This window comes from Miscanthus floridulus, chromosome 2, assembly GCF_019320115.1.
Source record: "Miscanthus floridulus cultivar M001 chromosome 2, ASM1932011v1, whole genome shotgun sequence".
In the NCBI taxonomy this organism is placed as follows: domain Eukaryota; kingdom Viridiplantae; phylum Streptophyta; class Magnoliopsida; order Poales; family Poaceae; genus Miscanthus; species Miscanthus floridulus.
The window spans coordinates 44,351,739-44,495,917 of record NC_089581.1 but is presented as its reverse complement, the minus strand read 5'-3'; the positions used below and the strand labels follow the sequence as shown (position 1 = coordinate 44,495,917).

Below are 144,179 nucleotides of genomic sequence, written 5' to 3'. Positions count from 1 at the left end.
TAGTAGCAATATGAATAACATGTTTATTTTCAGCACAAGTGACTGGTTCCAAAATATATAAAACTGAGGCATCATCAACCAATTCATCTTTATCATAAGAACTTCAAGCAAATTATCATGGGACGGAGATAAATCAAGAGAGAGTTCCACAAACAATTGCTCTATGATAGCATAGTTTGTGGAAGAATTTAGTACATTAAAACTATTCTCACCTTCCGTGAGTGTAGCACCAAGGGCATTACCTGTGTTCTCAGCAGGAGTGAATAGGTGCATTGTGAAGTGATAGTTCTGAATTTGCATATGAGGTTGTGAAGTTCCTCATTTTCTTCCATGTTCATCCTCTCGCTTATGTACATTATCCTATAGAAGGTTAGTCATAGCAAGAGAAATAACAACAGACTCATCCTCTAAATGGTGCACCTCAGCATATGAAGTCAAAACAGGAGGTGGACTTAACAATGGTTTCTCGCATAATGAAGTTTCATATCATTCCAAGTTTGAGGTTTATCAGAAGGATCTAAAGACTCCCACCAAGATAAAGTAAAATGTCGTAAAACACTAGCTGCATTTGTTACCTTCCTCCTTGGAACACATAAAGCGAGTAGCAAATATGTTATCTATGACAATTTCCCACTCCATGTACTCATCAGCACCTATACCATTATAAGTCAGGTGGATACAAATAACCTGTCATTGTTAGAAGACTAGCAAAAGACAACACAAAAGTATTATCCCTATCAACTACTTAGGTTGTGGACAAGGAAAAATCAAGGCACTCAACTCTCAAGCGTCTTACCACGGTCTTACAAGTGTTCTTACCAAAGCAATAGGCGGTGCAATCGATCGGTGACTGTGATACCATTGCAGCTTGAGTGTAGCAGTTGCAAGGTGAACCTATACATGGTTAGAAGAAAGTGGAGCTTGAACATGCATAATATAGTAGCAAGGAATAGCAAAATTCATAACTGAATAGTAAAGCTGAATAAGTATCCCAAGTACTTGTCTTAGTTGTTGGCCTACTCACGTTCCAAGTAACAGATGTATCAAGTGATGTGAACAGCAAGAATATGATTAGGAACAAGGTAGAAATTAGCACACACAAACACAGCTCAAATGGCACTCTCTATGTGCTCCTCTAAATATTGTTCCACTTTTGCTCCTCTTTTTTCTATTTTTGGGCTATCGTTGTTTTTTTTTTTTGAGAAATTTCAACTTTTTATTTTTTTGTTATTTTTTCTTCACTTAGGAGCGCAAAAGAAGTAACCACAGAAAATATGAGCTTAAACAAGTGAAAAACGTGGCCTGTGGAATTTCCAAAGACTGTGCTCGAAATCGACAAAAACCTTGTGACCACAAAAAGAGGATCTTGTGACCACTTTTTGACCAAAATAAAAATCTCTGACCCCAACAAAGCTAGGGATGGACAGATCCGAAAATTTTTTCTGATCGATTTTGATATATGGAACGTCGAAATCTGAGTTCGTATGCGAAAACTAGACCTAGTTTTAAGAACGGACTCCGAATTAGAGGACAAAACGGAAATAATGCGCATAAAATTAGTCATGACAGCAATGATTTGATGGAAACAGTGAAGACAAGTGTAGGAAATTAGATAGCGTGAACTAGGGTTTGATGGATACAAAGGAAACTCAACAAGACTTGGAGATGTTCACGGATTATGGTGAAAAACAAAGGGGAAAACACAAACTGGACTCAAAAACGATCTAAAACCAGCAACTAGAACTTGACCTAGGGCACAAACTCAACAACGTGAAATAGAGATGAAATTGCACGACACAATGAGGCTATAGGACAGGGAATATGTGATGATGTATATTTTTTTGGCTTTTTGTGGACTATAGGTAATGCAAAAACAGTAACAATCTAAAGGGAAAAATAAAGTTATACCTAACGGGCAACAATGGCTCTGATACCACTTGATGTAGACTAGGCCTAATCTTTCAAAAGGTATGATAGCGTCGATTGGTGGAGACTCAACGTTCATGATCTAGGCTTCGAACCAAGACTGATTCGGACCTCTGCAACCATTACACCACTGCTCCGTTGGTTATCAACCACGCGAACGCGATTAACCTCGCCGAGAAGGCTTTCCTGCAGGCGAATCGAGAACACAAGCAAGAATGAGTTGAACGCAATCTGAAATTGCAAATAAATATGAGGCTTATGATAATGAGAAACTGAAACATCCTTAATTTTTCCACGAAGGGAAAATCCACAGAATGAATTATAATATGATAAATCAAGAACTGATTCCATCATATTATCATATTTCAGTCGATGTCACAGTCATACATCGTAAGATTATAAGAATACAAGACATTATATCACTGGGGAATACACCTATTACAGAGTTAATCTAGCAGAAGACTATCGAGTGAAGGCTCCTCCTTCACGGGCATCATCAGAGTTGGCGTAGTGCAGCATAGATTCCATCTCCGAACCAAACTTGAGCATAGGCACGAGACCTTCTAATCCTTCTAAAGTCAGCATCTCTGAGAAGCAAGAAAATCTGCACACCGCCAGATGTGTGCAGGCCATGGTCAGCACCAATGAGCTTTAGTGGAAAAGATAAAACAAGAGGATCTGGTGATCCTAATATGTGGCTGTGGTTTGCATCCTTAGTGCATGAGAAGCAAGTAACAGTAGTAATGTAATAATAATATCTAGTTTTTAACACATTCCCAGCCACACACATCCACATCCATCTATATCCATCCACCATCCCATCCCAACCATAACCACACCACCATCACCACATCTCATCTCACACACTCAGGTCAATAGGCCGACTTCCCCTCGGCACTAGTCTCAGCAGCCCACAGCCCCTGGCTCACAGCCGGAAAATACCCCAAACCCTAGAGGGAGGAAAGAAGGACTCATCTCCTATCTAGTTTAAGTGAAACCCAGGAAAGGTCCATAGCCGACAAGTCGACATATGTATCGATCGATCAACCATACACTCTGCAAAGGTTTCACATACCCACAAGATAGCCATCCTTGACAGTGCCCCGTCTAGGCAGATTCCGGCCGCTCGCTAGCCTAGAACGATGCCACCCTACCTCTCAGCCCTGGAACATCCCAAGTCTAGTCTAGGATGGCTGATACTGTGAGTTGTAGACAGAGCTAGGGCCCACCGGATGTCAAGAGCCGGTCCACAAGGCCTCCTAAAGTCTCAGAAGGGTGTGGGGGGGAAAACCGAGCACCCCGTACCTCCTTGCACACGTTCGCCTAGCAGTAGTGGCATCGCTCTACCAAGTAGTCTGACCGTCCCGCACCATATAGGGCGAGTGGGATGTAAAGGATTCTTAGTGAATCTGAGTACTAGTAAGTCCTTAGGGATGACCAAGCCAGAATGTCTTCATTAGGGTTTCCATTTTACGTGCCACCACAGCACCACTACCTCAGGCTCCACCTCTCCGAGGTTCACACCCAAGGACACCTCCAATTACCATTTTACTCGCCATAGGTATTCCATATCCAAGTGCCCAGGTAGCACCATAAGGCAAGACTCGCCCTAGGCTCGTCGTTATTCTAGCTTGGTCGACACAACCCTCACTCTCCATGCACCCAAGACACACACAGCACGCTCTCACACCACCTAGTCCGGCACCCATAGCCAACCATTCCCAGGGGGTTCACCACCAGCATCATATCCCCGATATAATGCGAAGTGGAGTTAATAATAAGTATAGTGGTGTAATATGCAAGCAAGCAGGCAAGTAAGCATATATAAGCGAGCAAAAGCACAAAGCAGGGTGACATGGTAGAGTGGGTTGCATCAGGGTAATAATGGCTCAGGTAGTAGCATGCATCAAAGTACTAGCAAAGGAATAGTTATAAAGTGCTAGCAGTTCTAGATATTATGCAATGTCTAATAGGATTCTCTAAAAGAGGGTGCTGCCATGACACCTATGATGTAGAGGTAGTAGTGGTACAATTCTCCATTCGTTGGTGTTCCATTAGCGGGGTCACCTCCTCCTGCGTTGACTCCATTTCGCAGTCCTTGTCGTTGTCCATGTTCTCTTGGTCCGATTGTTAGCTACTTCACGAAGCGATACGCAAGGCAAGAGAGCACTCAACACTCAAAAAGACGACAAGACACAGGAAAATCCAATAACACCAGCGAGGCAATAAGAGATACATGGCTTAGCCCTCTCGGCGGTTGTCCAATTTCCCTAGGCCAAAGAATCACAAGTGGTGGTTTGCTAAGCACCAGCTTAAGTCATGGCCAAGCCAGTATGGCTTTACGATAAATGGTTTAAGCCAGAGCTTATCCAGAGCAAACACCATGGCTCACGATCTTTCGATCTGGTGTCATTGACTTGACGGGGATTGGAAGTCGAGCCCCAAGAAAGAAGAACGATGGAATTCGGCTCTTATAGCCTTATCCCGCAAGTCACAATTTGGACATGAGTAGCACACAAGAATGATAACACTATTGTGACTTGGCTTCAGTGTACTTTGGCTCACCTACTACAGTAGAAAGCGGTAGCGCAAAGAGTTTAGACAGCAACGGGTTCTCTCGATCCTCATGACATAATAACGTCGGGAGTCGAGAAGAGAGTTGCTCAGCAAAACAAAAGAAGCGAGGGTTAGCTAGGCACATCCATGTCATGTTCTCAGACACATCTTCGGGGAAGATGGTTTTAGATGGTCAATCGGGTCGACACGCATGGGTCCGAGGTACAACATAGACTATAGCTTCGCTAGCTAAAAAGAGATGGTCCTGTCTTTGATCCAATCGCCATGGACACAGCGAGATCGAATAGAGCAGCTAATAGGGCAATGACAGCAAGGAACTAAGGTTTGCTCCTTCCAACACACATGCCCCAACAGAAGACAGGGCATCGAAAGGAGCGGCTCACTAAAGAGTACAAGTGCGCAAACCACTCGTAGGTTACCCAACTTAGGTGCACTGGCACTAAGACATCTCTCTAATTCATAGCGGTGCGGTTGTCACTGCGGGGATCAAAGAAATGCAATGGTCATACAAGGTACAAGCATACAGGGGTTTGAGCACGAAGAGGCAAGTAAAAGCAAAAGAGTGGCATAGCTCCATGGTCATGGCGAGGCGAACTCGCGGCCACAAGCCATACCAACAAGTTGGCATCCATCGTTCCATGATTGTTATCTCTCAGGTCATCTCCCATAGGACTTGGTCATGGAGGGCTCAAAGCGTGCGGGTGATATCCGCATCGATGTTAGTATCGACATCGAATCCATATACGACCATGTTCTAGGGCCAAAGACAGGAGCTAACACTCGTGGTACTATGAAGTCAACTAAGAAGCGAGGGGTCAAGTTACACTCGGCGTCACAGTCATGGCAAGACGGATCCCACGATCGTAACATCCGAACGAGGTACGATCCCTCAGCCGGCTCGAAGGCTCGGCACACAGGCAACAACACCAATAATCAGTGATAAGAACCAAACACGACCGAAGACGCAACAACTTGACACAACTGAGGAGTAGCACATTCCATAGTTGGGGATAGGCAGACCTGCACAAGGGCATGGTGCAGATAGATATAGATAGATCAAGATCATGTATTGTAAGTGGACGAATGAGTATAAGAATGAGCAGGAAGGGGCTTTCATCGGTGGTCGGAGATGTCACCGAGGTGGTTGGTGAGATCACCATCATGGTCAAAAGGCTGGCCAAGGTGGTCGGAAGGCTGGCCGAGGTGGTCAAAGAGCTTTGCCGACGTGGTCGGTGAGATCGCGGAGGTGGTCGGAGTGATCATCAACGTGGTCGGTGAGATTGCCGAAGTGGTCGGAAAGGTTGCCAACGTGGTCGAAAAGGTTGTTGAGGTGGTCGGAGAGTACTTAAGGGTTGGTCCACATCGTGGTGCTCGTCTTTAGAAAAATTATGAAACTGGTTTCATAATTTTTCGTCAACATATGATTTTTTTCTATGAATTTTGGAGATTAAATCCATTCCTAAAAAAGAAGAGGGGGCCACGGTTTCTACTGGGCCACCACTGGGCTGCTTCTGGGCTTGGCTTACGCAAAGAGGAAAGGCAGGCCGGCCTGTTTGTCAGCCCAAACTGCAAGGAAGAGAGAGAGGGCCAGCACAGGGCCACTGGGCTGATGTTGTAGCTGCTGCAGTTGGCCCAAGAGAGAAGAGAGGGTGCTGGTGCTGGGCATTAGGCCGGCTGGCCTTGGTGCTTTCCCACAAGCCACTCAGCAAGGCAGGGTCTGGGACTGGGGCTGCTCGCGATGTGCATGTCTACGGTGATGCTGTCGCGCGCGATGTTCTCCGAGGCCTTGGGTGAGCAGCTCGTGACCGTGCCCAGCGGTGCTTGACCAAAGAGCCTAGGCACATGGACACAGTGCACGCTTGGCTCGCCGTGACACTGCTCGGTGCATGAGTGCCAGTGTGGCTAAGGTCGGCCTTTGGGTCTGTGTGTGCGTGCGTCCAAGCAGTGGCCATGGTCATGAGTGTGGTGGTAGGGTCCGAGGTCACGGAGGTGTAGGGTTAGCTGAGCTCACCATGGTGAGGCCGCAATGGCGGTGCCATGCTGTGGACATGAGGGTGAGGCGATATGTGTGCGGGCGTGGTCATGGCCACAACGAGGTTCACCGACAGCGTGGTGTCGAGGCAAGGCAGGGTCTTGTCAAGCGATGGCAGTGGCTAGTGTGGGTGTCAGCACGGTGTGCTAGTGACATGGGCAAGTGGTGCGCGGTGCTCCTGGTAGTGTGATGGTGATGGGCAGCAAGGTCTATGCGGCAAGTCAGCCGGGCATGCCGACATGCCATCGAGGGGCCAAGAGGGTGGAGCTTGGCCCAGGATGAGCTCACCAGTGCATGGTCGTACCTTGGTCATGCAGCACTACATGCAGGAAGGGCTCGGTGCATAGAATCAAGGCAAATCTCGATGGCCAAATCTCGTGTCACAGGGTGGCCAGAGATGGGGGAAAAAGGTCCGTGGCACGGCAGTGGCTTGGTCTCGACGTAGGGCTGGAAGGCGGCGCTGGGGCTCTAGGTGGCTGGCTATGTTCCTGGGTGCCATCGGCCTGGCAGGGCAAGGGCCGTGAGGTGCATGTGCGGTGGGCTAGCGGCAGCAAGCATGACCGGCCAGTGCTCGCATCCGTGCCTTCGCGAGCTGTGTTCGTGCGGTGGCTAGGCGAAGTGGAAGCCGCAGCATGTGCGGGACGTGGTGGTACTGAGGGCTTGGCCTCGCGTCTCCCCTAGTGTGGGGAATGTGGCAGCACGAGCATGGTGACTCCGTGCACTGTGGACATGGGAGGAGGCTGGGGAAGCTCACCAGAGGTGCCAGTGAGGTTAGGCTAGTGGTGCGGTGGCGATTCGGTGTCGTGTCGAGATGACGCAGCGCCGTGCCAAACAACAACAGAGAAGAAGGCATGCTTCATCTTTGTCTCCGGTGGCCACGATGGCTTGGTGGCGTCAGGGCTCATGGCACTGGTCACGGGCTTGGTGGTGTGCCCTTCGTCGTCATGGCTGCCAGCGTCATGGACGTGCCTGTGCTTGGTGACGAGGTGGCTCCCTGAGGCGGCGATTGTATGATGGTGTGGTCGGGGTCCTCTGTTCGGCGCCAAGGGTGGAGCATGAGCTTGTAGGGGCTAGCGGCGAGGACATGGATGTCGTCGTGGTTCAGCGCGAGGTCATTGACGTCGTGGCAGAGCGGCTCGCGGTCGTCGTGCTGGTGGTGTGGCTCGAGGGCAGCGTTGTGGTCAACGCTATGGCCTTAGTTCTAGGAACGGCTGCCCGGGGAGCGTAGCACGCATGGGCGACGTCGCGGGGGCGTGTAGAGGGATCTTGGTCGGCGTCGCCATGGCCAGGGGCTCCAGCGAGGCAGTGGAGGGCCACGGCTAGCAACAGCTGACCGGTGTGGCTGTGCAGCAGGGCAGGGCAGAGCAAGGAGGGAGGGAGAGGGATGGAGCGGCGGTGGCTATAGGGGGAAAGCTCCGGAGCAGGTGGCATCGGGGGTACTTATAGCGCGCCAGCTAGGGCTCCAGGCGCTATGGACGGCGATCCTCGGCTTCTGTGTGGAGAAGGGGCACACGGCGTGCATCAAACGGCACGGACGCCGAGAGGGAGCAGGTGAGGGCGCTGGTGCAGAGGCGGCTCCCGGTTTGCCTTTGTGGTGCAGCGGCGGCTGCTGGGAGCGTCTGCTCCCGCTATTGCTTGGGGTTGGGCAGCTTGTGGCTGCTGGGTAGGCACTGGTGGGCCGCGCGGCTAGGCCAACAGGTCACAGGCTGCCGCGCTGGTTGGGCCAAGGCACTGGTGGGGCGGCCCGAAGAGAGGAGCGAGGGCAGGCCGGGCCATGGCTTGGCAAGGAGAGAGGGGGGCTCAGTTGGGCTCCTGCCACTGGCTAAGCCAGTGCAGGGAGAAGGGGAAGGAAACGCTGGGCCAGGCCAAGGCGTGAGGGGAGAGAAGGGAGAAGGGAATAGATTTTCCAATTTATGTTTAAATGGTTTGAACTTGGATTTGAGAAGAATTCACCACATCTTGGGAAGGGTTTCCAAGGTGAAATATAAGGCGATGTTCGAGGAATCTTTCGGAGGGATTCATATAAACTCAAGATGAAATTTCCACGAGTGTTCGGATGGGAATTTTCCTGGGGATATTCGAAAAGACTCGAAGGGGGAATTTGAGGGGAAATTCGGGGGAATCTGCATGGAGTTTGAATAGGAATTTCAAGAGGGGTATTGATGGTACTCGAGATGTGAGCTCCAAGAGGGGCTCGAGATGATTTCCACTGGCGACTAGAGGAGAGTGTCTTTTCCTCTGTTCTCCTACTCCTAGGTCTTATATGTGCGTACCCGCATGTATTAACAACATGCTTACTCATCGTGGTGGTCTTCTAGGGATCTTAGGGTTTAGGGATTCCGGTCCAATGGTCGGCACAAATATAAATGGCAAGTCCGGGTTCTAGTGGGGTTTGGGATTATAGAGAGAGATTCACAGAAGACTCGAAATAATCCCGCGAGGGTCACAAGGAGGTTGCTATGGGTTGTGCTCTCCAACCATAATCAAGACTCAAACACAGGACAACTCAAAAACTCTGGCAATCACCTACAAACCATCTACATGTATGCAACGTCTTGTTAGCAAGTTGGACTCGTGTTTGACCTAGCAATTACATGTTTCACACTTTGCAGGAAAAATTTTAAAAAGTTTGTATTTTTGGCTTCTCCAAAAACCCAGGTTGTTACAGAAAAAGTTTAAGTCTTTATTCGAAAGGACTAATCGTCACAGGCGAACAAGATCAAGAACTGGGGCCCTAGTTCATAGCAAGCGGCCCTGGCAGCGACAGTTGCAGCAAAACGACGTCTGTTTCACGAGAAAATCAAGAACTAAACAAAACTCAAACTCTAAGGAGAGCGATGGCTGCTATTTATAGTCTTGGGTGTCACCCCTTGGAAGCACCTCCTAATGGGCACAAACACGATACACGGTCCAACAGACCAAAAGACGGTGTCGTAGCACCCTGATAGATTCTGGACGCTGACTTGTTTTGACGATTTCTGTTGTTTCCGAAGGGATTTTGATGTGAGACCAATTGGGTTGGCTTCCTTATCAAATTAGCTTTCCAACCATATATAGATCATCAAAAACGGAGTCCGGATGCATCCTATATGACTAGTTTAAGGCAGACTGGTCCTGGATGCCAAGGCAGACTCGAACTTGAGTTGCTTTGGGCCTCCACCTCGGGGACTCGAACCGAATTAGCCTCGGACCTCCTTCTTGATTTGGACACCCTTGCTGGCCTCCTACCCCTCCATACCATGTGCCAAACATGGTCATATGCATGGTTGTCATGTCCTCAACACGGTGCCCCACCAACTGGTTGATTCTACTGATTCTACATCAAAGCTTGCATAAGTTGTGTCTGCACTGCCAGAAGCTGCTCAATAGTAGGTGGCGGTGGTGGTGATGGATGTGGGGGAACACCTCCACAATCTTGGCCTCTTCCTCTTCTAGACATCTGACATCCAACACAAATATTCAAAATTTAGAGATTTCCAAGTTATAGGCACTTATAGAGATATAGAATACATTCTGAAAATATTCTATACGAGTTCCAACATCAGCAGCTCGGTAAAACAGTCATATCTCAAGTTCTAGATATTCAAAAGAGGCGTTATTTATATGGTTGGAAATCTTAAGAAATTATATACAACTTTTATTCAGATGACATGCCCAGATTCTGTTGTTAGGTTAATAAAAAATAGGACACAACCGAAACTATTCTAGATTCCAGACTATGCAGAAACTTCAACTTGGAACAGCTATATCTCACAAACCAGATCAGATATAGGGGTGATTCTAGAGGCATTAGAAATATACTTAAGTCTAGTTATTCCCATAAAAATTTCATAATTTTGATTGAGAAGATTTACATTGGCATTGAGATAAGGGCAGACTGCTCCAAAAAAACAGATCCGAGAGAACAAGATGTACTAAACTTAACGATTTATTTATTGACTCAAACTTTAATATTCTAAACTATGGAACTTGCGAACATTCCCACAAAGTTCCAGCACTCATTGCAAAAATCCAACTCACACATAAACATAATAATGAATCAACTAGGCACACCAAAGTTCACACCACACTATTAGACTCAACCTGACTCAACTTGACCCATGCTACTAACATCTTATTACATAGAAAGAAACTCCAACACCTATGGGTGATATTTATAGGGAAGCTTCTCACAAATCCTTGGTAGGCTAAGGCACTCCCTTTGGTCATTTATCACTCATTGGTACCTCTTAAGAGTCTCCTGTTGTGCCTTTAACTGATCTTCCAATCGTCGAATCTTCCCTACTAACTCACAGCCAAAGTGTACCATCACTTGAGTAGTTCAATCCATGCCCTAAGGGTCCATAATTGTCCACTCCAATTCAGGGTATTGACAAGGGAGGAATCGATATTGGTCCTCCTTCATATCCTCAAAATGGCAGCCACGGAGACCCATGCAGGCTTTAGCGGCTGCATCTTCTGTGCCATCTTCCATGGTGGCACAACGAGCATGATATGAATAGCTCACGTCTAGCTGGTATGCTTCCTTCTCTTCATCCCTGATGGAGATGCATGCCCTAGTCTTCCAATAAGTGTCCTCCAGAGGGTGCGTATGTTCTTTGCAGACATACTCCACAGTTGCATTCCAATCAGCATAGTAGGTCTGAAGAATCCCCATAAGTCGGTGGTGCAAAACGGATGATTCACACCCTATCTTATACCAGATCTTTGTAGTCCATCCTATTGCAGGGGTAGGCTGATCTTCTTGAACGGCGTCCTTATCATCATCATCCTGTGGTTCTTCCTAGAGTGGCTCAGGCAAAGGTGCAGGTGCTAGCGAGTCAACTTTTTGCTCCTAGGGTTCCTCCTCCTGTGGTTCCATGGACTCATACGAGCCACGAGGCGGGTAGTAGCCTCCGGTGCTGATGCGAGCGGTCTTATTGACACGAGGCATCTACAGAATTAGATTTGAAGCAATAATTTGCATAACAGAGTGAGGCAAAAGAAGAATAAAATTTAGCAAATAACAAGAGTGAGATGGGAAGCATGAAACGGGTGATGCAAAAGAGGCTAAAACGACCATTACTAACTGAGCTTGCGTCCTACAATCAACACAGCTCCGATACCAATCTATCACACCTGATTTTAAGGATAAAATGAGATGCATAATCTTATATGTGCCCAGAGATCAGTCACACACATAAACCAACAAATTATAGATAGTACTATCACAAGTGTTTATTACCTGTAGCCTAAAAGTTACTGCTAAGTGCATTACAAACTTTGAAACCCAAAGCGCAGCAATAATATCCAAAATAATGCTACTCCCAATCCAAGTTGCCTGGCCAGCTTTACAATCAAATTCTTCATGATTGACGATCTACAAGATGGACTATAATGCATGTTGGAGAAAAAAGATGCTGATGAGACACCGTACCATACAATAATGTGTGTAACTAAATACGAACATCAGGGCATGTGCTCTGCTCTCCCCTTATTTGTGTTGCACGCTACTTTTGGGCAAGGCTTGAACATGGCCGTCCCTAAACAATTAATTGCTTTAGACGGACAATTAGTAGTGGGTAATAACTATGATTAATTACTAGACTGCAAGCTAGCTATGCTCACTCTAGGCAAATCGATCTGTTGCCTTTGAACATGCATTTTGATGTGCGGTGTGCCAGAAGCATATCCAATCCAACTACCACAGCGTAATGTGCATCGTGCATGCGCAACAACAGGCCAAGGGAAATTAAGGGCCTATTTGGGACTAGTCTTGTCACACCCGATTTTAAGGATAAAATGAGATGCATAATCTTATGTGCATCTAGAGATCAGTCACACACATAAGTCAATAAATTATAGATAGTACCATCACAAGTGTTTATTACATCATGAATAATAAGACACAGTCTCACATAAATATAGCAGAAGTATAAAGAAAAATCTCTCGCGGAAGCTCCATAACACAAGGACGTCAACTGGTTGACCACAAATCTAGTAATCTACAGGAAAGTCGTCATTACCATAGCCATCTGTTACCCATCCGGGATTTTTATCCAAATAATAAAAATAAACAAGTGTAAGTACGTGTTGTACTCAACAGGTGTTGACACAGGTTTAACAGCATTCAGCTTTTAGTTGTCACAATTTTAGTATAAGAGTAGCAACAAGTTATTTTAATCCCAAAGTAAAATACATGATCAATGTAAACATGAATAATGAATAGCATAAACGGATAATTCTTAGTGATCATCTATTCCACCTGTTTTACACTTTGTGGAGGTTGTACACTTTCACTGTGAGTCATGATACCTATATGCCCGGGTTAATTACTCCTAAAACACTTCTAAGGTGAGCAGGCAGGGTTCACTATAAAGCCTTTCAAAGGTTCGTCTAACAAGTTAGGGCCATTAGATTCACTCGACAAACAGATGTAGAGCCCCCCTTCCCGATGGCATAATAACGCGCAGCCCATACTCAAGGGGACAGAGGTCGCACTATACCTGATTCGGCAAGCCATTCTTACGCCATAAAGGTAATCACTAACAAGCTAGAAAAGGTCCTCCTACTAAGCTAAAGCTAGAGCCATATGGCCCTCACAGCTGTACTGTAAGTCCTGGATGATCACTTACAGATAAGTCCTTAGGGAGAGGAATCTGAAGCATTTAGAAAGTAGCTAAATACTCCAACCACCTATTTCTAAGTTGCTAAAAAGTCATATTTTAATGTTTATTACATATACCATTAATCAAGTTACAAGATCATGGTTTAGTTGAGCACTAGCAAAGCTACCCAATACATATCCCATAGGAGACAAGGTATAAGTTCAATTCTGGGGAATCCTTATCAAGGTGACACATGCAATATGAATTAAATGTATTAAAGTTGATAGGAAACAAGGATGATCCCATGCTATACTGGCCTTGAACAAAGTGTTCCTGCCAATCCTGCTTGTTAAAGTAGTACTCTTGATCACCCACGAATTGATCACCATCTATACTCGATAATCATAGCAACATATAAGCATCCAGAAGCAATCATGCATAGCAAACAAAGGCTATAGATTAGAACAGTACACCAATCAACTTAAAATCAAGATGAAAAGTTAGTAAAATGAATCTACGTCTTGCTACGAACACATAGACGCGAAGAACATAAAAATCAGAGCTAAAACGAAGAAGTTATGAATTAAACAAGATTTCCTTTATTAAAATAATAGATTAAATCTAACCTCGAATTTTAAAAGTTGAAAACATACTTAACAGTAGTATGAACATGTAGATTACGCAATTATGAATCTAACACAACTTGAACGGATCAAATCGAAGTTAAAACGAAGATTTTAGGGCTAAAACAAGATTAGTGGTAAAACTGTAAATAGAGAAAACGTATTTTGAATCTACTAGAAGGAAACTACGCTTTTAGAAAATTAAAACATATTATGAAAATATGCTATGGACTGTGGGTTCAAATATAAAGAAGTCGAGGGGCTCTTTAGCAAATGTGACAGACGAAGGGGTATGGTGAGATATGTGCCGTTGGATCTAATTTGGAGGGCTTAGATTAGACGAGGGAGGGAGAGAGCAGACTGGTCGGCTGGAATAGTGCCAGGCATGGCGGCGAAGGAACTCGCCGGTGCACATGGTTAGGGCCCTAGAGTCCACGGTTTGATGAACCGAGAGCTCCGGATCAAAGAGGAGACGAAGGCGAAGGGGCTATATGCGGACGAAGGCGGAACTACAGTGGCGTGCGGCTCGGCGGCTTGAACTCGGCGGCGGTGGCGGTGTAGGGCTTGCGGCGGCTACGAGCTCTAGGCGAGGTAGCGGCTTGTGTTAGGGCTCGGTAGGAGGCGGCGGACACGGGGCTGCTATTTAAGGGGTGGAGCAGCGTGGGGCACACACCAATCGTGCGGAGTCAGGGCAGATGCGGACTCCCGATGGTGGTGTCTGACTCGTCCATGAGCTAGAGGTGGGGGAAGGTGCTGACACGCGAGACCGGCTCGTCAGCGTCACAGGGGAGAGAGGAGAGTGACCACGCGGCTTGCTGGGCCATCCTACCAGTGCGGGCCGCAGGAGAGGGAGCTAGGCCTGCGGGGAAGCGGGGTAGGGAGCAGGTGAGCCACGCGTAGCACGCTGGGCCATGGGAGAGGTGAGGCCGAGCAGTCCAAAAGTCAGGGAGAGAGGGGGTAAAATTCTTTTTTTAAACACATTTCAAATCTAATTTCAAGCCAAATTTAATTTTTTTGCAAATTTCAATCAAACCAAAGCATCACAAAATAAATATGCATCAACATGAATGCACAAACATGTATGTAGACCTTATATTTGATTTTAATTTTAACAAAGTTATTATTTTTCTAAGTTTAAATGCTCACAAAATGTATAAATAAATCATTTTCTCCTATTTTAAAATCATGAAATTTTTAGGGTGTTACAATTCTACCCCTTAAAATGAACCTCGTCCTCGAGATTCGGACGATGCTTACTCAAAAAGTTGCGGGTATATTTTTCTTAAATCATCTTCTCTTTCCCAAGTAGCCTCATCTTTTGTATACTGATTCCACTGAATCTTACACATCTTTATAATTCGGCTCCTCGTAACCCTTTCTGTTGTCTCCAAAATCTTTACCGGAAATTTCTCATAGGTGAGATCTTCCTTAACTGTAAGCTCCTCTAATGTTATCTTCTCCTCTGGTACACGTAAACACTTCTTTAATTGAGACACATGAAACACATCATGTATACCTAACAAACTCTCAGACAATTCCAACTGATAAGCTACTTCTCCACGTCTCTCTAAAATCTTGAAAGGCCCAATATACCTTGGTGCAAACTTTCCTTTCATGTTAAACCTTCTCACGCTTCTCATTGGTGATACTTTTAGGTAAACAAAATCCTTTATTTCAAAAACCAATTCTTTTCTCCGAGTGTCAGCATAACTCTTTTATCGAGATTGTGCCACTCTCAAGTTATCTCTAATCATCCTTATTTGCTCTTTTGCGTGTGTGTATATATATAGGCACACAGGAATGCTTGACTAATAATAGGCCAAAAGGTTGAAATCTTACTGTATCTCCCTTTCGGGATAAAAAAACAAGGGGAGGAAAAGAAGTAATGAACACCGCACAATAATGCATGTATATATACAGGCACACAGGAATGCTTGACTAATAATAGGCCAAAAGGTTGAAATCTTACTGTATCTCCCTTTCGGGATAAAAAACAAGGGGAGGAAAAGAAGTAATGAACACCGCACAATAATGCATGTATATATATAGGCACACAGGAATGCTTGACTAATAATAGGCCAAAAGGTTAAAATCTTACTGTATCTCCCTTTCGGGATAAAAAAACAAGGGGAGGAAAAGAAGTAATGAACACCGTACAATAATGCATGCATGCAATTAAAGTATTCTTAGATAAAATCATTCGTACTAAATACGGACATGTGATCTACTCCCATGATTGGTGTTGCGCTACTTTTGGTTAGGCTTGACGCACCTTCTGCCTAAACGCATGGCCATCACTCTGAATAATCGCTTTAGACGGACAATTAGTAGTGGCTAATCCCTAATTAATTGGTTTTGCTCACTGCAGGATCCATCTGTTGTGCCTCGCTCTGAACATGCATGCATTCTGCTGTGCAGTGTGGCATCATCCAATCACCACGGTGTAACATGCACGTGCATGCTATGCAACAACCAACAAGCTAAGGGGGGCAAAAAGTTGAGAGAAGAACACCCAAGCATCTTTCATTAGCAGGACTTTTGCTATAATATTCTATGCCTTATTTAGTTCCTCCTCCTAAAGTGTAATCTCTATCATATCGTATGTTTGGACACATGCATGAAGTATTAAATATAGATTATTTACGAAACTAAATATAGAGATCAAGACTATTTTGCGAGACGAATACGGACATGTGATCTACTCCTGCTACTTTTAGTTAGGCTTGACGCACCTGCTGCCTAAACGCATGGCCATCACTCTGAATAATCGTTTTAGATGGACAATTAGCAGTGGCTAATCCCTAATTAATTGGTTTTGCTCACTGCAGGATCCATCTGTTGTGCCTCGCTCTGAACATGCACGCATTCTGCTGTGCAGTGTGGCATCATCCAATGACCACGGTGTAACATCCACGTGCATGCTATGCAACAACCAACAAGCTAAGGGGGGCAAAAAGTTGAGAGAAGAACATCCAAGCATCTTTCACTAGCAGGACTTTTGCTACAATATTCTATGCCTTATTTAGTTTATCTCCCTAAAGTTTAATCCCTATCACATCGTATGTTTGGACACACACTACTGGAAACTCGAATTGCCCTGTGGGTGACGAATTTTTCTATGCGTTTTTTTCGGTACGCACAGAAAATTACGATTCTTCTGTCGGTTCCAAAATATCTCGACAGAAAAATACGAAAACCCACAGAATAATTATATGATTTTTCTGTGCGTGACAATACACACACGAAAAAATCAGCACTCACAGAAAAATATAATTTATTTTGTCGGTTCTTTAAAAACGCATAGAAAAATATATGCACGCACATAAAAATATATGCACGCATAGGATAAATAAAAAAACAAACAAGTCCTAACCCTAATCCATCGGCCGCCGCCCCCAAACACCCTCGCGGACTCGCCTGCTCGGCCCTCCTCTCCCTGCCTCCCGCCGGCGGCCGGCCCCGACCCCTCCCCTCCTTGCCCCACGCCGCCCTAGATCCACCCACGGTGGCCGTCCCTGGCCAGAGCGCAGCGTGGCTAGGCTCCGCTGTTGGCCGACGCCGTGCCTGCTCACCGGTGCTGCCTCCTCCCGCCGGTCCGCGTCGGTTGTTGTGCTCCACGAAACCCTAGCTCCTGTGCTCTAGGACCCCGGCTCCATCTCTCCAGATTTGGCGGCGCACCGGGCGGGCATACTACTGGTCCTCGTCCTAGAGGGCCTGGACTGTGTAGCGGCATTCCACGAAACCCTAGCCCGTCGCTTTTGCCCAGGTGCATTCTTCGTTATTTCCTCTTGCAGGCGTCCGACGGGGCTGCACACTAGCACGGCGCTGGTGGCCCAGTCTATTGTCAAAATGGGCTCTTTGATAAAAACCTTGCAGTGTTCAACAGCTCCATGTAGTGTCGCTTGTTGTTAGATTTTGGAAGAACTAATTCATGGATACTTTTCCTAATGTGTCTCCAGAATTGCATATAAGCAATGATTTAGTCCAATATTGATGGAATATTTTGTGAATTTTCATTTCCATTTAGGTAGATATAGCAATTTAAGATGCTCTGATGTGGGTTATGATTATCTTTTCCTCTAATTAAATCAGTTTGTTAGCTCGCTTCATGGAGATATTATATGTTTAGCAGCCAATTTCAATTTAATGGTTTGCCTTGTTCCAGATAGTTCACTGACTGTGTTAGTGGACTCCCAAAAGATCCGCTCTACACTTTAGTAACCTACCCTGATCTTATTAGTTAGTTGTTTCCCTATGAGTGCTAGCTTCGCAGCCTGCATTCTTAGATTGCAATTTTATTTTCAGTTCTCGCTATTCACAAATTGCCTACCTGGTTTACCAATGTACATGCTTACCGATTTAAAACAAATATTTGTAAGCACACATGAATGGCGAGGAACAAAACAAAAAACAAATATTTGTAAGCACACATGAATTGCCTACCTGGTTTCCTACTTAGAGTTCTTCCTTGGCAGCTTGTACGATAAATAGTTTCGCCGTGTAAATTGTTGTTTCTGCTACCTCATTGATCTGCTTCCATATAGGTTATTATTTTCATGCTCTACTATTTGAACAATATTTTACAACCATCTCTACTTGATTAGATTGTTTATTTGTTCCATGTAGCAGATTTCATGGTACAACCAATTGCCTTATTCAGGGGACGTGAGGACCATCCAAAGATGCAGATTTAATACCATGTAAAATGTAAAATAGGCATGCCTCTTTGTTCCAAGTGAGTTCTTTCTCTCAGGCTTTTTTGTTACATTGTTTCTGATGGGAAAACTGACGTGACACATTCAAAAATATTTCAGCTTTAGGGGACTGAAATTGGGGGTACATCCTACAGCTTGGAGATGCTATGAAAACAGTATCTTGAATATCTTGCATATATCAACCTAATCAATCATTTTGATATGTGATATTTGCGGAGCTAAGATGATATGGAACCCCGGTCTTGTGTCGCGCTGCTCTCCCCTTCCCTAACTATGCCTTGTGACTTTTTTTGTTTTGTACTACTCTTGAGTGGCGATGAGGAATCAAGTTTTCATTAGAGAACTTCTACACTTTAGCACCTTATGAGCTGGTACTTGGGATATTTTGTTCTGTTTGTTGCTTAACTAGGATGAGTGAAGCTTCCTTTCTTCAATTACCTTTTCCCATAAGGACTACTCTGAACTTTGGTGGCTATATGATGCAATTTCCTGTTCTATTTTCCTTGTTGTTTTCAGTAGATGGTATTCGGTGCAAATCAAATTGGCTTGTGACCTGAGATGAAAGGTACTAAGCAGTCCCCACTATGCTCAATAAAAAGGCAAACTTCTTACAATACTAGTGTTTTTTTTGTTGACTAAAAATATGTCTTTGCTTAACTGGTAGAGATGGAGTGGAAGGTGAAGCAGTTTACTATTGGTTGAACAAGAAAAAATAGTTGTTTCTTTTTTCATATCCATATTTGTGAATTCATTGTATTATTCATATTGAACAAGTAGATAACTACATATCATATTTGTATATATGATATATGTGCTAATAGATCAGATTGATTCCATTTTTGACATCAAGTGTTGACTCCATTCATGCTGGACTACTGATTTCTATGTATTATTTGAATGCTATATGCTTCTGTGAAAATTATATTAAATATACTATTTTCTATGAGAGATATATATTAAAGGTCTACTGCTCTTTTTTCTATGAGGATGGCTATACAGAACTATTATTTTTAGTCTGGGTGAAAGGAATTTTTCTGTGAGTTAGCCTAACCGACAGAAAAAAATACATGTTTTTTGTGTGTGTTTGTTTCTTTTTTTCTTTGTGAATATCCACATAGAAAATTAGTTTTAATATGGGTGACGTGATTTTTCTGTGCGTGTAAGACCGACAGAAAAACTATTTCTGATGGCGAACCGACAGAAAATTTTGATTTTTCTGTCATTCTATTTCTGTGTGTTATTTTCTGACGGTACACCATCAGAAAAATATTTTCTGTGGGTATTCGCATTTTTCTATGGGTTTTTGCACGCACAGGAGTATTCGAGTTTCCAGTAGTGACATGCATGGAGTATTAAATATAGACTATTTATGAAACTAAATGCACAGATGGAGACTATTTTGCGAAACGAATTTTTTAAGCTAAATTAGTCCATAATTTGACAATGTGATGCTACAGTAAACATATGCTAATGGTAGATTAATTAGGCTTAATAAATTCGTCTAGCGGATTTCTGAGGACTTCTGTAATTTGTTTTATTATTACTATCCGAACACCCCATGTGACATCCCCATATGACACCCGATGTGACACCCGTAAACTTTAGCCCCTGAATTTAAACACCACCGGTTCGAGCAACTAAAGTGACTGGAGCTAAAATTGTTTCTGGGCCAAATCCCAAGAAACCGAACAAGGCCTTATGGGTGTCGCAAAAAAATTACTCTCGCAAAGAACAATTAGTTGGTACTGACCTTGATCGTCATCTTTAATTATCATGTTTTTTCAGTTACAAAAGTGTCGGTATTGATAAAGAAACTTTTTTTTGCCGGTACTGTTCCGGGGGGACATATTGGCTCCGATTCTGGACTGAACTACAGCATTTGGATGAGCACAAGACTTCCATTATGGAGGTATGCAAGCTTTTAGAGTCTAGTGTCATGTTTCTGGGTAGAGTTTCTCTTATTCACTTGGACATTAGGATTGGTGCACTGGTTTTATTCTTAGTGTGAGTTTGTGATAATTGGTTTGATTCTACCTTCCGGAGGAACTATGAAGCCAGAATTTTTGTTTTCTTTATCTAAAAAAATGAAAAGTAAGATTTTGGTGTGATCCAATTTAGCTACCTGGTGACCAAGTCAAGATGTATGTATGAACAAGTATGGTTTTAGTTAAGGCTGATTATTATTGAACTGTGGGAAGAAAGAATTGAATACACACATGTGTGCAAGAAGTTGCTTTAGGGCTTGTTTATTGCAGCTTGGAATCATGGACCATGGCTTTTAGGATTCGAAGCTGAAACAAACAAGTGGTTTTAATCTGCAAGCAGCTCTTAAACAATAATCTAGACACCAGCAGCCTATTGCAATCTAACAATCATCCACACCTCGCTCTGCGCTCGCAAATGAATTTGGAAAAATAATTAAGCATGGTGATGATATTTTTGTTGTATGAACAATTTCAATTTGTCAGTGTATTTTGAACCTACAAAAATATATACTTGTAGCCTAAAAGTTATTGCTAAGTGCATTGCAGACTTTGACACCCAAAGCGCAGCAATAATATCCAAAATAATGCCACCCCCAATCCAGGTTGCCTGACTAGCTTTACAATCGAATTCTTCACGATCGATGATCTACAAGATGGACTATAATGCATGTTGGAGAAAAAAAATATGTTGATGGGACACTGTACCATACAATAATGCGTGTAACTAAATACAGACATTAGGGCATGTGCTCTGCTCTCTCCTAATTTGTGTTGAGCGCTACTTTTGGGTAGGCTTGACGCATGGCCGTCCCTAAACAATTAATCACTTTAGACGGACAATTAGCAGTGGCTAATCACTATGATTAATTACTAGACTGCAAGCTAGCTATGCTCATTCCAGGCACATCGATCTGTTGCCTTTGAACATGCGTTTTGATGTGCGGTGTGCCAGCAGCATATCCAATCCAACTACCACGGCATAATGTGCATCGTGCATGCGCAACAACGGGCCAAGGCAAATTAAGGGCCTATTTGGGACTGGTCTACTTCAGGTCTTGTAGCTCCGCTTCTAAATTTACTAGCTAAACACGTCAACTCCTTAAACTCTGTACCCAAAAAAAGATGGAGCCGAGGGCCAACTTCACGTTTTTCATAGAGCTCTTCATGGGGTACTGAAACAAGGTTTACATATCTCCTTATGTGGAGTTAGTGCAAAATTACCCACCATTACTACTCGTTGCACAACATACCGATTCATTTCTATCCTCCGAACCGCCCCATGGGCAGATCCAATGGGTTGTCCGGGTATGGCAAGGCACACCCTAAGCCTAGCCCAGCAATAGAATGACCCCTCGGTACAAAAAAAAATCGACCAAGCAGAGTGTGCTCCTCTCCGCGTCGCCGGTCACCCCGTCGACGGGTCCTCTTCACTCCGCGTGAGTTCGTGACCGAGCGTAGGCCGCGCAAGCGCAGCCCCCGCCCACCCCACCCACCCAACCACACTTGCCCGCGCCCTTGGTCGGAGTCACGTGGCGCGGTGGCGCCCTGTCCGACTCCAGCTCTCCCTCACTCTCTGTCTCCCTCTATGCGGGCGCATCTCCCAGCAACCAGCATTCCCTCCCTGGCTCCCTCTCCTTGCTCAAGCATAGGTACTACCACTAGAGCAATTTCCCCCCAATTCTCTAACCCTAACTTCCCTTTGATCTAGTTTATGTAGTTAGTTGTTGTTCAATTTCTCCTCAAATTAGTTCAACTTGTGTAGTTGTGTAGTTCAATTTATGAATTTGATCACTTAATACTTATTTGATATGTGCTTTGTAGGCCCAAAAGGTAGTGTTGTAATCCTATTTGTTCAAGTTTCTATCATGCATTTTCTAAACTATTAGTGTGCTATTTGAACTATTTGTATCTTAATTTAAGACTTATTATGTTATTTAGTAGTTGTGTACCGAATTGTGAGGTAATTTTTATGATACTCTACCGAATTGCTCAATGGATTTTACCGATTTGCGTATAAAAATTTTGGTTTGGCGTACCCTTAACAAACATCCTAGCTCCACCCCCCCCCCCCCCCCCCCCCCCTCCTGCACCTTTCTTCCTCAAGTGCTGGGAAAATAGCACTACGGTACCCCCTGCGTACCCTGACCCTAGTGGCGATGCCCTCAAATCGGTCGTCCATGAGCTCCCACCGACGAGTTGATGGCTAGGTCAGGTTTTACTAATTGGAATATACAGAACAGTTTTCTTTTTACCATCATATATGTTTTTTCTTTTAAACTAAATTAGTGCAATTACAATATTTTACATCATATTCCTATTAGTAAAATAAAACAATAACACGCATATGCTTACATATATCAAACATCATCCAGTGGTATATTAGACTTTTCCCCCAAAAAAAGTCCCATTCTAGGAGTTGTGAGTGAGGCTGCATGTCAAACATGTTCACCTTTCACAACAGCACTAAAGTGGAGCCATTGCATTTTAGAGTTGGTCGAGCAAAGCAGTCCCAAATATACTCTAAAGTTGAGAGGCGACCATCGGATCATATCAAACAGCTTGGCAAAGCTTTTTGCTACGTAATTCTGTTTGAGCCAACAGTAAAGGTGACTTATGGAGGTCGATCGTGGAGAGAAGAAACAAAACTCCTGAAAGGACAATTAGTTGATCATACGACTGACCTTGATCGTCATCTTTACGTTCTGATCCGAACTAGCAAGTTGTACAATCATCGGTGGGTCCCATATTTTTTTCAATTACAAAGTTCTGGCCGGCAAATAGCTATTGAGCGATCGAGATTGATCCTGAGTACATATATGAAAGTAATATATACTCCCTCCGTCCCAAATTATAAATCGCTTTGACTTTTTTTGACTCATCTATTTTGCTATATATCTAGACATAATAATGACGTGAATCGGTGATATAATTTCACACATGATGATCATGCATCTAATGCACCCACCACCCGACCGCACCAACCCTTTAATTTGCTAGTACGTACGTACGTAGTACTGCTGCACGATTCATGGATGCATGGATGGGTGGATCTTGTCGTTCTTGCATGGGCAGCGCCATTGACGTTGACGACGCTGAATGAATCGGTGATGAATCGAGCTAGCCGCCTACGCCTATATATACGTATGTAGGAGACGCTACTGCTGGTCCCCTCTCTCTGCGCGACGGTGACGGCGACGGCGACGACGACGACGACCGAGCGAGCGACCGGCCACGGACGCAGGAATAATCGAATGGATCGGAATTGGGTGCACGCATTGCATTGCATCTGCATGCAGCAACATGCAATGCAAGACCCCTGGCCCGTCCGCGTCCGGCAGACCTCAGCTGAGTGTGTCTCTGTGAGCGTGGCCCCGATCGAACCCGGCCGGGGAGCTTGATCCAGTGATCACCCCTAGGACGCGCCATGATGGGGTTCGGCGGTTCGGTCGGGCAATGCATGCAGTCTGATTGCCGACCGCATCGCATGCATGCACAACCGACAGAGCCCAGCCGGCCTTAACTGATCGATGAAAGCGCATCAACCCGTATGTATGGTTTGGCCAGCTAGCTAGCTTTGGAAAACGACATGGGCCAAAATCCTGTGCTGGTATCCATCTGTATTGGAGTTGGAGGGACAACATGTTAACGCTGCCTCTGACTGTACGTGTGGGATGATTATGGGCCATGGCCTCGAGAGTAGATAGAGGGACCGATCGTCCCGGCTTTATGCTGGTTTGCTGGGTGCTGCCACGCTCTCTGGTCCAGCAACAGTCCATCAACTTTGCAGCGGGCACATGCACGCTCTCGCTTTTTTTCATCTCGGAATCGGAATGGCATGCTCAACGACAAATCTGTCAGTAACAAGAATGAGAAGGGGCCTGTTTCTTGTTTACAGCGGTTTTTTAGTTCTAGTTTATTTAGGTTTAGTTTAGAAAAAAATACCGACGATCGATGGTGCATCTTGAATCCTGCGCAAATTCAAGATTTTAGGTCACGCTCCGCCGGCTAGGCCACCATGCAATTGATCGATGACGATCTGCTACGCCCAGGCCTGTAGCAGACATGAGAGTGACGTACGCCTCTCGCAGTTACAGACACCGGGCCCGATGGGGATGGAGATCCAGCATCATATGCGTGCATGCACAAGGTCAACGCACGGTCAGATATTATTTCCCTTTTATTGGTTGGTTTTTTTTCTTTCTATAAAAACTGTTCTTTCTCTTTTCTTTTCTTCTCTTTTTAAGAGAAAGCCGGCAGGTTAAACTACCGGCCGGTCTATGTATTGATAAAGAGGAGTGTACTCTCTTTTATATTCGGAGAAAAAAAACCGTTTGAACCCGCGACCGGCTTTGCAAAAGCTACTTCATGCATAATACTATGCATGCGTGCTAGCACTCTAGCAGCAGTACACAGTGCTGAGTCGTCGTTGGCACCGGGCCGTTGTTAATTTCAATTCAGGATGCAGATCACTTGGTGGGCTGACATCCTCCTTGTTTCAAATTGGGCCGATCAGCCTAGATAAAACACTACCTATGGATCAGCTTCTGTAACCCAGATGCCCAACGGCCCATTGTGGCCCAGCTGAGCCTCTGCTCCTGTGGTGTGACAGCGACAGACAAAAGAAAGAAACAAACACACACTCTCGATAGCCGATACCGTAGGAGGCTCTGAATGGGAGGATTAATGCTACCGCGTTGGAAGCAATCGGTTGATAATTCAGACGGATTGTACGAAGGTCAACGAAGAACGGTGGTTTCTCGGCAAACTCGTGGCTATCCCTATAATGACCGTGCTAATGCAACGGATTTATCTTGGAGACGCACATGAAAACAACTAATGTTTTTTTTCATAGTTCAACTTTTACACAATATCTTTGAGCATGTATACAATCCAGGAAACTAAGAAGTCATAGTACGGTATAATCAGTGATTGCAGCAAACTCAGGGGCCACGGCAGCTTCCTCCTCCTGCACTTTTGCTTCCTCTAGGTCTATGTAGAAGAACAGATCAACCTGCAAACAACATTCTCATATAAGAATGCAAAGGTTACCAAAAAAATCTGGACTTATTACATCTCCAATGTCATTTTGAACAGCATCATTAGCTAGCATACCATGACTTCCCCAAATTTAATTTCTACCATTATCTGAGACAAATGACATGGTAAATGGTGCCCAAGAGTCATCGATGAAGTCTACCTGTGCAGCAGGATCTCTCATTGTGCAAACCCTATATATATTAGGAACCAAATTAATTTGGGGAAAATCAGAGAGCTCACAGAAGATGGTTTCTAGGAGGATTTTTAAAATCCTAGAAAGCATGAAGCAAAAAGCAAAGGGCTAATTGGATACACACCACCGTAATTTTCACGATTTTGAAATACGCCATTACTATTCGTCTAACTGGGCTGGTGCCATTACAATTTCGCAAGAGTTTGAAAGACGTCATTATCTACGCCTGACGCCATCGCGGACTGTGTTGTATTTCCGTATGGACCATTCTGCCCTCCGGCAAAAGGATGAGCCCACGACGATCAGTTCGTCTGTCCATTCCCACACTTGTTGAACTCGATCGATGGCTTATCAAAAAAAAAAGAATTCGAGCAGCGACACTGATGCTGTCAGAACATGCATACATCGTATTGACATGTCAAGCACAGATACAACATTTCCAGAAATAAAACATGCATTTTCATGCACACATTTCCAGAATTAAAACATGCATCTTCACTTTTCCCTTTGAGCATAGTTCCTGAACATGCATTTTCATACAAACTGAACATTGTTCGCAACATTCCAAAAGTAAAGATGGAAAGATTCCACCAGTCCACATGCATAGTTCGCAAACATCCTACTTAACATCCATACAGATTGGTTCATAGTTCCCCAAACACATCAGGTCACTTACAAAACACACATTGGTTCACTTAGATCAGCAAATTCATAGAGAACACATCAGGTCACTTAGACCAGCAAAAGCTCCAGAAAAAATAGCATCTACTCCACGCCGAGCCAACTCTTGAGGCTTCTCACCACTCTTGCTTCAGGAGCACTTGCAGCCCTCTTTAGCTTCTTCTTTACGGGAGTCTTCTTCTTCTTCTTAGGCGCCTGCTTGTTTGCGCTTGTCTTCTTCTTCTTCTTTGGTGTCTTTCTCAGTCCTTCATCTTCTTCTCTCACCCTGTAACAGATGGCTATCAGTTAAACATTCCTTGCCCATTTACATTGACAAGCGAATCAGGAATTAGAAATATACCTTTTAAGTGATGCAAGTGTAGCTGTCTCATCAATACCATCATCATCTTCTGTTGGTTCAGCAAATTTGCAGGTCTTCTCAAAGTGCCCAAAGCCTTTGCACCTTTTGCATTTCACTTTCCTTTTGTTTGCCCTTTCTTCCATACTCCCTCTGATCCTGACAACTCTAGGTCTGCCTGCTGCCCTCTTCTGCAGAGGTGGGTACAGTTTGTATCCTAGTTCCACCTCAGGCCAGTCAGCCCTATCAGGCATGGGTGGAACTCTGTCTGCATATGTTGCTCTGAACCTGGCAACAGAGTAGTATTCGTGCACAAAATCCTTGATTTCCAAGCCTCTGTTGGACAAGATCCAAGCAAGTGCATGCCTACAAGGTTTTCTTGTGACCTGCCATACCCTACAGCTACACTTATGATTGACTAGGTCCACTGTATGCCTTTTGGTGTTGTTCCATTCATCAATAAGGGTAACCTCAGCAAATTCTTCATCACTTACTACAACTTTGACTAACCTCAAGTGTTTGCTAATTAGGTTTAGCTCCTTGGTAACACTTGGCAAAATGCCTTCACCCATTTCTCTACCAACCTTTCTCCTAAGAAACGTTTTCTCCATTATCATCTCCCTGAGCCCATCAACTAACTCATGTATGAGCAGCCCTTTCATGTCCCTCACCTGACTGTTGAAGCTCTCTGACACATTGTTTGTCAGATAATCACATTTACTATCCTCTGAGAACCCAGCCCTATACCAGATTCGGTTGTGGTGATCTTCCAAGTACTTAATTGCTTCAGGAGCAAAATCATGTATCTTCTTCAAGTGCCACTTGAACAGCCCTTCAGTGTAGCTTCTAGCAGCTGGATAGAGATGAGTTGTGAAAACATCTCCTGTGTAATGCTTCATAAAGTTGGAATATAAATGCCTCATGCACTCTCTGTACTCAGCCTCAGGAAACACAGCACCAACTGCTTTCTCCAAGCCCTTACATGCATCAGTACAAATCACTAGTCCATTTGGCCTCCCAACAGCCCTTCTCAACTGATGCATAAACCATGTCCAGTTGTCCTCATTTTCACAGTCAAAAATACCATAAGCAATGTAATATAACCAGTTATGTCCATCAATTTCTGTAGCAGATGCCAACTGTCCTGTGTATTTACCATTTAGACTTGAGGCATCTACACCAATGAATGGCCTACAACCAGCTATAAACCCATCCACACATGGTTTGAGAGCTACAAATATCCTCTTGAACCTGTTTTGCCTACTTTCTCCACATCTATTTCTACAATGCTACCAGGACATGTTATCTCCATATGAGCTTTCCAATTAAATAATAATTTGAATGACTCTTCATATTTACCATGAATATGCTGCAGTGCCAGCTGCATGCCTGAATATGCCTTGCTGTACTTGAGCGTTATTCCATAGTCTCCCTCAACCTTCTCCTTGGCTGCCTTCGGTCGGTTGCTTGGATTCTTCTTCAACTAGTCTTGTAGTCTATCTGCCACCCAGTCTTGAGAAGCCATTTTTCCTACAACAAGCTTCTTGCTTGGACAATTGTGTTTTTTGGCAGGGACTTAATCTGAATAAATGACAAGCACGAATAAGTAGTATGCATATCCAAACTAAATTAATACAAGGATATAGGAGCAAGTTTATACCTATATAGTTTTATGATCATGAATCCTTGAAGCATGAATACGCCAAGGACAACCAGGGTGCTTACACCTTGCAATATACCTAGTAGGGTCAGTCTTGATGCCAGGAGCAAGCTCAAAACCTGTCTTCACTGCATAGTGCCTCACTGCTTTCCTAAAGGTGATTATGTCAGGAAATAAGGCACCCTTCTCTATTCTTGGGTTCTTAGGATCATGGAGGACCCTTATCTCATCAGGATCTGCATCAGTAACCTCTGCCTCAGGAGGTATGCCTCCTTCAGCAGCAGCAGCATTTTCATTGGCATCATTAGTAGGCATAGATGAATCTATTTGCACATTCATAGATGGTTGTGCAGGTGGAAGTGAAATGTACATATGCTCATCATTGACACCAGCATACTCTTCTTCATTATCAAAGATGTCAGATACTTCTTCAGCAACACCTTGGGATTTTTTAGGCATTGTTGGATCAGGCTATGGTTCTGGATCAATAGGTTGTGGTGGTTCAGGCTGCATTAGTGGACCAGGCTGTATTCCTAGATCAGGAAGGATAAGGTCTAGTTGTAGTTCAGTATAAGTAGTAGGCTTTAGTGCTTGATTTATGTCAGCTGGAAGCACACACAGGGGATGTTCCCACACAGTTTTATCCATCACAACTACAAGGACTTGGCAATGCATCTCTGACTTATACATTTCAAACATGTTTTGGAACTGGACATCATCTACAAGCATTACAGCCTCACACAGAGTCTTGTCAAAGAACCAAATTGTGCTCTTTTGGTTAGAACTACAACTAACCTCACTGGACACCCTAGAAAGCAGCAAATCAAAGGTAACAATGCCCAGCTCCACATCCCAGTTAACAACCCTTCCCTTATAGTAAGATTTTTCCCATCACTGTCTTTCATCATAAAGGCCTCAACTTTGATCTCTAACGAAAACATCCTAGCACAAAATAAAGGATAACAAAGCAGTCATGGCTGAATTGGAACACTAGAAATAATGCAACAACAGTATGTAGAATGCAAATTGAATTCCTGAATGAAATTATGCAGCTTTCGAAATGAGATAAAGAGAAATTGATCGGATTGATTCCTACTAGCGATGAAACAGCGCGCCTGTGACGTAGGCTAACCAACTATACAACTTTTGGCTCCATCTACCTAAAAGGTATCTCTAACAGAGTGACAGTAGTCTTGGATTGTATTGAACACCTATTCTCTGCATGCTTGCCAACGAGTATTTGGTGTTCCCAACAAGTTAGTAGTAGTGAAATCTTCTTCCTCGTTCCATTGAACAAGAAAGAGGTGGTGACCGCAGCTAAATCTATTAGAACAAAGTGAGTACCCAAAGAGTCGACTTGGTCCCAAATCATCAGCGAGTATGGGTGATGCTTTGGAACAGCATACCTGGAGCCGTCCGCGGCTGAGCCGTCGGTGACCGAGCCATCGGCGACCTCGGGCGCCGTCGCCGTTGACGCAACGAACATCGCCGCCTACTGGACCGCCGCCACAGCCCACTCAACCTTCATGGATCATGGAGCCCCACTCCTCCTTCGCCAGAGACCAAGTCCGCCGCCGCCACCGCCAGCCGCCTCGCCGTCGCTCTCGAGTTCTAGGGTTAGGGATTGGGTTGGGGAAGGGAGTGAGGAATGTGGGTGTCGCGCGTCGTGGGGTCGGGGCTTATCCTTTCGCGTGGCGTGAAGGGCAGAAGTGGCCATATGGAAATACAATAGCTTCATGTACGCCTGAATAGTGGGTCCACGACGGTCTCAGGTGTAGATAGTGGCGTATTTCAAACTCTTGCGAAATTGTAATGGCACCAGCCCAGTTAGGTGAATAGTAATGGCGTATTTCAAAATCGTGAAAATTATGGTGGTGTGTATCCAATTAACCCAAAAGCAAAAGGGAGAAATAACCCCTAGGTTCACAGGTTTAGAAATAACAAAGAGCTAAAGATTCAGAAATAATCATGAAGGAAATAAAAACTGCTTGTGGTTGAACCTTTGATGTGCTGTTTAGCAGCAACCTTCTAATCTGAGTTGATGTGATTGAGCTGCCAAAGTGGGAGGTCATGGCCATAGCAAATAATAAGGAACAATGTGCTCCAAATCAATAACATAGTCCAGACCAGATATTCAGATTATCAGAAGAGTAGAAAAGCACTGAAGCAACCCCAAAAGAAACAGGCCTTGTCCTTTGCCTACAACATGAGATAACACTGCATCCATATATTTGCCTCTGATCTGAGACTATACCTCCACTTCCTGTTAAAAATATGATAGAAAATTAAAATCAAATGATTTAAACTGTTGGAAAACAGTCACCATGTGTACAATGTGCTCCAAATATGATTTTCTTAATGTACTTTGTTGATCAAGTGGTGTGATTGCACACACTTGTTAACCTTTTTTTAGGCCACCGTGTGTACTAAGGGCCGTAGAAAAGTAGGATGGGCCTATAAACCAAGATACAAGGCTCACTTATTTATTTGTTTATTAGGTGAGACATTTCATCAAACGACATATGGGCGAGTAAAACACAGTGTGTTGTCAACTTGGTGCTGATGTGGGAGGGGAGGAAACAAGGGCAGCAGGCGGTGGGATCCACGGGTGGAATTGAGCAAATCTTGGGCGTGTTGGATGCTACAATACTCGCTTTGAATGGTCATGCTTACTTTGCAGCTATTCGACCAGAGGTCACATTAAGCCCGTGCCAACGCTATGGATCACATTAAGTTCAAAAACTGAATGAGCGATAGAAATACAATATTATCATATAAAAATTTGAATATATACAGTCAAGTATAAACTCACAGCAGAATAGGTTTACCCATTTGGAACACGTAAGCTTGGATGAACAGACCTGATCACAACTGACTATAAAAGGAAAAAAAGGTTTAAATTAGAGAGAGACTTTACCAAGGGCTACGGGGATTGCTCTGCTGAGTGCATGTCAGCAACAGCACAGATACCTCATCAATAAATAGTTTTCATCTCCCCAAAGCAATGTATAACTCCAAGGCAATGTATAACTTCAAGGTTTCTACTTTTAGTAACAGATAGTATTAGTCACCTACATAACAAAATCCAAAGATACTCAGAATAAATACATCACATGCACCTATAAGACAACATATAAAAAGAACACATCTAAACACAACAAAAGACAACATATAAAAAGCTTGAACTGTAGCTTCAGCTTAGTCACGATCAACGGCTACACAGGGGTAGGTGGGTTGTATGGTAATGTGAAACCATGCAAATTCTTGTTTGAAGCAAATATTAAAAATGCAGAATATGACCATTCAATGCTAACATCAATGCAGTATTTGTGGCCATTCAATGCTACATCAAAAAATAAAATCCATAAAAGAGGCTGAATATGATACTTCGATATTCCATTTAACAAGAATTTTTCTCACTGTTACAACATTCAGCAAACTGCAATGTTATTCAATACTTTCTCCAAGGCCAAATCAAATCCCGCAATCCAAAAGGCTGCAATGAATTTGGCAACAAAAGCAGTAGGTTTTTTCAAATCCAAATTAATTAAAACATCGTCATCAAGTTAATTCCTAAACAGCTAACGTGCAGAGTTGAGAAAAAATCATAGGCACCATCTTACTATGGTAAAATATAAATAAAACAATATAAAATTTGTAAAAAAAGCGAACAATCAACTCTTACTTTCTCCACCTTCGTATTCAGCTCTTGCACATTCTTATTAGCATCGCCAACCCTAGCCTCCAGAGCTTTTTTTTTGTTCTGTAATATCCTTCTTGAGCTTCTCAATCTGGAAGAAGTTAGATCAGAAACCACAATACTTTGTCACAGTAACAGTTCATGGAATTCTAGCAGCCACTACCGGAAACTGGCACTTTGCCGAGTGCCGGAGGCTTTGCCGAGTGTATTTTATCGGACACTCGGCAAAGACGGTCTTTGCCGAGTGCCAAATAAAATACACTCGGCAAAAAAAACACTCGATAAAATTCGTCTTTGCCGAGTGCCTTTTTCCTGGCACTCGGCAAAGATGTATTTTGCCGAGTGTTTTTTTTCGGCACACGGCAAAATTCGTCTTTACCGAGTGCCTTTGTTTTGGCACTCGGCAAAGAGGCATTTTGCCGTGTGCATTTTTTTGGCCCTCGGCAAATCAGTTTTTTGAATCAATTTTTGAGGCCCTAAATGAATTCAAATAAAAAACTTTTCAACTACAAAGTTGTATAACTTCTCAAGATCTACAAAGTTTATTTTGGTCATTTCTTCATTTGACAAAACGACAATAACGTTGTTCATAAAATCTACATCTCTTATATTAGTTTCATGAAAATAGAAGAGAGATATATAAGATTTGTGAACAATGTTAGTACCACTATGTCGGATGAACAAATGAACAAAATAAACATTGTAGATCTTGAGAAGTTATGAAATTTTGTAGTTGATAATTTTTTGATTTGAAATCATCTTATCATGCAAAACTACGTTTGAATCTCTCAAATTTAAAATTCGAATTTTTCAAAAGACCACGGATGGAAAAACTTCCTAAATAAAAATTGTAGATCTAGAAAAGTTATGAAACTTTGTAGTCGACCACTTTTTGATTTGAATTCATTTAAGGCCTCAAACAAGCAATTTACTCTCAGTTTGCCGAGTGTCTTTTTTCTGGCACTCGGCAAAAATCGAGTTTGTCGAGTGCCTTTGTTTTGGTACTCGGCAAAGAGACATTTTGCCATGTGTATTTTTTTTTGACCCTCGGTAAATTAGTTTTTCGAATCAAATTTTGAGGCTCTAAATGAATTCAAATAAAAAACTTTTCAACTACAAAGTTGTATAACTTCTCAAGATCTACAAAGTTTATTTTGGTCATTTCTTCATTTGACAAAGCGACAATAACGTTGTTAATAAAATCTACATCTCTCATATTAGTTTTATGAAAGTAGAAGAGATATATAAGATTTGTGAACAATGTTACTCCCACTATGTCGGATGAACAAATGACCAAAATAAACTTTGTAGATCTTGAGAAGTTATGAAATTTTATAGTTGGCAACATTTTGATTTGAAATCATTTTGTCATGCAAAAACGACGTTTGAATTTTAAAATTTTAAAATTTGAATTTTTTAAAAGACCTCGGATGGAAAAACTTTCTAAATAAAAATTGTAGATATCCAAAAGTTATGAAACTATGTAGTTGACAACTTTTTGATTTGAAATCATCTTATCATGCAAAACTACGTTTGAATCTCTCAAATTTGAAATTCGAATTTTTCAAACGACCTCGGATGGAAAAACTTTCTAAATGAAAATTATAGATCTCGAAAAGTTATGAAACTTTATAGTTGACCACTTTTTTATTTGAATTCATTTAGGGCCTCAAATAAGCAATTTACTCTCGGTTTAGTATAATATATGAGGATAAATAAGGAATTTGGACACAAGTGACAGTGTAATGCAGTGGTAGAGCAGCAGAGACGCTAGAGAGAGGTCGTGAGTTCGAATCCCACCGGCCACGTTAGCCGCGGATTTTGCGCAAAAAATGCAGCGACTTCAATGGAGGCGGGCGCGCGCTGGTTGGTGGTGGCCTCCCCCGAAAAAAAATTCGGGTTTCTTTGCTATTATTTTGGGTTTTTTCGCATTTTTATTTTGCCGAGTGTAAATCTTTGCCGAGTGTTTTTTCGGCACTCGGCGAAGTCTTTGTCGAGTGCCCGACAAAAAACACTCGGCAAAGTCTGTTTGCCGACTAAAATTCGCCGAGTGCCATTTGCCGAGTGTCGACACTCGACAAACCCTTTGCCAAGGGGTTTTTAGGCTTTGCCGAGTGCCCCTGGCACTCGGCAAACCTTCTGATTCCCGTAGTGAGCCCACTACCTGCTTCTCGAGCTCAATAGCCCGTGCATGGGCCTTGACAATCATATCCAGTGTTTCAATTGCATAATTCTTGGTCTTCAACTCCAGGTTCTAGTCTACAATGCGTGACTCTGCAGAATGTAAACAATCATGCCAGTTTCTCACCATTCAAAATTTTAAGAAGAAAACACGATCTCTAAGACTAAAGCTGAAACTGTAGCTTACAAAACACGATAGATTGGTGTGAGCATAATGCGCTCTAACTTGCAAGGGGGATGTAGGCACAATGAGAAGGCTTTTGCTGCATGGTTTGAACAGAAACATTTCTGAGATAAACTTCGACCTTCGTCAAAGCGTTTGAAATCGCCTCAAGTTGAAACGTACACCCAGTGAAACAACAGCCAAACAATCGGGTACTCACCAAATCCCTCCCCAAACCGAACTCCCCTTATCTCGCATTACCCCGTTCCATCACAACACAATATTGAATTTCCACCAGAACCCTAGCGAATCAGCTAAACCCCACCGACGACGCAGCAGAACAGCACGAAGCGGAGCCAGAATCAGGTAAGCTAGCATGCACCTAACGTGAAGATCTTCACCCTGAGCTGCCCCAGCTCAGTGGCCAGCACAGCCACCTGCTTGGCCCTCGCGCTCGCCACGATCTCATCCGCTGCCAGGGCCACGGCCTCCACCGGCATGTCCTGCGAGGTCACCGGCCCGCGCGTCCTCGCCCGGTAGGAGGCGGCCCACGACCCCGGCGGCGCGGCCTCACTGGCCTTGCGGCGTCCACGCCCTGCGACGCCTCTGCCGCGGCCTTGCCTTTGCCCAGCGGCTAGGGCCCGCGCGGCCTCGACGGCTCCCCTGCACTTGCTCCTCCAGCAGTAGGGAGGAGGGGGCGCCATGAGGGAGGGATCGAGGAGGAGCTGCGGCGTGCGTGGGGGAGAGATCAAGGAGTCGCCCTGGTCATCGTGCGTGGGGGCGAGATCGAGGAGTCGCGGCGTCTGGAGAGGGCGACCGAGGACAGACACGCTAAACATTAGCCGTCGGATTTGGATGAGTAAGGAGACAGAATGACTAAGAGATAATCTGATGCATCTATTTTGATGTTATATTTTCTGGGTGTTTTCATGAGTGTGGATGTAGCATAGGTCATAACTGTGGAGCAGGTATTTATTCTAACTAGTGTATTATAGGGGTATATAGTAGATATAGTAGATATAGTAGATAGTAGATAGATGATGAATGCAACATCATTTGGAGAGAGTTTCAGAACATCTCTATCGAGCAGGGATGCAAATCAGGTGACACACCACCAAGACCAAAAGCACCTCGTCACAGACCACCTTCGTCGGGGAGTCGAATGACCACTGGGACTCACTCGCCTGAGGAGCTACGCACCCGTCGTGCTCCCCCGGAGTGAGGATGAGCATGCGCGGAAAACACCGAGACGGCCCAGACAGCGAGCGAAGCTCGCTAGCCAACTTTTCCTAGCGATAAACATGGAGGGAATGGATTAGTTGCTATTTTAGAGATGCAGATGCTGGAGCCGGGTTTTTTCTTTCTAAATTTTGTAAAATCGAGTAGGATAACCAGGCTGTTGGAGTTGCTCTTAGCTCGTGTAAAGTTCAAATTGTTAGTAATGGCACATTGTAGTCCAAAGAATTAACATGGCATGTGTGACAAATATTTGCGGTGGTAATCTTGTCAACATCAAACATAGTGTTTGTCTGCTGACTGTTATTTATTTATATATGTGAACAAAAGTTGAGTAACAACGGGGACAGCCCCTCGCCCCTCGACTTCTTCTCGTTCTGACCGCCGACAAGGGGTCCCGACTCCCGAGTCCGGAGTCCCAACTTTCCTCCCCCACCTCTACTGACCTACGTACAAGTATGTGTATGTATATATTACTACTACATGCGTGATGCGCTAATTATGACAATATATAACACATTATTAGTTCATGTACATTAGTACATACAGGCAGCCTAACCCATCACACGGATCGAATGCGTACATACTACACTGTCCCGAGGAACAGTTCATTCTGCCAACTACTACCGAGGATTCAACGGTACTCGTGCCTTAACTCACTCAGACCTTGTTTAGTTATTCCTCTAAAATTTACTCTATATCTCATCGAATATCTAGACATACGTATGGAGTATTAAATAAGACTAAAAAATTACTCTCTATCACATCTAATGTTTGGACACATATATGTAGTATTAAATATAGACTAAAAATAACTAATTGCACAGTTTGCGACTAATTTGCGAGACAGATCTTTTAAGCCTAATTAGCCTAATTAGCCCATGATTTGATGCTATAGTAAAACATACGCTAATAACGGATTAATTAGGCTTAATAAATTCATCTTGCGAATTTATGACGGATTCTATAATTTATTTTTTTATTAATATCAAACACCCCATACGACGCCCCCATATGATGTGACACCTCAAAATTTTACAACCTGAATTTAAACAAACCCTCAGCTTGTTACTACTAACAGACTAACAGTACATCGATCTCACGAGACCTGGTAGCAGATTATCTATAGATCACACGGCCGGACGCTATATACATACAGAAATACGTACACAAATACGTAGTAGTAGGGTAGGGATGACATAACAGGTAGCCTGGCCCAGCAGGTACGTACATACGCCCGATCCGTCTCTTTCATCTTCAGTGGAGGATTGCAGTTGCAGGCAGTCGCAGTCCCAAGACACGTATGCCTCTCACTCTCAGTCTCAGGGGCACTTGGGCCTCTTCCTGGGGCCGGCGGTGAGCATGTCGCGGTAGCAGGGGCACTCGTTGCCGCCGCGCGCCGGCCCCGTGGGCACGCAGTTGCACTCCTCGCAGCAGAGGCCGCAGGACCTCATGCACGCGCCCCGCGCCCGCCCGCACCGCACGCTGCACTTGCCCGAGCAGAACCCTGCAGCAATACAGCACGCGCGCGCCGGCGTGTGCCGGCGCGTCAGCGGTCACCACCAGTCACGCACGGGATCGAGACGGACGGCGAGCAGAGCACGCCGGCCGCCTTGAAGCCAGTCACGGGATTCATGCACGCGAGGACGTCACTCCTACGTACCCGAAGCGGCGTCGGCGGTCTGGAGCCACAACGCGGCCGCGACGAGCAGGAGGAGGAGGATCGCGGCGGTCTGGAGCGGGGGCTTGGCCATCGTCAAGGGCGCTGCTGGTGCTTGGAAGGTGTCAGCTTTGGGTGAGTGAGCGAGCCGCTCGCTCGTGTCCAGGCTCCTTTGTACTCGTGGGCACCGCCCCCGGCCCCGGCCCGACTGGGGTCAGGAAGCCTCTGGATGTCGCGCGGTTACCCGCCGTGATTGTCTGGTCCCCGTGCAGGACGATGCGGCTATTAATGCCTGCCGAGAAGGGACACGGCCGATGTGGGCCGGGGCGCCGGCCGACGAGGCAGCAGCAAGCCGTATCTGGTAGTGTGGTGCTTGATGTGGGGGGATGGCCGGATGTGGGGATGCACTGCATGTTACTCCAGCAGACCCGGGGCCCCCGGCCATGGGCATCCCAGAACCCGTGACGCCCTCCTGCCATGGGCGGGGAAGCGGGGTTGGCGCGCGTGGGCGGTCACGCCTCTGACGCCCGCGGCGCACGGGAGCGTGTCGATGCGCGATGGCTCTTGTAATGTCTCGCAGATACGCCGGCAGCACGGGCACCGGCTCACCGCACTGGGCCCCCCGTGATCCAGTGCCTCATCCTATGTACAATGTGGCTAATTTTACTATGCTCCTACTAGTAATTCATGGCTCTACGTTACTGTGATGCTGTACAAGTCCCTTCGCTACTGGAAAAAAAACTGCAAGCTAGTTCCTGCAACAAGTGTATTTACCAACAACTCTAGAGGGTACAACGTTTCACGTCAACTTTCGCGTCTCGGATGTATAATGCTATCTCGCAAAAACGTGTATAATCACAACCAAACCAACAGTACAGGTGTACATGGCTCTCAACACCAAGCGTCAAAAAGGCTACATACAAATACAATACAAGCTACAACAATCGAATGTAAGGAATGCAAACTGCACACTAGATACAAAACCAGGACAGATGAGGAAGAAAGGAAACGTCTCGAGTTCTAGCCGAAAGGCGACGGCACGGGTCCAGGTCCACCAGCGAGGGCGTCGGATCTCTTGATGCTCCCCATGCCACAGATGACGCACCCAGGTGCGGAGAGCGCTGAGAACTTGGCGCCGCAGAGGTCGCAGACGTCGTGGCCGATGGTCGATAGCCGGCTGAGCGTCACGGAGCAGAACTGCGAGGGGTCCTCGAACGGGTCGATGGATTTGTTCGTCAGGCCCCTCTGTGCGCACATGTCGATCAGGCTCTTGAGTTCGTCCTGCTTCGTCAGGGGCGCCTTGGAGTAGAGGAGGTCCAGCATTTGCTTGGCGTAGGCGTAGTTCTGGACCTCCATGTTCCGCTTGATGGCAGTCCTGATGCAGTTGATCCGGTGCTTGGCCTGGATGGGCAGGGAAGCAAGGTGCCGTGATAGCCTGGCCATTTCCTCCTTCGCACTGAGAGCACCGGCTCCTTGAACTCTTTGCAGCCGAGCAATTTCCTGTGCAGAAACCATGGATGCTAAGCTAAGGCAACAATCTCAACGGTTCGAGGCGAATGACTAGCAATCTGATCTTAATCATAGATGTATTTCTCGCCGCATGAAATTGAGAAAACAAATGTTACCTGCAGCAGAGCGACTGCAATCTTATACTGAGCACAAATGGTGGCCTGCGCTTTGATGTCGGCTTCACGTGACTGGTCCTTTGCAAGGGCTAAGAATGCTTCGTCCAAACAAGATAGTGCATCGGTAAGCTGATTCTGCTCAAGATGAGCAAGAGCCATCTTGTAGCATTCTGCAGCAGGGGCACCAGCGTGGTACCTGTAATAATGGATGAGGATGTCAAGGAAAGCAGTCCAGACCCATCACATTTCTTTTCAGGAAATACACAGTACCTGGCCAGGCCGCACAGCAGTAGGTGCTGGAGGGCGAGCAGCTTGCTTTGCCGCTCCAGGACCCTCCAGAGCGCTGAGATCAATGGGTTGTGATGGAGCAGGAATACCAGGTCGAAAGCCATGTGCCTGTGAAGGAAGAGCCTGGCCTTGTGAAGGAAGTGGCTGACTCTGTGGGGGAACACCACCGTCGGGCAGGCCAATAGAGTCCATAGGAGTGCCTGGTTGCTGAGGAAACTGGGACTGCTGCGGTGGAAACTGGGACTGCTGTGGTTGTGCTTGTGGCGGCACCCCACCATCTGGAAGGCCAACATTAGCCATCATTTGATTAGGTACTGGTCGGCCTTGATCCATACCAGGAGCAGGTTGAGCCATTCGTGAGAGGACTATTCCAGGAGGAGGTAGTTGAGCCGCAAGCTTATGTGATGGAATAGTGTTCTGGAAGAAGTCCTCAGGGATAGGTCCAGCCGTCACTCCCATGCCTGCAATAACAGGACCTGTGGCACTAGAAGGTGCCTGCGGTTGCACTAAAGCATTTGTTCCAAACAAATCAATTGCAGCATTCGGCATTGCTGGGGAAACAGCTGCTGCAGGACCTCCTGGTTGTGTAGGAGCCTGATTAAAGTCTTGAGGTGTCCCTGATAATGACCTTGTCCTACTCAGCGGAGGAGGACCCAAGCCTATCTGTTTAGTGGCTTCTTTCAATTTGTTGACATCAACAGTAGATGCAGCCGGTTTATCACGTATCCTTATATGTATCTTTTTACTCTTTGAGGTTGACTCGTCTTCATCACTACTTCCATCGTCAACAACACCATATAAAGTCTTCTTAAAGTCCTCGGCAGCTTTTGCCTGTTCATCAGCAGATGCAATCTGGACTCCCAGCTGCCTTGCCAAAGTATCACCAACCGAATCACCACCAGCAATTGCCTTGTTTTTCTCTGCTGATGCAGAAGACACCACCTGTGCGTTCTCACTACTAGCTGCAGCTATAGCTTTAACCAAACTCTTTTCACTTACTTCCACTACATTACCCCTTCCTTTCATCACACCCAGGTACACACCAATATGATCTGCAACAACGGATGGGATACCAGCATCAGTTGTCTTCATATAAGGCATGACTTCTCCTGCAAGCTCCCACTGAGGTATATTCTTAATGTTAGTAGGTGTTTTGATCTCCCAGTTTCCTCCTGCCCATTCAGGGCCTTTAGGAACCATACTTTCAGCAGCAAAATTGGCGAATACGCCCTGTGTCCATCCAGTCGAACGAACTCTTAAAATTCTCTCAAGGTATCGCCTCAACTCAGAATCTGTACCAGATTCCTCCAACTTTTGCGCAAGGCGTCGCAATGCACTAGGGTTCAGGTGACATATAAATAGATCCAGCATGCTCTCATGATCTGTAATGACCTCAAAAGTTTCTTTTGCACTGTCAAACTGACCATACCTGAAAATATTTATCAAATGTTACGCTTTAATTCTTATGAGAGCGTATCTCTTTTGAAAATAACATTGAAGAAACTAGAAGTAGCAGAAACAAGACAAGTAAATTGTACAGAGCAGTAAAGAGTTGAATTATATCAATGGGAAAAATAATACTCCCTCCATTCCAGATTATAAGACGTTTTGGCTTTTCTTGATTCATAGCTTTTGCTACGCATCTAGATATATGTTATGTCTAGATACATAGTAAAAGTTACGAATCTAGAAATGCCAAAACGTCTTATAATTTGGGACAGAGGAAGTAAATCATTTAGTCATTAGGAGACAACAATAACAAAGCATTTTAGTTCCAAACAAGTGCATGTAGGCTAGACCTCAAACCCAACAAGAGACAACAAAGAGGGGAAACTATTTAAAAGTATAAACAGGTATTAATAATAGCAAGAAATATTACTGTTATTATTATATTAACTACTCTTGTTATTAATATTCATCAGTAGAAGGCTTCAATAACGGCCAGATAGGTATCAACATCAACATACATAACAGATCGTTTTATACTCTCCCCCATTTCAATTTATAGGACGTTTTGTCTTGTCTACATACGTAGATTTTGCTATGCACTTAGATATACATTATTGTCTAGATACATGATAGAAGCAATGTATCTAGAAAAGCCAAAACGTCTTATAATTTGGAATGGAGGGGGTATTTAATAAACTAAAATTCTATATATCTAGTCTGCAAATTCTTCTGGCACCAGAAAATTTGCTAGATGAGTATCTAGCCCATCATGGAACATCTTCAAAAATCAACTAGCGTGGATTATAGATTCTGTCTGGAGCAAAGAAACATGAGAATATCACAAAGTATATTCATGAAAGGCTCTGAAAGTATTCAGTCGATGGGCATCTTTAGTGCCTCTTATATTTTGAGAGTGCTTCTTAGCCACTTACTGTGAAAATTCAAAACTTTAGGGCATGTCTAAAGGCTCAAGTCTAAAGTATTTGGAAATTGGTGGTCATAAGATGTAACAGAAAAACAAAGATTGAACTATCTTCAAAGTACTTCAGATATTTGTCGATATGAAAAATGATACTCCCTCCGTCCCAAAAAGAATGCAATTCTCAATTCCCAAGGAGTCAAACAAATTTAAGTTTGACTAAATTTATACAACAAAGTACTAATATTGATGATGCCAAATAAGTATCATTGGACTAATGATAAAATATACTCCCTCCATCCCAAATTATAGGTCATTTTGGTTTTTCTAGGTACGTAGCTTTTGCTATGCACCTAGCTATATGATATGTCTAGATACATAATAAAAGTTATATATCTAGAAAAAACAAAACGACCTATAAACTGAAACAGAGGAAGTATATTTTTATAGTAAACCTATTTGAAAATATAAATATTGATATTATATTCTATTCTATAAAGTTGGTCAAACCTACAATTACATTCTTTTTGGGACTGGGAGTATATACTGGATAAAAGTTATGAATGATTGCAATTTAGCCATACAGTGGAGACAATATCCAAATCAAGATCAGGTAAAGATGCTAGGTGAACGTACTTTATACATGCATATCCCAATTCTCGGAAACGCTGGAACAGATGAGAAGTGGGAGGGCATTGAGGATAATCTCTGGAACGCAGGAACTCATCTTTCAGAATTGACAGAGCAGTAGAGAACCGGAGAGCTTTGATTGCATAATTGCAGCGCATGATCTAAAACAGTTAGGGAAGATGCATTAGCCCAGGCAAAAGAGAAGGCTGTCAATAAGAACACAAGTTAAGCTCACTTGGGTAAACTGAGGTCCTGCTTGAGATAATGATACAGCAAGGTCTCCACAAACAGGAGGTCCTTTAGTTAATATGTCCAATGACCTCGGAGTGATGCGTAAGCTATCAAACCTGCAAGAAACAAGTACCAAGAGATACAATGTAATCGGAACATGGAGATCCAGCCAATACAAAAACTATGAAAAAATTTCACTAACCAAATAGTGACATAAACCATTAACAATCACATTGCAGCACCTCTGTGCTAAAATTCAACTAGAGTAATTAATAAGCATACTAAAAAGTGGACAACACACAACAGAGTCCAGAAAAAAAAATACCTCGAGGTTATTTGGTACAGGACTTCTGAAAGATCAAGTTTTTGCTCAAAATGTTGCTGCATGGTAGCAAATCCAATGAGAAGAGGTTCAAGAAGCCCAACTAAACAGCCCCTTATTTCCACACCCTTTTTCTGTCTTGGGTTTATATCCGTCGGATTTACAAGTAGCAGGCGGTCATTCAATGCACCAAGTAATACTGAAGATACAAAGGAATATGGTTTAGTTCAGCACAGACTGGGCAAGAAGACAAAATAGTAATATATTGATAGCATGACAGCAGGGTTGGAAGTGTCACAAAGAATCTAGGTTGATCATACTATAAAAAAAGTTGTACGGTAACTTAAATGGATCTTACCTGAACGAGGGAAGCTGGTGGAGAGGATTGATCGGACTTTGTTGTCCCACCCAAGCATACTTATTGCAGTTGCGCTTGAGAAGATAAGTGCTGGTCCAACCCACAACATTGATCGATAGTACAAAGTGGTTAAGTGCTCAACAAAGAAGACTGGCTATCTAGAACAGATAACAAGCATGATCGCATAAAAAGATAATGAGGGGGGGTAGCTGCAAGACTTAGATAAAAAGGATATTGATGGGAGACCGCGATCAAACTTTGTTGAGCTGCTTGATAGTATATCAAGATCAGCAGAAGCAATTAGCACCCTCTGATTTGTCAATATTCCTACTACAGGACCTCTTAGAGTTGTTTGCCAGTGGGCCTGCATAGATAACAAAATTGATTACAGACAACTACCAGTTAAGTAACTAGCTGTGCCTATGATTTTGGTGGTGAAACTGGTTCTCGAGTACAATTTACATGAATTTTAAGAGCACAGATACTTTCTACAGAATTTTAAAAATAGTGCATAGCATATGCATCTAACAATGACATCTGCCTACAAGCAGTAAGATTTCTGTCCTGTCTACAGCCCACAGCTGAACCATGTAATAATGAGATTGAGCGCATGTGTCATGCAAAGGCAGGAATACAGAAACGGCTTCATTTAAAAAACTCATGTCTAATGCTAATAGCACAGTTCTAAGTGAAAGAATGTGTTCTTTTCAGTGGATATTTAGTTTTTTACAACTCAACCAAAGCAAGCATCAACACTACAACAGCACACGAATGGAAGAGTGACCTATATACAAATTAAAGAAGCAAACATTCAGAAATTGCTTGCCTCAGAAAATCAAATTATTGTTCCTATTTGGATAATAAAGATCAAGCTAAACTCCAAGGACTTAAAAAGAAAATGTTTGGACCCATGATCAGGCATTATCAGCGATTTAATATTCAAAGATGGGAATGGTCCTTAAGGAGAGAATTAGCAAAGATTAAATACCTGAAGAACAGTCTCATTTGGTTTCAATTTGATAAACTTCTTCCCGTCAGTTTTTGTTGTAATGGATAGCCCGTTGTCTGTAGACAGCCTATATCCCTGCAGAAGCTTCGCAATTCCAATATGCTTTCCCGAAATCACATACAACAAGGTTGATTCTGTAGGACAGAACAGTGCATCAGTAATTATTCTCCAGAGTTCCACATCAATAAATTTCCAAACAAGGCAACCCTAGCAGTCTCTCTTTTTTTTTCTTTGATGAAAATGAGGGAGACAAGAGTTGGAAGAAGGACGAGTGGAAAACAGTCCACTCAGCCTACCTAGAGGAGAAGAAAATATGCGATCAACCTCTGATTCAAAAGTAAACTGTAGAGGACCTTGGCGTTCCGTTGAGTTAGCAGCATTATCAGCAAAAGTGTTTTCTTCAAGCACAGCAGCATTATTTTCAAGAGCTTCCTTTGTGGCTACAGCTTTGAGACTAAAGAGATTAAGGCTAGTTCTATCTTCCTCCAGAATAGCATATTGATTATCATCTGGGCCCAAAAAGGCAGCATCTAGACCTAATAGAGAACCGCATACCGCATGTGTCAGAAAGTCAAATAGAAAATACTTAAGGTCTCAATGAGATAGGTAAGTAAGATTCATTCCAAAAAGAGAAACCTCTTATTGAACTTCCTTTGCTGTTCGCTGTCTGTAGATCAGTCTGCTCCCAGTAAAGAACAACTTCATGTGCCACTCCAGCTGTACCACTTAATTCAAACACAACAAGAAACAAATGTTGTTTTGGACTGTATGACATATTCTTGGGATGGCATTCCACATTTGAAGGAATCTGAGGATGGGTTACATGAGAATTAGAGAACAAATAAAAGGTAACAAACAAGAAAACATTGTTCTGATGGACAGTCAATACCGTTGAGTAAAGCTTCTTATAGAGATTGTCAGCCCCGGATGCTAAGTTATGGGCCATCAGGTTAAATCCATCCAAATAGAAAGCTCTAACTGGATACTGAACAACACGGGTTTCCTTGTTGAAGAAATTCAGCTCTAGATGGAATGGCTAGAGTTGCAAAATTAACGAACTGTTTAGAGAGCGAAAAGGGAGCATATAAATGAAAAGATAAATTACTCTAACAGTTACCTGACAAACAGGAACATCTCGCAAAAGGTTGCTAGAATCTGAAATTGTAACAAGAGGTAGGCGAGAGATTGGACCACTTTTAGCATGCCCTTCCATGAAATGCTGCGTAAATAATGTATATATATATATATATATAAGAAATTAGAAATGGTCTACAAACACAATTGTTGACTGAGCTAGTAGAATCAATCAATGGATAAGGAGTTAACGACTCAACTCATAGGCCATAACACATTAGGAAAATAGAAGACTGAAATGGAAAACAGATGGCCAAAGCCTGTGTTTGAATGTGGCAACACAAGTGACATGGCAGCACTAAAATATGCACAAGATTCTTTGGGAGGCCTCATTGTCAAGCACTCCTAATTTATTTATTTTTTCTGCAGCACTGCCACTGAGACTGTACAGGAAACAGAAATAGGCCTTACATCATATATTTGTGTTACCTAGAAGGGTTCAACAAATGTGTGGAGGCTGTAACAATTCAAGTTGAGCCACTAAAAGAAAACTGGTAAAAGAAATACTATGAAACCACTGCCAAGAGAACTGCCACATACACTGTGAAGGAATGCCTTCCTTGCAACATCTGAAATAGTTAGCTGGCTCTGGCTGACAATAAGAAAACAGGTGAAATCAAACCAACAATCAATATGACATGAAATCAATAGAGTTATAGTTACACAGAATCATTATTGAACCCCCAAAAAAATGAATTCATCAAATAGAAAGTTTTTATGATCTACGTAGGTAACACTGAATTTTACCCCTTCAAGTGCTGCTCTTGCAACTGTGCCTGAAGTTGATGCTCTGCTAATATTCCGGATGATCCCAAGGCTAATAGTTTTTCCTTTAAAACAGCAGCTGTAGCACCAGAGCAAACCATGATATACTTAGGACATTTATAAACTGCTTGAAATATCTAATTTTTTCCCAAATCTATATCTCTTATAAAGTAAAACCCCACTACAATATTTCTCTGCAATTCCGTGAAGCCACATCATCTCAAGGCCCCACCAAACCACTAAGCTCAATTATAAATTACACTCCCACCAAATATCTTGAAGGAATGAAGAGACATGGAAATAATTGCTGCAAAACCATCAAGGAACCAAGGGGTCATGCAAAAGTATTTATCCATCATGGGCAGTTTACGACTCCACACAATAAATTATTTTTTTATCAGTTAAGTTAATTGCTAATGTACGGAAGATGCCTAAATTATTTTATCTTGCTTGCTCATTGTAAATTGTGGAGGGTCCTAATAGTAATTCTGTTTTACAAAGTACAAACCACCTGATAATCATTTAATATTTCCCCTCTAGGATACAATATATGTGCATTGCTTTTCAGCTCTCTAATACTTTTTTCATTCATCAAAAATTGTCTCCAAAAATCCAGCAGCAACGCGCGGGGAATTCTTCTAGTATACCATAAGTATGATGCGGCATGTAAACCAAGGATTGAAATCAGATCAGTGTTGTATAAGTAGCGTGCTATGTTGCATTATTTTGTCCTGTACGAACCAAGGTTCACATTTCCACAAGGGCCCCATTAAAGTAAACATGAAAATAACTCCAGGAAAAGGAAGGTTACCAGTTGATCCCCTAGCTCCCTGAAGAAGAGCAAAAAGTTGTCTCCTTCCTTCTCTTGTGTATGCAGCCTTGTTCTTTGCAGCTTCTGTCCCAGACATATCCTACAAATTGAATATGTCAAGTGTTTCTGAAACCCTTGTCATTAAGTACCAAACTTATTTAGGTTCATAGTTAGCATGGCCTAACCGCAAAAATTACTGCAGCCAAATTGAACTTGGGATGCACTGCCAAATTTTTAATTCGGGGTAATGGGTACACTGCTTCTCCACCTTGAAGAGTTAGTATTTTTGTGATATCCATTGTTTCAATAGCTGCACCAGTTAACAAGCAAAATTATTGCAGAAATCATTTCAAGAAAAATAAAGGAGTAAATAACCCTGAAATGTAACTGTAAAGTAAGAAAGGCAGCTTGAGAGGAAAAAGTGGAAATAGCTACGGAATTTCTCAATTTTCTCAAAAGATGATAAGACTAAAAAATAACCTGCGCGCTCAAAGAAATGAGTTTCCATAGGTTGTCTGTTAGGGTTTATTATAACTCGTGTCTTCCACACTTGGAGTGCTCCATCCTTTGAAATAGTAACAAGCAGCCGCAGTGTAGGAAGCCAGGATACAGATGTGATAGGCTGAGAACCAGCCTGTGTACTAAGTAAAGTGAAAGGCAAATTCAGATGGCAAATAGACAGAAAGATGGCTATGTCAGAAAACAGTGTAATTAGAGGATGAGTAGACACCAACAAAGAAAGGTGCATGCAGATGATTGACCGAGACAAAAACACATAATTGCAATTTTTCGATATCCATTTGATGCCAAGGAACTGCAAGCATTATGTTAGAACTTTTAAGTTAAAGTTCATGTGCAAAGATGCATTAAATCAGATGTGAATGCAAGTTTTTCTTCTATGGAGCAAACAACCACATAACACAGATGGGTGTCTAATACATATGGCAGAACAGCATATATTCAAAACTAAGTCCTACCGTGGATTGTCCTAAGGATAACTGTTCCAGTTTCACTGGTGCTTTAAGGAACTTGGTGTTTGACTTTGCAGATAATGAACATTTCATTAGCACTGAAATCAAAGTAGCAAGCAGTACTGGAAAGAAAAGAAACAATGGGCAATACACCCATGACACTATAGCTGTATTTTCCAACTCTCAACGCTCTATAAGGATACTTACATTCCAATCATACTTGGCCTCTCAGTTGATACATCCCAATGCCAGGAGAGTACCACCTCTATCACCAACAAATATCCACTCTAGGGTCGTATGAAACCCAAAAGCACCAGCTCCCATTAGCTTAATTGTACTGTCAACAGCAACTGAAACATTGTGCGATTAAGAAGCCGATGGGTGGAAAATCACAAAAAAACATATGAATTTAAAATACAGCATCACATCTTACGTTGTAAGGTATAGTGTACAGCATATGTCTGGATGTTGTAGGCACGTATCAAGCCCTTCAGCATAAGCTACATACTAAAATCATAAGCTTGGTCAGATATGGGAAAAGGCAGAAACATGACAACATAAAATCAAAAAACAGAAACAAGTAAAGATATGACTGTTTACCAAGACAGGGAGGCGGGGATGGCAAGCCAGGTTAACGATGGGCTTTTTAAGATCAGTCTTTATTTTTGTTGGCGGTCTCCCCCCATCAACAGTCCCTACAACTAGAAGAAAGCAAGAGGTTAACACGTGGAAGTGAACCTGTAAAAACAAAACCAAATGGAGGATCACTTTAAGCCTCCGAAGCGAACACAAAAAATAACCTGCCAAGCTAAGAGAATAACCTGTTACACTCATTCTTTTGTGGAAACCAAAAAATACAATAGGCTCAAGAGGTGTCAATGCAAGATGGACTTCTGTATCTATTGAAACATGATCTGATTTTTTCTCAGGCGAGTGCAGCACAAGTGTCTGCTCCGTGGCGAAATCACAGGATCTGATTGTAGCATCCTGCAGAACAAGAGATAACAGAGGGGTCAACAGTTGTACAAGCTATTAATAAAAGATGCAAAACTCACAGCCAGTAGCCAATAGCAGTGCATGCAATCAGAGGCTGCTAGAGAATAATATTATTCACTCTGCATGGCAGATGACTAGATATAAAATGGGCTAAAGAATATGCCTAGTTGCCTACTAACAAGAATGAAGCATCATCACTTCTCTGATTTTCTGTGAACAGTATCATAAGCATTTGACTCACTTTGAAGGCACTTCAGTTCTAGCAATAAATGGAATTACTTTTCCAGAAGAAAGAAAAACAAGTGAAGCACTGAGACATACCTCAAGAATAGCAATGACAACATGACTAGTTGTAGGGCTATATGCCATACGAACAACACGGGCGCCAAGGTCAATAGAAGCTATCTTGCTTCCCGTCAGAGCATCGAACTCTGCAAACAAATAAGAAACCTGAGACAACTCAAAAGATTTGTATCCACACAAGACAAATATCAATTAAAGAAATCCATTGAGTTCTTCAACAAACTTTAGTAGTGATAAATAATTTTTACATTGTATACATTGCATTTAACGTTGCCATCTTTGATAGGAATAAGCAGTTTGGTTATCACAAAGCAGCAGCCAAATGGTTTCCCCAACAAAGAGTACAAAGATTAAATGAGTGAATAAACAAACTACTTAATGTATGCTACAATATTTGAGGTCAGCAGAGGCGCAAATGTGATACCATGGTTGTGACCAACTAGTTGTGATGATACCATGTTTTTCAACATTCTAAGGCACGAGTTTGCTAGTTATCCACATATATTTGTGAGGGATACACGATACAGCAACTGAATTACAAAACCTAGTAAGATGTAAACCTAGGCATCATTCTCTTACATCCCAAGGTGTTTAACTTTGACTAACAAAATCATCATTGAAAGCACAGATCAAGATATGGGACTGATCTATAAACTAACCAATCTGCTATTGTAGGTTCATGTAATCTACTCGACATGTGAACATTACTCATGAGATGCCATAGTTTTAAAATGGGATCCTACAGAGTTGATCACAAGCTCCCTTCAAACCTAGACTTCAGGCAGTGGAGATCCGACTCCCCTTCCAATTCCCTCGTTTCCATCACCCGAGCCAACCGGATATCAGTCCCCCAGATCAGTATCGGTACAACCCACCCGAGTCACGAACGCCCCCTTGGAGCTTTAATCCAAGTATCTACGAGGCTACAGCGAATGGGTAGTCGAAGCGGCGTAAGAGAGAACGCACCGACGACGTGGGTGCCGATGGCCACAGCGACGATGGCCTGGGAGGAGCGGAAGGCGGCAGCGTGCGGCTGCATAGGGCGGGCCGAGGCGCCGCGGCGGCCGCCGGAGTGGCGGAGGTCCAGGTGCTGCACCGTCGTCCACTCCATCGGGGCGCCGGATCTGGACTGCTCCGGCATCAGGGGCTTGTTTGGCTGCCACCCTGAGCCGAATTTGCCTAGCCGGAGTCCCTCCCTGTCCCCCACCCCTGCGTCCGGCCGCCTGACCGCCGGCCTTCAGCAGCTGAATCCTGCTGCGAAGCAACCTTCTCGGGTACAGATCTCAGACTGGAGGAGCAGGCGGATTCGGAGTCGATGGGATCTGGGGATGGCAAACAGAACGCACCGACTGGAAATGGTGCGGAAACATACAGATTTCTGTTTGAGCCGTCGGATCATGTACCAGTGGCTTGGACCTTCCCCGGCACAGCACATTTCGCAAAAGCATTTATCGTGCTTGGGCCAGCGCTACCTGAGGGATTCGATATCTATCTTCTCCGACGACGACGAAAAAAAACAAAAAAAAAACTAGGTGCTACGAAACAAATTTGTCCCTCTTATCATCATTGTATGGGTAAAAAATTATCTATATCTAGGTGCAACAGACACTTTAGTCTATTGCAATTGCTGGGTGCAAGAAGCTCATTAATGTCAACATTCTCAACTACTCCTTAAATACTCAAAAATAAAGTCGTTTTGGACAGCGACACGGTCTCCAAAGTATTACTTTGACTCCTTATTTTTATAAAGATATTTATCAAAAAGTGATATATGTATATTTTTATGAAAGTATTATTCAAGACAAATCTATTTATATGGCTTTCACATTTCTAAACTCAACAACTTAAAAGTTATTCATGATTTATATTTCCAGATCCAAGCCTTTTAAAACGACTTTATTTTTTAGTATGGAGTACTCACTTCGCTATAATGAGCATCTGTTTCCAGCAGGCATGCACATATGACTGCATGCATATGCACACTCTCACTCAAGTATACATGCATGCCTTTAATCATTGTGGCCATACAAATGAGGTTTGGTTAATTAAGTTAACCAGGCGTACAACAGCCCAAAACATCATGTATTAATGCAAAGAACGAAATCAATAACATGCCTTATACAAGGAGCAAGAAAGATTAATCTGCTAAAGAGACTTCGTTGGTATTGAATCAACTAATCAAAATTCCTAATGCACTCGTTAGACTAAGGTACATAATTACCTTTCAAAAAGGTAGAGTGGCTACGCTAAAAAACGGTAGAGTAACTACACCATACACTCAAAAAAGATAGAGTATCTATACTAATGGACCAGTCACCCATACACATTACCGTAACTATCCCAACAAATAGTGAGAGCTAGAGTTAACTTAATTGGGCACACATGGTTTAACACATACGGAGTATTACTTATTATCATGTATGTCGATGCAAACATCAAAATTACTACTCAAATGACACAGCCACACATGAGATATTACTCAGAAGACAAAGACATGAGCGTGTGGGAATTAAATGTATGTGCTAATGCTGTAAAGCATGCATGCGTGTGTGCCTGTTTCAAGTTTGCATGCGTCCAATAGAGGTATAGTATCAATGCTTTCTTGGTTGGTAGAATAAATGCCTTGGGTAGAATAAATGGTGGGCCCCTTGAAGCGATAGAGCATGCTTGCCAGACTCTTGAGGTGGACAACATGCGTGACGCTAAGTTAGAGGAGCTGTCATCTAGACCGCTAGAAATAAATCATATTTATCCGAGATGGGTCGACTCACCATTACGGGTGCCCCTGAGGCCATAGCTACTGATTCCTCGTACATGAACTACAAGGAGGGCACATGGAGACACTGGGAGGGCTAGGAGGGGTGCGATGAAGCAATGGATGGCACATGCTTATATAAGCAAGAGTTGGAGCGAAAAACGAGCGCCTCTGCATGCATGGGTGCAGATGCAAGTATGGTAGCTGTATTAATGGCGACCATCCCCAACCACCGACCACCTCGGGAGCAACATATACACAACCCAAGCCATCTCTTAGATGCATGGATGCATGTGTAAGTACAAATATTCCTACATAGTCGGTGAATTGTTTTTATCTGATGGTAAGGAGGAGAGGCATTAAATGTGTCCACATGCCTGACTTGTTTTTATCTAATGGTAGCATGAAGGGGAGGCATTAAATATGTCCACCTGCTTTCGACCCACCCTGCACAGGTGAAGATGTCCAGTGCTTTCAAATTTACTGAGTGAATTTCTGGATAGCTTAGGGAGACACTCGTACATGCATAGAAATTTACTGTCTAGTATCTATTGATAGTAAATTCATTAATGTAAAAGGAGAAGGCACATGTGATATAAATTTCTCCTGTCATAGTAACTTTTTTATGTAAAGGACATGTGAAAGCATAGTGATGTAAATCCTCCTACCGTAGTAACTTTTTGTATGCAAAGTACACCTATAGTTTATATTATCCTTGTATGCATGGTCATTCAAATTTCCATCTACTTCATTGAATGCGTCCACTTGCTTCATCTATCCACTACTGAATGCATGGAGAAACGCTGGTTGTGACGCGCTTCATCTAGGTCATAGAATTTCTATCTAACGCACCAACTAAATAGAACATACGTGGACACCCTAGGAGATCACCTAGACGACATGCCTTCATATCTCTAATTGATTGCAATTGCCGAATGCGGACAAATTCATGTCGCTCGATTGCTTCGTGGGAAGAGGTTTTTTACCACTACATTATTTTAAGCGGGGCAAGGGAGTGAGAGAAATAACTGTTTGGTAGGATTTCTTTTAAAGATAAATAGGTTTTAATAGAGAGGACGCATATCTATTGGGCATGTGACCATTTACTTGTTTGCATGAAAATTTGTTTTCTCTTTTCCAATTAAATTATAGGATCAATTTTTTAACAGTTCTTATTTAAAATTCCACAATGATCTGATATGCACACATATATTGAATGTCCTAGCCAACACTTTTATTATTGGCACTATCATATATTAAAACAGCAAAAAAACATGGGTTTTAGTTCTTCTTTCAATGATTTCTTGAGGCGTTATCGAAAGCCAATGGTCCGCAAGAATTCTGGAGCAAATGTAAAAAAAATATAGCTCTTTTAAGCAAAACTAATGCATCTACTCATGCAAGTATGTGCAACATTGCTAGAACAATAGTAAGAGTTTGGTTCAAATGTTCAGAACAAGCTAGCCAAATGAACCAACCAATATTATTGGATACAATGTCACGGCCATACATTTGAAAATCTTACTCTTTTGACCAACTCAGATTCAACTGAACATAATTTGAGCAAAACAAAACTAAATGAATTTATTTCCACCCCATTCAAAATTTTGATTCCTTTTCAAAAGAAGAGAACATGGGGCCACTTAGGCCAGTGATGATGATGACATTCTACCGACTAAAGATTAAGACACAATTTCATAGTTTTATATACCTATATCGAGCCTATTAAGTATGTTTGCATTACTCCACTGGTCCTGACCGACAGAGAATGGGCATGTCCATCCAAATAAAGAATCGTTGGTGTTCTAGTCACATGAAAATTTTCACGGCATAAACTCGAATCTCATTGTACACCGACATCATGAGTACCAACAATCTAACTTTGATACTTAATGTCTTGCTATGTTTCTCTCATGATTTGTCATTTCCACGTACCACGAAATAAGAAGATATTGTTAGGAAATTTAGGTATAAACACAGAGGTTGTTCCTCTCCCATGACATTTTTTCAATAGTAGTTAGAGCTCTTTATATAAACCATACAACAGTCTTAATAATTCTTCGCAGCAACTGAAACTTTGTTCTCCTCTATACAATGGGCACTATATTTTTGTGATCTTCCTAAAAATGTCAATAAGCTACCATACAACAATATTGTTCATCCAATTTTCACTATATAGAACTCTTCTTGTGTAATGTTGTTGCGAGATAGTAGGGAAATTCCATGCCTCGAAAATAAGATATATAAGATATAGTATGAACATAGAAGAAGTCGCCACAGCCACACATAGAGCTGAGCTATACAACATGCCTCCCATTTCTGAAGAGAAGAAGTCCAACAACATATAGCTATTGATTAGGATCGGCAAGGAAGCAACTGTCCAGGTTGCAACCTGCATCAAGATGCTGAGGTCAGTTGATAATGCTATATAGTGAATTTGCAATTTGACGGAACTACAACAACTAAGACATTCAAATTCCCATCATTCAAGGATAAGATCAAATTCAGACTTCCTGAACAATTAGAGCACACATTGAAAGATAATATGTCAGTCGTTTAACACATAAATAATATGTTTGTGTTTGTCTGCATTTGGTAGATAGGAATGTAACCTAGTATCACCATATGTAACTAGAGAGGTGTCTTGCCTCCTGGGTCTCTATACTCTATTTATATTGTCTGAGAGGCTCAATGTAATACATTTGCATGCAATCTTTCTACTTACAGTTAGAATCTAAATGGGTTCACCAAAGAGGCTCAACGCAATACATCCACACACTGTATGTAATCTCGCTGCTTATAGTTAGAACCTAAATTATTTATATGGGAAGAAACCATACAGTGACAATATAACAATGAGTTAAGAAAACAATTTTTTTAAGAAACCAAGAAAATTTGACACCTTTACATGAGATGAGAAACTCTGAAATAACTAAATTGGGCTATCATTAAGAAAATGAACAACCCATTATATTTTTGGGTAATAGGACACTGATGATATATGCAAGCTATGCCTGCTAATGTTTGCAATAAAGCCAACGATATTTTAGCGCAACAATATCTACCACCTATTAATAATCATTGGTAATGTTGCAAAGGTATGTAAGCTTACACACATGTCCCAAACAAGTAGTATGATTATAAAGTAAAGCACGTATCAGCATCATAATGCTCCTAGATGCTAGTTCTAGATGATAGGTATTTTTTTGAGAATATGCCTTAGCATGAGTTAATTATTGGTAATCTCTACAAACAGTATTTAAATGTGAAGTGAGAAACACATAGCTAGGTTTGTCATAAGGCGTAGTTTGGTAAGAAATTTGAGCTTGGTCTTGGAATGGTAAATGAGTGAGCTAGTGCACCAAAGCTCGTCAAGCCTCATGAGCTAAGATCAAGCAGTTTGGGAAGGGTTCAATTTAGTCAAACCAATATTAGCTTATCAAGTTTACATTATCAATAACCATTACTTACTTTCATTCTTGGACCTATCTTGTACACCCCCATGACTTCCTCCTTGGAAACCAATGTTATTAGTGGGATGAGAGAAAAGGGGAACTGAATTGACTGGAGCACATTGAGCCACTCACTGAGAACATCCAGCTCAAAGCCAGATTTGTTGAAGAATAAAGCAACGATTATAGTTGGCACAATCGCGAAGCTTCTAGTGATCAATGCTCTAATCCATTTTTTCAACCGCCAATTCAGAAATCCACCCATTATAAATTGTCCAGCATAAGTTCCAATTATGGTACTACTAGTGCTAGCTACTAACAATCCAACACCCCAGATATAAAGGATAGGGAAAAAGTCCCCCCCAAACTTCTCTTGTAGATATTTTCCAGCATTCTCGAGACCGATATTATCTGCTTTCTTGGTACCATGAAATCCTTTTGCAAAAACTGTTGTGACAAATAAATTTATCATGAGGGGCACTACCAATGCTAGGGTCAATTCAATGGAATAGTACCTCAACGCTTCACGAACTTCATATTCCTTGTCTAGGTCAATTTTTCTTGATTGCACAAGAGCAGAATGGAGGAACACATTATGGGGTGTGATAACACCTCCAACAAGACCAACAGCTTGTTTTATTGATCTTGAGCTCAGTTTTGGAACCAGAATACCTATTGTACAAAAATTACAATGTGATCAACTGAAGATAACATCACATCAAATGGCTATTATGTAGTAGAGCCACTTGTTGCACGGATGGCCCACCACCACCACGGGCTTAAACCTCGGCCTAACCATCTCACTTTTGATTGTGAGCTCTTTTACAAATTTTGAATAAAAAAGGAGGTTAAGAAGAAATAGACACTCACCGATTAATAGATCTTTGCCACTAGGCTCGGTCTCTACAAACATCCATGCGAAGGAACACGCCATTGTTGTAATCAGAACCGCAAATAGAGCTTCCAACTTTCTCACCCCATAGTTCTCCAGGGAAAGAAACATAAAGCTGATGAAAATAGTATTATGGTAAGTAGGGTGCAAGTACAACCCTCCAACCATCTAAGCACTAAATACAACAAAATCAGTGCTCACAAGTCATGATGTTAACAATAAACTTTGTAAGGTCGTATAAAAACATAAGCTTTGTTTTACATGGCACTCTTATACTACTCATATTGTTGGAGACATATTGGAACAAGTGCACCATATGTCCATACTAGATAAAAACCCTTGTTCAGAGCACTATTGTATATGCTAAAAATTGGGAGAGAAAAAATATCATGCGCTTGTGTTGTTATAGCTCTTTATATGCAACGTAAATAGAATAACTAAACATAGTAAAGTTTGTCGATCGGTTCTTCTAGGTCACCATGTTAATACCATCAACATTTATTTATCTCACGTGCGTCCAAGTGCTTTGTTGAACTATATGCAATAAATCACTAATAATCTACCAGCAGGCTAGACAAAAAACAGAATATCTATCACATTTTTAATACTTTATATGATAAATATTGGAATATAATTGGCTATGTTCTTTCAAGACACATCTATGGGAACCCTAGGGTCAAATAGACAAATTTTACTACCCTTATGCTACACTCTATCTAAAAAATTAAAAAGGCAAAAAGGTTATCTAGCCGATGACCACCGGTCTCCAAAAAACATTGTAGTGACAAGGCCTAAATACCCTAATCTAAAAAACAACTTAAGATTTAGCATCAACATCGCTTAACCATTCATCATATATGCGAAATGACTGTCGGGATTTGACAACATTCCATATACCAAGAAGAGGCAACCAAAGATGCTTACCAATCCAAAGTGGTAATGACAACGCCGGCCCAGAGTGGCAATAGGCCATGGTGGAAGATCTTGATGGTAATGGCACTTCCGATGACCTCCTGGATGTCGGCACTGACCAAGGCAACCTCAGCCATCAACCAAAGCGCGCGACGCACCTAGTCCGGGTACTCATCACAACACAACTTAGCAAGGTGCCTTCCCGTGGCCACCCAGAGGCACGTAGCGTGAAGCTGCATGAGTAGGCCCATGGTTGTGGCCCACAGGAGCACCCAGAGCAGTGTGTGGCCTGTCGTGGCACCAGCCTGTAGGTCACCCTCAATGTTTCCTGGGTCCACAGATGCGATGCTCATTAGGAAGCTAGGCCCATGAATAGCCACAACTTGCGCCATGAGACGGGTGGCATGCAGCCCCCCGAGGCATAGAAGGCACCCTCTTCATTGGCATCGCCTTTGGGGTTGCCAGAGACGAAAACAATGACCTTCTCAGATGGCTCAAACGCACGCTCCTCACATCCTTCATTGTTGTCTGAGATGGCAGAGATGAACGACGATGGTCGGAGGAGGGCGCGGTGCTAGGCTTCATAGGCGGGCGGAGAGACACTCACAATAGGCTCTCTAGCGGCATCCGCATTGTGGTTGCCGGCCATCGAGAGGTAGGACTAGGTAGATACACAAATTAATGCTAGTGGGCCCACATGGTTTTTGTTGAAAACAACCTATGTTTGTTGCCGTGCATCTTAGGGACTCCTATATTTAGAGCCTATAGGACACGAGGCCATGGAAAACTAACATGAAGAACGCTAGAAATGAGAGGACGCCGACTTAGATAGGTAGTAGAGTAGCAAAACAACACTTACATAAGCAACATAGAGAGGCTAATGCAGAAAAATGCAAATCTATATTTTCTATTTACAATCAGGCCCTAACTTTCTAAACTAAGGGCATGCTTATTTTATACTTACATGCGTATTGATCATAGAATGAGAATTTGGAAACCATAGATTCTATTTTTAAAACCATTGACTCTTGAATCCTAATTGTTGATCACTGAAGCTATTTGGTATTCTACAATTTGACCATATACTAAGGAAAAATGAAACACCATCATTCTTATAAGGGTGCTAGATGAAATGATCGAAGACATGAGGTGAATAATGATAGTATTTAGCAATCTATAATACTAGAAGCATACTCCGCACGTTGTTGCGAGAATTGTGGATTAGGGATTGCATGGTACGATAACGTATTCAACAAAATGTTTACATGTCTTGCTTACATGGACATTACAATTGCATGTACTAGTAAATTTTAATTATATATGATAGTGCATTGTTTAGTTGGACAGCTTGCATGTTGAGATAAATAGTTAATGGGGTTTTGCTTAGTGGATTTTAATGATATGTGATAGTGCATTGCCTAGTTGGATAGTTTACATATTGAGATAAATAGCTAGTGGGGTTTTACTTTATAAGAGTATAAGATAAGATAAGATAAGATCATCTATCTACAAACTATGCTGATCAAATTGTGTTGCTAGTTGTATGAATTTATTCAAGTTGAGTTATGGAAAGGTTATCCTACTTGGCGTAGGGACCCATTATTTTGTTGTTGTTGTTTAAAGTCTAATAAATAGCAAGCGGTGCATCGTGAAATCATGTTGTTGCATCCCCATAAAGATTCATACAAATGGGTAAGATCTAGGGATGGTAACTAGGCGGATTTGGGTCGAGTGAAGGCTCTACAGATTCAAACCCGAAACCCAAACTCAAATCCAAAACTGCCCTAACACCGATTCAGGTGAAAATCCACCCCACCATCAAACCCAGTGGATCCCAAAACCCAAAACCCACCACTATATGGCAGTACAATAAAAACAATAAGGAATTTTTGGAAACATATGCATACTATATATACCATATTCACATGTATAAACAAGAGTCAACAAATAACACATAATTCCATGACTCAACTTAGAACAAGCCTAATAGCTTACATAAATAATCTATTAATTAAGGGCATGAGTTTTTATTCAAAATGATTTATTTTGGATCTCCATTGGGTCTCCGCAGGTGGAAACCAAAACCCAAAACCTAACCCGATAAGTTTCGGGTCCCTGAATCCGAAGAACGTGGGGGGAGGGGAATCACCCCGCACCCACAACCGATGGACCCGAAACTTGTGGGCCCCAACCCAAAACTGCCCACTGCCATCCCTAGTAAGAACAATGGCAAAAATAAGAGATGCGTATGATATTGTAACATGCAACATTTTAAATTGTCATAATTTAAAATATTTACCATTGAGTTCATCATATATTATTTATTCTTCTTCTTTGCTTGTTTGGAAAAGCTCTCGAGTAGGATAAATGATTATAAGTGGTTAAGAGACCTAATTTTGGTTTTGAATTGAGCTAAGAGCATGAAAAGTGAAGGGGTACAAGGCCATTTGACTATGGAGTGTATTTGGCACGCATTTAGTACTCTAAATTGAAGATCAACACCAAGCTCAAGACAAAAATGAAGTTTGAGTTCAAATGATGATCAAGATCGATTGGAAGAAAGAAAAGGACTCAAACAAGAAGAAAGAAAAAGACTCAAATAAGGAATCAAGGATCAAAATTGAAAACAGATTGAGTTCATCATACAAGATCATCAATCAAATAAGTTATCATATTTCAATTGGTACTAATTGGTGGTCCTTTGGTGACCGGCCGACTTCGCCCTAGTGCTCGAGTTGTTGTGCATGTGAGGCTATTAGGTGCCTGAGCTTCTATACTCGTGACTCTAGTGAAGTGGTGATCTAAAAGGACATTAGCGGTATCACATTGAAGAATAAAAAAACTGATCAAGAGCAAGCAAGTTACCCCAAGAGAAAGCAAGCTTTGGAGAACAAAGAAAGTGATCATTTCTACAAATGGTATTACCGTCACAAGTGAGTATCATGACCAACAATAGTTCTCACAACATGTGGTATCTATCAAGAATCGTAGGCCAACCATAACAAGAAAAGAAGCACTTGATCATTAGTGGTGTTTACTTCATACAGGTGAAGAATATATTTCAATATTGATGATTGGTCTTGACCAAGCTATTAATGGACTTTACATTGCTACTGGAGAAATGAAATTGGAGTCTACCTCTTCTTCAACATAACAAAGGTACCATTGTAATATGCATGATCATTTCATCCCTTATTAGGGTCATGCATAACAAATGAAAAGTTTAAATTCATGCTCTATTACTATAGCTTGAATTGATTGTTTGATCTAGTGGTATTATATGAATTTGTTAATGAGATAGTGAAGCCAATGCAAGTATCTGATATGTTTTGGATTGCAATGCATTCCTATACTCAAGAATTAAATATGAAAATAATTTAACCTAAGTTTGAACCTTCATCCATCCATTTCTTGTCACATTGATCATGCATATTTGAGGGTCTTCATCACTTGATATTTTGAGCATGTCAACCGTGAGCTTGTGACTGAATCAATTCACCTATAATTTCTAGCCATAGATTTCAAGTCACTTACTTCTATTGATCAAACGATGATTTATCCTCCACAACGATATGGCTTTCATAGATTGACTAGTACCTTGACTAAGTGTAAGTACTCTTTTCTTCAACCTAGCTAGGGTGAAGATATGAAGAAAATGGGTAAATATCAAGAAAAATTTCAAAATTAAACGCGTTTAAAAGTTTTTACGATAAAAAACATAAGACACAACCAGCACAAATCCATGGTATGAAAATGCATTCGATATTAATATATGTTGCATTCATGTTATCTCATATTTTTTGTTCCATACAACGTTTGTCAAGCACGTTTAGACATTGACTAGAATGTTTTTGAGAATTTTCTAGATTCTTTTAATATTGTCTCATTTTCTTAGATTTGAGGTTATAGAGATATTTTCATGAGCACTAAATATTTTATTTAAATTCTTTATATCCAGATATGTCTCTATATTTTCTCAAAAATTTTAGTTGCTTAAATATTTTTTGCTTAAAAACCTTGAGAAGTAATTATTGAACTTTTTAACTAAAATATTAAAAACCAAAAACCACTTCAAACCAGGATAGAAAAGGTGATTTGAATGGTTTAAAGTTTGAGAATAAAAATTAAACTACAGCCTATTGGCAATAGCTCAGGTTAAGATTTTTACCGGTAAGGGTGTCCACAGCTGTCCTAACTACCGGCTAGCTCGGAGACTGCACGCTAAAAGTTAGCAATCCAAAGGACTATGTATTGAAGCTACTCCCTCCTTAAATAACTGTTGTCATCGGTATGTGCGCCATAAGTTTAATTAGATTTATAAAAAATACGTGCAATATTTGCATCTCTAAATAAATTTATTAAAAACTAGATTTAAAGATCTTTCCAATGATACTAATTATATAAAAAAAATATTAATATTTTTAATAAATATTTAATTAAATTATTTTTTGAAAAACAAAAACAACATACATTTAGAGACAGAGGGAATAGCTATTTGAGTTTTTTAATACTGAAAGCATCTAGGCCCCTAGTTGGATTTTGGTGATTAATGTCAATACAAAGATTACTATGACTAACGTGTGTTTTGCAGAGACAAGTAAGTTAAGTCATGGTAATGGAGATCGATTGGGCAATCGAGGTTGTCATGCCCCTACGATGGAAATCGTTTCGGTTTTCAAAGGATGGACGACAAGGTTAAGGATAACTAGTTCTAAGTGTCGATTGGAGTTGGAGAGACACTTAGAGTAGTTTAGGACTTTGTTTTTTTTTCCTTTGGCCATACTATGAAGGGGGGTATGAATGGGTAGCTTGACCTAGTTGAGTCTAGTGAGTTAGGTGTGGTGCACACTTATTAAAACTAGCTCTAGGTAGCTCCTATGAATGCCTAAGATCCTTTGGAGCAAACTTCATTCACATATGTTCGGAAGTTGGAAGTGAATGGAGGGTCAAATACTGACCGGACGCTGGCTCCGGTGCGACCGGACGCTGGCCGCAGGGTCCGGTCAGTTCATTTGACCGAGAAGATCAAGTCTGGTGTGACCGGACACTGGGAGGTCATGTGACCGAACGCTGAGGGCCAGCGTCCGGTCAACTCCAGCAAGGGTCCAGACTTGGAAAAGTGTGACCGGACGCGTCCGGTCAGTGTGACCGGACCTTGAGTATCCAGCGTCCGGTCGTTTACAGTAAGCATCCAAGAGCGACCGGACGCGTCCGGTCGGTACTGATCGGACCCTGACAGCGTCCGGTCATCACTTGAATGCTGGTTCGCAGGTTGAACTGACCGGAGCGTCCGGTCATCACGACCGGAGCGTCCGGTCATCCCGCAGAAGCTCATAACGGTTCATTTTTCAGGCTGGCTTATAAATAGAAGCTCCACTCGTGAGTGGAGCATCCTTTGCTCATTCCAACAGCTGAGAAACACGTTTGTGAGTGCCAAGAAGAGCAAGATCCTAGTGAGGTGTTTGTGATTTGAGAATCCAAGAGAGTAGCCTCACTAGCAAATCAAGAGTAGCAAAGTGTGCATCCATCTTCTCATTAGGCTTCGTGTGGTCAAGTGAGAGTTCGTGCTTGTTACTCTTGGTGATCGCCATCACCTAGACGGCTTGGTGGTGATCGGGAGTTTGGTGTTGACCCGGCGGAGCTTGTGGGTGACCCAACTCAAGTTGTGAGCGGCTTTGGGTGATTCGCCGCGACGGAGTGTCGAAGAATCAACCCGTAGAGAGCACTTGATCCTTGCGCGGATCAAGGGGGAGCTACACCCTTGCGCGGGTGCTCCAATGAGGACTAGTGGGGAGTGGCGACTCTCCGATACTTCGGCAAAACATCGCCGTGTTCCTTTCTCTCTCTACTTACTTTGAGCACTTACTTTGAGTATTTACTTTGAGCAATTCAATACTTGTTTTACATCCATAGAATTGCTTGCTAGAGTAAGTTTGGAACATAGTTTGAGAGGTTGTTGTGCATTAGTTTGATATAAACACTTTTCTAGGCACAAGGGGTTAATTGGGCTATCCGTAGGATTTGATTATTGCAAGAGAATTTAGAATTAGCCCAATTCACCCCCCCTCTTGGGCATCTTGATCCTTTCAATTGGTATCAGAGCCTCGTGCTCACTTTTAAGCTTAATCGCTTAGAGCAAGATGTCTCACGGGGATGGACCTCCTCCTATCTTTGAGGGAGATGATTTTCCATATTGGAAAATCCGCATGGAGGCATACTTAGAAGCTCTAGATGTTGGAATTCTTAGAGCCGCCTCTCAAGGGTTCCCCGCACCTAGGAATGCCGCTCAACTTCAAGGGGATGAAGTGAATTATGAGAAATGGAATGCAAAGGCTCGCAACACCATTTTTAGAGGCCTTTGCAAAGAGGTGTTCAATCGTGTAAGGAACCACAAAGACGCCCATGCTCTATGGTCGGACGTTTGTGCGCTCCATGAGGGAACCAAGAGTGAGCGTGAGGAGCGCTATCATCTTGTGATTAAAAAGCTAAATTCTTTTGAGATGTTTCCCAAAGAAAGTGCTAATGAGATGTATTCTCGATTAAATGTTCTTATAGAGGAAGTCAATGGGCTTGGACTTACTCAAATGTCACCATCCGATGTTGTGAGAAAAATCTTGAGTGTCCTCCCCATTGATAAATATGGACACATTGTGACCGTGCTACATCAAGGTGATCTTTCCACCGCTACACCGACACAAATCTTGGGAAAGATCAATGCTCATGAGATATACATGCACATCACACCACAAGATGGCTCATCCTCTACAAAGAAGAAAGAGAAGGACTTAGCATTCAAAGCTAGCCAAGACAAGGGCAAAGCAAGACTTGAGTATGAGAGCTCAAGTGATGAAGATGATGAAGAAAGCCTTGCCCTCATGGTGAAGAAGACCACAAAGATGCTAAAAAGGCTAAACAAGAGTGGCATCAAGTTCGACGGCAAGAAGAAGAAGTTCTTCACAAGCTCAAGAAGAAAGCCAATCTCCGAGATGGATTGCTACAATTGTGGTGAACTTGGCCACTTAGCTCATCAATGCACAAAGCCCAAGAAAAACAAGTTCAAGAACAAGGGCAAGAAAGATGATTCAAGTGATGAAGATGAAAAGAAAAAGAACAAGCCATACAAGAAGAGAGATGGCAAAAAGAGGGACTTCTACAAGAAGAAGAAGAGTGGCAAGGCCTACATTGTCGGTGATTGGCTCACGGATATTGATTCATCAAGTGGATCATCCGATGATGATAGTGACGATGAAAAGGTGGCCGCCATTGCTATTGATCTTGCATCTTCACCGCCACCATCGCCATCATCCTCTACACACCTATGCCTTATGGCCAAAGGTGAACGCAAGGTAACTAAGAGTGATGATAGTAGTGATGATGAACATGCTAGTGATGATGATAGTGATAGCGATGATGATGACTCACCCACTTATGATGATCTTGTCAAAATACTAAGAAAATATACTAAGATCATTAGAAAGAGTAGAGCTACAAATGAAAAACTTGATGCTAAAAATGATTCACTTTTAGCTAAGTGTGATACATTAGAAAAGGCTAATGATGAGCTCAAAGAAACAAATGATTCTATATCATCCAAACTCAAGGAGCTCAAATCTTCTAAGAAAGAGCTTAAAGATAAAAATGATAAACTTGAGTGGGTGCACAATGAGCTTGTCACTAGTCACAATAAGCTAAAAGATGAATATACAACTCTAAAGATCAATTATGATACCCTTATTATTGCACAAGAATTCTTACCAAATGAGCCACATGATGCTACTAACCATGTTGTTAAGATTGATATAGCTACCTCATGTGATGATTTAATTGATGAAAGCATTGAGCATAGATCTAGTAGCAAGGGCAAGCAAGTGGTTGAGTGCAATGACTATGATGAGTATGTCAAGCTCAAGAGTGACAATGAGAAGCTCATGAAAGATCTTAAAGAGATGAAAAGTCACAACACCATTGTGCTAGAAACTCTTGATCATGACAAAGAGGTAATCCTTGAGAATGAGAAGCTAAAAGAAGAAATCAAGAAACTCAAGGAGGAGAAGAACAATGATATTCTCAAGGAAGAGAACAAAAAGCTCAAGATGGAGAAAGAGCATCTCAAAGTGGGATTGAGCAAGTTTGCCAGAGGCAAGCATCTCCAAAGTGAGCTACTCATGAATACCGTCATGAAGATGGATAGAAGTGGCATTGGATATATGGCAAGTGTAGAGAAGAAGAAGGCTCAAGCTCAACACCAACAATCAAAGCCAAAGAGATGTTTTGAGTGTGGACAAGAAGGTCACTTTGCTCATGAGTGTCAAACTCCACCACCACAACCCTTGCCCAAGCATGCTAGACCCTTTGCTTTCAATGCTCACTACATGCTTAGAAAAGATTCGAGTGGAAAGATGAAAGTCATGTTCTTAGGTCCCCCCAACAAGAGTAGGCCTAAGAAAGTTTGGGTGGCTAAGTTACTTGTTGAGAAGGTGAAGGGCCCTCAACAAGCTTGGATCCCTAAAGCTTGAATCTCTTGTGTGTAGGTGAACTACAAGACCGGTGGAAGTCATTAGGTTATTGATAGTGGTTGCACTCAACATATGACCGGTGATCCTCGTATGTTCACCTCACTAGATGAAGAGGTAGATGGACAAGAGAAAATAACATTTGGAGATAATTCAAAGGGCAAGGTTAAAGGATTGGGCAAAGTGGCAATATCAAATGATCATTCCATCTCCAATGTGCTCTATGTTGCTTCATTGAGCTTCAACTTGCTATCCGTTGGGCAATTGTGTGATCTTGGCTTTCAATGCTTATTCACCGAGAAGGAGGTGGTTGTATCCAAGGTAGATGACAATCAAGTGATATTCAATGGATTTAGATACAACAACTTATATCTAGTTGACTTCACCTCCGAAGATGCAAACTTGAAGACTTGCCTATTCACCAAAACAACACTTGGGTGGCTATGGCATAGAAGACTTGCTCATGTTGGGATGAGCTCACTCAAGAAGCTTATGAAGAATAATTTGGTGAGAGGGTTGAAGGATGTGAAGTTTGAGAAGGACAAGCTTTGTAGTGCATGTCAAGCCGGCAAGCAAGTTGCAAACACTCATCCAACCAAAGCTTTCATGTCAACCACAAGAGTGCTAGAACTCCTACACATGGATTTATTTGGACCAACAACATACAAGAGTTTGGGAGGAAATCTCTATTGTCTTGTGATTGTGAATGACTATTCAAGATATACATGGGTGTTCTTCCTTCATGACAAATCCGAAGTTGCATCTTGTTTCAAGAAGTTTGCCAAGAGAGCTCAAAATGAATTTGAAGTGAAGCTCAAGAAGATAAGAAGTGACAATGGCAAAGAGTTTGACAACACAAATATAGAAGCTTATTGTGATGAAGTTGGAATCAAACATGAAGTCTCCGCAACCTATACTCCTCAACAAAATGGTGTAGTTGAGAGAAAGAACCGGACTTTGATCACTCTTGCAAGGACAATGCTAGATGAGTACAACACCCCCGAAGCTCTATGGGCGGAAGCAATCAACACCGTATGTTATGCATCCAATCGCCTATTTCTTCAAAAGTTCCTTGTCAAGACTCCATATGAGTTGCTCAATGGGAAGAAGCCGGACGTCTCCTTCTTTAGGGTGTTTGGTTGCAAGTGCTACATCTACAAGAAGCGACAACACCTAGGGAAGTTTCAAAGGCGTTGTGATATAGGTTTTCTTGTTGGTTACTCATTGAAGTCCAAAGCATATAGAGTATTTAATCATGCCACCAGCTTGGTTGAAGAAACATATGATGTGGAATTTGATGAATCTAATGGCTCCCAAGGAGTACATGAGAATCTTGATGATGTAGGTGATGAACCATTGAGGGAGGCTATGAAGAATATTCCAGTGGGAGACATCAAGCCAAAAGATGATGAAGATGATGTACAAGTCATTAATCAACCCTCATCATCAAATGTACCACAAGATGGTGAAAAAGTTGGGAGAGTAGAAAATGAAGATACTCATATCTCCCATGAGCAAATGGTGGTACAAGCACAAGATGTTGATGCTCCACAACCTCCTCCTCAAGTGGTCAATAGAAGAAATACACCTCTCCTACAAGATCATCCACAAGATCTCATCATAGGGAGTCCAACAAAGGGGGTGATGACTCGATCTCAAAAGCTTACTTCATTTATTGCTCATCACTCTTTTGTCTCTTGCTATGAGCCTACCAAGGTAGAAGATGCTCTTAAAGATCCGGATTGGATCAATGCCATGCATGAAGAGTTGAACAACTTCACTCGCAATGAAGTTTGGAATCTTAAAGAGCGACCAAAAGATGCAAGAGTCATTGGAACAAAGTGAGTGTTCCGCAACAAGCAAGATGATCAAGGTGTTGTTGTGAGGAACAAGGCAAGACTAGTGGCAAAGGGGTTCTCTCAAGTTGAAGGTCTAGATTTTGGAGAAACCTTTGCACCGGTTGCAAGATTAGAAGCCATCCGTATCCTTCTTACATATGCATCACATCATGAAATGAAACTATATCAAATGGATGTGAAAAGTGCATTCTTAAATGGCTTTATTAATGAACTAGTCTATGTTGATCAACCTCCCGGGTTTGAAGACTCTAGATATCCTAATCATGTTTATAGGTTGTACAAGGCACTATATGGGCTTAAGCAAGCCCCAAGAGCTTGGTATGAGCGCCTTCGGGACTTTCCTTATTGAAAAGGGCTTCACCATTGGGAAGGTCGACACCACACTATTCACCAAGAAGCTTAATGGGCATATCTTCATTTGTCAAGTATATGTTGATGATATCATCTTTGGATCATCAAATGAAGACTCTTGCAAAGAATTTGGTGAATTGATGTCTAAGGAGTTCGAGATGTCAATGATTGGTGAGCTTACATTCTTTCTCGGTTTTCAAGTCAAGCAAATGAAAGAAGGCATATTCATCTCTCAAGAGAAATACACAAAAGATCTTCTCAAGAGATTCAAGATGGATGAATGTAAGCCAATCAAGACCCCAATGCCTACCAATGGACATCTCGACCTAGATGAGGGAGGTAACTCGGTTGATCAAACTCTCTACCGTTCTATGATTGGTAGCTTGTTATATTTAACCGCATCTAGGCCCGACATCATGTTTAGTGTGTGTATGTGTGCTAGATTTCAAGCTAGTCCTAAGGAAACACATTTAATTGCCGTAAAAAGAATCCTTAGGTATCTTAAGCACACACCAAGCATAGGCCTTTGGTATCCCAAAGGAGCTTTATTTGAATTAATTGGCTATTCCGATTCGGACTACGCCGGATGCAAAGTTGATAGAAAGAGCACATCCGGAGGGTGCCATTTACTTGGTAGATCTCTTGTGTCTTGGTCCTCCAAGAAACAAAATAGTGTGGCTTTGTCCACCGCCGAAGCGGAATACATTGCCGCGGGTGCTTGTTGTGCACAAATATTATACATGAAACAAACTTTACTAGACTATGGAGTAGTTCTAGAGAAAGTACCTCTTTTGTGCGATAATGAAAGTGCGGTAAAACTTACAAATAATCTGGTTCAACATTCTCGCACCAAGCATATAGATATCCGCCATCACTTTCTAAGAGATCATGTAGCCAAAAATAATATATCACTAGAGGGTGTAAGATCCGAAGATCAATTAGCGGATATCTTTACTAAACCGTTAGATGAAGCTACATTTTGTAGATTACGGAATGAGCTTAATGTACTTGATTTTAGTAACTTCACTAAAAATTGAGCTTATGTTGTCCCTTGCATTCATTGTAATATACAACATGTTTAATTTGTAGCAATGCATATAGGGCTTGTCTAACATGGTTAAGATAACCGCCGAAAAGCGTGTGAAGAAGCTTAACCTTGGATCAAACTTGACAAGCAACTAGATTTACTTACAAGCATTACATATGCAATGAATGTTTGTTTGTCGTTTTGTTCCATTTGCCCTCTTGTTGCCTATTTTCTTAAAAAGAATTATAGCCTAAGGCAAAATATTTTGAAAAATATGAGGGTTTGAGAGAGGTCACTCACATCAGTCCCAATTGGTGTTTATTTGGATCTTATTCAAGTTGGGACTTGATTGGGAACAGGCAGCGCAAAGGAAGGTTGAAGGATTGCTGAAAAAGGTGCACCGGACGCTGCACCGGACGCTGCAGTCCAGCGTTCGGTCAGTTCACAGGAGGTGAATTGCTGTTGAAGGAGTGACCGGACGCTGCGTCTGTGCGTCCGGTCAGAAAGGGCTCAGCGTCCGGTCGATCGGAGGATGACAAAGTTAAACTGACCGGACCCTGCCTGCGTCCGGTCATGGACCACCGGACGCGTCCGGTCGCGATTCCAGAGGATTTGGACCTCTCTGGAATCGACCGGACGCTGGGTGGTAGCGTCCAGTCGCTACCACCAGAGCGTCCGGTCAGTAGATCTCGCGCGTCTTAAGGACTCTTTTCCCGTTTCCTTTTTTGTCACGTGTAGGGGGATTACTTAACTGACCGCAACCCCTGTCTCCCGTCGAACCCTAGCCTGAGCCGCCGCCGCATCGCCACCGTGACCCGCGCCCAAGTCGCCGCCGCACTGTTGCGCCACCGCCTCCTCGCGCCTCACCTCGCACCCACGCCTCCGTGCCGCTGTCCAGCCACGCCGCCGCAGCCTCCCGTGCCCGCAGCCGAGCCTCGCGCCCCGGCCTAGCGCGCCACCAAGCCTCGCGGCTCGTCCCACGCGCCACCGCCTGCTCAGCTCCTCGCCGGCCTTCTCGCGCCCAAGCTCGTCGATCCACCGTTGCCAGGCTGCTCGTCTTGCCCTATCCTCCCATTGGTTGGTAAGGCGAGTTCTGCGTTTCAATCTTGATCTCCAATTGTGATCTAGATCAATTCTAAATGCACTGATTTCCAATTGCATTCAGGGCGTTTGACCTAACCCTAGCCCGGTTCCGAGGATCCCCCGCGTGACATCTTATCTCTTCTCAGTTCGCTGGTTGTCAGGTAGAAAGCCACTCGATTCAATATCGCATCTACATTGCTTTCTCTATTAGGGTTTCGTATCTATTAGCAATATGGTATTTATTTGTATATCCATCTATTCTATCGTGCAGTGAGTCGGTTCCGTTGTGGTTCAATTGGTAGTTGGCAGTTAACTCGGAGCCAAGCTCGTGAGTAAGGATCGAGGCCAAGCCTCGAAAGCGACAGTTTGACAGTTGATCTTCATCAGCGTCAGTTCACCATCTTGTCAGTTCAGATGGCTCGCACCAAGAATGTTGGTGGTGGCCCAGGTGAAGATGATCGGAGGCCCCCGCCTCGTCAGCCAGCCGGATCCAAGGGCAAATCAACCAAGCAAGTAACATCCAAGAAGCGGAAGTACCCCGACGTAGAGATAGCCAGAGCAGCAGCTGTTGCAGAGGCCGCAGAGCGTGCCGAGAGAGGTGGCACCCGCAGTGGGGTTGTCATTGCAGATCAGCCAGTTTCACCCGCAGTCAGAGCTGGGATTGAGGAGGTTGAGCGTCATCATGGTAGTCCAGCAGGGACTGCCATGTTTGCAGGACGACGGGTTGCCATTGAGGAGGGTCCGTCAGCACAGCAGCAGCCTCCACCAGCAGAGCCTCAGCTAGCCCAGGAGACTCAGGAGAGTCAGGAGACCGAGCCGGCACCTCAGCTACGCCGCTCAAGTCGTACCAGTGCTGCAGTTCCACCGAGACCAGCTACACGGCACAGGGGTTCACGCCCTCCGCCCAGACCACAGGGTCCGCCTCCAATGGTTCACCTCGACTTGAGGGCCGCTACAGCCAGGCAGGTTTAGCAGCTACGGTTTGTTGAGTTTGAGGTTTGGTTCCCTCCGAGGAGGGATGAGAGAGCAGCTGAGGGGTTCTACATGCCACTGCAGGAGGATTTCTACAATGCATATCTAAACAGTGGGGTAGTGTTCAGATCACAGAGGGTCTGTCCGATAGAGTCCATAGTGGCAGCAGCCGGAGAGGGCATTCGGCAATACTTGTCATATTTGCCAGGACTATCAGATCTGATTGGACGGACTAGGGATATATGTACCTTCTTGGGTTCGTCAGTTTTATGCCTCGCTCTACATCGATCCTCATCACAGATTCATTCACTTTGCCTTCAACGGCAAAGACTATAGAGTGACGAGTAGCAGGGCCAGAGAGATACTGAGACTACAGGAGCAGCCTGTAAGGATGCATGAGGTTTGCTATGGACATCAGGAGCCTCCTAGGCGTCCTCATGGAGGGTTGGTGCCCCCTACAGACTTAGTGCGCCATTGCTTCAAGGAGCCATTTGGTGAGGGGTCGAGCAGGAACCCCAGTGACTTGACTCCTACAGCAAGGATACTAGAGGCCATCATCAGGAGGACACTGCTTCCCAGGTTGGGATACAGGGAGGGCCTGACTCGCTTACAGCTCTGGCTTCTCAATGCCATCATGCAGATGACAGTGTTTGACATCTGGGACCTCCTTCTTTCAGAGATGGAGGATACTATAGCTAAGGGATTCAAGGGTCGCAGGCAGCTTCCCTATGCTCACTGGATCACGTTCCTCATCCGTAGAGTTGTGATTGATAAGCCCCCTGGCATGATGGATGAGTATACAGGTGCCACTACAGAGTTCCCAGCTTATAACCTGTCACAGAGGATCAGACACGCCACTCCTCAGGCACCCAGTCAGCCTAGCCGTCGCCCCGATGTGCCAGAGTCTGCAGCTCAGCAGGACGAGATCATCAGAGGGATTGCAGCCATTGAGGAGGAGGAGCTAGAGGCACAGCAGGGAGTGAGTGAGTACAGTGACAGCTCTGACGACAACTACCAGCCTATACCTCAGATGCCTCCACGCAGACACGATGCAGAGGCCGGTAGCTCCAGTTCTGCTCCACCTGCTCCACAGACAGACCCCGCTCTCATTGCTATTCTTGAGCGGATGCAGCAGGATCAGACACGACAGGCATAGGAGACAGCTACAAACTTCGCACAGTTTCAGGCTCGTCAGGACGAGTTTTAGCGGACAGCAGTAGCTCCTTCAGCACCAGCAGTTACTCATGCAGCAGCAGCTCATGGGATTCATACAGCATGTAGTGACAGCCATTGGGATTCCACTGCCACAGACTTCGCCCCTAGCTTGCACAGCCTCCTACCACTTCGACGACTCCAGCAGTACAGCCTATCGGGCTTCAGAGTCAGGGACAGCCTCCAGCTCAGTTTACTTCACCTCCTGTACAGGTGTCCCAGTGGTTAGCTTCACCTGGTATAGCCCCGCAGTTCACTCCTTATCACACGGGTTTCTCACCAGAGTAGACTTCCTCGCTATTCGTGCCTGAGTCGTCAGTCTCCAGGAGTCTTGGAGCATCATTCAGCGAGTTGACCGGCATGCCTACTCCGCCTCACATGCATACTGCTGGTCCATCTACAGCAGCTCCAGCTATCATGACCACTCAGAGGCTCCCCTCGTCTGTCGCCTCGTCAGATCCTACGACAGACATACTTGCAGCTTCATAGGCAGCACCAGCTCAGACCCAGACCGCTTCAGCGACTCTTCCTGTTTCAGAGGGTCAGTCAGTTCAGAGCTCAGGGTCAGATGATGATGGCGCCCAGTTCCATCTTGCTCCACGTACTTCAGCGCCCGACTCGTCCGCTACAGCCCCGCCGACCGACCCCTAGGTTTTGGTGTTTGACGCCAAAGGGGGAGAGGGTTTGAGTATGTAGACTTAGGGGGAGCTAGTTATCTAGTATTAGCTTATTATATATATTTGGAGTTTTATTTGTGGGATACACTATTAGCTTATGCATTCGTGTGTTTACTTTCATGCATACTATTATATATATATGATAATGCTATCTATGTGATTGTGATATTTGACATGTGTGATTCCTACTTTGCTTTATCTATATGTCATATCACTTGTGGAATGCTCATTTGCTTTTGCTTCCGCGTTTATACTTCGAAGCAAATGAGCCTCTGTTATTAGTACTCATGCTTAATTCATATTCTTTGAGTACATTGTGTTGGCTTGGGTCATATAAGCGTGACTAACTCTCTTGTTCTTATTGACAAAAGCTTATATGAACCAAGCCCGTCAAAAACCTCACTCCATAACATACTCGAGGTGGTATTGTCATCAATCACCAAAAAGGGGGAGATTGAAAGCATCTAGGCCCCTAGTTGGATTTCGATGATTAATGTCAATACAAAGATTACTATGACTAACGTGTGTTTTGTAGAGACAAGTAAGTTAGGTCATGGTAATGGAGATCGATTGGGCAATCGAGGTTGTCATGCCCCTACGATGGAAATCGTTTCGATTTTCAAAGGATGGACGACAAGGTTAAGGATAACTAGTTCTAAGTGTCGATTGGAGTTGGAGAGACACTTAGAGTAGTTTAGGACTTTGTTTTTTTTCTTTTGGCCGTACTATGAAGGGGGGTATGAACGGGTAGCTTGACCTAGTTGAGTCTAGTGAGTTAGGTGTGGTGCACACTTGTTAAAACTAGCTCTAGGTAGCTCCTATGAATGCCTAAGATCCTTTGGAGCAAACTTCATTCACATATGTTCGGAAGTTGGAAGTGAATGGAGGGTCAAATACTGACCGGACGCTGGCTCCGGTGCGACCGGACGCTGGCCGCAGGGTCCGGTCAGTTCATTTGACCGAGAAGATCAAGTCTGGTGTGACCGGACGCTGGGAAGTCATGTGACCGGATGCTGAGGGCCAACGTCCGGTCAACTCCAGTAAGGGTCCAGACTTGGAAAAGTGTGACCGGACGCGTCCGGTCAGTGTGACCGGACCCTGAGTATCCAGCGTCTAGTCGTTTACAGTAAGCATCCAAGAGCGACCGGACGCGTCCGGTCGGTACTGACCGGACCCTGACAGCGTCCGGTCATCACTTGAATGCTGGTTCACGGGTTGAACTGACCGGAGCATCCGGTCATCACGACCGGAGCGTCCGGTCATCCCGCAGAAGCTCATAACGATTCGTTTTTCAGGCTGGCTTATAAATAGAAGCTCCACTCGTGAGTGGAGCATCCTTTGCTCATTCCAACAGCTGAGAAACACGTTTGTGAGTGCCAAGAAGAGCAAGATCCTAGTGAGGTGTTTGTGATTTGAGAATCCAAGAGAGTAACCTCACTAGCAAATCAAGAGTAGCAAAGTGTGCATCCATCTTCTCATTAGGCTTCGCGTGGTCAAGTGAGAGTTCGTGCTTGTTACTCTTGGTGATCGCCATCACCTAGACGGCTTGGTGGTGATCGGGAGTTTGGTGTTCATCCGGCGGAGCTTGTGGGTGACCCAACTCAAGTTATGAGCGGCTTTGGGTGATTCGCCGCGACGGAGTGTCGAAGAATCAACCCGTAGAGAGCACTTGATCCTTGCGCGGATCAAGGGGGAGCTACACCCTTGCGCGGGTGCTCCAACGAGGACTAGTGGGGAGTGGCGACTCTCCGATACCTCGGCAAAACATCGTCGCGTTCCTTTCTCTCTCTACTTACTTTGAGCATTTACGTTGAGTATTTACTTTGAGCAATTCAATACTTGTTTTACATCCATAGAATTGCTTGCTAGAGTAAGTTTGGAACATAGTTTGAGAGGTTGTTGTGCATTAGTTTGATATAAACACTTTTCTAGGCACAAGGGGTTAATTGGGCTATCCGTAGGATTTGATTATTGCAAGAGAATTTAGAATTAGCCCAATTCACCCCCTCTTGAACATCTTGATCCTTTCAAATACTTCCATACCAAGCCATACACACAGAGAAAATAGTCTGTTGTCTTGTGTTGTGTCTTGTGTGCGAGATAGGTGACGAGAGCAGGCTCAATCTTCTGTGCATGTTCTCTTTTCTCCTCGTAAGATACATGCTGATGTGTATACTCAAACAGCTAGGTGAGTCAGCCTTGCTGAGGGGATGTTTGGTCGCCTCTTCTAAATTTTAGCCATTGTCCCATTAAATATTTAGACATATGCATAAAGTATTAAATATAGACTAATTATGAAACTAATTGTATAGTTTGCGACTAATTTACGAGACGAATCTTTTAAGCCTAATTAGTTCATGATTCGACAATATTTTGCTACAGTAAACATGTGCTAATAATGAATTAATTAGACTTAAAAAATTCATCTCATAAATTACTGACAGATTATATAATTTATTTTTTTATTAATATCTAAATACTCTATACAGTATCCTCCCGACACATCTCTCGTCACTGTATCAAACACGCCACGCGCGACCCGTTGCGCCGTAGGCGAGCGTGCGACACCCTGCATGTGCGTGGCCAGACCCACTTCCCTCCCCGCTAGCCCTGCATGCGACCGGACCCACTCTCCTCCCCACTACCCGCTCGACCGGACCCACTCCCCTCGCCGCTCCTTTCTATTTTCAAGTGGCCGTCGATGAACCATGCAAATGTCGCTTTCCATGTGACGTCAGCCAAAAGCAAATTTTGAACGGTGTGTCCATTTTGAATTCCAACTGCACGTCCATTTTGAATTCCAACTGCACGGTATAGTTTACGTGCGGAGACGAATAAAACTAGACCACACTTACATATAAACTAGACCACACTTACATATATTTCGTAGAATTTTATTCCTGTAGCAATTTATGCGTAAATGTGCTAGTAGATTTATTAAGGAGTTGCTACCGTAGAATACTAAAGTTGTTACCGCAAAATATACTAAAGTTGTTACATAACCCTGTTTGTTGATGCTAAAATTTGACTTATGCTAATACTTATGCTGAAATGTTGTGAAAGGAAAATACTGTTCCATAGCTGAGAAGTAGTTCTGAATAAGCTCAAGCGAACAGAACCGTAATATGCACATTGGTTTTTATAGAATAATAAAGTAAAATTGTTATTGAATAACCTGCCAACTGGGTAGGGAGTATTATACAAGCCAATGTAGGAACCGGAAAACCGGACTAGCTAGCAACTCCAAGGTTTTTATTACGAAAACAAGAGTAGCTGTCCAAATACAAATTATTAGAACAGATATAGCATAAGCTGCCAATTGGAGAGGCACGTTATTATACAACCCATTGCAAAAGTGGCACTTCCCATAAAAATTCTCAGCAACTAACTTATACAGTTCATCAATAACTTGAATGATAAAGACAAAAATAAATAAATAAATAAAAATACCAACATGAAAATTGAAGGAAAAACACTAAAAAAAATGAAATATTACATTATAAAGACAACTATTCTTTAAAATACACGACAACTTTCTCGTTGATAACTCATTTAACTAAAACTAAAAGAAACATTTTTACAAGAAAATGAAAGATATTGAAGAACAACTAATAAATAGGATTTAGGAAGACACTCAGCCTCAAAGAGAAAAATGAAACTCATAACTCATTAAACTGAAAGGGTGACTGAAAAAATAAAACTCATAACTCAATAAACCAAAACTAAAAAACAATGAAACAAAAAAGACACTAAAAGGAACAAAGAAACTGAAAAAATGGAACTCATAACTCATTAAACTGAAAGGGTGACTGAAAAAAACTCATAACTCATTAAACTGAAACCAAAACGGAAAGGGTGACTGAAAATTGAAAATCATGACACATTGAACTGAAACTAAAAAAACAATTTTACAAAAAAGAAAATTTTAAAAACGGGAAATATTGAAGAACAACTAATATGCAAACTATTACAAACTTGTTGAAAACTGAAATTGAAATTGACAAATAGAAACTAAAAACTAAAGTAGACACAATGAAAAACAAAAAACTAAAACATAAAACTGAAATTGAAATTGACGGCCAAAAAATTGTACTGAAATAGACAAATAGAAACTAAAAACTAAGGTAGACATAATAAAAAATAAAAACCCGAAACTGAAATTGACAACCAGATAATTGAACTACAATTGACAAATAAAAACTGAAAACAAATTGAACCACTGAGTCTCATAACTCATAGAACTGAAACTAAAAGAAAAATTAATACTAAAAATGAAAATAAACAAAAAAAACTTGACTGAACAAAAACGTCATGCTAGGGCCTGTTGGTATGCTGCTGTGTAGAAACAACGAATGGGCAGCCGAGTAGACCTGCTGAGCTACAGCCGCAAAAATTACAGCAAATTTTACTAATGAACTGCAAGAGATGCAAAACAAATTGATTTATACTCAACAGAACAATAAAAAAAGCCAAGATACCTGATGCAATCAATCTAAAACTGAACTCTGAATTTTTTCTGTTACCGACAGGCATACATCAAAAAGCTAGAATATCAAAGCAGCAAGGAATTATACCATGTATCAAATATTCACCAATGCAGAATAAATTGATTACCTTACTATTTAGCTAAATAAACAAGTTATTGATGCATCGATGACACCTGCCGGACTGGATTTAATTTGCTACTGTCATTGTTTGCCTAAAAGAAGAAGCAAGTGTCACACCCAATTTTAAAGATAAAATTGAATGCACTAACTCATGTGTGTCCAGGGATTAATCACACACACAAGCTGACAAATTATAAAAGAGTATCATCACAGTGTATCTTACATCACGATAATAACAATACTTAGTGTTATACATCACAGCGGAAAATAAAAGATAACTCTCTTGTGGAACACCATCACAGGGAATGTCAACTGGTTGACCACAAGCCTAATAATCCTCAGAAAATTCCTCATACCCGTTGTCATCTGTTACCCATCCAAGATTTTATCCAAATAAAAAAAAATAAACAAGCGTACTTCCCGTACTTAACAAGATAACATGGGGTTATGTAACTCAAAAAGGACGATACTGGTTTACTGCAGTTAGCACTTTTAGTAAGTCGGGATTTTATTACCAGTTATTATCAAGTTATGCTTAAGCTCCCATTTATACCCACATAATCAGATATCAGATCATTTACATCATGTTATCATCGTATACCATCATAAATGAACCACAATGAGTATCCAATTATTCTGTGAGTTTCCCGAGCCGCTCGTGACCGTGAGCACGGCTGTTATAACAGTTTGTAACCCTCTGCAGAGGTGGTGCACATTCACCGCGAGTCGTGATTCCCATATGCCCGGGTTAATTACTCTCATATCACTATCAAGGTGAGTGAACATGGTATACTATGAAACCATTTCATAGGTTTCTCTAACAAGTTAGGGCCGCTAGGTTTTCTCGACAGGCAGATGTAGGAACCCCCTTTTCTATGGCACATATCCATCGCGGCTATACACATAGGAACAGAGGCAGCCCTATACCCAACGTGGTAAGCCCCTTTTGCGCCATAAAGGTAACCTCTAACAAGCTAGAAAAGGTCCTATTACTGAGCTAAAGTTAGAGCCATATGACTCTCCCGGTTGCACTGTCAGTCCCAGCTTTTACCGATAGATAAGTCCTTATGGAGGACCGGGAGCAACATCATCAAAAGCCATCTACACCTTCACCCTATGGATCAGTTGTTATGATTCATGTTATACTTTTAGTTCCATAGAACCATTCACCATCATATAGATCATGTTCAGTTAGAGCACTAGCAATCTACCCATATGCAATTAACCCATAGGAGTCCAAAGAACAAGTCATCAAATGACTAGAATGTCCTTATGGTTATCAAAGTTAGACACATGCACATGAGCAAATGATTAAAATGAATAGGACATCAAGGTAGGCCCATGCTATACTTGCCTTGGTTCATAAACTCTTGCCGGTCCTGCTGGTCGTCGAAGAACTCTTAATCTCCAACGTTCTTCTCACCGTCTGAACACGACCAACACGGCAACATACAACATTCTACAGGCATTCATGCAAAGCAAACAATCCTATAGTTAGAACAGTACACCAACAGTATAGAAAACAAGATAAAATGTTTATGAAAATAATCTATATCTCGCTACGATCACGTCAACGCGAAATTCACGAAAATCGAAGCTAAAACGCGAATGTTATGAATTATACGGGGTTTTCTATAGCACTTTATTTAATTAAAACTAATCATGAAATTTAAAAGTTGCAAACTTGATTAACAGTGGTACTAACACATAGATTATAAAATTACGAAGCTAACGCAATTTGAACGGATCAATTCGAAGCTAAAACGAAGTTTTTATGAGCAAAACAAATCTAGTGGCATTTCTGTAAATACTGAAAACGTATTTTTAATTAAAACAGTGCACTTTACGTTTTCAAAACGAGAAAGCGTACTCTGGATACTACACTAGGGACTGCGGGTTCAATTCATCCGAAACCGAGGGACTCTTTAGCATATTTACACGCGAAGGAGTAACTTCTAATCATGTCCGTAGATCTGAAAATGGACGGCTTGGATCGGCTCTGGGGAAGGAAGAGAAGGGAGGTCCGGCCGGCACAATGACGCCGGCGGCAAGCTCCATGGCCGGCGGCGTGGAGGTCACTGGCGCGCACGGATAGGGGCCTATGGGCCACGGTTCGAAGAACCGAAGGCACCGGGAGATGTAGGGGTTCATGCGACCTCGTCCAGGCCGAGAAGGCGGCCAGAGGACGTGGCTAAGGCGACGGACACCATGGCCGGCGGCCGAGAGCTCGTGGCGCACGCGGCTAAGGCACTAGAAGCCATGAAACGGGAAATAAACCGCATGGGGAGAGAGAGAGGGGATCACGGTGAAGCTCACAGCGGGGAGAACGGGGTCGACGGCGGCGGCTCGCACGGAGGCGGGCGACGGATCCCGGCGATTCCTCGGCGCGGCGGTTACCTCGGGCACGGGCGACACGAGAGGGAGAAAGGAGCAACAGGGAGAGCGGGGAAGGGCTCGGCGCCGTTTTAAAGAGGCCGGGCGCGGGGAGGACGCGCCCACGTCGCGAGAAGAGCGGGCGCGGGGCGGCGGTTGCTGCCTTGCGGCATGACTGGCGCGGGCGGTTGCGGGACGCGCGGGAGGAAGGGGGCGGCACTGACACGCGGGGCCGGGATGGCAGCGGTTGGGCGCGGGGCGGAGGCACGGCAGCGGTTGCTGGCTGAAGCTGGGCCGTGCGAGGCTGGACTGGCCGGCTGGCGCAGAGGAAGAATGGCCAGCGGGCCGGCGGGGAAGGAAACGGGTCAACAGACCGAAAGCAAGGAAGGGAGGAGAAAGAGAAATGAATTTTCTTTTTTTTTCCAAATGAATTTTCCAATGCTATTTTCAAATAATAATTTGTTTTGATCCTTTTAAGTTTAAATCAATACCACTTAACATATTAAATACAATGCTCCAGCATGAGTGTATCAACATGTATATATTCTTATGATGGATTTTATTTTCACGAAAATTATTATTTTCCTATATTTGAATGCACACATAATTACATAATTAAATCAAATTTACTATTTTAAAAAGAATGCAAATTTTAGGGCGTTACAAGTTATGTGCTACGCTGCTGCAGATTAGAGACAATACTACAGCTCGAATTGATGCACTTGCACTGAAGAAGCAGCCTGAGCAAGCTGCCGGTACTACTAGATATGAAACACAACGACTGCAGAAAACCAAGGAACAAACGAGCAAGGTGTGACTGCTGCTGTTGTAAATAGCCAAACTGCAGAACAGAAAAATATTAACAATAGCACACCTAACTATGTGTTTAGCTAAATTGCGCACATCAATTGCAATAGGTGGTATGTAAACAATTTTGACATAGCAGGTTAACTGACTAACATACATATAAGTGTCATATATGAACACTTATCAGTTGCCACCCCTTCATGTAATGCTATCATCAATAGTGGAAACCTAGTGGAATGTAATGTCAATAGCATCTGAGTATCATGCCGCAGCAAAATAACTGAAATAAATTTCATTTTAAGAAACTTGCCACAGACAGATAATCTAAATTGCTAAAAAAAATTGGGTACACTCTATATACTATTCTAAAAACAGGAACATTGCAGAATCATCATCAATAACAACAAGGATAACCAAAATCGTAAACCTTAGATGACAGGACCAAAACTTAACAACATAAAAATGGTTCACAGGAACAACTGAAATATGATTTGAGGTGAATTCACATCGACCGCAATAGAGGAACAGACCACAACGACAGGAGAAGCAGCGACAAGCAGGCTGCAGAAGGGTGAGCTAAGCATAACGGGAACGGTGGCGGAGAAGAAGCCAGCACCTATCTCAGCACCAAAGGGATGGTATTTGACGGGCTGCAGAAGGGTGAACCGAGCACATCGGAAACAATCGCGGAGAAGATGACAGTACCTATCTGGGCACCAATGGAGTGGTATTCGATGGCAGACAAACTGAGAGCTGCGGCCTCTGCAGTGGGATCGGTCGACTGCGGGACCGAAAGCGACGGCGGAACGATGGCGACTACGGGACCAAGAGCGACGGACCAAAAGCGGTGATGGGAGCGAGAGCAGCCGCCGCCACAACGGGATTGGGCGACGGCCGCGGCCGAGCCAAACGGCGGAGCAACTAGGCTTCTTGAACTACGAGTGAGACACCGCTCCGTCCGCCCCGACAGCAGCTTCCTCGCTCATCTCGGACATCGGCTTCCGGAGCTTCGGCGGAGGCGTGCGAACGAAGACGACGAAGAAACCCAGATTGGGGCTCGGGGCCTATGGAGGCGAAGGCCACTACTGGGCCGGCCCGTCTCGCAGGTGTGTCGCGCCGTGGACATTGCCTGCAGATGTTATTGGGCCGTACCTCGCTGTTTGGGCGGCATACAGCAGCAGGCCCATAACTGCACCCACGCGTTCCAATGGCGGACAGCGGAGCGCGCTCACGTGGACGAGCCACAGACGTAGGTGTCATCCATCACCTGTTCGCTCGCGTGGCTTATATGCTGTTTTATCGTGAGAGACGGATACGATCAACAATTCCACCCCGCCCCCACGTCAACCCACCCGGGTCCAACCGCGGCCGTCCACGAGTTCCCCGCCGGGCCCGCCCCGTCAGCGACCCAATCTCCCCGCGAGTATCCGGCCGCGGCTTGGCTACCACGGCCGCGTGGCTCACAAGCCGACAAGCGGACGCGGGGCGAAGCGCACCGAGGGAGACCGAGCGAGACAGCCAGCCAGCGGGGCAGCTGAGGGAGAAGCCTATCTTCTATCACCACCACCTCGGGGCCCCGAGGGGAGGCAGGAATCGCCCCGCCCGCGCCCCCCATCCGTCCGCCTTCGGCGACGGCCCACATGCCTACCGCCTACAGCCTCCGCGCGCCGCCCTCCGCCGCGCAGCAGCGCCTCAGGCTGCCCCTACCGCCGCCGCCGCCGCCGCTGCCGTTTTCCCCGGCGGGTGGAGGGGCCGCCCGCCGGTTGAGGCTTGTCAGGGTGGCGGCCGCGTCCGCGTCGCCCTTCGACGAGCTGCACGCACGGGGGAGGCCCGTACATGGACCCTCCAAGGTGAGCCTTCGCCTACCTCGGGGACATCGCCCGAACGACCAGCCTCTTTTTTTTCCCCCCCAAATTGAATAGTATAGTTGGTGGTAGTATCGATCGAATACTACTGCATGATTAGCATCCATGGATTTCGTTGGCCCCGATTTTGAGGTTTCTATGCTGGAAAGCCGCTACCCGTAATCATTTCCTGTTTGAAATTGATATCTCATGAAATTCCGGGCCTTTGGGACTTGGGTCATGAATAAGATCTGCGTTCCAGCAAACGGTTCATATTGTGATGACTACCTCCTGTGATAGATCATCGCTCACAGCTCACCTTCGTCTGTTAATTGAATAGAATACTTGCAAATAAGGTGGCAACATTACTGCCAAGTAGTCTAATACACGAGGTGCTTAGAAGCGGCTATTTGTTAGCTGCGTTCACTGGCCATCAAGAGAAATAAGAATTCGACACGCCTGCAATTATAGTTATCGTCAAGGTTTAGTTTGTGTACATAAAGTTGTGGTTTGTGCCACTCAGAAGGGGGAGGGGATTCTGTTACTTCTGTAAGAGTGTACACTGTGAAGCAATGGAGATTTAGCTGCAACTGCATGGGCTTAACTTTAGGCTTGGTAAATTGTCAGCAACCATGGTCCTTTAGACATATGTTAGTTCTTAGTTGTATGATGCCTGCCTGGATCATGAGGCTGATGACAAATTTTTGTTTTAAGCTCCATTTTCACCTTCTTTCTGAGGTCAAGGTTGTGGTTTAGGAAAGAATGATTGCTTGACTAACAGCCTACTGTCATAGGGGTCATATAGCATTGCGAAAATAAACAAAATGTTTTGTGAGCCCCATGTGACACGAGGAACCATGGCGCTTAAGCATTCAGTGCTCCACCACTGTTTTTGTTTATTGCTAGGTCGAAACATTACATACTGCTAACTATCTTAGCAGTAACGTTGGTACTACTACTGGCTAATACTGAGCTAAGTGCTCCTTAACATAGCAAACTCTTTTTTTTGTAATTTGTACTCACTGAGCTAAATTTTGGATTGAAGACTTATGACCTTGAACTTTAATACCAAAGTTCTTTTGGATAGCTCAGGATGATTTGTCCATATTGAGCTGAGTCATTCTCAGCATTGCGGCGTACTATGTTTCTGTAGGACGTTTGCTTCTGTATATCAGTTCACAATGTATTTGTCAGATGGAGCAACCTGTGAGGCTGTGACCTGTCATCTATTCTAGCTAAATGTAGCAGCCGTTGTTATGACCAGTAATATTTTTTCTAAGTAATTTTGAAATACTGTTTGCCCATGGATCATTTCTTAATGAAATTGTGGGATTCTTTGGGGATGATTTTTTACTGATTAGCAGCTATTTGTCTTGTAGGGATTAATTGCATGTAATACATTCTGACTAAATGATTTTGAGGTTTATAGACACTTGCTAGGGGTGACAATAATACATATGTTCAGAAATAATATTATATAAAGTGCCTCTAAACTTCCTTGATATAACTACTATATGGACATTCATTACTTTTTCATCTATTAAAAGACACTTGGACATTGTTTTGGTCATGCTGTAAAGTTGTCTTATGATGTGTTTGGTTCTCTGTAGAAATCCATGCTCTGGAACTTGATCCAGGATATAGAGCCCCTGGACCTAAGTGTCATTCAGAAAGATGTTGCTCCTGAAACGGTTGATGCAATGAAGAGGACTATTTCTGGCATGTTGGGTCTGCTTCCATCTGATCAGTTCCGCGTCGTTGTAGAAGCCCTTTGGAATCCCTTCTTCAAGTTATTGGTATCTTCAATTATGACTGGGTATGCTTTGTAGTTCATAGTTTTTTCTATGATGGTGATTATGAAGAGTATTTCTGAGACTTGGTTGCATAATTAGGCACATGCTTGTTTGAACTGTTGTTGAATTTGGAATTCTGAGTCAACATCCGTTACCTTTCAACGTGTATCAGTCAATTAAATGACATGTGAAACTGATGGCAACTCTTGCAGTCTTGCTATTTATTAGTTCAGCAGGACAGCATGTGGACCTAGAAATGATGAAAATTTTTTGTTGTATGCCTTTCTGACATGTTTTGTATGAGAAAGAGGCCTGTCATTATCAGATGATTAAAATATGGTAACCTTCTAGTGATGTTTAGTAGTTTCCATGGTAGTGACATTTCTTCTGCTTGTACCACTTCTTGGTGGTTGCTGGTTCTTTCGCTTCTTTTAGGTCAAGTAGAGAGTTGGAGCATATTCTGCTGTCTGGAGTCAAGTCATTCTGCTTGTGTGGCTTCCCTTTTCCATAAGAGTTTGCTGTGGTATGGTTTAAATATGTTGATCTGGCTAGTTTTCCTAGGCTAATAGTCACATCACAAAGTTAGCTGTGCTTGATAGCTGCTTCTGAATTAACTGTTAGTTTTTTTTCCACTTTTCCAAAACAAAGAAATGAAAATTCCTGCTCAATAGTTTAGTTAATTCTTAATATTAGCTCTAATAAACTCTGTCCGAGATCCTGTCTTATTAAACAATATGAACCTACTTCCTATTCCCATGTGATAACTCTTATTATATTATTTTCTGTAATAGCTACAGCTATGTAATTTATTAATTGAAAAGCTGAGATAACAAGAAGCAATGCCTTGTTTCATGGAAATACAGTTTGCATGTATACATTGTACGAAACTCAGATCTCTACTTTGTTTTTGTGTCCAGGTATACTCTGCGAAATGCTGAATACAGGCTTTCTTTTGAAAGAAATCTAGAACTGTCTGAAGAAGTTGCAGAATGCCCAAAAAGTGATGTCACTGAAGATAATCATCATAACATCAATTTGGGTAGACCTGTCACTATTTTTAGATTATCAGAAGACGACATGCCCCAGGACCCTGGAAAAACTGATGAAGAATCATCATATGAAAATATGGGAGAAGAGCTCGGTGACTTAACACCACGGACAGAAGAGTACATTATTCAGATGCAATCTCGTTTGGATGCCATGAAAAAGGTAACTACAGTCTGTTGCTTTATTAGCCAAACCATTTCATTTACTACTATGATTCATTATTTGGCATTATATCTACTGCAGTCATGCATTTATTAGTTCATAAATATGGGTGATGCATATATATACCTAAGAGGAAGATCAGAAATAACATGGGAGTTATACACAGGCTAGAGCTAATATTTCTGTAATTCAGTTGAACTTACCCACTATATGTTTGTAGTTTGTACTTCTATCTGAACTTGTGAACGTCAGCTTTACGAGATTTATGGAACACATCGATAGGTTGTTGAGAATATTTGCATACCGTACATACAATTTTGTTTTCTGTGCCATCATTCATTTCACTTGTTCTTGCAAATATGTTGTAATGCTTACAGAAGTCATAGTTTATTGATTGTATTTAACGAATCCATAGTGCTATTTGATGAAAGCCGGACAGGAGTGAATCAGAAACTGGAGTTATGGCGGGAGATTTTGGAGTCCAAAGGTTTTAGACTCAGTAGAACTAAAACTGATTATATGAGATGTGACTTCGGCACTACTACTCGGGAGGAGGAAGATATTAGTTTGGAAGGTCAAGTAGTGCCTAGGAAGGATACCTTTCGATATTTAGGATCAATGCTACAGAGAGACGGGGATATTGATGAAGATGTTAGCCATAGAATCAAAGCAGGGTGGATGAAGTGGCGCCAAGCATCTGGTGTCCTATGTGACAAAAGGATACCACAGAAGCTAAAAGTCAAGTTTTATAGGACGGCGATTAGACCTGCTATGTTGTATGGTGCAGAATGTTGGCCTACGAAAAGACGACATGTTCAACAGATAAGTGTCGCGGAAATGCGTATGTTGCGTTGGATTTGCGGTCATACAAGAAGGGATCGAGTTCGGAACGATGATATACGTGATAGATTAGGGGTAGCACCAATTGAAGAAAAGCTTGTCCAACACCGGTTGAGATGGTTTGGACATGTCCAACGGAGACCTCCAGAGGCACCGGTGCATAGTGTAATCCTAAGCCAGGACAGTAACGTGAAGAGAGGCAGAGGAAGACCGAAGTTGACTTGAGTAGAGGCAATAAAAAGAGACTTGAAAGGATGGAATATACCCAAAGACTTAGCCTTAGATAGGAGTGCTTGGAAAACAGCTATTCACATGCCTGAACCTTGATTGTTTCTGTTGGGTTTCAACTCTAGCCTACCCCAACTTGTTTGGGACTTAAAGGCTTTGTTGTTGTTGTTGTTGTTGTTGTTGTTGTTAGCGAATCCATAGCTTGCTCCCAGCAAAATAAGCAATGTAGATTATTTCTCTTTCGGTCATGAGATGATAGGGTAGAATTTTATTTGATCGATCAACACATGCTACTAGAGAAGCCAAGCTCAAAGAGCCATAGCTCGTCTTGAGCTCAGCACCAGTTTTGGTTGATTCAAACTTAAGTTTGAGCTGAGCTGAAGCAAGCCTAGGTTGGTGTTCAAGCTTTGTGCGCTCAAGATCAGCTCTGTCAACACTGAGCTCAACTCAAGCATGGGTAGGACATGTATCTTGTTACTCTTGTACAGTTGCACATCGTAAATGGGAACAAAAGCCCAAGCGGGGCACAAGTAAGCTCAGTGTGCAAGCTTGGTACCATAGATTGGGTTAGTCTTTGGCAAACCGCTCAATCTTCGCAGCTTTCTTGCAGGCCCAAGCTTCCCTCAATGAACAAATTGAGCGAGGGCAAGGGTCAAGCCAAGCTGGAATATCTTGTTGAGCTAGACAATATTTTCCAGCTGAACAAAAATATGAAAAAAAATCATGTCATCTTAGTTCACCTGTTGAAAACGTATCATTTATGGTCAACCAGGTTTCATTTGGGATCTATTCAGTTGGATATCGCTGATTCAATCTGTGCGTCTTTTCTCTCCAATAGATTGAATAGGACTATGCATACGGATGGTCATGGTTATTAATATGGCATTGGTTTGGATCTAATCCAGTGATATAGAATACATATAGGCTTTCCCGCAAACAAAGAGACCAAGACTATAACATTACTTAACCAATTTTACATGTCCAAAATGAACCAACAAATGGTTTACCATAATTATCAGCTTCAAGTCACATACTGGAAGCTACCATATATTTATGATTTGTCTGATTTCAAATTTGCAAGACAAGGGTACAAAGAAATATCTCCGATGTGGCAATATCCAAATAACCATGATCTAATAGTTTGTACATATCTTTTGAGATCCCTGAACCAATGGTTTCTGAAGGACACCTACCATATCTGACTCATAAAGAATGAACTCCAGTTTCTAATCCGACAAGTACCAAGGCAGACGTTTAAACGCACTCTGGGCTGAACAATTAATTGTGGATGAGAAAAAAAATCTAAACCAATTGTACCTCTATATTTTGTGTAGTTGGACCTGTAAAAAAGGATTTATCATTTTGAATCTCACAACCTGTATTGTGTCATATATTCAAACTTGCCAGGCTTATTGCTTTTGTTGACATTGCAGGAGCTACATGATCTCAGGAGAAAGAATTCTGCCCTACAGATGCAACAGTTTGTTGGGGAGGAAAAAAATGACTTGCTGGACTATTTGAGGTCACTAACACCAGAGAAGGTATGTTCTAAATGGAGATCTTATGGCTCATGAGAAGGGTCTTTTTTTTCGTTACATTTCATCTTCTTAATGAATCAATTATGACCAAATAGTCTTAACACAAATCTCAAGTGCAAAACATAATTCGAAGTTCTCTCCTGCTCGGTTGCCTAACGTAGCTGCTTTGAACAGGTTGCTGAACTATCAGAGTCTACATGTCCCGGCGTGCAAGAAGCAATTCATTCTGTGGTTCATGGTCTGCTTGCCACTCTTTCTCTCAAGATACACTCGAAGGCCCCTCCACTGCTAGATAACACTTCTGGGGGTGTCCTAAACCTTGGGGGTGAGGATGATGACCGTGCAGAACTTGTTGAGAATGCTTCCCTCCCATTTCAGCCCCTAATATCTGTTCCCCGTGATTATCTTGCACGTTTGCTGTTCTGGTAATGTGAAGCTGACTTAATAGGCATTCTTTGTTCTTATACCATGTAGCAACTTACCACCTATTTTTCTATTGTTAAGGTGCATGCTGCTGGGTCACTACATCCGGGGTCTGGAGTACCGGTTAGAGCTTGCTCAGCTTCTGCGAATATCCAGCGACGTGGGTTCTTTCTCTGGTGGTGGTGATCATGTTGTTTGAGGCTACCACGTTTACTGATATTCCTCACCTGGAAGAATGGAAAGACCTGGCCAAGAAATGGGCCAAATGGCAGAGCCGCAGAGGCGGCCGTTACACTGCGCCCCCTGTCAAAAGGATGCCCTAATACAGGGGGCACTGCTGAGCTATATAGTTGTTGTAGTTCCTGTAAATTCGGAAAACAGTCACTCGGGTGTAAAGCTAGTGTTACATATGCACGGTGGTTCGTTGGTGTTTGTCTCGTGGTAGCATGATAGGCATCCTTGTATTCTAGTTGTAATGTATCTGGTGGTTGTGATTGTTGTTCAATGTCCATTTAGTTCTTGTGTCTCTTCTTGGTTCGAATAAAGCCTAACTTCTCATTTTTTGGAGGTCACAAGTTCATACTTTCATTGGAATTGTATTTAGACTAGTAACAAGGCCCTTTAGTGAAATGAAAGTTGCAACTAGTTCGGATAAGGAAATGGCTCGTACTTTCTCTGATCAAATATGGAGCCTATTTAGGCCCCCCCTCTGGTTCACGGGTGAAGCGTAGGAATCAGTTCTTATAGATTTGCTGACTATGGTGTTTGGAATGGAGGAAAGCACAGTGTTGATTCCAGAGGAAAGCATTCGTTCACTTACGAGAACGTAAGAAATAAAACATCCTGATAGAGCTCATGTTTTGGGAAGTTCGAGGTAAATGACCAACCTGATCAGTTGAAATGTACTGCACTGCGCAATGCAAAAGTTGGCCAATGATTTGCACAAATTACTACACTGTGGAAAGAGAGAAGTGCTACGGATTGATGTTTTCTGTGCTGTCAAATCGCATCTCACTACAGTGTTCCCGACGAAAGTTTCCTCTATTCCCAACGACCGCGACGCTTCCTTTCCTGCGTTTTTGGATTCCTACATTTTTCCTACACTTCACCGATCAGCCAAAGGGGGCCTTATTAGGTATATAATGCCATGTTTGTTTCCCTCGTGCAAAAATTTAACCCTGTCACATCAAATGTTTGGACATATACATAAAGTATTAAATATAGACTAATTACGAAACTAAATGTACAGATTGTGACTAATTTACGAGACGGATTTTTAAAGCCTAACCAGCCCATGATTTGATAATATAGTGCTACAGCAAATATATGCTAATGACGGATTAATTAGGCTTAATAAATTTGTCTTGCGGATTACGGAGAACTTCTGTAATCACTATCCGAACACTCGATGTGACACTCATAAACTTTAGCCTCTGGATTTAAACATCTGCTAAGTCTGTTAGGCTTGTACTAAGTCAAAAGAGGTCTATTTTTCTGTAAAAATCAATTGATTCATGTGAAATTCTTATATGATTTTTGTGAAATTCTAACGCTCTAAAGAGGCTCTAACGTGACTTGAGAACTCATACAAATCAGAACAAAGACAGATTTAAAAAGGTTGTACTTGCAACTGTTGATCCGGACAACAATTCTATCATAGGGAAATATGTGATGGACTGAAAGCCTGCTCCTGCTGCACAGACGTTGGGTGCTGATGAGCCTGCAGCTGGTTGTAGGATCCACCGGCCTGGTGGTCTTCAGCTTAGGGGTGCTCCGGCGCCAGCACGTTGGAGACGGCAGATAGAGATAGCACTCTCCTGAGGTCTGAGGATAAGCAAACGGCTTGCGCCCGCCAATGGTGCCGGGTCCTAGAAATAGTGGCTTTGTCGTGTGTCATAGGCACTCAGTAAAGTCCACAAAATACTTGGTAAATAGCATACGGTATCTACCGTGTCAGCAAACGTCTCTTTGCCGAGTGTTTTCTATCGGGCACTTATAAATACTTTGCCGAGAACTGAAACCGACGCTCGGCGAAAAAAAGTAACGCGATGGCGCGGAGACGGTCACGGCATATTTGCCGAGTGTCCTGGACTTGACACTCGGTAAACCTACCTTCTTTGCCGAGTGTCAAATCCCAGGCACTCAGCAAACCTGCCTTCTTTGTCGAGTGTCAAATACTGGACACTCGGCAAAGACTGACCCAGAATGTATAAATGTTGGCTTCTTTGCCGAGTGTCACAGCGCAGACACTCGGCAAAGAAACCATTTTAGTCCCAGAATGCACAGAAATTTGCCACGTGTCTGCTTTGCCGAGTGTTTTTACCTTAGCACTCGGCAAAAGGTCTCTTTGCCGAGTGTATCACTCGGCAAAGCGACCATATATTCCCTGTTTTTATTGTTCGGTCACGTATAACGTACCCCACTTAAATAAACATTACATGCATCACACATAGTTCACAATAAGCATCACAGGCAGTTCATATAGATATATCAACAACACATAAATGTAAATAAACTTCAGAATCACTAGTATGTTCATTCACAACCACAAATAGTCACAAGTAGTTACAGGTAATCCACAAATACAAATGCAAATAAATCACAAGTAGCCACTTAGGCCACGGGTTCCACTTCGACCACGCTGGGTCATGAGGCTCATTCGATGCCGCCAATTGATTCTGCACAAAGGAGAAGAGATTGTATGTGTGAGACAAGATTGAACAACACGTATGGTCTCTCTGTTGCCTAACTAGTATAACTCTTACAGCTATCATCAACATCTTCTCAGTTGCATTGTGCTCTAGTATGATTGCTTAAGTACTAGTTGGTAACAAACATATAGCATTAGTCACTAAGTTTCTAGTGTCTAGGCACCTTTGTAAGATTGATTCTGCATAAACTAGAAACAGTGATTATAAGGTTGTAAAGTGACTCACAGTGCCTGAAACGGTATTTGGAGCAGGTCGAGGAGGAGGAACTGGCATCAGTGGCGGAGGTTGACCAATTACAGCGTAAACACCCCTCATATATTCAAACATCTGTAGCCGCTCTGCCTCCATCCTCTGCCGCTCTGCCTCCACCCTCTGCCGCTCTGCCACCAACTTCGCCTCTAGCTCCTCTTAGCGTCCCGTTTCTTGTTCTAGCTGAGCCTACAATATTTTATCCCAATGTTACAATGCAATGAAAAAAGTATGTAAAAATCAATGAACAATGAATAAAATAGAAATAACCTAGAGTGCATTCATCTGGAACTGTGTAGAGTCTAGCCGTGGCCGTATCGCCGGGCTAGAACTCGTGCTCTGTGCTCGAATCTACGAGAGAGTGGAAGTACTGGTCGTGTCGATTGTGCCTTCGCCAATCCAGAACCGGTCATGCTTCTTGCCTCCTCCTGCCCTCATGACCACTTCTCCATCAAGGTCATGGGCGCTCGGATCGTACAATGGGCTATGGACTGCCCTTGCCATCGATGTGTATCCATCGAGGTGGCTATGGACGGACTCGTTGCTATACGCCGAGGGCGGGTCCTCCGAGTTGTAGGTGACATCAGTCGTCACCTTGCCCTTATGGGCCAAAGCATATGCCATGAGCTAGGAGCAAGGCTCACCACCATGTGTCGTTGACTGCAAAAAAAAGCAATATGATTAGAAATTATGCAGAGTCGAGCGTTAGAATAAAGAAATGAATTCGTGTACCCATCTAGCCACGTATTCTGAGAGGTTGAGGTTGCCTTGATGGTGTGGTGCACCTGGCATCAGCAAACGCTGCTCCCAGCAAGCATTGTGATTCTCCTCCCACGCGAGGTCGCACCACCTGTCCACCATCCGGACCTAGCACTGCAGATTGTAGGCGCACCACCACGGAGGCACCTACGTCATCAAGTATATGATATATAAGAAGATGAAATTAAGCGTAATTAATCTTAGAAAAATAAGTATTAATATTCTATATTTACCTTTAGGTATTGTTCCGGGGTTAGCCTCATGGTTCTTGCTGCACTTTGAGGGAGCCTCAGTCTAAGAATTTCCGCATGGTATTGGATCATAGCCTGGATGCGCGCCCCATAGTGCATGTCCTTGACAAGTTCTTGGTGGCTTTGTCAGCCATAGCATCCGCCTTGGCCTCATATCCCTCCTCGTATCTAAAGAAATGCTGCATATAGACATGATGTATCCAGTCATTATTTCAAGAATGTCCAATCAATACGATGTATTGAGCAATGTAGTGCGAGAAAGACTTACCCAAAGCTCGGCCTTGACACGTTGTGCCTTGTCGGTGAATACCCTGCCATCCCGATCAGGGGCGTCAGGGACGACGACATAGTGGGCCAAACTGCACTAGACCAGGGAACCTTTCCTTGATCAAAAGACCAAGGATGCCTTTCACATGGCGTGCGTGATCACCCCCACCGACCTTCCTCCAACCCCTGCCCAAGTGATTAAGATAAATTATTAGTTTCTTTTGTAATTTTGAACATATCAAACAAAAAAAATAGTGATAACATCTAAAGTTACTTACTTGTCTCCTTTGGGTCAAATCAGCGGGCGACTATCAAGAGATATCGGTTGCCTCGGGAGGGTTGAGGGACCTCGCAACCACACATGCGACGAAGTAGAGGAAGAGATACCCCTGGCTCCTCCTCCACCCCTGCCTCCTCCTCTACCTATACCTCCTTCTCTACCTGTACCTCCTCCTCCACCTGTACCTCCTCCTCAGAGGATGAGTGAGCATAAGGTAACTCAGACAGCAATGAAGGTATAGGCAACGGTGGCCTTGTCTTGCCTCCACCCTTCCCTCAACCCCTAGGTCTACCCCAAGGTCTCTTCCCGGACCCCTCAGCTGCATTGAACCCTTTATGCGTCGCTGTCGCTTTTGAGTAAAGCGACGTTATCCTCTTCATACCGCCCACCATTGTTCAATCACCTGCAATTAAAAAGAGTAAACCAATTAGCACAGATAATACATCAAAATAGATGCAAAATAAATAAAACATACTTAGAAAATAACATGGTATGATAAATAATAAATCAATTAGCATGGATCATACATGTATTAGAAATATTCATCATGATCGGGATTAGCTGGATCATAAGTCTCATCATCACTATCACGTATGTCGATATAATCATCCCCGTGCTCCGAAGGAGGAATGTCGTCATCACCGTCATTGCTTAGATGTAATCGTTGAAGTAATTCAAAGTCCTTCACATTTTAAACCTCGTCTCTGGTGTCCTCGTCAGCACCACTTTCATTATCTACTTCCATACCCTGAGCTTTGGTTAAGTCTATCTCAAAACTCCCTTCGAGCCCATCTTCTTGAAAGAACTCTTCGTCATATGTGTTGGGGTCTATGTTGTAATCTTGATTGTTTATGACAGGTAGTTTACCATGTGGCAATACCTTGTACACAACATCCCAACCCTTAAGATGGTCTACAGTTTGGCATGGGTAGGAGAGATAATTAACTTGCGTGTTGAGCCACAATATAGACATCATCTCCTGGTAAGATGGATGATTGTCGAATTTCGACTAGCCCAAGTGTCGGTGCAGAAAGTGACCAACTAGTAAATATTTATAGTTTTGCTATATGTTGTGATTGGATGTGGCCTAGCACTCAATGACACATGATTTATACTGGTTCAGGCAACGTGCCCTACGTCTAGTCGGGGTTGGTTGGTGACTTTATTCCTGAGCCTAGGTGCTCGAAGTCTGTAGTGGGGTTACAAACGAGAAGGAGAAAGGAGGGGGTATACAAGAGGTTCAGAAGGCTCTGACCGGAAGGGTTGCGGTCGGAACTCAGTGGTACTGCGGTTGTAAGGGGTTGGTGTCGATCTAGTGAGTCTGAGCTTGAAGAAGTCGATCTCTCCCTTCGGGGGATGGAGCGTATCCCCTTTTATAGATGAAGGGGATGGCTTTACAGGTGAGAGGGGAGAGTACAGATATTTCTAAGTCTTGCTACCTACGGTGATGAAAACTGGATAATTGTTGAAGCCCCCCAATACTGTCGATGTCATTGTAGGATGTCGGATATGCACAGGAGGTCGAGATATCTTCTTCAGGAAGGATGACGCCGGTACCTGCAAGATACTTCTCGATGCCTAGTGGCATGTGAGGAGCCGTGCTATGTTCACCCGGTATGGCAAATCCTAGAGCCCATACCACGATCGATGTCTAGAGACACGTGGAGGGCTTACCATATGGGAGTTTCTAGTGGCCCCTATAATACTTTGTGTCAGGTGGCTACAGAGCACTGCTTCGTGCAGGGTATGGTCTCTGGTATAGTGGTGTTGACTTGTGAGCCATGCCTTGCCTTTCTCCGTATGCCTTCTGGTTCTTTCTGAGCGGGCGTCCCCGGTCGGATGGTCCCCAATCGGTTCTGACACGCCAGTCGAAGAATAGTGATGGTGGTGTTTTTCTATGAATCCTAGTCGGAGACATGGGGTCAGAGTCAGAGGCAGTCCTCGAGTCAGGCTTTCCGAGTGGAGGCCGTGCGGAGGCAGCCGGGGCCTGATGCTAGCGCTCCGATCAGAGAGGCCGTTCGGAGCTGGCCTAAGCCTGAGCTAGTGCTCCTGTCGGAGAGATGGGTCGAAGGTGGCCTGGGCTTGAAGCGAGTGCTCCGGTCTGTTGGTTTTAGACTTTTGGGCCGGTCTAAAAGAAAGAAAGGCCGTTTTCCTAGGCCGAGCCCTGGCGTGGAAGCCGGTCCTCGAGGGACCCTGGGTTTATGAACCTGACACCAAGATTAGGGGTCCACCACACTACTTCAGGATCAAACCAATGGCATTTGAATATAATAGGATTAAGAGGCTTGCAACCATAGAATATGAGTTCGTATATTTCTTCAATTCTTCCGTAATACTCAACCACATCTAAGCCTTGCGTAAAAACTCTGGTGTTTGTGGTTCTTCGATTGGGCTACCTCTGCTCATGGCTTGTTGTGTAAAAACGATATCCATTCACGTCATAACCAGTAAATGACCTAACCCTATAGGCACAACCATCGGCAACCTGTCTCAACTCGGCACTCATAGACGCATCAGTTTATCCCTACAAGTTCAAGTAGGGTAGTTCATTATATTAGTCGCACGTATGAGCAACTTATAATGTCAAACTAAGTACGAGCCAAATTGGACAGTATCTTCTATTTGAACCAAGAAATGAAATTAGGAATTCTATTTCCTGCACCCTCTCTAAGAAGGGTCAAAGTTTCCTACAGGGTAGGTTCCCTTGATTCATGCCAGAATTGTTCATGAAATTCCCTGTACCAATGAGAAACAAGGGAGTTGGACACAGAATTGTGACTACTTGAGAAAAAGTTTGTTGAGAACTTACAGCATGTACGGCTCCACTTCGGATAGGTTGGTCAACACATATAGCATAATAGTGCGCCACTCTTCATGTTTCAAGGTCTTGTTAGTCGCACCACTTGCACTTCCTAGTTGCCCTCAGATAATGCTAAGGTTCGATTCATCTTCACCAGCATTGTAACGAGGGAGTGGATTATGCACGCTAGGAAGGTTCTCAGCATAGTATTTTGTTGTGATTTATGAAGTTTGATACCTCCTCCGAAATGTATGCCTCTACTATGGATGCTTCAATTTTGCATTTATTTTTACATTTAGTTCAAAGAACCTTTTGAAATCTCTCAATTGAATAGCACTAATGGCCCTACATAGGCCCCCCATTTGTGCCTCATACGGGAGGTATAAAATCAAATGTTGTATCGGATTAAAGAAGCCAGGTGGAAAGATCTTCTCCAACCTATAGAGCAACACAAGCACCATTCTTTTCATGTCTGCAACCATGATACAAGATAACTTCTTAGCATAAAGCTGGCAGAAGAAATTGCTCAACTCCGCTCGCACTATCTAGACATGCTTAGGGACATAACCCCGAACCATCACCGGTAGTAGCCGCTTAAGCCATATGTGGTAGTCATGACTCTTGAGCCCATTGATTCACAAAGTAGCTAAGTTCACTCTCCTCTTTAGGTTCACTGCATACCCATTAGGGAACATTAATGTTTGGAACCATTCTAGTACTTCCCTCCTTTGGGCCCTCGTTACAACGAAATCGGCCTTAGGCTTTCTCCATGACTTCCCGCCTCCAGGAGGCGCCATGTCTAGCTTTGGTCTATTGCATAACCTCGCTTGATCCACTCTAGCCTTAACATTATCCTTTGTCTTATCAGGAATGTCCATGATTGTACCAAAAATTATCTCGACGATATTCTTTTCAGTGCGCATTACATCAATATTATGTGAAAGTAGAAGGTCATCAAAATAGGGGAGGTTCCACAAGCATGACTTGTGAGTCCATGCATATTGCTCACCATATCCTAGAAAATGATCTCCTTGGTCATTGACCTCGAGAGCGTCTAACTGAGCATGAACCATAACACCAATCATCATCTAGGGTGCAGGGCCTTCAACTACTACATCTTTCATAAAGTTCTTGATGTCTCGTCTAAATGGATGGTCAAGAGGGAGGAATTGTTAATGTTTGTCGAACAAAGAATACTTGCCATCCTTCATCAACCAAGTGAACATCAGAGACACCTTGCATACTAGGCAACGAACCCTGACTAGAGTGGCCCATGTACATCCACTCATGGTCATCCATCCTCTAACATATCAGCAAGTAATATAAAAATCAATTACATCTATAGGTTCCTACGTAGCGGTCTAATAGGTGAAGATAGGTCCTAATCCCACCCGAGGATGTGTAGATAGGGTTAGTTTCTATGGTCTACTCCTATCTGAGATAGAATTTTGGCAGCACCTTCCTATTGTTCTCCAAATACATGTCCTGGCAGGGAGATTGTGTATCTGGAGAACAACAGGGAGATGTTGTCGAAACTCTATCTTAGATCGGAGTATAACATGGAAACTAACCCTATCTACACATACTCGGGTTGTCCAAAAAATGTGGATAATTCAAAACAAATATGGTTATAGATATGCAGAGATCTACATATTTCCAACCGTATCTCTTTTGAACGGGAGACACCTAGCTAGGTTACATGATATACGAACATCATATGGAAACAGGGGTGTAGGATGCCTCACCTTGTTGTCCTACAAAGTGATGAGTCACGGACAGTGGGGAATGACCTTTGCAATAGCCTCTCCTGCAATAAAAGAACATAATAGTGTCAATTATAAATTTTGACAGCACCTCCCCTGCACGGTGAGGTAACCAAAATCTACAACAAACTAATGGCATGATGGTCGACAGCCACATACACAGCAATATAACACTCGTCAAACCATCAGATCAAACTAAGAATAAAATCTAATCAAACATCTAGCAATAGCAGGTACTATCCAGATTCAGATATGAAGGGCACAAGAGTTTATTATGCTTCCAATCCTAATAGACAAAATCATGTTAGCATTTGCTATGTAGCTTCATCCTTATTTGACACATCATATGCTCCAAAACATGTAACTATTTCATGTGAAAACAGATGGAGCTGTGCTAAATAAATGATGCTCACACAACGATATCAAATTCCAGTGCATTCAATTAGCTACAAAGTGCAAAAGTAGTGCCATAAGAGTAATAACATCTTTATGTTTCCATCAACTATTATGGGCTACTAACATTGACACATTGCTATGTTAGTGTCACCAGATAAGGTAATGTTGCTAAATAGGGTGCTTTACAAAAAATGTTGCAATGATTAGTCATTCTAGAATCCTAGGGTGCCTACCTAATCGAGGCATAGGGGGTGGCAGGGCTGAGGCTGAGGCCTGGGTAGGGGGCCGATGGCCATGGTGTGGCGGCAGCAGGAGCGACATAGGGGCCGGCCGCCCTAGGGTAGGGCACTAGGGGGAGGGCGCACGGGACGACGAGGGTGGCTGCGCATGGGGGTGGCTCGCCTGCTCCTGCTTGGCTTAGGCGCTTGGATTAGCGTGAAAGGGGTGCAACCACATGCATGATGCTGTGAGATGGCAAAGGCATAGCCGAGTGGGGTGGGTGCGGGCATGGGGTCGGCGGCGGTGCACGGGGGCCAGGCGTGGGAAGCCGACAGCTTGTGCGGGCGTGGGCGCGGCGGCTGGTGCGAGCTTGGAGCCGAGGCCATCGGCTAGCTGCATGTGTGTGTGGGTGTGGGTGTGCATGTGTGATTGTGTTCGTGCATGTGCAGCTATGGCTGTGTATGATGGAGGTTTGCCGAGTGCCTACGATCTAGCACTCAGCAAAGCCAACGTTTGCCGAGTGCTAGATCGCGGGCACTCAGCAAACCTGTTTTATTTTTTTCATTTTCGAACCATAAACTACTATGTGTGTGTGTGGGACCATCAAGTGGTTTGTTGAGTGTTCTAGGTCTAACACTCGACAAACCCTAGTTTTGCCAAGTGTCTGATCATAGTCACTCGGCAAACGTATTTTTTTCATTTTCCTCCTTTTCCATAACATGTTTTCCATAATTTGTTCCAATATACTTTGAAAACACCTTCTCAAATTCACTGAACAATATATATTCAATTTTTCTAGGAATATTATTTGATTATTTTTATGCAGTTATAGCTCAAATTCAATCTATATCAATTAAAATCCTATAATTGCACTTAATAAATTAAAATTATCAAACAGATCCAAAAAATTACCAAAATTTCATATGAATCAATCTTTGTTCTCTATTGGCTATAAAAAAAGTTTTGAAGTCAAACCCTAATTCGACCGTCACTTTGACTCCAAATCATTTTCAACGCTACGATTCTTCTTCTGAGATACTTTGGTTTGTAAACATCATACGTGACAGATTATGTGAAACCTTCTCATTTTTTACCATGGCCTTCACGTATAATATCATGAGATCTTGACAAATCTCATGATTTTTAGACTTCATTTGCTTTTTTGAGAATATAAAAACCATTCGGCCACACGTTCGTGGTCGTGTTTCCTAAATAAGATGTCCAAAATTTCTTTTCATTTCTTGGGTAAGGCCTCACATCGGACTCAATAACATGAATATCATTTTTCTACTCATTTTATTCTATTATTTGAATCACTTGCCGTTCAAATTTGACTTATACAAAAAAATTCCTTGAAATCCAATAAATTAATTAAATATAACAAACAGATCCAGAAATATACCAAATCTTAACATGGAGTACTATATGTTGTATGTGGAGAGTAGAAAAAGTTTCAAGGTTAGAAGAGAAAAAACTTATTATTTCATGTAGTTATAGCTCAAATTCAATCTATATTAATTAAAATCCTATAATTGCACTTAATAAATTAAAATTATCAAAGGGATCTAAAAAATTATCAAAATTTTACATGAATTAATCTATGTTCTCTATTACCTATATAAAAAGTTTTGAAGTCAAACCCCAATTCTACCGTAACTTTGACTGCAAATCCTACCGAATCCTTCTCAACGCTACGATTTTTCTTCTGAGATACTTTGGTTTATAAACATCGTACATGACAGATTGTGCAAAACCTTCTCAAATTTTTACCACAACCTCCTCATATGATATCATGAGATCTTGACAAATCTCATATTTTTCATACTTTGTTTGCTTTTTTTAGAATTTAAAAACCTCTCGGCAACACATTCGTGGTCGTGTTTCCTAAACAAGAGGTTCCAAATTTCTTTTCATTTCCTAGGTAAGGCCTCACACCAGACTTAATAAATTGAATATCATTTTTCTACTCATTTTATTCTATTATTTGAATCACTTGTAGTTTAAATTTGACTTATACCAAAAAAATTCTTAAAATTCAATAAATTAATTAATTATAGCAAACAGATCCAGAAATATACCAAATCTTAACATGGAGTACTACATGTTGTATGTGGATAGTAGAAAAAGTTTTAAGGTCAAAAGAGAAAAAACTTATTATTTCATGTAGTTATAGCTCAAATTCAATCTATATCAATTAAAATCCAATAATTGCACTTAATAAATTAAAATTATCAAATGGATTCAAAAAATTACCAAAATTTCACATGAATCAATCTATGTTCTCTATTGCCTATACAAAAAGTTTTGAAGTCAAACCCCAATTCGATCATCACTTTGACTCCAAATCCTACCGAATCATTCTCAACGCTACGATTTTTCTTCTAAAATACTTTGGTTTGTAAACATCGTACGTGATAGATTATGCAAAACTTTCTTAATTTTTTACCATGGCCTCCACATATGATATCATGAGATCTTGATAAATCTCATAATTTTTAGACTTCATTTGCTTTTTTTAGAATTTAAAAACCATTCGACCACACGTTCATGGTCGTATTTCCTAAACAAGATCTTTGAAATTTCTTTTTATTTCCCAGGTAAGGCCTCACACCAGACTCGGTAACATGAATATCATTTTTCTACTTATTTTATTCTATTATTTGAATCACTTGAAGTTCAAATTTGACTTATACCAAAAAATTCCTTGAAATTCAATAAATTAATTAAATATAGCAACCAGATTCAGAAATATACCAAATCTTAACATGGAATACCACATGTTATATGTGGAGAGTGAACAAGTTTCAAGGTTAGAAGAGAAAAAAACTTATTTATTTGCTGATTACAAAAAAACACTCGACAAAATTATTTCTTTGCCTAGTGCTAAAGGAAAACACTCGGTAAACTTACTTCTTTACTGAGTGCTAAAGGAAAATACTCGACAAACTTACTTCTTTGCTAAGTACGACTAATGGATACTCGGCAAACTCCTAACGGTAGACACACTAACTGACGGATGTCCACATGGTGGTTTTTTGCCGTGTGTCTCTGTTTTGTCGAGTGTTTTTTCCTAATTTGCCGAGTGGTCTTTTTTCAGCACTCGGCAAAGAGTTTGGTATGCCGAGTGCTATTATTTTGTCGAGTGTGGTTTCTATAGCACTCGACAAACAACTTTTTTGCTGAGTGCTAGATAGAATGCACTCGGCAAATGTTTTGGCACTCGACAAATCACCTATTTCTAGTAGTGCCTGCTCATGCATGGCTTCTGAAGGGAGGAGGTCTCTGGTTGTAGGGGTCATAGAGTGGCAACAGCGCAGGCAACGGCCATAGTGTGTTGTGCAATAATGGCGAATCTAGAGGCTGAAAATGGAATAGACTTAGGTTCTATTTGGACCGCAGTCTTCCACCACGTGGTGTCATAGACGAACAGTGGCGAGAGAGCCACGATATGTAAAATCATATTTGTACTTCATTTTCACGGTGACTTAGTCAGACATAATAAGAAATATCGAGCATACTACATGGCCTTTGGTGGTATAGTGACCTTCATTGAACCGCCATTGCATGATGCGTCTATCTCCGAATAGGGCTTCATTCAACCTGTTAGTAGATATCGGACCTAGAAAAAAACTAGACATGTTTTAATAAAAAAGAATATACATCTAAATTAAATTAAAGTTGAAGAGGACTTGAAGTTCATTTACTATCGCACAAGTAAAATCAGGTAGTCAAATAAGAAAGTAAAGGTGTTAGTAGATATAAATGATTATTTTTCAAAATGGTAGTATTACTAAATTTGTTTTAGATAAAAAGCTTTGCTCATTGTGAAAATAATGAGTCTGTTTGATTGGGTGTCTAACCCCTATCTAGGTTCGAGGGCCATTTTTGGTATGTTTGGTTGCTAGGTTGAACTCCTTAACCAACGTAGCATGGCTCGACTAAAATGACTGCTCGTTTCCCACTAGCAGGTCTGACTAGTGTTCCACTCACCTCCTACTCTTTCTGATGTAGACTAGGCCTGATCTTCTAAATGGTATGATAGTGTCGATTGGTGGAGATTCGACATTCGTGATCTAGGCTTCAAAGAGAGATTGATTTGGACCCCCACAACCATTACACCACTACCCCATTGGTTATCAACCACGCGAACATGATTGACCTTGCCGAGAAGGCTTTCCTACAAGCGAATCGAGAACACAAGCAAGAACAGGATGAACACAATCTAAAATTGCAAATAAATATGAGACTTATGATAATGAGAAGGAGTTCAAGTCTTTATTCGAAAGGACTAATCACCACAGACGAACAAGATCAAGAACTAGGGCCCTAGTTCACAGCAAGCAACCTTGGCGACATAGTTGCAGCAAAATAATGTATGTTTGATAAGGAAATCAAGAACTAAATAAAACCCAAACCCTAAGGAGAGCGACGGCTGCTAATTATAGAGTCTTGGGCATCACCCCCTAGATACGCCCCCTAATGGGCCCAAACTTGATACACAGTCCAACGGACTAAAAGATGGTGTTGCAGCACCCTGGTAGATTTAAGATGCTGACTTGTTTTGATGATTCCTGTTGATTTTGAATGTCTTTTGATGTGAGACCACTTGGATTCGCTTTCTTATCAAATTAGCTTTCCATCCATATGTGGATCGATGAAAATGGAGTTCGGATGCGTCCTAGGTGACTAGTTTAAGGCAGACTAGTCCTAGAGGCTGAGGCAAACTCGAACTTGAGTTGCTTTGGGCCTACACCTTGGGGATTCGAACCAAATTAGCCTTGGACCTCCTTCTTGACTTAGACACCTTTGCTAGCCTCCTACCCCTCCATACCATGTGCCAAACATGGTTATATGCATGGGTGTCCTGTCCTCATCACTCTCCCTCTTCACTCCTATCATTGTTCACCACTGTGCCTCCCGCCCTTCTCTTCCTCCTTATTTCTGGGCCCTCCATGTGACCTCTATCGGGACAAAAAGCCCCATGCGAGCTCAACTAGACACCCCACACATGCACATGCGAGCTCTATTGGGATGGCCCCGCATGAGCTCTACACTCCACCAGCTCCCCTGGTGCGCATGCTCTGTCAAACTTGGGCCCCACACTATGGGGGCAATGTGAAAGTGGATAACCAAAGAAGCAAGGAAGGAGTAGCGGAGTAGATGGAAGGTGTGCTCAAGGAGGATGGTGTTGGAGGTGGAAGGTGATGGAGCTAAAAATCACCCTCACAGAGATGAGGTGATTCTACCAAGACCATACAAAAGACCAAACATGATTTTTGTTAGCCACAAAGGTAATATAGGTAAACCAAATAGCACAACCTGCGTTACCCTACGTTGGCTTAGGTTAACCAAGTTTGATAGAGAAACACAACCAAATAGACCCAATGTATATACCAATATCAAGCTAACCAAACAGACCCATCGCTAGCTTCTGTCGACGCCACACAGCCCTACCACCATCTGCTCCCACCATCCCTGCGTGTTCCCCCATACTGCACCACACCGCTCCCTCATCCATGAAAGGATCAAGATGCCCAAGAGGGGGGTGAATTAGGCTAATTCTAAATTTCTTTGCAATAATTAAGTTCTACCGTTAGCCTAATTAACCTCTTATACCTAGAAAGTGTTTCTATTGATCTATTGCACAAAAGTTTAGCAACCTAGGTTTCAATCCTACTCTAGTATGGTAACTCTATGAATATAAATGACAAGAATTAAATTGCTCAAAGTAAATGCTCAAAGTAAAGAGAGAAGGAGGAATGCGGTGATGTTTTGCCAAGGTATCGGAAAGTCGCCACTCCCCACTAGTGCTCGTTGGAGCACCCATGCAAGGGTGTAGCTCCCCCTTGATCCACATAAGGATCAAGTGCTCTCTATAGGTTGCTTCTTTGACACTCCATCGCGGTGAATCACCCACAACCGCTCACAACTTGAGTTAGGTCATCCACAAGCTCCGCCAGATAATCACCAAACTCCCAATCACCACCAAGCTATCTAGGTGATGGCGATCACTAAGAGTAACAAGCATAAACTCTCACTTGACCACAACAAGCCTAATGAGAAGGGTGGATGCACACTTTGCTACTCTTGCTTTCACTAATAAGGGCTCTCTTTGGGATTCTCAAATCTCAATCACCTCACTAGGACCTTGCTCTTCTTGGCACTCTCAAAGGTGTTTCTTAGCCATTGGAATGAGCAAAAGTACCCCCACACACAAAGGGAGAAAGTATTTATAAACCCGGCTGAAAAACAAACCATTATGTGCCTCTGCGGGGTGACCGGACGCTCTGGTCAGTTCTTCCTAAACTCCAGTGTTTAAGATGTGACCGGACGCGTCTGGTCATGATTTTCCCTCTCTAGAACCTTACTAGAGTTGACCGGATGTTAGGACTTAGCGTCCGGTCACTTCACCTCTCAGCGTCTGGTCACACCAGATGATTTCACCTTGATCAAATGACCTGACCGGACTCTACACCAGCGTCTAATCACCTTAGAGCCAGCATTCGATCAGTATTTGACCATCCATTTACTTCTAACTCTCGATCATATGTGAATGAAGCTTGCTCTAATGGATCTAAGGGCTTTTTAGGAGCTACCTAGTGCTAGATTTAGCAAGTGTGCACCACACCTAACTCACTAGACTCACCTAGGTCAAGCTACCTATCCATACCCCTCTTAATAGTACGGCCAAAGGAAAAACAAAGTCCTAAACTACTCTAAGTTTCTCTTCCACTCCAATCAACACTTAGAACTAGTCCATCCTTAACCTTATCATCTATCCTTTGAAAACCAAAATGATTTCCATCATAGGGGCATGACCACAATGATAGCCCAATCGATCTTCATTACCATGACCTAACTTAATTGCCTCTACAAAACACACATTAGTCATAGTAATCACGTATTGTCGTTAATCACCGAAACCCAACTAGGGCCTAGATGCTTTCAATCTCTCCCTTTTTGGTGATTGATGATAATACCACCTCAAGTATATGAAAGAGTTGAGGTTTTTAATATGCTTGGTTCATATAAGCTTTTGACAATAAGAACAAAGGAATTAGGCAAGCTTATATGACCCAAGCCGACATGATGTACTCAAAAGATATGAAATAAGCATGAGTACAAGTAATAAAGCTCATTTGCATTGGAGTAAAATGTGGAAGTAAAGCAAATGAGCATAACACTAGTGATATGACATATAAAAGATTCAAAGTAGAGAGCACACATGTCAAATATCACGATCACGTAGATATCACTATCACATAAATATAGTTTGATGCATGAAAGTAAACACACACGAATGCATAATAGTGTATCACACATAAAAACCAAATATAATAGAATACTAAGCTCCCCCTAAGTCGCTCCCCCTAAGTCTAACATACTCGACCCCTCTCCCCTTTGGCGTCAAACACAAAAAACATAAGGGTTGGTCGGCAGGGCTGTAGCGGATGAGTCGAGCGCTGAGGTACAAGGAGCGAGCTAGAACTATGTGCCATCATCATCTGACCCTAAGCTCTGAGCTGTCTGACCCTGTGTAGCTAGAAGCAATGCTGAAGTGGTCTAGGTCGGATTAGGGACTGAAGCAGCCGTAGACTATGCAGGTATCACTGAAGGAGGTGGCTCTAATGATGCAACAGAAGAAGGGAGCGTCTTTGTAGTCCCGATAATAGATGCAACTATAGAAGGACCTAGGACATGTAAATATGGCAGAGTAGGCTACCCTATCAACTCATTGAAAGTCGCTCCAAGGCTCCTGGAGACTAAGGTATCTAGCACTAGCAGCAAAGAAGTCTGAGCCAGTGTGAAGCTCGTCTGAAAAGGTGTGAACTATGGGGCTAGCACTGGCAAGGCAAACCACTGGAACACCTGCTCTGTAGGTGAAGCAAAATATGCTAGTGGCTATCACTAACTCTGAAGTCCACTAGGCTATAATGCTAGAGTCATAGAAGTGGTGGTATGCTGACCAAGCTAGGGTGAAGGCTATGGCGGTGGAGCCTTAATAGCTATCACAATATGCTGCATAAACCCAAGTAGCTACTGCTGTATGAGAAGCTGCTGCTGATGCATGGCCTACTGGTGCTGCTGTATAGCCTGTTGCTACTGCTAGATCGCCTATTGCTATCGCTGGAACTCATCCTGCCTAGTCTGAAACTGTGCAAAAGTGGCAACTATCTCCTAAGCCTGGTGAGCCTGATCCTACCTCATCCGCTCAAGTATGGCAAGTAGAGCGAGGTCTGTCTGTAGTGCAGGTGGAGCTAAACTAGAGCTACTAGCCTCCTAGTCATGTCGTCGTGGAGGCATTTGAGGAATAGGCTAGTAGTCATCATCTGAGCCGTCACTGGGGTCGCTCACGACAATCCCCTCCTACTGAGCATTAAGCTGCTCCTCCTCTATAGCTGCTATGCCCCTAATGGTCTCATTTTGCTGAGCTGCAGTCTCTGGCACCTCTAGATGTTGGCTCGGCTGGCTAGGTGTCCTCACTACACTATGATAGATCATCTGAGTCATATTGTATGCAGAGAACTCAATAGTAGCACCACTATACTCTGTCAGCATTTCAGGTGGCCTCACAGTAACTGTCCTATGGATCAAGAATGTAATCCAGTGAGCATGTGGTAGCTGCTTATGACCCCTAAACCCCTCTGTAATAGTATCCTATCTTTGATAGAATAAGATCCCAAATGCCAAACACTGTCTGCTACATCGGAGAGTTCAGTAACCATAACTATATGCGAGTTAAGCCCTTGCGATACCCCATCCTCGGAAGCAGTGTCCTCCTCATAATAGCTTCCACCACTCTAGCTATAAGAGTGAGATCATTGGGTGTCCTACTCGACCCCTTGCCTAATGGATCTATAAAGCAATGGCGGACTAGATCTGTAGGGGGCACAAGACCACCGTGAGGGCATCTAGGAGGTGCTGTCTATCCATAGCAAACCTCATATAACTGGATGGGCTACTCCTAAAGTCTAAGTATCTCTCTGACCCTAGTGCTCATCGACCTATAATCTCTGCCTCTGAAAGCAAAGTGAATGAATCTGTGTTGCGGGTTAATCCAAAGTGTAGCATAGAACTGACGGACCCAAGATGGAACATATAAGCCTATCCATCCAAGTAAATCTATCAGCCCTGGTAGGTAAGATAGGTAAGGACGAATATGCTCTCCAACTGCTGCTATAATGGTCTTAATGTTGCACACCCTCTGAGATCTGAATATTGCCCCACTATTAAGATATGCATTATAAAAATCTTCCTACAGAGGTGTGTAGAAACCCTCTGAAGCACACTCATCCCACCTTAGTGGAAACCACTGCTCAAAGTCAACAAATCTAAGTTGTTGCACCTGCTTGGCCGTGGTGGCCCTCAAATCCAAGTGAGTCACTAGAGGCAGACCCTATGGTCTAGGTGGTGGGTGAGAACCCCTCCGCTGTGTCTCTAACCTTAGTGTGACTGGAGCACGGGTATGACTAGAGCGGTGAAGCTGTGGCTGAGGTACATGCTCTGTCTCCTTGGCCTACTCTCCCTCCTGAGTCTGCTCTGCTGGCTATGGTTGCTGCTGAGGCTCCCCCCTAAGACTGACTCTTGTCAATAGCTACACGCCATCCTCCAACCATGAGAGTCCTAGCTGCACCACCATGACGGTGCTCAACCTACTCAAGTGCAGCCCTCGTAGATGGAGAAAGCTGATCTACAATAACAACACCACTCCGAGCACCTCCTCTCTCTACGTGCTCTACGACCTCTACAACTGCGGCTGCTCTCACTGTATCTACATCATGGTACTTGCACTTTCTCATTGCTAGCTTCTTTGTCGCCTTGCCTTTTGCATCTATAGGCTGGCGAGGAGGGGGCCTTGGATCCTCATCATCGGGACCTCCTCCGACATTCTTGATATGAGCCATCTGATGAAGCTATAAAGACCAACTGCCCTGACAAGAATCAACTACCAACTGTCACTTTCGAGGCTTGGCCTCGATCCGTACTCACGAGCTTGACCCCGAGTTAACTGACAACAACCAATGGGACCACAATGGCATCGACTCGTTGCACAATAGAATAGATAGGATATATATATAAATACAATATATCTAGAGATACGAAACCCTAAGAAAGCAAGCAATGGATACAAATTTGCAAACGAAGGCTTGCTACCTTATGAACCGGTGAATCGACAAAAAGAGGAACAAACCGAGGAACCACTGGGTCGGCAACTGAACAACTAGGGTTAGGGTTGTGGCAAAATTCGGAGATCATGCTATCTAATGAGGGCACTGGATGCGGCGCTAAAGTAGGGCAGGGCCAAGGCAGGGCTAGGGCACAACATGGGTGGCGGCGTAGGAGCACGGCACAGACGGCGGTGCAGGAGCATGGTACGGACGATGGCACAGGAGCATAGCACGCGTGGCGGCGTAGGAGCATGGTGCAAGCGGCGGCGTAGGAGCATAGCGTAGGCGCCGCGCAGGCATGGGCTAGCAGTGCGTGCAGGTGGTGCTGGCAGTGAGAGCAGGACAGTGCAGCTATGGAGGCATGGAGCTAGGGCGCGGGCAAAGGTGAGCTCGAGTATAGTGAAGTTAGCACGGCAAATTAGGTTAAACAAGGCGCAACACCATGGTTATATGGGGTCCCCCGATGGAATAGATAAGGAAATAGAGAAGAAACCGGATCTCGTACATTTTTTACTGACCGGACGCTCTGGTGGCAGCGACCGGATGCTGCCACCCAGCATCCGGTCGATTCCAGAAGGGTCCAAAACCCTTGGAATCATGACCGAATGCGTCCGATCACCACTGACTGGACGCAACCAGAGTCTGGTCGATCCTGACTTCGTCTTCTTTGCTTGATCGGACGCTGGATCGCCATATGACCGGATGCTAGGAAAGTACTGTTTTAGTGTCCGGTCACTCCTTCCCAGTAGCAGTTCACCTCCTATGAACTGACCAGACGCCAGACTTCAGAGTCTGGTGTAGCGTCCGGTCACTCTTTTTCCTATAAATCTTCAAAGTCCTTTGTGATGCCTGTTCCCAATAAAGTCCCAACTTGAATAAGATCCAAATAAACACCAATTGGGACTGATGTGAGTGACCTCTCTCAAACCCTCAATTTTTTTCAAAAATATTTTGCCTTAGGCTATAATTCTTTTTAAGAAAATAGGCAATAAGAGGGCAATTGAAGATAAACGACAAAGCAACATTCATGCATGTGCAATGCAATACTTGAAAATAAATCTAGTTACTTGTCAAGTTTGATCCAAGGTTAAGCTTCTTCACATGCTTTATGGCAGTTATCTTAACCATGTTAGACAGGCCCTATATGCATTACCAAAGATTAAATATGTTGTATATTACAATGCAATGCAAGGGACAACACAAGCTCATTTTTTAGTGAAGTTACTAAAACAAGCACATTGAGCTCATTCCGCAATCGACAAAAAGTCGCCTCATCTAGCGGTTTAGTGAAGATATCTACCAATTGATCCTTGGTCCTTACACCTTCTAAGAAAGTGATGATGGATATCTATGTGCTTGGTGCGAGAATATTGAACCGGATTATTTGCAAGTTTTACTACACTTTCATTATCGCACAAAAGAGGTACCTTTTCTAGAACTACACCATAGTCTAGCAAAGTTTATTTCATGTAAAGTATTTGTGCATAACAAGCACCCATGGCAATGTATTCCGCTTCGGTGGTGGACAAAGCCACGCTATTTTGTTTCTTGGAGGACCAAGACACAAGTGATCTACCAAGCAAATGGCACCATCCGGATGTGCTTTTTCTATCAACTTTGCAACCGGCATAATCCGAATCAGAATAGCCAACTAATTCAAATATAGCTCCTTTGGGATACCAAAGGCCAATGATTGGTGTGTGCTTAAGATACCTAAGGATTCTTTTAACAGCAATCAAATGAGTTTTCTTAGGATTAGCTTGAAATCTAGCACACATACACACACTAAACATGATGTCGAGCCTAAATACGGTTAAATATAACAAGTTACCAATCATGGAGCAGTAGAGAGTTTGATCAATCGTGTTACCTCCCTCATCTAGGTTGAGATGTCTATTAGTTGGCATTGGTGTCTTGATTGGCTTACATTCATCCATCTTGAATCTCTTGAGAAGATCATTTGTATATTTGTCTTGAGAGATAAAAATCCCTTCTCTCATTTGCTTGACTTGAAAACCAAGAAAGAATGTAAGCTCTCCAATCATTGACATCTCGAACTCTTTCGATATCAATTCACCAAACTCTTTGCAAGAATCTTCATTTGATGATCCAAAGATGATATCATCAACATACACTTGACAAATGAAGATATGCCCATCAAGCTTCTTGGTGAATAATGTGGTATCGACCTTCCTAATGGTGAAGCCCTTCTCAATGAGGAAGTCCCAAAGACGTTCATACCAAGCTCTTAGGGCTTGCTTAAGCCCATATAACGCCTTGGACAACCTATAAATATGATTAGGATATCTAGGGTCTTCAAACCTGAGAGGTTGATCAATATAGACTAGTTCATTAATAAAGCCATTTAAAAATGCACTTTTCACATCCATTTGATATAGTTTCATGTCATGATGTGATGCATATGTAAGGAGAATACGAATGGCATGTAGTCTTGCAACCGATGCAAAAGGTCTCCAAAATCCAAACCTTCAACTTGAGAGAACCCCTTTGCAACTAGTCTTGCCTTGTTCCTCACAACTATGCCTTGATCATCTTGCTTGTTGTGGAACACCCACTTTGTTCCAATGATTTTTGCACCTTTTGGTCGCTCTTCAAGAGTCCAAACTTCATTACGGGTGAAGTTGTTTAACTCTTTATGCATGTCATTTATCCAATCCAGATCTTGAAGAGCTTCTTCTACCTTACTAGGCTCAAAGGAAGAGACAAAAGAGTGATGTGCAATAAATAAGGCAAGTTTTTGTGAGCGAGTCATTACACCCTTTGATGGACTCTCTATGATGAGATCTTATGGATGATCTTGCAGTAGATGTGTGTTTCTTCTATTAACCACTTGAGGAGGGGGTTGTGGAGCATTAACATCTTGTGCTTATACCACCATTTGATCATAAGAGACATGGGTGCCTTTATTTTCTACTCTCCTATCTTGATCACCATCTTGTGGCATGTTTGATGAAGAAGGTGGATCAATTACTTGTACATCATCTTTAGGCTTGATGTCTCCAACCGGAATGTTCTTTATAGGCTCTCTCAATGGTTCATCACCTACATTATCAAGATTCTCATGTGCTCCTTGGGAGCCGTTAGATTCATCAAATTCCACATCATATGTTTTTTCAACCAAGCCGGTGGTATGATTAAATACTCTATATGCTTTGGACTTTGATGAGTAACCAACAAGAAAACCAATATCATAATATCTTTAAAACTTTCCTAGGTGTTGCCACTTCTTGTAGATGTAGTATTTGCAGCCAAACACCCTAAAGAAAGAGACATTCGGCTTCTTCTTATTAAGTAACTCATAAGGTGTCTTACCAAGAAACTTTTGAAGGAATAGGCGGTTTGATGCATAGCATGTGGTGTTGATAGCTTTTGCCCACAGAGCTTCGGGGGTGTTGTACTCATCTAGCATTGTTCTTGCAAGAGTGATCAATGTCCGGTTCTTTCTCTCAACTACACCATTTTGTTGAGGAGTATATATTGCGGAGACCTCATGCTTGATCCCAACTTCATTACAATAGGCTTCTATATTTGGGTTGTCAAATTCTTTCCCATTGTCGTTTCTTATCTTCTTTAGCTTCACTTCAAACTTATTTTGTGCTCTCTTGGCAAACTTCTTAAAGCAAGATGCAACTTTGGATTTGTCATGAAGGAAGAATACCCATGTGTATCTTGAATAGTCATCAACAATCACAAGACAATAAAGATTTCCTCCCAAACTCTTATATGTTGTTGGTCCAAATAAATCCATGTGAAGAAGTTCTAGCACTCTTGTGGTTGACATGAAGGCTTTTGTTGGATGAGTATTTGCATCTTGCTTGCTGGCTTGACATGTACTATAAAGCTTGTCCTTCTCAAACTTCACATCCTTCAACCCTCTCACCAAATCATTCTTCATTAGCTTCTTGAGTGAGCTCATCCCAATATGAGCAAGTCTTCTATGCCATAGTCATCCAAGTGTTATTTTGGTGAATAGGCATGTCTTTAAGTTAGCATCTTTGGAGGTGAAGTCTACTAGATATAGGTTGTTGTATCTAAATCCTTTGAATATCACTTGATTATCATCCTTCTTAGATATAATAACTTTCTTCTTGGTAAACAAGCATTAGGAGCCAAAATCACATAATTGTCCGACGGATAGCAAGTTGAAACTCAATGATGCAACATAGAGCACATTTGAGATAGAATGATCATTTGATATTGCCACTTTGCCCAATCCTTTAACCTTGCCCTTTGAATTATCTCTAAATGTGATTCTTTCTTGTCCATCTACTTCTTCATCTAGTGAGGTGAACATACGAGGATCACCAGTCATATGTTATGTGCAACCACTATCAATAACCCAATGACTTCCATCGGTCTTGTAGTTCACCTACACACAAGAGATCAAGCTTTAGGAACCCAAACTTGTTGAGGGCCCTTCACCTTCTCAACAAGTGACTTTGCAATCTAAATTTTCTTAGGCCTATTCTTGTTTGGAGGTCCTAAGAACATGACTTTCATCTTTCCACTAGAATCCTTTCTAAGCATGTAATGAGCATTGAAGGCAAAAGGTCTAGCATGCTTAGGCAAGGGTTGTGGTGGTGGAGTTTGACACTCATGGGCAAAGTTGCCTTCTTGTCCACACTCAAAACATCTCTTTGGCTTTGACTTTGACTTATGTTATTGTTGAGCTTGAGCCTTCTTCTCTTGGTTTGCCAAGTACCCAATGCCACTTCTATCCATCTTCATGATGGTGTTCATTAGTAGCTCACTTTGAAGATGCTTGCCTCTTGTGAACTTGCTCAACCCAATCTTAAGATGCTCTTTCTCTAACTTAAGCTTCTTGTTCTCTTTCTTAAGAGCATCATTATTTTCTCTTCCTTGATCTTCTTGTTCTCTTCTTTGAGCTTCTCATTCTCAAGAGTCAAATCACTATCATGATCAAGAGTTTCTAGCACACTAGTGTTGTGGCTTTTGATCTCTTTAAGATCTTTCTTGATCTTTTCATTTTCTTTCTTGAGCTTGACAAACTCATCATAATCATTGGTCTCAACCATTTGCTTGCTCTTGCTACTAGAACTTTGCTCAATACTATCAATGATCAAATCATCACATGATGTAGCTATATCAATCTTAACAACATTGTTAGTAGCATCATGTGGCTCATTGGATAGAAATTCTTGAGCAATGACAAGATTATCATGATTAATCTTAAGAGTAGTATATTCTTCTTTTAGCTTATTATAGCTAGTAATGAGCTCATTATGTATCCTCTCAAGTTTACCATTTTATCTTTAAGCTCTTTCTTAGAAGATTTGAGCTCCTTGAGTTTGGATGATATAGCATTATTTGCTTCTATAAGCTCAACACTAGCCTTTTTAGCTACATCACATTTAGTTAAAAGAGAATCATTCTTAGCTTCTAACTTGTCATTCTTAGCTCTAGTCTTTCTAATGATTCTAGTATATTTGTTTAGTAATTTGACAAGTTCATCATATGAAGGTGATTCAAATTCATCATCATCACTATCACTATCACAATCATCATTGTTAGCATGATCATCACTACTACTATCATCATCATTTGATATCTTTCGTTCACCCTTGGCCATAAGGCATAGGTGTGTAGAGGATGATAGCGGTGGTGTTGGTGAAGATGATGAGGAGTCAATCATAATGGCAGCCACCTTATCATTATCACTATCATCATCGGATGAGCAACTTGATGAATCAATGTCCATGAGCCAATCACCGACAATGTATGACTTTCCACTTTTCTTCTTCTTGTGGAAGTTCTTCTTCTTGCCATCTCTCTTCTTGTATGGCTTGTTTTTCTTCGTCTCATCTTCTTCTTTATTGCTTGAGTCATCTTTCTTGCCCTTGTATTTATTCTTGTACTTGTCTTTCCTAGGCTTTGTGCATTGATGTGCTAGATGACCAAGTTCTCCACAATTATAGCAATCCATCTTCGAGTTTGGCTTCCTTCTAGAGCTTGTGAAGAACTTTTTCTTCTTGCCATCAAACTTGATGCCACTCTTGTTGAGCTTCTTTAGCATCTTGGCGGTTCTTTTCACCATGAGAGCAAGGCTTGCATCATCAACTTCATCATCACTTGAGCTCTCATACTCAAGCTTTGCTTTGCCCTTCTCTTGGCTAGCTTTGAATGCTAAGCCTTTTTCTTTCTTCTTAGTAGAGGATGGGCCATCTTGTGGTGTGATGTGCATGTACATGTCATGAGCATTGATCTTTCCTAAGATTTGTGTTGATGTAGTAGTGGAAAGATCACCTTGATGAACCATGGTCACAATATGCCCATATTTGTCAATGGGGAGGACACTCAAGATCTTTCTTACAACATCAGATGGTTGCATTTGAGTGAGTCCAAGCCCATTGACTTCCTCTATAAGAATATTCAAGCGTGAGTATATTTCATTAGCATATTCTTTAGGAAACATCTCAAAAGTGTTAAGCTTTTTCATGACAAGATGATAGCGTTCCTCATGCTCACTCTTTGTTCCCTCATGGAGCGCACAAACGTCCGACCATAGTACGTGGGCGTCTTTGAGGTTCCTCAGCCGATTGAACACATCTTTGCAAAGGCCTCTAAAGATGGTGTTTCAAGCCTTTGCATTCCACTTTTCATAATTCACCTCATCGCCTTGTAGGTGTGTAGCATCCTAAGGTTTTGGAAAGCCTTATGAGGCGGCTCTAAGTATTCCAACATCTAGAGCTTCTAGATATGCCTCCAAGTGGATTTTCCAATATGGAAAATCATCCCCCTCAAAGATAGGAGGAGGTCTATCCCTATGAGATATCTTTCTCTAGGCGATTAAGCCTAAATACGTGAGCACGAGGCTCCAATACCAATTGAAAGGATCAAGATACCCAAGAGGGGGAGTGAATTGGGCTAATTCTAAATTTTTTGCAATAATTAAGTCCTATGGTTAGCCCAATTAACCCCTTATGCCTAGAAAGTATTTTCTATTGATCTATCGTACAAAAGTTTAGCAACCTAGGTTCCAATCCTACTTTAGCATGTCAATTCTACGAATGTAAATGACAAGAATTGAATTGCTCAAAGTAAAGAGAGAAGGAGAAACACGACGATGTTTTGCTGAGGTATCGGAGAGTCGTCACTCCCCACTAGTCCTCGTTGGAGCACCCTCACAAGGGTGTAGCTCCTTCTTGATCCGCACAAGGATCAAGTGCTCTCTACGGGTTGATTCTTTGACACTCCATCACGGTAAATCACCCACAACCGCTCATAACTTGAGTTGGGTCATCCACAAGCTCCGTTAGATGATCACCAAACTACCAATCACCACCAAGCCGTCTAGGTGATGGTGATCATCAAGATTAACAAGCATGAACTCTCACTTGACCACAATAAGCCTAATGAGAAGGGTGGATGCACACTTTGCTACTCTTGCATTCACTAATAAGGGCTCTCTTTGAGATTCTCAAATCTCAATCACCTTACTAGGACCTTGCTCTTCTTGGCACTCTCAAAGGTGTTTCTCAGCTGTTGGAATGAGCAAAAGTACCCCCACACATGAATGGAGAAAGTATTTATAAATCCGGCTGAAAAATGAATCATTATGTGCCTCTACGGGATGACCGGATGCTTCGGTCATGTTGACTGGATGCTCCGGTCAGTTCTCCCCGAACTCCAGTGTTTAAGATGTGACCAGACACTGGACGGTCAACACTGACTAGACGCGTCCGGTCGTGATTTTCCCTCTCTGAAACCTTACTGAAGTTGATCGGACGCTGGGACTCAGCGTCCGGTCGCACCAGACGATTTCATCTTGATCAAATGACCTGACCGAACTCTACACTAGCGTCCGATCACCTCGGAGCCAGCATCCGGTCAATATTTGACCCTCCATTCACTTTCAACTCTCGATCATATGTGAATAAAGTTTGCTCTAGTGGATCTAAGAGCTTTTTAGGAGCTACCTAGTGCTAGATTTAGCAAGTGTGCACCACACCTAACTCACTAACTCACCTAGGTCAAGCTACCCATCTATACCCCCCTTAATAGTACAGCCAAAGGAAAAATAAAGTCCTAAACTACTTTAAGTGTCTCTTCCACTCCAATCGACACTTAGAACTAGTCTATCCTTAATCTTATCGTCTATCCTTTAAAAACTGAAATAATTTCCATCGTAGGGGCATGACCACAATGATAGCCCAATCGATCTCTATTACCATGACCTAACTTAATTGTCTCTGTAAAACACACGTTAGTCATAGTAATCATGTATTGTCATTAATTACCGAAACCCAACTAGCGGCAAGCTCTACACCGGTGAACTCCACACGCCGACGAGCCTATATTCTCAAGAAGCAAGGAGATGTTGCACTGAAAGCGCATGTTACAAATATATGCTTCAGGTTTTTCAGACGTATGTTGCAAGTGTTTTGTATCGGTGTTGCCAAGTAGATCATGATGTTGCACATGTTGCAATGGTTATGCGTGTATGTTTCAAGTGTATGTTCAAAATATTTTATCTGTATCAGACGTATGTTGCAAGCGTTTTCATCTTGATATTGCAACAATAGATCTAGATGTTGCATATACATGCATGTTGCAAGCATATGTTTCAAATGTTTCATACATCTGGTTCAAGTGTTTCATCTGAATTTTGCATATGTATTGCAATGATTTTTAAGTGTTTGTCAAGTGTTTTTACAAGTGTTTTAGACGCATGTTTTAAGTGTTCATCTGTCTTTTTTTTGTGTATTGCAACTGTTGCATTTGGATGTTTCAAAAATAGATCGGGTATTGCACATGAGATACGCATGGGAAGCGGATGTCTTCGCGTGCAACGTTCGGAGCGATGTGGGCCCACCGCTAGGGCGCTCGCTCGTAAGCCCGATATGTGGGGTGCTCGCTCGCTGAGCAGGTACCGTTCGACGCTAGGGCCCATATTAGACATTCGGGCGTTAGCAAGTCCGATAATTAATATCATCGTTAGATAAGTTGCTAAATATATTTAATAAACTTATTTGAGCAAACATTGCTAATATTTTTTCTATATATATAATCAAACTTTAAAAAATTTGATCGATACAAATCTCATAGCATAACTCTTTTTAGGAAGGGGAGTACAACATTAGTCCTACGACTCATTTAGGGCGTGTTTGGTTGCCCGCATAAGGGCAAACCAGGCTCCCGGGATGCAGCCTGCTCATGTTTGGTTCCCTAGCCACCCTCCCGAGCCAGGCTCCGCTTGTGCAAAAGTCCCCTCCTGGCCTGGCTTACGAGGAACGTCCAAATCGACCGTTTTTCTTCAGCCTGGCTCGCTCCATGCTCCCATGAGCTCACACGCCTAGCGATTCCATGCGCGGGGAGATGGCGCGAAGATCCTAGGGTTACCTCCCCCGTTCCCGTCATTCACCACCTCTATATCTTCCCTCCTGCTGCCTCCCTCTCTTCTTCTTCTTGTCGCTCTCCGTCTGCGCCGCCGGTAAGCTCCACCTCCTCTTCCTCCTCCCCCCGGTGTTCTTGATGGATTCGTGGCCTCCTAATGTCTACCCTCTCTCTTGATTTGTTGCAGGTGCCGTGGATTTGCGTCCTCTCGAAGCAAGTGAGTTTTTTCCCTTCTCTTTCTCTATTTTTTCTGTGCGATTTAAAACCCTAGGTCACCATTGTTTGTTGATCTCACTGTAGGCACACCAGATCTGATTTCTTGGCTGTTATTGCGGTATGGATCCTTGTTCTTAGGTCTCATTTTTTTCTTGTTTTTTCAAGTAAAAATCCTATTTTCTGTATGCTAATCCTCTTTTTCTTTGCTTGTGTGCTTGCAGATCTGAGCTCTCTCACCTGCTGGGTTGGGCTTTTGCTGCTGCTGCTGCTTGTTGACGTGGGTATTTTGTATATCTACTCCCCCTCTCGTGTCCCCCCTAATCTGTACTGTGCAATAGTGAGTCCTGCGTTCTTGGATTTGGATGCATGTCCTACTTTGTGAGATTATGAGCAAGTATATGAAGTTGCCATTTTGTCTGAGCTATTGTCCAAGTCTGTGATGATTCCTTTTGTCCTAAGCTATTGCCTTAGTCTATGATGATGCCTTTTTCTGAGCTATTGCCCTAGTCTGTGATGATGAAAGTCTTATTTTTAGCATGTTCTAGTATATGATGAATCCTTTTTCTGAGCTTTTGTCCAAGTCTATGATGATGACATTGTCATTCTGAGCATTTGTCCTTAAATTCCATTCATTTTTTCTAGATGGACTTGGAAGAGAAGAGACACATTCTTTTTGCTCGTGCTGCTGCTCTTATCACTGCTATGTATGCCCTGCTGTTTGCTAGACTTAGAATGCTTCAGAGTCAGCGGCCTCAGATCAGTTATGGTCCAATGAGCATTAGGGATGAGGAGCGCCAAAGGAACTTGAACTTAATTTACAACTACAATGATATAGAGTGTGTGAACATGCTTAGAATGAGAAGGGCACCCTTTTTCGTGTGATTCTTCACTTGATCTGAGACTTTGGGTAATAGCAATGATGTTTTTTTCTGTGATTCTTCACTTGATCTAAGACTTTGGGCAATAGCAACGATGTTTTTTTCTGTGATACTACACTTGATCTGAGACTTTGGGCATGTGCAATGATGATAAATTTTTTGTGATACTACACTTATACTGAGGCTTTGGGCATGTGCAATGATGATAAATTTTCTATGATACTACACTTATGCTGAGGCTTTGGGCATGTGCAATGATGTTTTTTTCTTGACATAATACACCTGTGCTGAGGCTCTGGGCATGTGCAATGATGAATTAGGCTATGGCTGAGGAGATGATGCTTGCTGATAAGCTTGTGTTCCCTAGACTGGATGGTGGTCTTTTGGCTGGTGACAATGTGGTTGCTAGGGATGATGTGACTGGTTTCATACCAGCATCACAGATTCTTGCTCAACAGAGGACCTCTCTGAGGTGGACTGAGCTCATGTCTACCTTTATGCTGAAGTAGATGTGCCAGCTCATTACCATTGAAGTGAGGACTGATAAGGGCTTCAAAGAAGTGCACCTGAACAAGGTGGCAAAGGCCCTGCAAGAGTTCTGTATAGTGAGTGGTGGCCTGTCCCTATGCAGTGGTGGCCTCTTTTATGCATACCTAACTACAGCTGGTGGATGTGTAGTGAGTTGACCTTTTCTTTTGTGCGGTTGATTTGATCCTGCATAGCTTACTTACTAACACTAACATATAGTTAGTGTCTTAGATAACCCTACACCTACAACCTAGATCAACCTAGTGGTGGCAATCTGACCATAAGTCCATTGCCAATGATGTGAACCTTGTGGTTATGAATTTGATATGGACACCAGCCTGTGCCTGTGATTTACACAATTTCATTCTGAGCACTTGCCTTATTGCCTGTGATGTTTGTTTTTTTATATCTGAGCACATGTCCATTGCCTGTGATGCTTTATGACTGAACTGAGCACTTGTCCATTGCCTGTGATGTTTTTGGATTGATCTGAGCACATATTCATTGCCTGTGATGTTTTTTGATTGATCTGAGCACATGCCCATTGCCTGTGATGTTATTTTGATTAATCTGAGCACATGTCCATTGCCTGTGATGTTTTTTTTGATTGATCTGAGAACATGTTCAGCTATGGCTTGGTATGTTGTTTATGTTGAGAAGTAGCCTGGGTCTACTCCAGGTGGGCCGAAGCACATGCTCAAGTAGATGGTTTTAAGGAAAACTACTAAAAAAAAACGAAACAAGAAATGAAGCTTTGCTAGCTTTCTATGATGATCAACCTGAAAATCCACCTCTCCTCCAACCTATCAGTGCACCTCTACTAGAAAATGTGGAAATGACAACTTTCGCTTATGCCACAGTTCATTTATACTTGTAATAGCAGTAGTTATTGCCTTGCTAGTAGATTTTTTTATTTGGAAATTGATGTAATATCTGATGTCAACTAGTGGGTGGTAATGTTACCACTACATGCAAAAGGTGACTAGAACTTGTTGTATGCAGCCAACCAAACAATGATCCATATATGGGTTTTTTAAATCTGCAAACACATGCATGCAACCAAACACTGTCTCAGCCCAGCCTAGTTTTACAGATGCATACAACCAAACAACCCTTGTTGCATACATCTGACCTAGACAAATGCAGCCTGACTGCCTGAAGCTAGCCTGGCTTGGCTGGGAAAGGTACCAAACACGCCCTTACCTGCAAGCAGCGCTAAAGAAAAACAGAGAGGAAACAGAAAAGAAAAAGAAAATAGAAATAAAATCCCGCGTGACAGGTCAACCACGAGGCCGGCGGCGTGACGCCGAATCCGCAGCCAGAAACGCTCAGCCACTGAAATCAAATCATAAAAATCAAATGGAACTCCGCCCGCGTCACTCTCTCACAGCTGCCCAAAACTCCCGCGCTCTCGTCTCGGCAGGCTGGTGGGCGCCGCGGGGCGCCTCGCGGCCTCGCGCCATCCCCCGAAACGCTCGGAATTTTTTTAAAGGAAAAAAAATCCCCCAATCTTTCCCTCGCTCCCTCCACGGCGTGTCGCTGCCAAAACTCGAACGGATTTCCAAATCGAGGCCGCGGCGATCGAAGCCGGGAACCCAAAGCACCCGAGGCTGCGCGGAGGGCTTCCCTCCAACTGGAGCTCTCCGAAATCCTTCGAATCCAAAAATAATGGCGGCCTCCTCTCCCACCCATCCCCACCGCCCCGCCCGCTACTTAACCGCTCGCCCACCACTCCTCCTCCACCAGTCCACCCTGCTCCGCCCTCCGTGCTCCGGCGCCTAGCCACCTGCTCCTGCCTCCGCCCCCGCCGCCGCCGCCGTGCAGGGACAGCCGGAGCAGGAGCAGCGTCGCCCGCCTTTACCGTCTCCCATGGCCGACAAGGAGAACTCCGCCGTCGCCGCAGCCCCGCCGCGCCTCACCCGAGCCGCAGCCAAGCGCGCCGCCGCCGTCACTGCCGTGGCCGTCGCCGCCAAGCGCAAGCGCGTCGCGCTCTCCCAGCTGCCCACGCACCCCAACGCCGTGCACGACGACGACAAGCCCGCCAGGAAGCAGCAGCACCTCCTCCTCCCCGCCGCCAAGGCCCAGCCCAAGGCAGCGCCCGCGCCTGCCGCCGCCGCCTCTGATGACGACGACAAGGAGGAGGAGGATCCGCAGCTGTGCAAGCCCTACGCGTCCGACATCTACTCCTACCTCCGCTCCATGGAGTCGCAGGCCAAGCGCCGCCCCGCCACGGACTACATCGCGGCGGTGCAGGTCGACGTCACCCCCAACATGCGCGCCATCCTCATCGACTGGCTCGTCGAGGTCGCCGAGGAGTACAAGCTCGTCTCCGACACGCTCTACCTCACCGTCTCCTACATCGACCGCTTCCTCACCGCCAACGCCCTCAACAGGCAAAGGCTGCAGCTCCTCGGCGTCTCCGCCATGCTCGTCGCATCGTAAGTAACCGATCCGTTAATCTCACTCGCCCGCATTTCATGAACCGAGCTCCATTTCTCATGTGCTGGGTCCGATTCGAATCGATGCAGCAAGTATGAGGAGATCAGCCCGCCCAATGTGGAGGACTTCTGCTACATCACCGATAACACCTACACTAAGCAGGAGGTGTGTGCTCGTCCTTTCTGTATGCTTTGAACGCGATTGGTCTCTGGATCTTGCCGCTGATTGATTACAAAATGTTAATTGATCTGTGATTCGGGATCTGTAGGTAGTTAAGATGGAGAGTGATATACTGAATGTCCTCAAGTTTGAGGTGGGCAATCCTACCCCCAAGACGTTCCTGAGGTAGATCACAAACCAAATCAATCTGATGTGTTGCCCCAATCCTTGTTTGCCAGAATGAATCTGTTTCTAAATTTTGTGTGCCCTTTACTTTCTGTTTCCTAGGATGTTCATCAGATCTGCCCAAGAAGACAACAATAAGGTATTTTCATCTGTGAGATTTCTTGCATTTCAACAATAGAATCTGTTTCCGTTCTGAATACCCGCTGTTTGTGTACGTCGTTGTCTGACCCATTATGTTGTGATGCATATTGCAGTATCCTAGCCTCCAGCTGGAGTTCCTGGGTAGCTACCTTTGTGAGCTGAGCTTGCTGGACTACAGCTTGCTTCGCTTCTTGCCGTCACTTGTTGCAGCCTCGGTGGTGTTTGTTGCAAGGCTGACCCTTGATCCACACACCCATCCCTGGGTATGATATTGATCTGCTCGATCCAAATCATTCCTGTCTCATTAGTTACCAAACACCAACTCATTTTGTTATGTACGGTTGCAGAGCAAGAAGATGCAGACACTAACCAGCTACAAGCCATCTGAGTTGAAGGACTGTGTTGCTGCCATACATCATATGCAGCTCAACCAGAAATATTCATCCATGATGGCGATCCGGGAGAAATACAAGCAACACAGGGTAAGCATGGGCCATGACAGCCGCACACAGTTTTACTTTCAGATCGTTTGCATAATTCAGTGTCCTAACTGTGGCATAAATCTCTTGAAACAGTTCAAGGCTGTATCAGCTTTGCTACCTCCTGTTGAGATCCCAGCATCATACTTCAAGAAACTGAAGGAGTAGGTGTTCCTGAATAATCTAGTAAAGCCAAGCACACAGCTTTCCTCAAGCAAGATGTGCAATGGCTATGGTTGTTAGGGTACTGTGGGTTCTTGGATGCTGCATCTAGGCTCGGGTAGGAGCATTCAGAGTTGATTTTTTTTGAAGTTCAAGCGCAATATAAGGCTAGGCGTGTCACATTTTGTACTTTGTATCGTAATTATACATTACAACCAGGTGCCTTTATTTGTTGGGGGGCACAATTCCAACATTTGATTTATTGGCTCTTGCTCCATTTTCTCCTTTTTTATTCATATAGTTCTAGTACAGAATAAAGTATCTAGTGGTCAGTTATATCAGAGGGTAGCTTATGGATGTATTAGATCCTTGCCATCTTGGTAAACACATGCAGAATTCCAGAAAGTGATATGCTCTTGACACAAGAACTGTGTCCTGGTAGACTTGGAACAGTTGTGAATGATCATTCTCTAACACAATGTGCACCTTTACTGTTAATTGGCCACACATGTGAATGATCAAAATTTCTAACACAATGCCACTATTGTTACTAGGAAAATTGGTCACATCTGAATGTCTTGAAATGCTTGTTGCCATTCATGATTAACACATGCAGTTCTTTAGGTTAGTATTACTTTGCTATATAGTATATGCTTATTTTTAAAATAATTTCCAGAATGTATCGGGATACTCCTTCTAATCGTAAATAAGGTGAAGCTTTGGGTCACAACTCACAAATACATCACAGTTCTGCGATTTGTGTTTACATTTAGAGAAGCAAAAGATAGAACACCAGCGTACCCCTACATCCACTCGGGGCAACCGATCTCCCCTACAGGCTTGCTTCTCACCAACATTCAGCATTACTTGACAATTCAGATTTCAAAGGAAATATTTTCTGAAGCAAACTTTATTCAATTATTCCTGCCATCATGTACTTGATACCCATCCATGAATCCATCCACCTGCAAAGTTTCTTTTCTAATTTGGTTTTCCCTTTTCATATTTTTTTTCTTTTTCTGAACACTGTGGTTTTGATCTTGAGAGAAAAGTACAACATGCCGAATTTCTTTAGCACAATGTCCCTCCAGTCGTCAGCTTCCCCTGTATGCCATTTCTGTAGCACAATGTGCTCTGGACATTTCAGTTACTCACAAGATTCTATCCAAAAGTTTACCAAATTTACCAGCTCACCGAGCCATGAGTTAACTTCTAGTACCAACATTTATTCATGCTTTGGATTGGCCTTCATAGTTCAAATATGAAAATATACTCCTATACTCTGTTTTTTTTAAAGGAGAAACGGAGCACAAGTTCTCTTCATGTACAGAAACAGAAGGCAGCATTCTCGGAATAGATAATTGGCAATTTCTCACGTTGAAAATCATGCATTCGGGGTTCTTTGTCACGAATAAAGAAGTTTCTGAACATTGCATAGTCTTTTGCAATGTGCGGATGTGCTAAATTCTTAAGGTATATAGTAGCTAAAAATAGTGAACTAGGTTGCTTTTCTGTCGATCTTTCTCTATCTTATCTTTGTGCTGAGGCTGCGTTTAGTTCGCGAAATGAAAATTTTTGGATGTCACATTGGATGTTTTAGGAATGTCGGAAGGGGTTTTCAGATACTAATAAAAAAAACTAATTACATAGCTCGCCTAGAAACTGTGAGACAAATTTATTAAGCCTAATTAAGCCATCATTAGCGCATGCTAGTTACTGTAGCACTTATGGCTAATCATGGACTAATTAGTCTTAAAACATTTATCTCGCGATTTCCAACCAAACTGTGCAATTAGTTTTTTTTCGTCTATATTTAATACTCCATACATATGCTGTAAGATTCGATGTGATAGTTTGGGGTGAAAATTTTTGGGAACTAAATCAGACCTGAGTCTGAGTGGAATGGCACATTGGCACCCGGAACTGCAACTTGCTGAATAGGAGCAGGAGGGAATAAAGATGGCAACGGGGCCTGATACCCGACGAGTATTTGATTCATTAGGGAACGGGGATGGGATCATATCTTTACCCGTGGGCATCTAAATGGGCAAGAATCCATACCCGACGGGTATAGCGGGTATGGGAACATTTCCTGTTTACCCGTCCCCGTTACCCGTTGGGGAACCCGACTATTTGAGCTGTCATGCGAGTATTAGGCCAAAGAAGCTCAACATAGGTATTTTAGTCCAAATCTGAACAGTCATATATATAGTGTGTGTTCTAGGAACCCTCGTTCATTTTTTCCTCACCATCTCCGCCAGCAGCACAAGCACGCCTGCCTCACGAGCGCTCGTGCCCCTGCTTCCTCAGTTCGGTCTCTTTGCCACCTTTGTTCGTCTTCCTCGCAACCTCGCTCCTTCTCCTCGGCATCTCCGAGCCTCCGACACTTATACCCGGGTGAAGAAGAAACGTCTCCGATTGCAAAGCTGTGACCCCAAGTGTCCTTGTTTATCGGGTATGCAGTACCCGTCGGGTATCTGTTACCCGACCGATACCCGACGGGTACGGGGATGTGCAAGAATCTATACCCGAGACAGTTAATGGGATGGGGACGGGATGAATTCTCCGTAGCGGGGAAGAGAACGTTCCAGCGATACCCAACGAGTATATCCCCGTTGCCATCCTTAGGAGGGAATAGCTGACGACTGCATTTTCCATGTCAGGTTTGCGTCCAGATAAATTTAGGTCTGGTTAGTTCCCAAAAATTTTCACCCCAAACTATCACATCGAATCTTGCGGCACATGCATGGAGTATTAAATATAGACAAAAAAAACTAATTGCATAGTTTGGTTGAAAATCGCGAGATGAATGTTTTAAGACTAATTAGTCCATGATTAACCATAAGTGCTACAGTAACTAACATGCGCTAATGATGGATTAATTAGGCTTAATAAATTCGTCTCGCAGTTTCCAGGCGATCTATGTAATTAATTTTTTATTAGTATTCGAAAACCCCTTCCGACATTCCCGAAACATCTGATGTGACATCCAAAAATTTTCATTTCGCGAACTAGATCCAGTTTAGTTCCAGAAAATTTTGTAAAATTTTTCAAGATTTCCCATCACATCGAATCTTTGAACACATGCATGAAGCATTAAATATAGATAAAAAATAAAACTAATTACACAGTTTAGACGAAATTCACGAGACGAATCTTTTAAGCCTAATTAGTCCATGATTGGACACTAATTGTCAAATAACAACGAAAAGTGCTACAGTAGCATTTTGCAAAATTTTTCGCCATCTAAACACTACCCTAAACACAGCCTTAATCCCTCCGTCCCAGAATATCTGTCGCTTTCGCTTTCCGAGAAACAATTTTAACAAAATATATATTAAAAATATTATATATTTATGATACATAATTGGTATCATCGGAAAGATCTTTGAATCTAGTTTTTAAATAAATTTATTTGGAGATACAAATGTTGCTAGTATTTTCTATAAATCGAGTCAAACTTGTGACACGAAAACCAAAAACAATAAATAAATTGAGACAGAGGGAGTAGATGTCAAAGGAACAATTTCTGAAGCAAACTTTTATTCCTGCCAATAAGTTCTTGATACCGTTCCATCCGCCTGCCAAGTTTCTTTTCTAATTTGGTTTTCCCTTTTCATATTTTTCTTTCTTTTCCCCTGAACACTACTGTGGCTTTGATCTTGAGTGAAAAGTACAGTGTGCACACTAAAAGTGTTACAAATCCTTCAAATTTGTTTCCTTCCTAGTTCCTTCTATAGTATATTAATTAATGTAGTGCTATCTTGCCTTTTGGCCGAAAGCTCTGTTGGCAAAAGGGCACAATAAAATGCATATCCCCATTCGCTTTTTTTATAATCTGTTTTTTTCAGTTTGTTTTTTCAGTCGAAACAGTATTTTTCTTTCACAATAAATCAACCGAAACAATGTTTCGATTTGTTTTTTCAGCGAAGCGACGGGGCCGCTACATATTAGGCAGTTCGAAATGCACTCTTCTCCTGTAATCCGATCTCATGAGAAAATTTGGCACGCACATGATCATCCTAGGTCTTTTTTATAAGTCATAATAAATACTGTCTGAGCATGCATTCAAAACGGATTTAGCATCTGACTGCAAGAATTCAGAAAATGATCACTGCCTGCTCATCCGCGATGAAATCTGAAGATGCAGTCGAACTGATGGTTTCTATAATTTCCTTCCAAAATCATTCGTTATTGAGAAGGTGGCACAAACTCGACTAGTTGAGGAATTAAACAGTTGATAAATAACTACTATATACTGGTGAAAATCGAAACTAATTAAAAATCAAATTACAGGGTCGCTAGCTCCTCTTTCCTCTACACGTATGTAAGTTGTAACTACGATTCAGTTTCAGTTTCACAGCCTGAGATCCAAGTCTATCTTCTTACTCTGCTCCGACGCCTGCTGCTCCGAGCTCGGCGGCTCAGGCTGCCCTCTCATCCGGAAGCTCCCGGGCCACGTCGGGCTGACCGGCTCCTCGTAGAGCAGCGCCGGCGACCACGGTGTGGCAGCCGTGGAAGCGTTGCTGCTGTCGCCGCCGTGGAACCTGGGCGCCGTGTTCGAGGCGGCGGCACCGGCACCGGCAGCCGCCCGCGCCGCGGCGAGGTCCTGGCTGCTGGCCGGGCTGACCCGCAGCGCGGCGCCCACCAGGGCGGCGTGCGCCTCGAGCGGCAGGCCCGCCATGAGCATCCTCTGCGCGTGGAGGTGGTTGTACGCCGACGCCAACGAGGCAGTGGAGCGCTTGGCTGCGCTGCGCTCCCGCTTGTGCGCGTTCTGGTGCCCGCCCAGCGCCTGCGAGCTGAAGAACTTGCGCATGCAGAAGTTGCACGAGAACACCTTGTGCGGCGCGGGCGCGGCGGCAGGAGGAGGAGAACGAGAAGGAGACGCAGACGCGGGCTTGGTCTGGTCGCCGTCTGAGCCGGCGGACGAGGAGTCCTCCGCGTCCGTCGCCGGGAACTGCTCGTCGCGAGAAGAGGCGTTCACGGCCAGCGTGAGGTCGAGCCACGCCATGGCGCCGCCGCCGCCGGCCACCACGGACGGCTGCCGCCGCTCCGCGCTCTGCTCGTTCACCGACGACGCCTCGTCCGGTTGCTCCATACCCAATAAATCTTGCATGCAAATTGAAACTGAAGCTAGCTACCTGCTGTCTGCTGATGTTTCTTGGCTCTGGATCGCTGCCTGCAGTTGCAGGTGATGATCGGCCACCAGGGCAGCTACTACCACGCCTGCTTTCAGGTTTGCAGTTTGCTTTATAGAGAGTGATGAGAGGAGCCGAGGCCGGCCGGGGACACGTTCACACGTTTAACGTAGGGATTGGAGAGAGAGAGAAGGAGAAGAAGAATTCTTTTGGTTTTGGGTAATGGAGCGGAGGGGAGGCTTGTGGAAGGAAAGGGGTGTCTGCGCCTGCGCGGAACTCCCCCTCTGCACTCCACTACTGTAGTTATCAGCCGATAATCTTAGGCGAACCCCGCTTACTTTACCCGCTCATCTCTTCTTCCAGTAGATCTCTAATTTCAAACTGGGCCCAACGGCTCAGTTGGGCCTTTGATCCGCGTCCTGATCGGGGACGTCCAGCCCACTATGGCTGGAGGCCCCTGTCACACCACACTATATATAGAGGTGCGGGCCGGCGGCTCTGAGTACGAGGTTCGCGTGAGCCGAGCTCCCCACCGAAACCTAAACCCTAATCCCGATCAGAGAGGGGCGCAGCCATTGACGGGAAGCCACCAGCCGCGCCGTCCTGCTCCACCGACGTTGACGACTTCATCGACCTCTTCCCTGAACGTCGTTGCCCGTGCGCAGACTTCACCGACGAACGAGATGGCGGCTTCTAGACCATCTCCCTCTGCGGTGTCAGGTTCGACACATTCTTCTTCTATTCCTCTCTCTCTACCCTCGATATCGCATTCACAGTAAAGAGAACCCGCTAGACCTAACCCTAGATGATCTTTTCGATCTCAACAATGGTACCAGAGCCAGGGTCTTCTAGGGTGTAGATCTATGTTGGGGTAGAAAACTAAAAAGAAATAGGAGAGAAAGAGGAACAGAGGGTTTGATCCGTTTCGGATTGAAACCCTAACCCTAATCGGGAAAGAAACCGAGATGCAGAGAGTTCAACCGAATCCTAACCCGTCGGGGAAGAAGAACAGTAACCCTAACCCTAACCCCAACCCCAAATCGGTTCAACTCTGAAAAGAAAAGAAAGAAGATCCAAAAGAGAAGGGGAAAGGGGAAGAGCTAGCAAGGCAGCTTACCTAACGAAACCCTAACCTTAACCCTAATCCCCAATCGCAAGACCCAAATCCAGAAGGGGAAGAAGAAAGAGAAGGGCTGAGGCCTACCTCACTGCTGCCGACACCGCCGTCGCGTGGGATGAACAGGCGCGCTGCCGCTTCACCGACGTGTGAGAAGAAGGCGCCGTTGTCGCTAGGGCACGGCCCTCACGGGCGCGGTAGGGCACCGCCGCCAGGCCGCTCGACAGCGACGCGCTCACCCGTTGGGGAGCGCGCGCGCCGGCGATGGGGCCGGTGACGGCACCATGGCCGTTCGCTCTCTGTGCTACGGGGCTAAGAGAGGAAGAGAGGGAGACAAATGATTAGGGTTTGGGGCTCGGCGCCGCTACCGTTTTTTTTGTTCGAGCGAATACCACGCGGAGCCGTCCGATGATTTCCAACGGCCGACATCGCTTGGGCCGCTTTCAGCCTAGGCGGGGAAGGACATTCCTAGCCCAGGCCTAGGTTGCGGCCTAGGCGCGGGGGAGCGAGCGCGTGTCGCGCTGCTGTTGTGTATTGGGCCGTGGCTGGGCCGCGCACTGCTGCTATGGACCGGGCCGTTTTTGCTGTTTTGGGCCAAAGACGGTAACAGTTTGAGCCATTTCCCTTTTCGTTTCCTTTTCTAGTAAAAGTTTTATTTCCTAGAAAATGAATAAATGGCTCAAAGAAAATAGAAAAGAGATTTTTCCTGTGGGCAAAATTCATTAAATTGAATTAGTTTTTTCACTGCTAAAGAAATAGTTTATTCTCCAGTTATTTTGAACCAACGTGATATTTAATTGGAGATAAAGAGATTTTGACATGATTATGATGTTGTTATTTTCTGACCAACGTTGTTAATAACAATATCGTAATTTTAATGATTTTATATATTATTTTTATTTCGACCCAATGGTGATGTAGATTTAATGTATAAACAGTTGTATGTTTTAATTTTGATCAACGTTGGAATCAAGGCATGCAATTGTTGTTATTATTTATGTTCTCACTCTATATGAATTGTGTTTTCAGGCGGATACAACTTGATGGGTTGTATCAAAGAGATCCTCACTCTCAAATGTGACAACTATACGGAGTGGAAGAAAAAGATTGACCTGGCCTTCATCTTGGCTGAGATGGACTGTGTAGTCACCTCACTGTGTCCCACTGAGCATGTGGCACCGGTGAGGGAGACAAACGAGGCTAACGCCGCTTGGGCAACTAGAGAGAGAGATTTTGAATCCTAAAAGATGTCCTATGACCTTGAGTGTAGTAAGTGGGTCACTGTCAACAAGAAATATTTGGCTGTGATAAAGAACACGATTGAGCTTGCAATTGTGGGCTCAACCCCAGAGTGTGACACGGTCACTGAGTACCTCGATAGAATAAAGAGTCAGTTCACTAGCTCTTCAAAGACATGCTACCCAACTGATAAAGCAACTGGTGACAGAGTGGTACTCTGAAAATAGTGGCATAAGAGAGCACATACTAAGGATGAGCAATTTGGCATCCAAACTAAAACCAATAGATCTGGCTCTCAAGGAAGAGTTTCTTATCCATCTGATTTTTACTTCTTTGCTAAACGAATTTGACACTTTTATTGTCAACTACAACATACAGCCTGAGAAGTGGGACTTAAAGAGGCTCATGGCTATGTGTGTGCAAGAGGAGGAGAGAATAAAAGCTGCCAATGGTGGCACTATCAATTATGTGAAAGACAACAAGAAAAAGAATAATAATGCTAACTCCTCCTCAAAGTCAAAGGGAAAGGGTCCCATGCTGCATCAGCCTCAGCAGAACAAGTTCATAGTAGAGAAAGACCAGTGTCTCTATTGCAAGAAGACGAGACATTATAAGAAAGATTGTCCCGATTACTTAAAGATGATCATAGCAAAGAAATGTGAGAACATTATTACGTTCATAAATTAATCTCTGTATGTATAGTATTCGAAATCTACTTGGTGGATTGACTCAGGTGCAACTGTTCATATTGCTAATTCCTTACAGGGATTTCGTTCGACGAGGACTACGCAAAGAAGAGAAAGACGCGTTAAAGTTGCAAATAGAGTCTGAGCAGATGTTGAAGCCGTTGGCGATCTTTCTCTAGAGCTTGCTGATGTCTTCACACTTTTACTTAGAGATATACTTTATGTTCCCTCTTTACAAAGAAAGTTGATTAGTGTTTCCTGCTTGGACAATGATGGATATGATTGTCATTTTGGAAATGGCAAATGTAAGATAACATTTAATAATGCATGTGTTGGTCTTGCTATCTTACAAAATGAGCTTTATTTGTTATCACTACGTGATGATGTAAATGTTGTATGCGATGGTGGGAACGTTGCGTGCGACAATGAGAATGTATCCTCGTCTGTGGATGTAAACAGAAAACGAAAGAGAGCTCACGATGCGTCATCGAAATTATGACACTATCATTTTGGCCATATTTCGAGGGGTGAATAGAAAGACTAGTTAAGAATGATATTCTTCCTCCATTAGAGTTCTCAGATTTGGAACAATACAGAGAATGCATAAAAGGAAAGTATATAAAGAAAATTAAAAAAGATGCCAAATGAAGCGCATGAATTTTATAGATTATTCACACAGACATTTGTGGTCCATTTCCAGTAAAGAGTGTGGATGGTTATGATTCATTCATAACATTCACAGATGATTACTCCTGTTATGGCTACATTTATCCAATCAAAAAAAGAACAGAAGCATTGGATAAATTTAAGATATTTAAGGCAGAAGTTAAAAACCAACACAATTTAAAGATTAAGATAGTCAGGTCCAACCGTGAGGGGGGGGGGGAGTACTACGGTCGGCATACCCCATATGGCCAAGTTCTTGGTCCTTTTGCAAGGTTCTTACAGGAGAATGGCATAGTAGCCCAATATTCTATATCGGGCGAACCTCAGCAGAATGGAGTAGCTAAAAGACGCAATCGTGCCCTGGTGGATATGGTGCGCAGTATGATAAGTTACTCCACCTTACCGTTGAGCCTATTGATGGAGGCGCTAAAAACCGCCATTCATATTCTCAATAGAGTACCAAGTAAGTTGGTTCCCAAAACACCGTATGAGTTGTGGAAAGTAAGAGTACCCTCACTAAACCACTTACGTGTGTGAGGGAGTCCTACTGAGGCTAAAGTATTTAACCCAAACATTGGGAAGCTAGATCCCAAAACAGTAAGTTGCCATTTCATTCGCTACCCAGAAAAGTCAAAAGGTTTTTGTTTCTACTGTCCAGATAGATATACAAAGTTTGTGGAAACGAGACACGCTGTCTTCTTAGAGGATGAAATGATGAGAGGGAGCATGGTAGCTCGAGAAATTGACCTTGAAGAGAAGCGGGTGTATGCGCCCACTCCGATGATTCATGAGCCATTTTTCTCACTACCTGCTGTTGCTGCACCGACAGTGCAAGATACTGTGGTGCCAACACCTGTTGTTATTCTGCCTGTGGCAACAATGAATGACGATGAGGAATCTGTTCTTTAGGATCCTGTAGAACCTATTGTCACACATGAGGGGGAGCAACAACAGCCTCAAACAGAAGATGTGCCAAATGTGGAGGCCCCTAGAAGGTCTCAAAGAGTTAGAAAATCAGTCATTCCTCCTGACTATGAAGTATACAACACTAAAGAATTTCAAATAGAGGATGATCCCACCTCATTTGAAGAAGCTATGAGAAGTGATCATTCATCAAAGTGGCTTGAGGCCATGGAAGATGAAATAAAATCTATGAATGCCAATAAAGTTTGGGACTTAAAAATAATTCCTAAAGAAGCCAAAATAGTAGGCTGTAAATGGGTCTATAAAATAAAACTGGACTCTTAAGGGAATATAGAGAGATATAAAGCGTGACTTGTGGCAAAAGGCTTTACGCAAAGAGAAGAGATTGATTATAATGAGACCTTTTCTCCAGTCTCATGTAAGGATTCCTTCAGAATCATAATGGCATTAGTGGCACATTACAATTTAGAATTACATCAGATGGATGTAAAGACGACATTTCTCAATGGGGACTTGAAGGAAAATGTTTACATGACACAACCGAAAGGTTTTGTCATAGAAGAAAAAAAAACGAATGGGATGCCGCCTAAAAAAATCCATTTATGGATTAAAACAAGCTTCAAGACAGTGGTACTTGAAGTTTGATCAAACAATAAGGAATTTTAGGTTTAAAGAGAATGTAGAGGACAATTGTGTCTATGCAAAGTTTAAGAATGGGAAGTTTATCTTCCTTGTCCTGTATGTGGATGATATCTTACTTGCTAGTAGTGATGTCAGTCTACTACTGGAGACAAAGAAGTTTTTGTCCTCAAAATTTGATATGAAAGATCTTGGTGAAGCTTTGTTCGTTCTAGGGATCGAGATTCACCGAGATAGAAGTAAAGGGGTATTAGGACTGTCACAAAAGGCATACATAGAAAAGATCTTAAAGAAATTCAGTATGCACAAATGTAGTCCATCACCTGCTCCTATAGTCAAGAGCGACATATATGGGGATTTTCAATGCTCCAGGAATCAGTATGAGATCGATCAAATTAAAGCAGTTCCATATGCTTCAGCTATCGGAAGCTTGCAATATGCTCAAGTATGTACGCGCCCTGACTTGGCTTTTGTTACCGGGTTACTTGGCAGATTCCAGAGCAATCCTAGAACAGAACACTGGAAATTAGTAAAGAAAGTCTTGCGTTATTTGCAAGGAATAAAAAGCCTCATGGTGACGTATAAAAGATCAGATTCACTCCATATAGTGGGATATTCAGATTCTGATTATGCGGGAGATGATAGAAAATCCACGTCTGGATACGTATTCACTCTCGTAGGGGGAGCTATTTCATGGAAAAGCTCAAAGCAAACTGTCACTACATCGTCCACAATGTATGCCAAGTTTGTAGCGTGTTATGAGGCAACGGGGCAGATGAACTGGCTAAAGAAGTTCATACCCGGTTTGCAGGTGGTTGACGACATCTATAGACCGCTTAAGTTATACTGCGATAATAATCCAGTAGTACAGTATGCTCACAACAATAAGTCAAGTGGTGCTGCCAAACACATTGACATAAAGTATTATGTTGTGAAAGATAAAGTCCGGGATCATGTCATAAGTCTTGAGCATATAAGTACCGAAAAGATGCTCACAGATCCGCTTACAAAAGGCTTACCACCCAACGTGTTCAGAGAACATGTAGCTGATATGGGTTTAAGGGGAGGCCTATAATTCCTGAACAAAAGAAGGACCAAAGTTAAGTATCTATTTCAGAACAGAGTGATGTGTTGTAGTTGTTAAATCTATCGGCAATTGACCGTGACGATGAAACATGCTCTATGAGCTAATCTGTAATGGAATGAAAAAAGTAAATGATATGAAATTAAAAGATGTTAGGAGATCAAGGGGGAGATTGTTAGATTGATCTCTAATCTTAAACTGGGTCCAACGACCCAGTTGGACCTTTGATCCGCGTTCTGATCGGGGGCGCCCAACCCACTATGGCTAGAGGGCTCCTGTCACTATGCGCTATATATAGAGGTGGGGGCCGGCGGCTTTGAGTGAGGTTCGCCTGAGCCGAGCTCTCCACCGAAACCTAAACCCTAATCCCGATCAGAAAGGGGCGCAGTCAGTGACGGGAAGCCACCAGCCGCGCCGTCCCGCTCCACCGATGTCGACGACTTCATCGACCTCTTCCCCGAACGTCGCTGCCCGTGCGCAGACTTCACCGACGAACGAGATGGCGGCTTCTGGACCATCTCCCTCTGCGGTGTCTGGTTCGACACGTTCTTCTTCTATTCCTCTCTTTCTCTACCCTCGATATCGCATTCACAGAAAAGAGAACCCGCTAGACCTAACCCTAGATGATCTTTTCCATCTCAACACTTCTTCGATCGATCTCCTTTGCTTTCCCATCTCTAATCTGTGGATCTGGCCCATGCCCCTGCAGGAGCAACGCCTCCTCACGTTACCATCTCCATCTCACCCATGCTCTTCTCTTCTGCAGGTTCTGTAATATAATAAACAACTGTAGCCATATATACAACTTAACCATCCACGAAAAACGTCGCTTTACCAGTGGCGCAGGGTGCGGTGAAAGTGATCTACTGTACGTAATCTGACAAAAACGATCGAAAGCATGCAGGCGTGAATGAACACAAGACAACTACTGGTTCTTGTGGAATTTAGCTGTCCAAACTCCAGACCCCAGTTGAAGGAACGGTTTGGGTTCATGTCACAGTCAGAAAGCCATGCACGAAGTTCCTGTCCCTGCAGATTGGCGCAGCAATCACGGCATATATATATTGATGGGCACCGGCCTGTTGAAGTTACATGCTTATACATCTCGCAAACCTTTAGTTTGTCTGCAGATTAGCATCTACGCCCGAACACGACAGACTGAGACGCACCCACCGCCGCCTGACGTTTACTGCACCCTGTTTTCTCTGCTAAACTGCTAATTAAGCTCCATTAGCAGTTTAGCAGTTTCTGTACAGTGTTTATTGACTAGTAGTAGTCCCTAGTCCGTACTGGTTACTTAGTTAGGGCCTGTTTAGATGCTGACCTGGCCAACTTGTCTGTACGTGCCAGGCAACGTCGATCTTCAGTCGTTCGATGGATGTTTGCTGCCTGGGCATCAGCGCTAGCCCCCGGTCCAGTATGGGAACCAAACAGCCCCTTGGTGCGCGCTGGAAACATTTCCCGGCCGGGCGCGGTCGCTTTCGGTACCAGCACTAGAGCTGACTGATATGAACACTAACAGTTCAGAGTTTAGACTAAATCACTATGACTGGCTGGTTCATGAACCTTAGCTAGTTTGTCCCATGCGTGTGCATGCATTTTGTATTCTTGTTATTCCTCCTCTTCCTCCTCAAGTAGTGGCAAGTGGAAGCTCTAGTAATGGGATTGTACAATGATGCCTCCCCTCCAGCCTCCAGAGTTGTCCACACCACAGGGTTTCAATCCTTTTGGTAGTGGGAGACTGTTGCTGTCACAGCACAAGTCACAGCAAGTGCACTGGTATAGGTACATACAGGAGGAGGAGGACGAGCACCAGCTGTACTTTTTGGGCGGTCTTCTCTTGTGTTCTGCAGCTGGGACTGGGAGCTAGCCGATGGATGGAGCTGATGAGTTCTCTTGTGAAAGCAGATTGCAGCGTAGTGTGTGATGATATTAGCATTTGGAGGTGGCCTGAGTCAACTTGATCAGGCTGGCTTGAGGATAGATAGAAAAGGAGAGGCACCTGGGCTTCCTTCCACACACTGGTGCAGCTCCAACATGTGTCGCTTTCGGTTAGATTTGCACATCCACATGCATTTCTTCTCTCTTCTCTCCAGCACGATCGATCCATCAGGGACCCAGTGGATCCATCGGAGCCGGAGCGGCATCTTAGTTCGTCTATTCCTTCCACGTAGAGCCACCCTCTATCGTATGCTTCCGATCCATTTCTCTTTTAACTGCTGATGCATGAGGAAGCCGCTTTCTTTTCCGGCTTCAACAGGAAGGATATGTATGATCGCATCTTAGTTCAGTTTCTGCCGGCTGTTGCAAGTGCTTCCTGCCATCATGTTATTTAGGTATGGGAGAATACTTGTCGAATCGTGAGCCCCTGAATCCGTGGTCCAGCTCAGCTGTTGTGTTTGACCTGTGTGTGCTCTCAAACTTTTTTTTTTGAGGGACAGTGGGGTCCAATAATCTCAACATGGTCATAATGGGAGATCCTTCATCAGTTTCGTAATGGAGACGGCAATACGTAGTACGAGTCGGCCAAATTTTTCAACGTGATTAGATAGGCGGCTACTATAAGCGAGCCATGCAGTGTTACTCAGAAATGACCAATCAGCAACACACGCAACTTGGCCTGGCCTGGAGTCGCAACCTACAAGACATCAACTGATGTCACTTCACTAGTTCACTATGCATGGAAGAACGAAGAAGTTGCCTTCGGTCCTGTACTTGCAGCAACCTGTGAGAGCTCAACTGCTCAAGTACAGTTATTGTTGTTTTGTTTGACGACCTTATCCCTTCTGCTTCTGCTTCAAGGTGAAGGCGACAGTAACAAATCCTGTTTGTTTGCACTGCATGCACTCGCTCCATCCGCCTTGAGAGGTGACGGTGAGACTTGGATCTGCAGAGACAGAGCGATATATGATTGCTTGCTTCCTGAAGAAATAGATAAATTTCTAGCCTGATGATGCTTTGAGAATAATCAGTCATCTGATGCCCATATGTGATAAATGAGCAGGCCGGCCGGACTCTTCCTAACTCGAACCACAGGTGAGGTGAGCTAGGTGAGTGAGATTAGTTCAACTTGTCCAAAAGGCAACCGCACTTTTCCATGGGGACTGAAGGCTACCCTTGTCTGCCACTTTGCATGCTTCTAGTTCTACCACCAGATGAACGGCCCATGGAAAACACGAGAGGGCAAAATACTTTTCATCCCTGGCAGCTCATGTTACGTTCACTCAGGGATATCATACGGTGCTGCTGAAGCCTCCAAAAATCTTATACAGTAAGTAGTACTATGTATCAATTAAGTGCATGCATGTAGACATGTTGATTCCTTGGACGATGCATGTTTGGCAGCCATGGAAGCCACATGGGGGCTGTATCCCAAGCCCCTACAGTGCTGTCAACAAGCCAAAAGGCAACGGGTGAGAGTGACATGTGTATGCAGTACACTGTAGAATGAGATGAGAGCAGAATTAGAGGGGGTTACGTTTCAGATGGACACGGTCTCAATCTCATCTCATGCAGTGCGACAAGAATATTGGGAACTTGATCGATCCAAGACACACTTTACTAACAACCAAGCAGCTTGTGTGCTCCAATCGGGCACGTCTCTCTTGTCTGTTAGATAATATACTACTCCCTCCGTCCTTTAATATTCGTCGTTTTAGACTTGTACACGGTTATCAAGAACAGTAGCCTGTGACTCCGCCAGACCTATAGAGCAACTAGCCTGAGACTCCACCAAGTAATTATTGCTTTGTTCTTGTGTCGGTGGTGTGAGAGGGGGAAGGGGTAAGGCTGCAGCCTTCTACACTGCGATAGACAGGTGGATGTGATAAGATGGTACTACACCTATACACTTGCTAGGCCAACGGCAGTTAATTAGGGACAACACATAAAAGCTAAAACGACCAACATAAAGGTACAGAGGGAGTACTCCTTTATGTGAACGCACATCAAGGGAAGGCGGCATAAAAAAGGCTCCGTCCTGTGACACTGTAGTCGCTGCAGGGACAGGTGCCGAACGGCTCACCTGCCACACTGTAGCCATAGCAGGAGCAGGCACCAGAGTTAGCCATGCTGTCTCATCTAGTCACTGTAGCAGCATGGCAGCTTTGCCAGGACTAGATGGATAGAGTTGTATATATAGCTTGCCACTGCAACTCAGTAAAAAGAGAGTTAAGATTTGTCATCTCCTATACAGAGCTCTAGCCAATGCTGGTACCTCTGCTGTGTGTATGATCTGTTCTCTCTCACTTCTTCTATCTGTAGCCATAGTGTGTGGTTAGACAACATTAGTCGTGGTTGGCAAGACTGGTGAGTGGTCGACTCACCTGAGCCGGTGATCCTGTGGGCCAACAAGTGGTATCAGAGCCGTACAAGCGCTGTCGCCAGACTAACCGCTGGCGATGACAGACGGTTTGGAGATGGGCGACAACAGTGGCACTGTTGTGGCTGCCCAACCACGACAGGAGGTCATTGTTCGCACGGTGTGGGAGGTCAGCGGCACCGGTTGGCTGACGCTGACTCGCACCAACTATGGAGAGTGGTCGGTGACCATGAAGGTCAAGCTCAGAGCCCGACAGCTCTGGAATGCTGTTGACAAGGGCACCGACAATGAAGAAGATGACATGCCAGCGTTGGAGGCTATCCTCGCCGCTGTACCGGCAGAGTACAGGGAGCCATTGGGGGCAAAAAGCTATGCTAAGGAGGCGTGGGAGGCTATTGCGGCGATGCGCGTCGGTTCCGACCACACAAAGAAGGCGACGACCTAGCTTTTGAAGCAGGAGTATGCCAACCTCAAGTTCAAGGATGGTGAATCGGTGGAGGATTTCTCCCTCCGCCTGCAGACGCTCATCAACATGCTAAAGAGCCACAGCGTCACCATCGATGAAGAGGAGGCGGTCTCCAAGTACCTCCACTCTATGCCGGCAAAGTACATCTAGATCGCTCTCTCCATAGAGACGATGCTGGACTTGTCCACCCTCACCATTGAGGATGTGGCAGGCCATCTACGGGCGGTGGACGAGCGCCTAGAGCAGGCGACAGCAACGAAGGACAACGGCAAGCTGCTACTGACAGAGGAGGAGTAGGCTGCTCGGAGGAATTCCGGGGTAGCCTCCTCCAGCCGCGGTGGCGATGGTAAGTGCTGCGGCAAGGCTTCTTCAGAGAATAAGAAGCAGGTCGACCCCAACGCCTACCGACGCTGCGGGAAGACGGGCCATTGGGCAAGGGAGTGCCCAAATCGCAAGCAGGAGAAGAAGGCTGAGGCTCATCTGGCGCAAGCATATGATGATGAGGCCGAGGAGAAGAGAGAGGTGATGATGATGAAAGGGCCTAGAAAGACCCTGAAGGCTGTCAACCTCGACAAATCGCGTGCCCAAGTCCATCTCGGACGTGTGGGCGGCGAGCAGGAGCAGCGGTGGTACCTGGACTCTGGTGCCAGCAACCACATGATGGGCTCCAAGGCAGCCTTCTCCGAGCTCGACGATGATGTGACCGGCACGGTGAAGTTCGGTGATGGCTCAAGGATGGCAATCCAAGGGTGCGGCACCATCATCTTTAGGTGCTAGAATGGCGAGCACCGCGTGCTGACGGATGTATATTACATCCCGTAGCTGTGTTCAAGCATCATCAATATTGGCCAGCTGGATGAGCGCGGTAGTGAGGTACTGATCAAGGATGGAGTCCTCAGGATCAGAGACTGGGAACATCGACTTCTTGCCAAGGTAAAGAGGTCCTAGAACCGGTTGTACCTACTCAACCTAAAGGTAGAGCAGTCGGTGTGCCTGGCGGCAAGGCACACCGAGGAGCCATGGTTGTGGTATGCTCAGTTTGGCCATCTCAGCTTCGACATGCTTGGTCGGCTAGAGAAGATGGTCTGAGGGTTGCCCCACATCAAGCATGGAGGTGAGCTGTGTGACAGTTGCTTGGCTAGGAAGCAGAGGAGGCTGTCGTTCCCAAAGGCGGACAAGTATCACACGGCAAACGCTCTTGAGCTCATCCATGGTGATCTCTGTGGGCCAATCACGCTAGCCACAAACGGTGGTTAGTGGTACTTCCTCCTGCTCGTGGATGATTACAGCCGCTACATGTGGCTACAACTCCCGATGAGCAAGGACAAAGCGACGGCGGCAATCAAGAAGTTCAAGATGCGCGCGGAGGCTAAGAGCGGCAAGAAGCTGCGCGTGCTGAGGACAGATCGCGGCTATGAATTCACCTCGGTGGAGTTCGCTACGTACTGCGCGAATTAGGGTGTGGTGCGACACCACGCCATGCCATACTCGCCACAACAGAATGGCGTGGTTGAAAGGTGAAACCAGATGGTGGTCGGCATGGCTCGATCCATGATGAAGGAAAAGGGCATGCCAACAAGCTTCTAGGGTGAGGCGGTGACCACGATAGTGTTCATCCTATACCACGCGCCCACCAAGGCCCTAAAGGGCAAGACACCATTCGAAGCTTGGTATGAGCGCAAGCCGAGTGTGTCCTTCCTCTAGACATTCGGCTGCATCAGCCACATTAGGAAGACAAAGCCAGTCCTGACCAAGCTAGAGGACAGGAGCACACCGATGGTATTCCTAGGCTACGCAGAGGGTACCAAGGCATACCGGCTCTACGACCCACATGGAGACAAGGTGCTTGTCTTGTGCAACATTGTGTTCGACGAGAAGGTGGCCTAGGATTGGAACAATCCGAGCACGGGGGAAGCTAGCGGCTTCACCAACACCTTCGTCGTCGAGCACTTGGTCATCCATGGTGGTGGAGACACCGGGGAAGAGGTGCTGAGCACTCTGGGAGGGGTGCCAAGCACTCCAGCGATAGAGCCGAGCACTCCTGGGAAGGTGCCGAGTACTCTGGGAGGGGTGCTGAGCACTCTAGTGATAGAGCCGAACACTCCTAGGAAGGTGCCGAGCACTCCAGGAGTGGAGCCGAGAGGTCCTACAGTGGTGGCGACCACTCCAGGACGGGTGTCGAACACTCCCATAGTGGAGCCGAGGGGTCTTGCAGTGGTGCCGATCACTGCAAGACGGGTGCCGAGCACTCCTAGAAGGGTGCAAACCACTCCAGGAGTGGTGACGAGCTGTCTAGGAGTAGTGCCGAGCACTGCATCCGGGGTGCCGAGCACTCTAGGTGCTGTGCCAAACACTCCGGCGGAACAGGGAACTCCATCAACACTGATTGAGTTCGCCTCACCTCCAAGTGACATCACTGAGTTCGTGGATGCCTTCCACGATAGTGAGGAGGTGTGGTTCCATAGGCTAGACGACATCATCGGTGGCATAGGGCCATCAGACCTGGCGGGTCGGCTGCTCAATGACCCAGTGCTGCTTCTCGTCAGTGCAGAGGAACCACCCATGTTCGCGCTGGCCGAGCACGATGGAAATTGGCGACGGGTGATGCTGGAGGAGATGAAGGCGATCGAGGAAAATGAGACTTAGGAGCTCGTCGATCCACCTCCAGGATGCCGTCCGATCGGCCTGAAGTGGATGTACAAGGTCAAACGGGACGAACATGGCACCATTGTCAAGCATAAGGCGTGTCTCATCGCCTGAGGTTTTGTCCAGCACGAGGGCATCGACTTTGAGGAAGTCTTTGCGCCAGTAGCGCGCATGGAGTCTATCCGATTGCTACTGGCTTTGGCAGCAGCGAAGGACTGGCACGTCCATCACCTGGACATAAAATCGATCTTCCTCAATGGTGAGCTAGCGGAGATGGTCTTCGTCAGGCAACCTCCAGGTTTCGCCATCAAGGGAGTGGAGCACAGGGTGCTCCGACTATGCAAGGCACTCTACGGGCTACGACAGGCCCCACGAGCGTGGAATGCCAAGCTTGACGCCACGCCGGGTGAGCTTGGGTTCACGAGGTGCGCAATCGAGCATGCACTCTACACGCGATGACGGGGGAAGGAGGTGCTCGTCGTCGACATGTATGTGAACAACTTGATCATCACCGGTGCACGTGCAGAGGACATCAACAGCTTCAAGCGCGAGATGGAGGCTTGTTTTCGAATGAGCAATCTCGGGGCGCTCTCCTACTATCTCAGCATCGAGGTGGGATAGGGGAAGGAGGCACTCACGCTCAGTCAGAGTGCGTATGCCTCGAAGCTATTAGAGCGGAGCGGCATGGCGGTGTGCAAGCCATGCGTGACTCTGATGGAGGAGCGGCTGAAGCTGACGAAGGCCAGTACTGCGGTGAAGGTGGATGCAACACTCTACCAGAGCATCGTCGGCTGTCTACGCTATCTAGTCCACACGAGGCCAGACATTGCGTTCGTCGTGGGCTATGTTAGCCGCTTCATGGAGGATCCCAGAGAGGATCACTGGGCTGCGGTGAAGCGGCTACTATGCTATATCAAGGGGACGGTAGATCAGGGGATCGTCTTTCCCAAGATCGATGGAAGTAGGCTACAGCTCATTGTGTTTAGCGACGCAGACATGGCGGGGGACATCGATGAACGGCGGAGCATCTCTGGCGTGCTCGTCTTCCTTGGGTCGGCTCCGATCACATGGCTATCGCTAAAACAGAAGGTGGTGGTGCTATCTACGTGCGAGGCAGAGTACGTAGCGGCAGCCACAATGATGTGCAAAATGTGTGGCTGCACCGGCTGCTGGGCGAGCTGACCGGTGTGGAAGCTCGCCCACCAGTACTGATCGACGTGGAGTTCTACTTCCTCAGGGACTGTGTCGATGGAGGGCAGATCGTCATTGAGTTTGTCGAAACTGATCACAACTCGCGGACGTCCTCACCCAGCCGCTCGGTCATCTTCGACTCACGGAGCTGAAGGAGATGATCGGTATAGAGGGGGTTCAAGGGTTAGCAGTAGGATTAGAAAAAGAATTGTTAGATAATCTACTGCTCTCTTGTGTGAACGCACAATAGGGGAAGACGGTGCCGAAAAGGCTCCCTGTCGTGACAATGTAGCCGCTGCAGGGGAGGCGCCGAACTGCTCACATGCCACACTGTAGCCACAGCAGGAGCATGCGCCAGAGTCAGCTCCACTGTCTCATCTAGTCACTATAGCAGCACGATAGCTTTGTTAGGACTAGATGGATAGAGTTGTATATATAGTTTACCACTGCAACTCAGTAAAGAGAGAGTTCAGATTTGCCATCTTCTATACAGAGCTCCGGCCAACGCTGGTGTCTCTGCTGTGTATGTATGCTCTGTTCTCCCTCATTTCTTCTACCTGTAGCCATAGTGTGTGGTCGGACGACAAGACTGGTGAGTGGTCGACTCACCTGAACCGATGATCCTGTGGGCCAACATTGTCTGTCCTCACATCATTGTTCCCCAATCGCGTTGCGACAGAGTCAGCCTCTGATGAACTGCATCTGTCAACCATGAGCGAGGCGATATGCCTGAACATTGGACAGCAACCTTTCAGTAGCAGCTTAGCAGTGGTAGTAGTTACCTTGTGAGCTGCGACTTTGTTAAAGCATGCATCTGACAAGTGACACAAGGTTTCTTTGATGAGCCTGACTGAACGAGCGCACATGGTGGAAATCAGGTGCTTGTTTCGTGGACGGTAGTTGTGCATGCCATGCATGCATGATGTAGGAGATTCGTCGTCGTCGATTAGTACCGGTGGCTTGATTGATTAGCCGCCATGGGAATGAGTTTGCTGGGACTGCTGCTTCGTCTGCTTGGCATCTTCCTGACTTTTTATCCTGTTTTGCTTTAACAAACACGCTATATCTTTCCTTTATGTCACATGAGTGTAAGCTCTGCTACACTTAGCAAAAGTAAATCAGCAACCAGAAGTCGTCTGAGTTGATCCATGGAACATGGTAGGT

At 43.8% G+C, this 144,179-nt stretch overlaps 4 protein-coding genes and 3 pseudogenes across 4 annotated transcripts; 2 read left to right on the top strand and 5 right to left on the bottom strand.

The window, feature by feature from the left end:
- Positions 1-26,268: 26,268 nt before the first annotated feature.
- On the bottom strand, positions 26,269-28,218 carry LOC136538647 (uncharacterized; annotated as a pseudogene).
- Positions 28,219-36,594: 8,376 nt separating this feature from the next.
- On the bottom strand, positions 36,595-37,449 carry LOC136538646 (peamaclein-like). Its single transcript, XM_066530615.1, has 2 exons — positions 37,297-37,449; positions 36,595-37,140 (listed from the first exon to the last, which is right to left on the bottom strand). The coding sequence occupies exons 1-2, from the start codon at positions 37,385-37,387 to the stop codon at positions 36,956-36,958; spliced, it is 276 nt and encodes a 91-aa protein (XP_066386712.1). The 5' UTR covers positions 37,388-37,449; the 3' UTR covers positions 36,595-36,955.
- Positions 37,450-38,090: 641 nt separating this feature from the next.
- LOC136522937 (uncharacterized) lies at positions 38,091-50,543 on the bottom strand (annotated as a pseudogene).
- A 3,487-nt stretch (positions 50,544-54,030) lies between these two features.
- LOC136522929 (metal transporter Nramp6-like) lies at positions 54,031-57,764 on the bottom strand (annotated as a pseudogene).
- Positions 57,765-82,095: 24,331 nt separating this feature from the next.
- On the top strand, positions 82,096-89,035 carry LOC136522918 (uncharacterized). Its single transcript, XM_066516718.1, has 6 exons — positions 82,096-82,446; positions 84,051-84,256; positions 85,151-85,442; positions 87,944-88,051; positions 88,223-88,473; positions 88,553-89,035. The coding sequence occupies exons 1-6, from the start codon at positions 82,237-82,239 to the stop codon at positions 88,668-88,670; spliced, it is 1,185 nt and encodes a 394-aa protein (XP_066372815.1). The 5' UTR covers positions 82,096-82,236; the 3' UTR covers positions 88,671-89,035.
- A 31,838-nt stretch (positions 89,036-120,873) lies between these two features.
- Positions 120,874-123,253, top strand: LOC136522873 (cyclin-A3-1-like). The gene is made up of 7 exons (XM_066516671.1): positions 120,874-121,770; positions 121,861-121,936; positions 122,040-122,116; positions 122,219-122,255; positions 122,371-122,520; positions 122,605-122,739; positions 122,833-123,253. Exons 1-7 carry the CDS (start codon positions 121,202-121,204, stop codon positions 122,902-122,904), a joined length of 1,116 nt encoding a protein of 371 aa, XP_066372768.1. The 5' UTR covers positions 120,874-121,201; the 3' UTR covers positions 122,905-123,253.
- Positions 123,254-127,045: 3,792 nt separating this feature from the next.
- Positions 127,046-128,279, bottom strand: LOC136522891 (zinc finger protein 1-like). Its single transcript, XM_066516693.1, has one exon. It carries the CDS (start codon positions 128,012-128,014, stop codon positions 127,256-127,258), a length of 759 nt encoding a protein of 252 aa, XP_066372790.1. The 5' UTR covers positions 128,015-128,279; the 3' UTR covers positions 127,046-127,255.
- Between the last annotated feature and the right edge of the window lie 15,900 nt (positions 128,280-144,179).

Excerpts from the sequence above, each read along its gene's own strand:
- LOC136522918 (XM_066516718.1), top strand. The coding sequence starts at position 82,237 with ATGCCTACCGCCTACAGCCTCCGCGCGCCGCCCTCCGCCGCGCAGCAG. Across the intron at positions 85,443-87,943 it reads GTTTGGATGCCATGAAAAAG|GAGCTACATGATCTCAGGAG; the intron begins GTAACTACAGTC and ends TTGACATTGCAG. Across the intron at positions 88,474-88,552 it reads CTTGCACGTTTGCTGTTCTG|GTGCATGCTGCTGGGTCACT; the intron begins GTAATGTGAAGC and ends TCTATTGTTAAG.
- LOC136538646 (XM_066530615.1), bottom strand. The coding sequence starts at position 37,387 with ATGGCCAAGCCCCCGCTCCAGACCGCCGCGATCCTCCTCCTCCTGCTC. Across the intron at positions 37,141-37,296 it reads GACCGCCGACGCCGCTTCGG|GGTTCTGCTCGGGCAAGTGC; the intron begins GTACGTAGGAGT and ends GTATTGCTGCAG.
- LOC136522873 (XM_066516671.1), top strand. The coding sequence starts at position 121,202 with ATGGCCGACAAGGAGAACTCCGCCGTCGCCGCAGCCCCGCCGCGCCTC. Across the intron at positions 121,771-121,860 it reads TCCGCCATGCTCGTCGCATC|CAAGTATGAGGAGATCAGCC; the intron begins GTAAGTAACCGA and ends GAATCGATGCAG. Across the intron at positions 122,740-122,832 it reads AGAAATACAAGCAACACAGG|TTCAAGGCTGTATCAGCTTT; the intron begins GTAAGCATGGGC and ends CTCTTGAAACAG.
- LOC136522891 (XM_066516693.1), bottom strand. The coding sequence starts at position 128,014 with ATGCAAGATTTATTGGGTATGGAGCAACCGGACGAGGCGTCGTCGGTG.